This window comes from Drosophila tropicalis, unplaced genomic scaffold (genome assembly GCF_018151085.1).
Source record: "Drosophila tropicalis isolate 14030-0801.00 unplaced genomic scaffold, ASM1815108v1 contig_463, whole genome shotgun sequence".
Lineage (NCBI taxonomy): Eukaryota > Metazoa > Arthropoda > Insecta > Diptera > Drosophilidae > Drosophila > Drosophila tropicalis.
The window spans coordinates 2,176,816-2,302,555 of NW_027172929.1; the positions used below are offsets into that span (position 1 = coordinate 2,176,816).

At 40.3% G+C, this 125,740-nt stretch overlaps 18 protein-coding genes and 2 long non-coding RNA genes across 40 annotated transcripts; 10 read left to right on the forward strand and 10 right to left on the reverse strand.

Annotated features, from left to right (window-relative positions):
* Nucleotides 1-548: 548 nt before the first annotated feature.
* On the forward strand, nt 549-1,575 carry LOC137574670 (uncharacterized). The gene has a single exon (XM_068287057.1). It carries the CDS (start codon nt 757-759, stop codon nt 1,387-1,389), a length of 633 nt encoding a protein of 210 aa, XP_068143158.1. The 5' UTR covers nt 549-756; the 3' UTR covers nt 1,390-1,575.
* A 9,882-nt stretch (nt 1,576-11,457) lies between these two features.
* On the reverse strand, nt 11,458-11,930 carry LOC137574763 (uncharacterized). Its single transcript, XR_011032048.1, has 2 exons — nt 11,728-11,930; nt 11,458-11,657 (listed from the first exon to the last, which is right to left on the reverse strand). It is a non-coding gene; the product is annotated as an uncharacterized lncRNA (long non-coding RNA).
* A 2,268-nt stretch (nt 11,931-14,198) lies between these two features.
* LOC137574474 (adipose-secreted signaling protein) lies at nt 14,199-22,132 on the reverse strand. The gene is made up of 2 exons (XM_068286798.1): nt 21,876-22,132; nt 14,199-14,912 (listed from the first exon to the last, which is right to left on the reverse strand). Exons 1-2 carry the CDS (start codon nt 21,916-21,918, stop codon nt 14,404-14,406), a joined length of 552 nt encoding a protein of 183 aa, XP_068142899.1. The 5' UTR covers nt 21,919-22,132; the 3' UTR covers nt 14,199-14,403.
* A 672-nt stretch (nt 22,133-22,804) lies between these two features.
* Nucleotides 22,805-46,071, forward strand: Gug (Grunge). 19 transcript variants are annotated; one of them, XR_011032030.1, is made up of 16 exons: nt 22,805-23,067; nt 24,291-24,662; nt 34,649-34,780; nt 35,839-36,072; nt 36,152-41,099; nt 41,168-41,291; nt 41,361-41,505; nt 41,574-41,737; nt 42,257-42,313; nt 42,716-42,790; nt 42,861-42,987; nt 43,599-43,698; nt 43,837-43,931; nt 43,983-44,035; nt 44,243-44,579; nt 44,739-44,912. XR_011032030.1 is itself a non-coding variant. In XM_068287092.1 (15 exons), exons 3-15 carry the CDS (start codon nt 34,718-34,720, stop codon nt 44,752-44,754), a joined length of 6,201 nt encoding a protein of 2,066 aa, XP_068143193.1. In that variant the 5' UTR covers nt 22,805-22,985; nt 24,291-24,662; nt 34,649-34,717; the 3' UTR covers nt 44,755-46,071. The 19 variants fall into 19 exon arrangements, 3 of the variants coding, with proteins under 3 accessions (XP_068143193.1, XP_068143194.1, XP_068143195.1); XR_011032031.1 differs by having other exon boundaries at nt 22,805-23,018; XR_011032028.1 differs by having other exon boundaries at nt 22,805-22,985.
* LOC137574691 (uncharacterized) lies at nt 24,291-26,336 on the reverse strand. The gene is made up of 2 exons (XR_011032044.1): nt 26,257-26,336; nt 24,291-24,683 (listed from the first exon to the last, which is right to left on the reverse strand). It is a non-coding gene; the product is annotated as an uncharacterized lncRNA (long non-coding RNA).
* Nucleotides 46,072-48,726: 2,655 nt separating the features above from the next.
* LOC137574547 (tetratricopeptide repeat protein 28) lies at nt 48,727-59,748 on the reverse strand. The gene is made up of 8 exons (XM_068286901.1): nt 59,635-59,748; nt 56,439-56,699; nt 54,566-56,374; nt 53,445-54,481; nt 53,148-53,386; nt 51,451-53,077; nt 50,635-51,392; nt 48,727-50,577 (listed from the first exon to the last, which is right to left on the reverse strand). The coding sequence occupies exons 1-8, from the start codon at nt 59,746-59,748 to the stop codon at nt 48,818-48,820; spliced, it is 7,605 nt and encodes a 2,534-aa protein (XP_068143002.1). The 3' UTR covers nt 48,727-48,817.
* A 6,383-nt stretch (nt 59,749-66,131) lies between these two features.
* On the reverse strand, nt 66,132-68,428 carry ZC3H3 (Zinc finger CCCH domain-containing protein 3). The gene is given in 6 exon segments (XM_068286853.1): nt 66,132-66,313; nt 66,374-66,590; nt 66,656-66,851; nt 66,975-67,541; nt 67,603-68,132; nt 68,134-68,428. Coding segments are annotated over 6 exon segments (1,854 nt in total). The 5' UTR covers nt 68,338-68,428; the 3' UTR covers nt 66,132-66,173.
* Nucleotides 68,429-68,521: 93 nt separating this feature from the next.
* On the forward strand, nt 68,522-71,469 carry Pus7 (pseudouridine synthase 7). Its single transcript, XM_068287147.1, has 5 exons — nt 68,522-68,716; nt 68,774-68,964; nt 69,021-69,335; nt 69,401-69,503; nt 69,567-71,469. The coding sequence occupies exons 1-5, from the start codon at nt 68,601-68,603 to the stop codon at nt 71,137-71,139; spliced, it is 2,298 nt and encodes a 765-aa protein (XP_068143248.1). The 5' UTR covers nt 68,522-68,600; the 3' UTR covers nt 71,140-71,469.
* Nucleotides 71,420-76,528, forward strand: LOC137574742 (uncharacterized). Its single transcript, XM_068287148.1, is given in 8 exon segments — nt 71,420-71,545; nt 73,620-73,733; nt 73,794-74,289; nt 74,291-74,849; nt 74,907-75,433; nt 75,510-75,562; nt 75,634-75,735; nt 75,801-76,528. Coding segments are annotated over 7 exon segments (1,980 nt in total). The 5' UTR covers nt 71,420-71,545; nt 73,620-73,656; the 3' UTR covers nt 75,967-76,528.
* LOC137574746 (transcription factor Adf-1) lies at nt 71,701-73,351 on the reverse strand. The gene is made up of 2 exons (XM_068287153.1): nt 73,102-73,351; nt 71,701-73,037 (listed from the first exon to the last, which is right to left on the reverse strand). The coding sequence occupies exons 1-2, from the start codon at nt 73,256-73,258 to the stop codon at nt 72,547-72,549; spliced, it is 648 nt and encodes a 215-aa protein (XP_068143254.1). The 5' UTR covers nt 73,259-73,351; the 3' UTR covers nt 71,701-72,546.
* Nucleotides 76,529-77,328: 800 nt separating the features above from the next.
* Nucleotides 77,329-79,656, forward strand: GstO3 (Glutathione S transferase O3). Its single transcript, XM_068287152.1, has 2 exons — nt 77,329-78,226; nt 78,868-79,656. The coding sequence occupies exons 1-2, from the start codon at nt 78,190-78,192 to the stop codon at nt 79,545-79,547; spliced, it is 717 nt and encodes a 238-aa protein (XP_068143253.1). The 5' UTR covers nt 77,329-78,189; the 3' UTR covers nt 79,548-79,656.
* Nucleotides 79,657-79,703: 47 nt separating this feature from the next.
* se (sepia) lies at nt 79,704-80,916 on the forward strand. Its single transcript, XM_068287151.1, has 3 exons — nt 79,704-80,044; nt 80,104-80,672; nt 80,738-80,916. The coding sequence occupies exons 1-3, from the start codon at nt 80,017-80,019 to the stop codon at nt 80,870-80,872; spliced, it is 732 nt and encodes a 243-aa protein (XP_068143252.1). The 5' UTR covers nt 79,704-80,016; the 3' UTR covers nt 80,873-80,916.
* Nucleotides 80,864-82,925, reverse strand: GstO2 (Glutathione S transferase O2). The gene is made up of 3 exons (XM_068287150.1): nt 82,795-82,925; nt 81,106-81,692; nt 80,864-81,051 (listed from the first exon to the last, which is right to left on the reverse strand). Exons 1-3 carry the CDS (start codon nt 82,826-82,828, stop codon nt 80,920-80,922), a joined length of 753 nt encoding a protein of 250 aa, XP_068143251.1. The 5' UTR covers nt 82,829-82,925; the 3' UTR covers nt 80,864-80,919.
* Nucleotides 82,926-83,371: 446 nt separating this feature from the next.
* Nucleotides 83,372-84,565, reverse strand: GstO1 (Glutathione S transferase O1). Of its 2 annotated transcripts, XM_068286864.1 has the most exons (4): nt 84,434-84,565; nt 83,778-84,376; nt 83,589-83,710; nt 83,372-83,524 (listed from the first exon to the last, which is right to left on the reverse strand). In XM_068286864.1, exons 1-4 carry the CDS (start codon nt 84,540-84,542, stop codon nt 83,494-83,496), a joined length of 861 nt encoding a protein of 286 aa, XP_068142965.1. In that variant the 5' UTR covers nt 84,543-84,565; the 3' UTR covers nt 83,372-83,493. The 2 variants fall into 2 exon arrangements, with proteins under 2 accessions (XP_068142965.1, XP_068142966.1); XM_068286865.1 differs by lacking the exon at nt 83,372-83,524 and having other exon boundaries at nt 83,588-83,710.
* Nucleotides 84,566-84,642: 77 nt separating this feature from the next.
* foi (fear-of-intimacy) lies at nt 84,643-95,229 on the forward strand. 2 transcript variants are annotated; one of them, XM_068286851.1, is made up of 6 exons: nt 84,643-85,122; nt 91,073-91,742; nt 91,806-92,187; nt 92,259-92,428; nt 92,491-93,516; nt 93,580-95,229. In XM_068286851.1, exons 2-6 carry the CDS (start codon nt 91,302-91,304, stop codon nt 93,751-93,753), a joined length of 2,193 nt encoding a protein of 730 aa, XP_068142952.1. In that variant the 5' UTR covers nt 84,643-85,122; nt 91,073-91,301; the 3' UTR covers nt 93,754-95,229. The 2 variants fall into 2 exon arrangements, with proteins under 2 accessions (XP_068142952.1, XP_068142953.1); XM_068286852.1 differs by lacking the exon at nt 84,643-85,122 and adding an exon at nt 88,433-88,477.
* Nucleotides 95,230-96,420: 1,191 nt separating this feature from the next.
* On the forward strand, nt 96,421-96,786 carry LOC137574725 (RING-box protein 1B-like). Its single transcript, XM_068287129.1, has one exon. It carries the CDS (start codon nt 96,421-96,423, stop codon nt 96,784-96,786), a length of 366 nt encoding a protein of 121 aa, XP_068143230.1.
* A 225-nt stretch (nt 96,787-97,011) lies between these two features.
* Cdc5 (cell division cycle protein 21) lies at nt 97,012-99,860 on the reverse strand. Its single transcript, XM_068287016.1, has 4 exons — nt 99,712-99,860; nt 99,366-99,631; nt 97,867-99,305; nt 97,012-97,800 (listed from the first exon to the last, which is right to left on the reverse strand). Exons 1-4 carry the CDS (start codon nt 99,754-99,756, stop codon nt 97,094-97,096), a joined length of 2,457 nt encoding a protein of 818 aa, XP_068143117.1. The 5' UTR covers nt 99,757-99,860; the 3' UTR covers nt 97,012-97,093.
* Nucleotides 99,861-100,044: 184 nt separating this feature from the next.
* Nucleotides 100,045-101,868, forward strand: LOC137574548 (uncharacterized). The gene is made up of 3 exons (XM_068286902.1): nt 100,045-100,723; nt 100,785-101,481; nt 101,543-101,868. Exons 1-3 carry the CDS (start codon nt 100,131-100,133, stop codon nt 101,654-101,656), a joined length of 1,404 nt encoding a protein of 467 aa, XP_068143003.1. The 5' UTR covers nt 100,045-100,130; the 3' UTR covers nt 101,657-101,868.
* A 1,212-nt stretch (nt 101,869-103,080) lies between these two features.
* On the reverse strand, nt 103,081-103,880 carry LOC137574629 (uncharacterized). Its single transcript, XM_068287008.1, has 3 exons — nt 103,576-103,880; nt 103,397-103,519; nt 103,081-103,335 (listed from the first exon to the last, which is right to left on the reverse strand). The coding sequence occupies exons 1-3, from the start codon at nt 103,714-103,716 to the stop codon at nt 103,135-103,137; spliced, it is 465 nt and encodes a 154-aa protein (XP_068143109.1). The 5' UTR covers nt 103,717-103,880; the 3' UTR covers nt 103,081-103,134.
* A 3,779-nt stretch (nt 103,881-107,659) lies between these two features.
* LOC137574726 (integrator complex subunit 5-like protein) lies at nt 107,660-110,834 on the forward strand. The gene is made up of 2 exons (XM_068287130.1): nt 107,660-107,990; nt 110,785-110,834. The coding sequence occupies exons 1-2, from the start codon at nt 107,660-107,662 to the stop codon at nt 110,832-110,834; spliced, it is 381 nt and encodes a 126-aa protein (XP_068143231.1).
* The last annotated feature ends 14,906 nt before the right edge of the window (nt 110,835-125,740 follow it).

Here is a 125,740-nt window from a genome sequence, read left to right on the forward strand (position 1 = left end):
AATAATAAACGAAACGAAACTAAAAAATGAGAAAAAGAAGAAAAAAAACAAACGCCTGATAAAAACCCTAAACGCTGAAAATGCCAAAATTGCATTGCTCTCAAATGTATGCTATGATTTTCATTGCAGTCCTGGTTTTCTCTGGTTTTCTTCCATTGCCTTATCAACGTCTCAGATCTCATTGAGGGGAGAGCAAACACAAAAGTTAAGCAGAGATAGTGCAAAAATTGTCGTTAGGCAAAAGAAGTTGGAAATCAAACGGTTTTTTTTTTTTGAAATTTCCTTTCAGTTTTCTGCTCACTTGCAACATGTGCGAGTTGCCCATTGTGGGCGGCACCAAATAGTGCTTAAAGCGCAATTTTTGCACTCAAACATGTTGTCTGATGTTCATTTAAGTTGCAGGGGCACCAGGACCTGTTGCAGCTCAAACCAAATATGAGACTCTAAACTTAAGTTCCACAAAGCTTGCATTGCCTTTGGACCGAAACTCTTATACTCTTGACCAACTCACTCAACCAGGGGAAATTTGAGTTAAACTAAGGCAACCTGAGTTTTTGTGTCATCTATTTGGGTTGGTGTTTTAGCGGCAGTTCGAAATTCAAAATTAACAAAAAAACAAATACCTTCCACAAAAAAAAAAAGAAAATAGCAAAAGGAGAACCAAACCAACATTGGGAGTCAGTTCATTCCGGTTTCATCCATCAACCAACGAAGCCCACTAAGAGAAAAGGAGAAAACCCCAAAAAAAAATCCGAAATGAGGAATATTGTCCACAAATTTTGCAGACAATTCAACGAGTTTTTCTTTTTCCATTATCCTTATATTGCCATATATAGCAGCATAGCAGCTGTTTTAACTGCCTATTTGCATTACCAGTGGAAAATGAATCATTCGGATCTAATATATTGGAAGGAAGTTGCCGAAACCCTATCCCAGGACATTGACACTTTTCAGCTGGTACTCCTGCTGACCATATTCATGATCAATGGCATCTTTGTTTGCATTATACACAATGTCTATTTGCGGCCCACATTCGAGGATAGCGGCGAGTTGTCGCTACTGAAGATCAAGGATCGTTATGCACGATTCATACTATTGCGTTTGATTGCCCGCCTGGACCGCATTCAAGGGAAACTGTGTGCCAAGCGCAAAAGTTTGACATTAAATCATTATGGACGAGCGCACACGAATATGGTGAAGGCAGTGGCCATGTTTCGGAAGGATGCCAGGAAACTGATATTGCCCAATGAGTCGGAGATTATGCTGCCCATTGAGGATATCTACGGTGTGGCCGAGGATGAAGAGCGACTATTGAAGCGAGCTGGTTATTATAAACTCATTATTGATACCACAGATGAGGCAGTCAAGGGTCTGTTCAATCCCAAATGAAATGGCTCGAACTTGATTTTAAAATCTGCCATCTCTCTTTCTCTCGCACGCTCTGTAACCCTGTCTCCATCTTATCCTTTGTTATTCTCTTTTATTCGGTCTTTCTCTCACTCTCTGCTCTATGCCTTCAATTCGACTTAAAGCTTGAGTAAAATATGCAAGACCTGCTGCCGACTGTCTCTGTAATTGCTTTTATCTCTTTGTATTTCTCTCGGCCGATACCACCTACTCTCTAGCCTCCACCCGGCATCCTCTTTTGCTTGCTGGTAGTCTCCTTGTGGTGCTCCTCCTTCTTCAATTTAATCTTAAAGCTGTTTTATTGTTTCAACTGTTGTGGAGCGGCTTTTGTTACCACCAACTTGGACTGGAGTCCGTTGACTACTTCGTAAAGGTAGAGAGTAAAGTTGCAGGGATGGACATGGGAGAAGGGCACAGTAGTAAAGGAATGGTTGGGTTGGGGGGGGCCGTCGTATAATAGGGAAGTGGTAAAAGAAAAGATGGTGGGGAGGAGGAAGGCAAGGCAGGCTTTTATGGTCCGATTGTTGTGTTTGTGTGTAGCGCGCGCCACCAGAGCCAACAATAACAACCAAGTCGGAGACAGAATTGCTGCTCCTCCACCAACAACAACAACAACTAGAACAAAAACAACACCAACAGAATACATTCACATCTATGACTATGGCTAAAACTAAAACTAAAAATGCCAACCCAAGTCGGCACAGCTCAAAACAATATCTAATGTTGTCTACAGCAAAATATTTTTCCAACATCTTTTTGTTTGCGCTGCTATTCAATCCTTTTATGCCAGTTCTTCTTATTTTGTATCATGTTGTTTTTGCTTTTATTGCATTTTGTTGTTTTTATTGTTATTTGCCTTTAAAATTAGCTAAGAGCTTGACAAATTTAAATAGTTAAAATGAAAAAAAAAAAAAAAAACAAAACCAAAAAGTGAAGCAAATGTAAATATATTTAAGCTAAATAACTGGCAAAAGGCTAAACCTAAATATTTGCTTAAAATTAAAATGTATAAATTTGAGATACCCTTAAAATAACAAATATTTGAGTTGTTAATAGCTATTAAGCCAACGCAAAGCGGTTAGTTCTAATAAAAAATAGTTTTTAATAAACTCACCCGTTTTAAATCTAATAGAAATATTTGTATCTAAGATATTTCTGAACCCACAAAGCATACGATATATATTCCTATTCAGCATCAACAGTCGACTCGATATACACCCAAGTGCATCTACCAAGGGTTCCTCTTCGGCTCAAAAGCTATTGGAATGGGACAATAAGGCCATAGAAATGATTGATCGACAAGATGGATTTGAGTTTTAGAAAAGTAGCTAAAAATAGTGTCTAATATGAATGAGTTTTACCAACTCGGATCTATGGAATGAATCGCGATGCGTATGTATGTATGTATATACCCATTATCCCATGCCCATAGTCAAATGAGACGTCATAACCACTTGGTGGATTGTAAATTGGAATGGGGCTAAATAGAGAAGAAAAAACAGCAACTTCAAAGCAAAACATGCTTGGCTGCTCTTCCAAGCCACAACGAAAGCAAAAAAAAAAATAACAAACGAGCAAAAAAAAAAATGAAGCCAATGCCACGCACTTTCAAACGAAATTTCAGTCGAAGCTAATGCAAAAATGCTTACAAAATGACAGCCTAATTTCAGTTAATGTGCCGTGTCTTGTCTTTTTCACGGTGGCCCCAAAGTGGGTGGCTTTATGGGTGGGTGGATCAGACCAAACATAAACGTACCCATTACAAATTATACTCATCCCCCTTCCTTCTCCTCAGCACAACTCAGCTCAGCTCAGTCGGAATATGCCAAACTGCATTACTTCATTCACAATGCGCACAATTTTTGTTCGTTTCGTTTTAGGTGTTTTTTTTTTTGTGTGTGTGTGTGTGTTTTTTTTATTTCGTGTTTGGTGTGTTTCATACTTATATGAGCTGGACCTGCCCACTTGGCGCTATTCCTGTTGCTGTTGTTGGTGAAAAAGACATTAAGTAGATTATAGTCTGATTGCATATTTGCGGATATGCGCGCCATAAACACGTTCAGACGTGCTGCAACCGCAACAACACGGCCGAAAGCGTACATGGACATGGAACATGAAAGTGTTCGGAGTGTGGCATGTGGGTGTGGGTGTGGGTCTGGGTGAGTGTGTAGTTCTGGGTGAGGAATGGAGTGGTAAACCAACTAGCAAGAAGAGTAGCAAACAAAACAAAAAACACAAAAAAAGAGACAAGAAAATAGAAGAGTGAACAACAGGATAAAAAAAGCAACGTGAGCGCGAAAAAAATTGCGAACAAAACATGAAAACGTACGCGCATCTAACCGCAGACAAAATGACGCCGTTGCCGTCGCCGTCGCCGTTGCTGTTGCTGTTGCTGTTGCCGTTACCGCCACTGCCATTGCCATTTCTGTTGCCACGTTCATCTTGGTCTCCTTTTCGTTTTGGCTTTGGTGAAAGACAACAAAAGCTGCTAGCGTCTGCCGGAAGCAGAGAAAATTTTCCAAAAAACACATGTAGCTCCTGAGAATGAAAATATATATGTATACATATGTGTACACACATGCACACAGAGACGTATGTGGATGAGTGTGTGTGTGTGTGCCATAAACCCAAATAGCAGCTATTACTTTATCGCCCCGACAACGCCACAAAATGGCTGTCTATTGCAGCTAAATGTTGCTGGCGGCTTTTGCTTTGCTTTGCATGTATGTGTGTGTGTGTCTGCGATGGTGTCTGCGTGTGTATGTGTGTGTGGGTGGATGTAAATGTGTGCCAGGGTGTTAATTTTGTCAGGTAGAAATAGCAAACGACCCGCAAGCAATAAACAAATAATCATAAATAATGTTGCCTTTTTAACAGCGCCTCTAAATTAGCTATTAATTGTTCTGAGTCCTCCCAGGAGACAATCAACTCCAAGCTAGAGTATGAGAGGGATGAAGTTAAAAAAGAGAGAGAGTGGAAGAGCTGTGCGTCCACATGTGTGCGTGTCTGAAGACCCCCCACCCAGATTGTAGTTACTTCAATTAGGCTTATGCCTTACCTATGCAAATGTTGATATACATTAGCATACTTATGTGCGCGCTTGCCGCTGCATCACTTTTGAATTCACTATGGGAAAACACACTGAATTGCAATTCAGATTTTTTTCTCACATTTATCAATTATTGAGAAGCCAATTACCGCTCTCTTTTAATATTTCAAATATTGTCTGCAATTTATCTCTAGATTCTTTTCTTCATTAGGCCTTTAAGTGCTTCTAAAAGTTTCTTTAAGTTCTTTCTAAGAACCGACTCATATATAATAGAGATTGTAATACATTGGAATATGGAATATGTAGTTTTAGCAACCGACTGGAAAGAGCTGCTAACTAAATGCGTGTAACTAAACTTAATTATCAATCAATCAACTATATATTGCAATCTATCGATTGCAAGCAATGTGAAAAGTGTGCAATTGAAAGTATAGACGTTAGCTACACTCGCTTGATGGGAAATTCCATTTTACCTCTGAAACTAGTTAGGCAGCAATTTGATGAAAAACCCCACAACGGAATTTTTGAAACTGAATTTCATTGATCATAATTCCCCGGGGGGTAAAATGAATAGAATAGAAGTAGTTTTCAAAAGTTTTGCCAAAAATTCATGGCTGGTTGTGTATGGAAGTGATTTTGGGTTGTTGTCTGTTAAAATTTCAGACATTCGTTGGCTTCCACAGTGCTAAATGGAATGCATTTTAAATTTAATTTAATATGATTGCTATGCCCGGATAATTTCACAGCCTGAGTAACAGATATTTTGCTGGCCGTTGTTGCTGTAATTGTTGTTGTGACTACTTCTGATTTTGCTGTTGCAAGAGGCGACTGCATTGCATGGCAATTGCAAGTGCTTCTGGCTTTTGAATTTAGCATATGCACACGGACTTCAATCAGCTATGTAAAATCTATGTAAAATATTTATATTACACTGATGCATCCTGAGGGAGGCCAAAACCCAACCGAGTCAGTTGATGCTGCGTGCGTAATCAGTGGCAAGCCAGCATCAGCGCAAGACACGGAGATTCGTCAGAGAAAGGAGAAACGAGGGGGGCGGCCAGAAGTTGAAGGAATTTGCATAAACATTGTCACAGCAACTTCCTTATATATGTACATATATAGAAACACATACCAACACATTCATTGTGTATACCATGGAAATGCTTATAATAGATACAGATACTGTAACTGATACAGATACAAATACAAGGACATGCTACCCGAACCATTTCCATACGGCAACGGCAACTGCAACTGCAACTTGTTATGACGTTTTGATTATTTGTTTAGACAAAAGAGTTTTCACCTCCACCTAGAAGGAGGCTTCCATCCCATTCTTAACATTTAGTCCCTGGAATATGCCAAAAACGAAATTAGTTTGTTTTGTCGAGTAAAACCCTAAAATTATTATCAAATAAATAAGTTCCCAAGTAAACAGAAGGCCAGACTCAAGCCGATTTCCATAGACCATTCCGCCATCCTTCTTAGGACAGGAGCATTTGTAGAATTTCAAGTGTTTTCCTGCATATGTGTGTAACCAACTAAACTGTATGTACATATGTATGTATCTTAGCTGCATCCTTAGCAACTTTGTGCTCTCTCTCTCTCTCTCTCTCTGTCTCTTGGTCAGTTTGGACCTGCATTTGAGTTGGCCAAATAAAATTGCTTCAAATGCAGTCATAAATAAATGTTGGCAAATAAAATATCTACGTGTTTTTTCTACTTACTTATGATCATCTCTCTCTCTCTCGTCCCCCACTTTTTCCGCTTCGTGTGTGTGTGTGTGTGTGTATACATTTTCTATAGGTTTATGCGTATCTTTAGAGCATAAGGATGAACACAAGAAAGAGGAGGGAGGAGTGCGGGGGGGAGAGGGTCGAATGGGTCCAGGCCAAAGCAATTGCCAATTGCGGCCAGCATAAATCACTTAAAATTTGTGCCAAATAAATACGAGCAAAGCCACAAATTCAAGATTTGCATGTTTGAAAATGCTGTGGCAAAAGTCAGATTTTTTTTGTTGGTCAACATACATACACACATATCGTATACATATATGAATATATGTAATACCATACATACATACATACATATATATGTAGGTTCTCCATTCCAGGCATACATATTTAAACAACTTAAATATTTATGCAAATCAACTGCATATGCAACATGTTTGTTGTATTTTCTACATGCGTATATAAATATATCTATTTTTTTTAAGTCTATTACCATTTAAAATGATTTGCAAGCTATTTTTGTGTTAAAGAATTTAAGAAACCAAAAAAGGGAATATCAAATGAAGAGTTTAAATAAAGACAAAAGTTAAGTGATTTTCATGGTTTAAAGACAAATGTTAAATGCATTTTAAATAAGGATCAATAGGTAAATATATATGTATGTATTATTTCTCTAGTAGTCGTAGAATAAAGTATGTCTTATGGCTTAAGAAAAAAGTTAATTGAACTAGACTGAACTTATTGCTGATAACAAAGAACTAAAGAGTTGCTAACTTATCAAAGTTAAGTGCAATTGTTACTTGAAATCGTTTTGCTGGCTAAAACCAAACAAAGCTTCAAATTCTTTGAATTCTCCTTATCTAAAAGTAATCTAAGTTTCGGGCATTAGTTTTTTGAAACTATAAGACTGTTTTGAATACAATCCTCCTCTGTCTCCCCTCTCTCGCACTTTTTCTTTGTCGCTTTTTCTCTAGTTCACTTTTCAAAGAATTGGCTATACTACTCGATTTACATTTTCAAATGATAAACTGTGGCATTCTGATTAATACTACACTAGGCCAACTTACAGCATATGGTCAAATTTCTCACAAGAGTTTTAAAAGTTAAATGGGTTCTATTATACATATGTATATGTATGTGTGAGTTTTTTCATGGGAATATACTAATCTCCGAAAAGAGATGCAGCTCTTTGGTGGGGGGATGAGTTTTGGGAATTGTGAAGGAGGAGATTTGAACAAATATATCTCAATCTGGCAGTAAAATGAAAGTGCAGCTTAAAGGCACAATATGCAAAATGAAAACTAAAGGGGCCCTCAAGCCAACAAAACCAACTTGCATAGACACACACACTCAAGCACACACATATGCACGCACTCAGAGCCACACTCACACACGTAGACAATTCGAGTCCAATGTGTCGTATACGTAACGTAAAACTTAGCCAAGCGTAAATGGATACATCTCTTACTCTTTCCTTACCCTTCGGTGTCTGTCTCATGGCAGGCATAAGTGCATGCAGAAATGCCACACACACACACACATAGATAGAAAACAGAAAGAGAGAGAGAAAGTAACGCTCAAACAAAACATGATAACAATTAAAACTTTGTACACTTGGCGTATTTACATTATTCATTTTAGTGTTGGATTCTCTTGTCACATTTGTATAGTTTGTCGGTTGCTGTTGCTTTTCCTTTCCTTTTCTATCCTTTGTGCATTTTCCTTAGTTTTCCTTTTTTTGGTTTGTTTTTGTTTTTTCTTTTAGCCAACCCATGAGCTAAACCATTTGTAGTGCCCACATTCATCTTAGCCAAAAAAGACAAAAACTGAAACATGAAATGGTTATTCCACATATCACATAGAATGAGCCAACAAGAGACAGACACAAAGAGAGAGAGAGAGAGAGAGAGAGACAGGGAGATGGATAGAGTACTGTCCAAGCAGTTAATAACATTTTAAAATAAATGCGAAATTTATGACAAAACATAATTACCCATTGACCAGAGCCGGCAAAGGGTATTTACGGGTTGCGCACATGAAATATGAAACCATAATTACTTTAATTAAGCAAATATTTTTTTGCACAATTCTTTTACCGATTCATTCTCTTTCCTCTTATATACATATGTACATATATATATATTTTTTGTTGGTTCGCTTTCTGTTTCCGCATTGTTGTTCGGAGGGGTCGACGGGGCATTGATTGAGCATATTTATTAAATGACTGTTATCGTTCGCCTCAATGCAGTGGAAGAAGAATAAATTGATGCATTTTAATTATCATTTATAACGCCAACACACCGAACACACACGAACACACAACTGCCCATCCACACACACACACACACACTGACACATTCACATCGGTCATTGTAATTGTAAAAAATTTGTTCAATAACTTTGGACTTCAAGGTACCAAATGATTTTCCAATTTACTTTCCACTATTTGAATCTTATTCAGTCACTTTAAAGCATGAGTTAATTAGTCTCCAGTCTAACTTCTGTTTTTCTTGCTCTGAATGAAGTCTTTTCCAACCATTTTCTTTTGTAGTTACATATTAACTTTAATCTTTGCTAATTGACTGAAACCTAAAGAGTTTTTCCCTTTGCTTTTATTCATTCTGCTGCTCTCATTCAATTTATCTACATATATTCTGGCCAATCGTTTGCAGTTATATCAAGTATAAAGACTAGTTTGGCCAAGTCTAGAAAAAATTGCTGTAGGTTTGTATTTAGTCTTTGACAAGTCACTAGATCAGGCTAACATGCAAAGGGTACAATATAATCAAATCCGATTGCTTTATCCTTAAACACATAACATTTCATTTAAGGCAATTAAAAGCATCATTCGCCAATAATGTAAAGATATGAAAAGTGACTGAATGTTTGTACCTATTTTAACTGTAGAATATAAGCTCCAGTGATTATTAAGGCATCAAAAAGTATTAGAGACAAGAAGAGTAATAGGAATACGTGAAGCTTACATCTCATTCTTCAATTATGATAACAATACGATAGGGCGAATCTCACCTTCTCGCACGAATGCGTCATCATTGAGACTTATGTATATAAAAAATAAAGTATCTCTGACTTTTGGCTCTTCAATCCCCCGAGAATTTTACGATATCTAGAGATTAAATGTTCAGCCAAACCAGTTCATTCCCAAGAGCCACTTTTATTTACCCAAAACTTGAAGAACCAAGTTGTTGGCATCAAAAATTATTTTTATGCTTATTTTTGAATAACGAATTTGGTATAAGGACTTTCATACATTTCGCAAATTTAACCGACATGTCTACATCATCACTTACATCACTGAAGTAGAGAATATGACCAGAAGATCGAAGCAACTTCCAACATACCGAAGTTTGTATACTCTCGCAAGCTTTTGTGTTACTTCGTTTAACACTTTTCACTTCTTATCAAAAATATTTTTCAGCCTGATCGTAAAAACGCAAACTATTTTATAGTGGCAACCGATCCTAGCTAAAATTTAAAAACAGATGTTAAATTTCATGATCGCTAAAAAGTTCCAACAAATATTAATCTCTAGCTCTATATTAGACTGATCATTCCTATCGATTCGATCATTCTTTTAAGGATCAAAAGTTACTGATCACAAGCAATATACCCATTTTTTCAAGGGTATAAATATGGAACAAAGCAAACATAATTGTTTACATTATTACATTTACTTTACATATTAAATTAGATGAAGGAAGGGGAGGAGGTAGGCATATTTGTCACTAGGGAGAGACACTTCTCTTCCTGAAAATTTGCTTCGCTTAACTTATTAACTTACCGACTTTGTTGGGAAAATTTAATTATGTTAACTTCCATTTTATAGCATCGATTTTTTTTATGATGTATAAAATATTAAGCAAATGGCCAACAACAAGGCCAGTGTAAAAAATTAACATGGCTAGCGATATACAACATAAAATATGTAAATCCAAAGACGAGCCACAATCACCGACGAAATGAAACCTTTATCTACATTTGGTATACAAAATTAATTGAATGAGTTGCCCAAAGTAATAAAAATTACAACAAAACCGCAACAACAAAAAACCAAAAACCAAATCATAACATCATTTTTTTGTTTTCTACCCATTTTTTTATTACCCCCGCCCCGCACCAACCTGTGGGCATTGACTTTGTTCAAGGTGAGCAACGCTGAATGGTTAGTTCTTAGAAAAATTCCCACAATGTGCAATGCCGAAAACACATATTGAAAGGTAAGAATGACTTTACGAATATATATAGATGAATGTGTGTATTATATCTATGTATAAGTACAACGAACTGCATACATATATACTTATATGTATATATGAAGTGACTTATGTTTATTAATGGGTGATGTGATATGATATGATATGATCATATGTATAGTATATGTTTGAATGATATACATTCGTTTATAAGTGTCTCCAATGTATATAAACATAAATATCTTTTTACAATTACTATTTCACTTACTTATTATATATCAAGACACTATCTGTTATATATCTATATATCTGTTGTTATAATACTTCAAAAGTTGAAGGCAAAATTTTGATTTTCACTTGAGGACTGGCACTTATTCACGTTCTTCGCTGCAATTCTAAAATTAACTTTAAAACATTCGTGTGATAAGTGAGGACAGAACTAAGAGAAATGGGACTGCAGGACTTACAATCAAATACTTATAAGAGCCCTGGGCTAAAATTGTAATTGTAATGATTTCTCTAAAAGCATCAGTAGCTTTTCAAAGGTCGTTGTGGATGAAAGATGTAAGGAATTTTAGCTCACATTTAAAACAATTTTGACTTTTCACCTCACGCAATAAAATGTCACACTACAACTTTAGTGTGAGTAATTTGTAAATCTTTATGTTTTTTAAGCTAACTGAAGTAAGTGTTTGATTATTAGCCTATTCCATATTTGGTGTTGAATGACAAATAATCAAGCCTTTCCCAGACAGTCGACTAACTTGCTATACCAACCAATTTCCCCAAAGCTTCGTAGGTCATTGGTTTTTGCCAGATGCTTCGATAGTTTGATTTAAAAGTTTATATTTTTTATCTATTAATATTTTTATAGAGCCGATAAATGTATAATAAAACTGCCAGCTGAGTTGCGGGAATAAAAAAACGATGACTACCGATTCAGTTTTTAGTTTAAAGTTATCTATCAAAGTCAAAGAGTTCTGAACAAATCATTCGGCATGCCCTTACTTAATCTATTCTAGGAATTCATTCAAGTAAACACGCATTGAGGTAGTTTTTGTTTAATTTATAATTGTTTAGTTATTCGTTTTCATTGTAATTCAATCCGTTTTCTAAGGCATTACATACTATATGTAGTGAATGCTTTTAGGTCTATATTATATACATATATATGTATGTATGTTTAAATGATTTGCTGGTTACATAGGCACATATTTGTTGCAGTAAGATGGGCGTCAGCTTGATCGGCCGTGACTAGAAAAGGGCAAAAACAAAAATATATGTATGTATTTGGCTGTTTCACAGGTTTTTGTTTCAAACTCACTTTGTTTATGGTAGGTTTTTACTGATTAGTGACTACAATGTATAGCACAATAGCCAAACATAATAGAACCACAACATTGACGGATATGACCAGCAGTTTGTTTTCTTTGAATGTCATCATTTTGGACGTTTTGTTGAGACAACGAACCTAACCGACCGAAAAGAAGAGCACAGCTCTTTCCGCCAACAAACTGCTCTGTCTGAATGAAGACACGGAATGAAATGATTTTTCAAGCAAGTCTCACGAGCGAAGAAACACCGAGAGCGAGCGAGAGAGAACGTTAGAGAAAGGGAGAGACAGAGAGAACAAAAGCGAGAACTAAGAACCAAAGCCGAATGATCGTGAATGGGAAATTTTCTCTCTTTCAGCCCAATGGCTCTCCTCTCTCCTCCTCCCACCTAAGACCATATTTGGCATGGCTGCTTTTTACGCGTCCAGTTAAAACTTGAGAAAGTCATTGTGCTTCGACGTAAACGTAGAATCACCGGAACTTCATATTCAATCTCCAGTTTGCCCTCAGGATCATGTCCGGAGTGTATGAATTTCTGAATTAAGTAGAACGAAAACCGATGAATTCAATGGAACTGACCAATTTGGAAAACCTGAAAACAAAAATGAAATATAATTATAATGGTATCTTAAGTAATTACTTGATAAATACTTTACCAGGACTAAAACTCAACACTTTCCATGTCATTCTGAATCCTTAATGATTAAATTAATAAAGTTTCTAAAACTAAATGGAAACGAATCGTTAGTTTATGGGGCTTTAACGAATTCTTTTTATTCAAGGCTGAAAACAGAATTGTAGCCTAATTAATTAATAATGTTACATGTATTTTTTGTATATATGTATATGTAAGTATTTAGCTTTGTATAATTTTCTTCATTTACAAAATGTTTGTTATTTTCTTCTTTTCTTGTTAATTTATAAAATGTTTCTTTTACCTTTTTGGTTTTTTTTCTTTCAAAATTTTCATAAAATGAATAATAAAAGAGATTCAATTTTCAACAATAAATTGCCCATTTTGTAAATATGTATTTTAAATTTTACAAACAAACAAAAAAAAAAAACATTTTGTTAACTTATTGAGTTAGATAAACATTTCATTGATTACAATATAATGCCTAAGAGCACCTTAAAGTTGATTATACAATAAATTGCATTTTGCTTTTTTAGTCATCATAGATTTAGTTCTTGAGTCAATATATAATATTATATAAATGGGTTTTGCATTATACAGATATATCTGTATATATGTATGTGTATATATATCTATGTTTATGTATATATTTAGTTACATTTAGATCAAGGCTTGCATTTTGGTCTGTTGTAACATTCTGAGCATATTGATCTTGGGTCAAATTTGACAATTGTTTTTCTTTTGGTCGTACAATTTGTGTTTTGGTTCAATTGAAAACGATTAGACACAATTGCAAATTTGTATTTTAAGTTTAAGTGCTGACAAATTACTCTTAGTTTATAATTATACAAAAAATCTAAAATGAATGTGGTTGTGGTTTATATTGATTTTCTGTTGAGAATAATACATTTTGAATTTCAATTCGATTTCTTTAAATATCTAATTTGCCACACACACACACTCACACACACACACACACACACACACACATGAATCCTTTTCTCTTTTCAGTAAATCGCAAATGTGAACTAACTTGGTAAGTGAGCAAAAGGGAAAATCGCATTTTCATTTTCATATAGCCTACTTTTAGGAGCTTGCCAAGAATAATAACTATAGGGGAACAAAATTGTTAATACGCCTATCATAAATCACTTTATATATTACAATTAATTAACGTGCATAGAACAAATATAATTTTATTCTTTTTCTTTCTTGTGTTTCGATGAAATATATCATATAACAATTTCAACTTAACCAGACCAGATTAGACCAGACAATATGTCAAGGCAAATGGAACTCGTTTAATGCATTTATGTATATATACTATACTATATATTCAAATGTTGGTTGGTTGTTGTTATTGTTTTTTGCATAAATCACCACGTCAAGTCGCTGTCTCAGATTCTTGAGAGACATTATTTACTTGCAACACACAGTCAATGTCTATGCGTTTGTGTGTGTGTATGTGTGTGTGTGTGTGTGTGGTTAGTCGATTGGTTGCATATGTCTTATTAATCGAAATTGACATTTAGTTACAAGTTAAATACAATATTGTGACAGTTTTGGCCACATGTTGAGACAAGTTAATGGAATCGAACACAAAACGGAACGAAATAGTATGACAATAGTCTTCCTCCACCTTCTCCGCCTCCTCCTCAATCTAGTACTCTCCTAATTCTATCTGGGGAATAATGATTCCTGAGCCTTCTTACAATACAAACGAATCTTAAGTACACGCTAGTGCACACAACTAACAGACACATAGAGAGACGCCAAACAACATGCCCACTAATGCACAACAAATGCTCAATGAATTAGTACATACAATTTCGGTTAATACATACATATTCTTTCTTATTTTCCGTAAAATCTAGCATTCTCATACAATATTTGTATAGTTACATATTATTTTTACTTTTACTTAACAAACTAGGACACGCGACAGAGAGGAAACAAAAAAAATTACACGTCAAAAGTAGAATTTAACAAGAAGACTGAACGGCTAAGACAAAGGGCCAGGCAGTCAGCGTCTTTAGGGCTTATCGAATCCAGCGAAATCGGAGGCCTCCGATTCGTCGTCATCTCGCTCAACTCCTATGCAATGGATGCCGGTCCGCAGCATTGGTGTTCCCTTGCCCTTGCCGAGCACTCGGGCCGCAATCACCAACTGCAGCAGCTCCTTGGCATTGTTCGAGTTGACAATGTGCAGGACTTCGCGCAATAGCTTCTCCTTATACGCAAAGAACTCCAATTTCATTTCGAAGAAATCATGCTCATCGTGCTTGGTCCCTGCGAATTCGGTGATGCGGCAATGCAGATTCGGGGTGGCACTAACAACGGGAACAAATTTGCTACCAACTTTTGCCGCTACCACTTCGCCAAACAATGTGGCCGGCAATTTCAAGTCAATCAGATATCGATGATTGATTTGCAGAAATCCCAGGCTAACGACAATTGTGTCGCCCGACCTTTGATATGTCACACAACTGTCTGATTCAAAGTCATCCTTCAATGTGGCCGCATCAAAGTGCACATGATGATCTAAAGAGAGAGAGAGAGGGAGATATATAAATTACTACATTGCGACAATCATCATTAGTGCATATAATAATAAAGTCAGTAAAGTTTAATCAAGTTGCAAGGGAAGAAACAGCTCATTGATGGAAATAATGGTGAGTTATGAACTAGAATTCCTTAACGCCTTAATGCCCCAAACAGTTACTGACTTTAATAAACTATTGGTCGTCGAGCAGCTTAAAGTGTGGCTCACATCGCGTGTACCACATGACGTATGAGCAATTTGCAACTGATTGTTATCTTCTAATTTGAAGTCAAATTAGTATTTTGAAACGTTTTTCAACGACTTTTAAGGAAATTAATACTTATCAAACCAACCAGGATACCTAATAACCTTTTAATAAGCTTCTTAAAGGGTTCTAACATTTACAAAGATTCGATCGACAATCAAACCTTAATCAGCTTGTTTAGTTTAATTTCGAAAGTTTCAAAAGTAAAAGTCGAAGGTTTCGAAACACTTTTGTGTTTCTGCGGTTCATCCAAAATTTTTGGATGTATTAATTTCTATTTAGTTTTGTTTCTCTAGCTTAGCATAACTTCATTTGCTGCGATTCATTGCCGGTTTGCATGTTACAATCAATTAAAATTCAACTGAGCTCAGTCATTCGTAAGCATATTTAAATGTTCTATTCCCCGTCCTCTCTTACACTCACTCAGTCACTTGCAATCCTAATGAATTACACTGTTGTTGTCGTCGTCGTCAGTCAGTCAGAGTGTCAGCCCAGAAATTTGAAGCTTTAAATCAGGGAAACGTCCAAGCAATTGCTGCAACCAAGTTGGTCCCAATTGACCCAATTTTAATGCAATTTAAGCCCTAAGGCGACAAAGAAACGCAAACGAGTGCCAAAGATCTGGCATAGTTGGTTGGGGATTCGAGTTTAACGGGGGGGTGAAGGGGAACGGAACCGGCCTTGGACGCGTTTAATTACGCGCTTACACGCAATTTCCGTGGCAATGTTGGGGAAGTTTACTTGATTGCCACCGACCACCGAGAGGCGTCTCCCCTCCCTCTACCACTCTTTAGGCTCTTCTCTTGTTCTTGTTTTCTGCTATTGTTTGCTTGGTTTTTGTTTATTTGTTTATCTCTCCGTTTACTCAACTATACACATATATACACACACACACATCTATTTGGCCGTAATAAAAGTCACTTGTACCTGAATATTCTCGGCACCGGGCCTTATTTCCGCCGTAGGCGTTTAGCTTTGGCTCTGACTCTGATATCCACTTTGCTTTCATTTTTCCCTTCCCATTAGTTTGTTTAACAAATGAGACACTTTGCAATTTTCAATTAGCTAATCGTAAATATGCAATTTACATGGCGTATCTGGCTCTAGTCCGTAATGCAAAACAATTTGTAGCAAATGTGTTTATCAATAGACAACTAAGACATCTATTATATGCCTTGTGGCGGCATTGCAACTAACAATTAATGGAAAAATGAGGCAAAAATCTTTATAAAACCCATTGAAGGCCAGAACGTTTTGGCTAATTCACCTGAAAATAGGGTTTACATAAGGTTCATGTCAAAACTAAATTGGCACACAAATTTTAACTTTATGTACGTTGATGAAAACTAATTTTGTTTGAATACTAATTATCAAGCAAGTTTACTTCTAAGGCGAGTTTGGTTTGTTGTACATCAAAATTTACATCAAACTGCATTAAACAAGTTAATTAATAATATTCATTTGGGTAATTGTGGCTCAAGAATTGTGTAAATTTTAAACTCATAATGTTTGTTTCATCATTTTGTAATGACATTCATAAAAGTGGCCCGTTTCGTTTTAATTCGAGTTGTGTGTGTGTATGTGTATGTACTCGTATTTAGTAATCATTGACTTTTCTTTTTGGTTTATTTTAAGAACATTTTCGGTCATCTTAACGAGAACGAGAAAATTGAGTCACACTGTCGACGTAAAGTTTAATTATAAATACAACAAAACAAACAAAAATAACAAACAACAACAAAAGTGTTGACCCTATACATATGGTACATACTGTATTTAGCAATTTTATTAACTTTTATAATTACATTTTTAGATTTGTGCAAATCATTTCCTTCCCCTGTTACCAAAACATATAAAATCGGCGAAAAATATTATAATCAACATTAGAAAGAGCTATACATACAAATATTCATACGAATTAGTTCCTAGAACTAAACAATTCATTCTAGATCCAATGCAATAAGCCATGTCTAATAAATAGCACCCTGTATAAATATTAGCTAATACACACACACACACACACACACAAGAGTAAACGTTGTTTTACAATGCAATTAACAAATCGCTAAATTGCTAATCTCTGTCAACAATGGTAACTAAACTTGGCATTTGATTAACATTGATATACTTCTAATCAGTTAGGCATTCGATAATCAAAAGTATGTGAACAAAAATTTGAATTTCAAGTTCTTTAATACATCATTTTAGTTTTGTTTTTTAGTCACACACACACATCAAATATTTCATGGCCCCAAAAAAACTTGTTGGCTATTAATAGAGAAGAGAATAGAATGTTGTTCTACACTATTTTCTTTTTCTTTCTTTTTGCTTTCTTTCGGTGGCCACTCAAGACAATTGTTAAAACACACAGAGAGCAGTCTAATGGGTGGAAAGTTGAGAGGTAAAGAGGTGGGGCAGGGGCAGAAGACGAAGGCGGATTTCTACAACGACACATAAAATAGATTTCCACATCACATAGAAATATTTTCGAATTGCTGTCTCCACGGAAAAGCCAAAACCAAAATCGAAAAAAAAAGAATGTTGGCGTAGACTGTTTTTGGTTTATTTCTTTCACATTTTTGCTGGCTGATCGCCCGATTCAGCAATACGTCATAATTTCATATATGTTATTTTTGGTGTCTTGTTATTTTTATTTTTACTGGAAATGGAATTGATTGTCGACAAAATTTGCTATTTGTTGCTTCTTTTCTTTTTTTGATTTTAAAGCAATTTTCCTTTAATTTTTTGCGTTTTTTCTTTTTGCTTGAGCTTGTAAACAATTTATTGTAATCCAGCTTAATCTGCTTAAATGTAAGTCAACAAAAGAGCGACCCAATGCTCCATGGCTCCATGGCTTTGCCTTCTACAATGTCAATTCGCCATTTCCCGTTTCGTCTTTCGCATTTAATTTACACACACACACACACACACACTTAGAGACATAAGGTATATATATATAGAAAACGATGCTCTCAAGTGTCGAGGGAATCGCAAACTCGATTGTTCTTTTTATAAATTTCATTTAAAGTCACGCTTCAGGCGGACCTTTCCGCTAGCAAACAAAAATAAAAAAAATTATATAAAAATTGAGAAAAAGCTGATGACAGCGAGAGAGAGAGAGAGAGGAAGGGCTGAGGGCAGGATTTGGAAATCAATTGTTCTCTCTATCCCTCTCTCTCTCTCTCTCTGTATCCCTATCTCACGTCCTAAAGCAATCAGCATTGATTAATCATTAATGGAATATTTACAAATCGATTTTAAATAGAATAGAAATTTGGATGGACGCAATTCGACGCACTGCCAACAATTGTTAACCATTAGAGATGGATGCATACAGATATATGTAGAAAGAGAGATCAATTGATTCCTCTATAAACTTAAATTGGTTCGTTTATGCCCCATATACAAAAGTTAATTAAAACAAAAATGGTTTTTTTTTTTTCTTCTGTCTGTTTATGCAATGAAATCTTTAATGATAAGAGACTCTAAGAAATGGACGGTGATCCATTTGCTACTTAAACTAGAAATAATTTACATATATGTATATGCCCCAATCAATTTGGTCGATCAATAAATAAACTGATTTCGATAAAGACATTGTGTAGCTACATCTATCTTTCTATTAGTGAAATAATATTACGTATACGCAATGTAGCATACTTAATTTCTGTTCTTTTTGAATGAAGATTAAATCTGTCGTCGCTGTCGGTCGAATTTATTGCCCATCCTCCAATCAGGGGATATCGGAAACATATATATTAATTGCCTTAAAAGTACTTGGCTGTAAAGCCACTCACTCACTTTTACACAAGGCAACCATTTGGTTGTGTTGGTGGGTCACATAAATCAGCAATGTGTCAATAATTCAATATTACTCTGCTCTTAAATAAGTAATGGCTCGCAAAGAGAAGAGAATGCCATTTATTATAAATGCATCCACTCTTTATTTATACCTGAATCCATTAACAATGATTGTGGTAAAACATTTGAAGCAGAAATAGACTGGATCTCCCTCTCTCCCCTCGCTCTCTTTCATCTCTAACTAAATTGTTTTCAAATTTTATACATAAATCGGGAATGGAAATGGCATTTAATATTTGCACTACGTGCCGTTGTTCACCTAATCAAAACAAACGATTTGTAAAAATATTAACGAACATGGCATAGCAAAATATTTATTTATTGAATGATCCAACTGGAAAAGTCCCAAAAGTATCGACTTGGTTATACCCTAACTACTAACTGCAAAATTGATGGATCTAAGCCAACTTTTTGAATGCGTTTGAATAGCCAAAGTAACGACAAATATCAATCACAATTGCCAGGCAGTCAGTCAGTGAGCCAGTGAGTGCGGCATCCTCATCACCTGCCTCACCTGAGTCACTTGATAAATAAGGGAAGGTTACTTTCTGGAGGTAGGGCGGCTGGTAGGATGTCGTTGTTATGTCGTGCTCGCCCTCTCAACGGGGCCAACAACGTGCACTGTGTGTCTATAAATAGAGCTACTCATATTCTCATATTTGTATGTTTGTATGTATGTATGTACACATGTATGCATTATACAATGCATATCTTTATAACAAACAAAAAAGATTTGTTGCCCGTTGGGGCTTTTGTGCAATTTAATTAACCCAACGAGTGGCTTGGGTCCGATGAGCTGGGCAAGGTGAGAGGTGCGAGGTGTGGCCGAAGGTGTCGTGGCATCTGACTGAATGAATGACTTTGGTGGGGTGTTAAAAAACACAAAAAAAAAAAAAAACAAAAAGGTAATCCCTCTTCGGGCTCGGGCCAGGCGCTAAATGAATTCATAATTAGCTTGTTAATGAACTCGTGGCTAATTGATTGATGGTGTTAACTGGATGATCGGTATTTTTCCAGCCCCCTCAGCCCGTATATGACATGCGACAGTAGCGAAATTCAAATGATTCTAAAATAGCAAAAATATTGTTGTTAGGCACGAGCGAGCTGTAATAGCTTAATTGTTGAAAAGTTTGCCAAAAGAAATGCATTTGTCTAGAATTTTTAAAACTTAATTGAAATTTCCCATAAAATTTGGTTTTCAATTGACATTTTAGGATTGAACGATTGGAAATCTGAAATCTCGCTCACTTTATGTAGGTTAAGTAACCTCTTATCATTTAGCTAACCCAAGAAAACCGATTCTGTATAGAATTGTATAGTTGAGTGCTTACTTTTTTCTGTCTCCGTCACATGTATTTATGGTAACTGCAATTCATTAGCTTGTCCATAAATTTCACAAAAATTAACTAATCTAGTTGACATTTTAAGCAAGTTTCGATTAAATGTTTGCAATGGGCTTTAATGTGAAAACAAATGATAAAAATTCTAGCGTCACCGGACAGCTGCCGGCGATAAGAATGCTGAGTAGTAGACAAATTTGCAGGCCCTTCACTTGAAAAACTTTAATGAAATAGCCAAAAACCGGACTCGACCACACTGATACCCAATGTCTTTGCTTGCTCTATTCGTTTATCGTATTCAGTTGTGCGAGTACTTTTCAATGAACAATGATCGAGAGAGTCGCTAAAAGTAATCACAATAAATGTGATTCAGTCGTGTATGAGCATTCGTTTTGGTATTCTTTCGATTAAGCCTTATTCAATCGTTTTATTATTCAAGGGAGTAGGGGCATTAAAGTTAGTTTAGATTGCTAATCAAACTTTATTGAGTTATTTGAATTATAGAACTCGAATGGAATTAAGAATACTTTTAGTGGATTCAAATCTCTGATAACAAAAACCAGGACAAGCATTAATGCATACGAGTGTATATGACAATTCGATTTTGATAAAATTCTTCAGAATTACTTGAAAGTCCCTTAATTTAATAAAATCCTAACAAGCCAAACTTGGTATTTTTCATAGTAATCGGTATTACAATACGATAAACGATCTTATGGATTATCTTATCCCTTATGGAATACCTGTATGACATTATTTTGGATATACCTTTAGATGCATATGAATATGAATAGGGTATATAGGGTATTTCCAGTCAAGTCACGCAAAATTGTGAACCAAAAATCATCGATTGCCGTCCTAGGGGCAATTTTCTCATGCGGAAGGCGGCGTGGGTGGAGGGCGATGGAGGCGTGGTGGTATGACACTAAATGGCCACAACATTGAAGTGCAAAATTGGCTTAAGCTTGACCATGAGAAAATATTATTTTTAATATTCCGGCAAAACAAAACACACACAAACAAACACTCACAAACGAAAGAACAAGATCAACAATGGTCATAGGAGAGAGGAAGTATGAGAGAGAGGTGAGGCTAAGCAGAGGTATGTGGGAAGGGTAGAATTTCATTTCTATGGTTATTTTTGTGTGCTTCTTGTTGTTATTGTTATTGTTGTTTTCTATTGACATTTTCGCAATAACATAAATGTCAAGAGTTGGGAACAGAGGCAGTGGCAGGTGCAACGCAGCGGCGAGTGTCAACATAACCAGGAAGGAAATAAAGAAAATACATTTTGCAGTTGGGCCCGGGCCCCCCTTACCGCCTCCACCCCCTTTTTGCAAACTGTCAATAGCAATTTGAATAACAAATGAAACTTTGCTTAGGACTCGACTTGCTGCTTGACTGGGTTTATCTTTAATTAAACAGCACTTGAACTGTTATTATTATTATTATTATTATTACGCACGTTATTGTTGTCTTTTTTTTTTTTTTGTTACCTTGATGGTCCAAAGTTTCGGTGGCTGTGGCTTCGTCTCCCATTTTGTTGGTATAAATGCTTTGTCTGTCCTGAATTGTTAGAAGTGGTTGCCTTTGCCGGCAGGTTGTCAACAATTTTCACACAGAAAATTCGTCGTTTGCTATCTTGTTGTTCAGTGGCTCAAAATGCTTAATTTGCGCAAAAAAAAAAAAACACAATATTCTACCGATAGCACGAATCTCGACCACTTCGCTTCAAAACAAAAACAACACTGAAAAAAAACGGGCGCGATTTCTTTTTCAAAATGGTTTTTGTTCTCTGCCCCTATTTTAGAAAAGCTGTTACCAGTATTTAAGTCGCACCTCCCGGTATTTCATTGCCCAGCAGTAAATAAATCATAAATCACATTTAAAAATAATAAACGCAAGATTTAACATAATATATAGATAATATAATTTTAATACATGTGGACTTATATTTAATTTTAGGAGGTACTTTATTTATTTCTTGGTTTTAAATAATTGCAGAATGTATTATTATCGCGCCAAAAAAAAAAATATCGATTTATTTAATCGATAAATTGTGTTTGTATAAGCCTTAAGTGTTGTAAAACGAAGTTTTTTAGCAGTATTTTTACTGCCATCCGCTTATAGTGGGGGCAGTTATCTGTTAAAATTATCAGTGTTGGAAAGATTAAAAATTGGATAGTTTTAAAATAATTTGGTATTGATGTGAATTATACAAACATTCAGAAACTAACTTTGAAAAAAATAAATTATCTTGCTTTAATTCTGAGGACGTAATTGGCTGGAAAGTTTAAGTCAAAAATTACAACAAGGTTTATCGGCGGTAGCGATAAATTGAAACAGGGTTGCAAACATGTATCGAAAAATACTGCTAAAATTTATCCATTAATAGGGAGATGGAATACGGCCACACCTATCCGCTAATACCGGGGAACCTTTATCCGACAAGGAAACACAACACAACGCCATTTTTATTTTAACGCGTATTTTGTATTTGTAGCATTGGAGCCCATCAAAATTAAAATGATAAATTTTTAGTGCAAAACACTCTCCAGAACGTGGGCATTAATGTGTGTATGGAATCCGGTGAAAATAATAAATAGGTATTATGCGCAAAGCCAAGTGAAAATACATATGTATGTACATATTTCCCAAGCAGCAGCAGCAATAAAAAACGCAAGCCAAGTACGTGTGTGTGTGTGTGTGTGTGAGTGTATCGCGTTTGTGTGCGTGAATGTAAGCGGGTTAGTGTATATGTGCGCAAAGTGTATGCAAAAAGAAGAGAAGAGCATGAGCATTGAAATAAAACAAAAAAACGAAGAAAAAAAAAAAGAAAGAAGAAAAAAAATAAGACGAGTTTCACGCGCCCAACACCAACAACAACAAAAATAAAACAACAACGACAGCAAAAGCAACAAAAAAAAAGTGAAGAAAAGAGAAAAAGAAAATGTAAGGAAAAACTACAACAAGTGTGCAAAAATTAATTATTAGTTAAGTGTGTCACTAATTTAATTTAAAACTGACGCGCGGAGAGATACAATTGCTGCGCGCAGCGGTGAAAATCATCGAAATTTTTTTATTGGTGTCGTCGGACTTGCTGCCGCTGCCCGACACTAATGGGCTGAGGTGAAGAAACAGAGGAGCGGAGGAGCGAGAGAAGAATGCGAGTAAGTGAAGCGGAGAGAGAAGGAGTAGGGAGGGAGCCAAAGAACAATACAAATAAATAGTACGAGAAACGGACGTGCCACAAAAGACAAGGAAAAAGGCTCAACAAATTTTCTGAAAAGAAATCGCAAAGCAAAGCGCAGCAGTCGCAGCAGCAGCAACAAAGCAAACGCAAGACAAGGCAAGCGTCAGCAACGGCAGCAGTCGCGCGGTGGCGGCGGTAGTGGCAGCAGAAACAACAACAACCCACCACCGTTGCTTGCCGTTAGCTGTTTCGGCGTCGGCGTCACCCACCTTCTTCACCCTCAACCCACAGATGCTCCTGTGCCGCCGCCTTCTCTCTCTCGCTCGCTCGCTTTCTATCCTCTCTGTCTCTCTCACTCACTCTCTCCCTTGTCGTGTGTTATCCTCGCTTTTCGCTGACGTTGGCTGAAAATTTGTTTGTGCGCCCTTTACAAAAAAAAAAAAAAAAAAACAAAAAATTTACATCGAAGAAATAAAAAAAAAATACAAAAGTTAAAATGAAGAAGAAAATAAAATATGCAAACAAAAAAAAAAAACGTGTATAAATGTAACAGAAAAACCAAAAATCGGTTTTTTTTTTTTTTTTTTTTTGTAATTATTTTTTGTTTTTATTGTTTTATGGGTTTGCAATTGCAATATTTTTTACTGTCTGATTCTCTCATCTTCTACCTCTTCTTCTTGATCAACATCGTCTCCTCTCTCTCCTTTTCGATTTCCAGCTGTGTGTTTGTGCAAATTAACCAAAATATACATTTCCGGCTGCCCCCTCGCTGAGAGCAACAACAACTACAACAAATCCTCCGTCTCAGTGTATCGTCGTCGTCATCGTCGTCGTCGTCGTCATCACCACCACCACCAACCACCATCATTATCATCATCATCATAATCATCATCTCCAGCAAGTATCAGTTCACAGTTCCGCGCCTTCTTCACTCCATTGCTCAAAAGCTTGGAGCTCCAGTTGCCCTTACTGTCACGGGAGGAGAAGGAGAAGTTGGAGTAGGAGTAGGTCGGAAGGAAGGCAGGCAGGCAGACTAAGGAAGAAGGAAGAGAACGCCAAACGCCTTAAGCACATTTACCCTGGATTCATGGTGAGAACGGCATCTGTTTAACTAGGCATATACAATATTTAATTATAATTATTTGTTTGCTTCAATTTAATATCGGTCGCCCGGTCGGTCGATGCGTCGGTCGTCTCATGTTGCAATAGTTAACGCCCTCCCCTAACATACATACACCACCACCACCAACAAGAAAATAAGTGGCAAGGGTTTGTTGTCTGCCCATTTGGAGACCAAGGGTTAATAACCGAACTATTTAAAAGAGGGCCAGAGATATGAAGAGGAAGTAGTAGATACAAAATAATCAATTAAAGTGTGCCCCAGCACCCAGTCAGTCTCCATCCATAGTCTGTACCCAATTTTAAACTCTGAATGATAAGACAAACAAAACGACAACCAACAAACTACCTAAACTAGATCTTAATCTTCACAATTTAGATAACAGTTGAACCATTATATCATCATTATTGTGGCTCGGTTTCTCTTGAGCTGAGATAAGACCCAACTCATTCACCCCAAAATGGCAGTGTAATGTGAAAAAGAAAGTAAACTAAGAATAGAATTGTCTACATGATCATGCTTCTTATGTTTCAACTATAATCCTCGTTTCCTCCTTGAACAACACAAAGGATCGTATGGCTTATGAAGAGAACTTGCCTCCGCCTCGGTATCTTCGCCATAAGGAAAGAGAGAATTTTCATTGATCAATCTCTAAAATTCTAAACGAAATGTCCCCTAAAATCAATCAAATGATGTCATAGAAGAAAAATTAAATTTTTAAGTACATTTTGGCATTGACATCAAGTGGCTATCCCCTTCTGTGGCTTGATTATTTACTTTTGATTCAATTTCGAGTGATGGAACCTACATCGATTTCCCAAATGTCAACTGGTTGATAAATTTTGAGCCACCTTTTGGGCTAGAAATAGATTTATCTATTGTATTACCATGGGTAGAGATAAGAAATCTCGTTTATAGAAAGTACTCCCTCTAGGACCACCTTTCTATCTGTTAAACTCGTTACGAAAATTTTTTGTTTGGGACACTCAATTTCGCAAATATATGTATTATGGATGATGGTGGGAGGAGGAGAAGGCGGAAAGTGAATAGTCAAATTATAAATTTCTTAAGAAAAGCAAAAATCAGTTTTGTTGTTTTATCTCATATTACCAACAACGTTCGTTAAGTTGGGAGTTCCTGGAACTACGAAGCATTAGATAGAATTTTAAAAATAATTTTCTTGGTTTCAAGGAAATTCCTTAACGCGGTCGCTTATCTCCTTTCCTCTCTTTCTCATTTCCACCCATTTTTATTTGAATTGCGGGCTTATCTTACGACACACCTACACACACCGAAAATGAGAGTGTGTGTGTGTGAGAGAGAGAGAGAGAAATAGAAAGTATGGGCCACCTGATTATACGAACATAAAACCTAAAGTGTTTAATTAATAAATAACGTGCTAATAATGCAACGACCCTAAACACGTATTGAATAAAGATGAAGAAGGAGCAGCAGTAGCTGTTGGAATAAAGAAAAACCAAAAAACAAAAAATTGGATGAGCTGCTTCTGGGTTCCCGTCCGACCGTCCGTCCCACAGCGGGTTTTTACGTTCCCTCTACCAACCTACGTTATGTCTGTCGTTTGTCCATAGCCATATTGGTTGACTGAGTAGCCTCTTTTGATGTTGGTGCCGTCGTTTGCGATGTTCGCGCGTTTTTGTTGTGAACGCTTTCATATACATATATATATATATATATATTTTTTTTTTTTTATTATTAGTCATTTGGCTTATTTATAAGGTGTTGTTAAAGTTTACTTTTTATTAATCTGTTTGTTGCGCTTTTAATTTATAATTGCTGCTTATCTGATTGAAAAGTTGAGACACTTGACTCGAGTGTCGATTTATTGACAGCGATTAGGAATACATATCCCTCCCACCTCAACCCAAACACCTCAGTCGCTGTTGCTTTCGGAGGTTCCAATATTACATAAACTAACCTAATTAGCATTACTCGTTTCGACAAAAACGACTACAAAAAAAAAAAAAAAAACAATTTGAAACTAGCTTCACCCAAGCTGCGACACACCACACCACAGAGATGAGGTCCAGAATGAATTTAAACTCTAGCGTGTGTTGGGTAATCAGGAGTTGGCTATCAGTTGTTAGGTATCGAGGTTTTTAACATATTTAGGAGTAGGAATCAATAACTTGTTTATCATTATTATCATTAGCAGGTGTAATTAAGCTTTATAAATACTTTTGTCTACATTTCATTACATACATATGTATATGAATAATATATAATATATAATATATAAAAATCGCTGATTTTTACTTTTGGCAAGAAGATTGTTTGTCGCCTTGTATAGGGATTAGCTTCGTCAATTTGGTTGGATATCTCGAACGTAAAAGATGATTCAACAAATTTTTTAAGGAATTATGCATATAAGTATGTACATGCCTACTTTCTATATAAGTATATATCTTTTAGCATTCCGCCTTTTGCGTCATTAAGCAGAGACAGATGTTCCTTTTGATTTCACGCTACCATCTCCAGGTGATCCATAAATCTGTGTGGTTTACATAAGGTAGTATTAGTTACTGTGTGTGTGTCCGTGTCTGTGTGTGGGGGCCCAACTACTACTTCATTTAACGATAAGATAATTAGCACACAAAGCGCTTATTAAAATAAATAATGCCCAACAAAATATTTGTTGGCATGCAATAATATGAAAAAAAACACAAAATTGTTCGCTTTATTGTTTTTGTTTCCCCCTCACACAATTTTTGTTCATGTTAATCAGTGTAAAATCAATGGGAGAATATAATATAAAAGCGTGTTAAATGAGTCCCATAAATCTTACGATATATATATGTACATACATACATATATATATGTATATATATATGGATGTACTTGTGTATATGTATAATTCGATTACGACAAGTTGGATAAGGGGTTTGTAGTGGGGCAGGGAGGGCGACGATGAGGGTAAGAGTGTAAAGGGCAAGCAATAATAATTTCACATGCAAGGAGCTCATTTACCAACACATACTCACAAACACACACACACACACACACACACATAGGTTTATTCTTACGAGTCGCAAACAAACAAATGACGACGACAGTTCCATATAACACACACTTTGGGGCAAGAAAAAGAAGAAGAGATGCTCCACTACCTACCTACCACATGCTTTCTTTTTCCACTCCCCTTACCTCCACCCACTTGTTCTCCAAGTAACACGAAACAATTTCCAAATGAAGCGCGGATAAGCCGCAAAATCCTTAAAATACTCGATAAAATTACATAAAACTAATCGCACAGACACACGCATGCACACACACACACACACCAGCAAGCCAGCCAGCCAAAGGAGAGAACAGACAACAACAACAACACACAGTCAAAATCAGGGAATTGGCTAGATGGTGGCTGGGAAAAAGGGGGGATGCAGATGAATGGATAGACGGACAAAGAAGGGGGGAGCTGCTTGGAACTTTTTTGGAGACAGAGACGAAGGGGCAGAAGCACACTGAACACTGAGTGGCAGTGGCAGTGGCAGGCAGCGGCAGTGGCGACGACGGCGTGCAAAATGATGAAGGTATCTACACCGACAATCTGTTTAACAACTTCATGAGCAAATCCAACAAATCGTATGAACGAAGCCGACAGCACAAAATACATATAAACATACATATATATATGTTTATATATATATATAAGAGAAGACACGACGACACGAGTGCGCGCACACACACACACACATACACAGAGACATCCATCGAGACATCGGGCTCGGATCGACTGACGAGCCAGCGGGTGGAGCGGTTGGGGCGGGCCACAGGTTAGCGGGACGTGGGCAAATGGAAGAGCATGCGACCGAGAGAGCTCTAGTAGTAGTCAGTCTGTTGGTTGTGGGTCGTTTATTTGGCTTTTGGAACGTTGACTCGACGAGGTTGCTTGAATAGATGCTCAATCGTTTGGGTTGAATGAAGAAGAAAAGCGTGTGGAGGGAGTTATGGTGTGTGTGTGTGTGTGTGTGTCGGAGATTGGCCATAGTTTGAGTGAGTGTGCGTGGAGAGGAGGGAGCGAGGGAAGTAGAGGAACTAGAAGTGCCACTGTGGTGGCATAATGTTCTTGTTGATGTTGAGTAATGGCCATAAACAACTGTAAGCTGGGGCCAGTTCAAAAAAGCATCTATACATACGGCTGGTACGAGGGTTAACTTGAAAGTTTATGCATAATTAATAGAGGTTTGACTAAATTGGTAGAAGAATGACTCATAAAGTTCAAAAAAGATATCTTCCAAGTGTTATAAGTTGCGTTAACTTTTCAAATAACCCTCGTTCATACATATTAACCAAGTCAATGCAGAAGAAAAAAAGAAAAAGAAAAGAGAAATTTTGTTTGCTTCTGTTCGTTTGGTTGGACTTGGACTCTTTGCTTTTGTTTCGTATTGCTGCTGCTGCTTTCCTGACTTGCCTTGGCTTGGCTTGTCTTGTCTTGTTTTGATTTGTTGTGAAAATTTGGCTTTCACAACACGAACATTTCAAGAAATTCGTATACACAGATGGAGAGAGAGAGCGAGTGATTGGGGGGAGGGGAGGCAAACAAACAAACACACATAAAACGTAAAGTTGCCTACTAACATTTAATGGGATTTCCTTTCCGCACTTGACACGCACACTTCAAAATACAAACAGATGCAGCACCACATAGCATTCGATGGGATGAATGATGTGTGAATCCCCCTTTGCTCCTTGTGACTCTCATGTCCCTCTGTCTCAAACTCTCTCTCTCTCTCTCTCTTTTGCTCTATCTCTTGTATCTCTCGACCGAATCAATTGGCCATGGTATATAACACACAAAATGGTATGTTGTGTGTGTTAGTGTTTTGTTTTGGTAATTATATGGATACACATGCCCAAATACATATGTACATACATATAGGGGTAGAGGTTACGGATTGGAAAATCGCTTGGAATGCGGGTCAGATGGTGAAATTCACAATGATGAAGTGTCATGTAAACACTAATAAGTATTTCTACGCACAAAGAGGAAAATGTCAAAAAACTTTTCTTTGTGATTACCATTTTGGTTCTTTCACCTGGCTTATCCCCTAATAATAATATATTATATTAAAACTAAAGAATTGTCGTTTCTTTCGACTATTGAAGAAAGCTCTTCAAGCTGCACAAATGTTTCGCCAAGTGTATTATATGGTAAAATTACAAATCAATTCGTATCCAAAATTCCCCAAAAGAAAAAACCTTGACTTCTCCTTTCACCCCTCAAAAAAAAAAAAAAAAAAAAAACGTTAAATTAGTTGGATGAACAATCTAATAAGCACTTTGTTTTTTTCCCACCCTTTGCAATCAATTTTGTATACCCTTGGGGTTACAGTTAGGGGTTTAGGGTTAATTCACTTACAGTCATATCACTTAGCATTGCCCATTAGCTTGGCCACGCCGACTAACCTAATAATCGCTTTTCTCTGGGAAAAGAGAGAAAAAGAAAACAACAACAAAATAAACGAACGAACGAATACGAAAAGTGGAAGAGCAGAAAAATGTGTAAGCAGGAAAACCCTTAATGTACAGTTACGGCTTGACTTTGCTGGCATTCATCATCATAATGATGATGATGATGAGATGGCAGGCATTTTAAGTTGTCTGCTGCTCTTATTAACGCCATTTGCCTCAACCAAAACAGACTCGAACTCTCCAGTCAGTTGTAGTTGCTGCTGCTATGCCACACCGCCGTCTATTTGTCAGTCAATTAGTCAGCTTATTGGCAAGTGATGATTACAACGTAAAAGAGACAGATATAGAGAAGCCAACACTAACAAACGACAGTCGACAGCTTTTCCATTTCAAAAATTACACTCACACACAGCAGCAGCAGCAGAATGGAATAGAGTCGGCCGGAGAAGCAGCTCTACGCGATAGGGGGCTAATCCAGGGGCGTACATGAAGTTTTGTCTAGCCATAAGGGGGTTCCAACGAGCGGGCAACCCCAAAGAAATCAATTTAAACAATATTTCAGGAATCTTTTAAATTTAGATACATTTGTTTCTAATCTTTGACTAAAAAGTTGGAATCTAAAATCTGCGTTCCATTCACTCCCATTAAATATCTAATATTGGCTTAATGATCAAATTATCCATTGTGACACAAAAGAGCTTGGAGTAGTGGGCATCGTTGGGGGGGGTCATTAGTCCCCCTGACTGTTGCGCCCATGTTTTTTGAGTCTCTGGCTTTGACTCTGGCTCCGACGTCCGTTTAGCCGCGTGCGTACACACAATTTTCCGCTACTCATGCTACAAATTGTTTATTGAATTTCCTCTTTCTGTGGCCAACAACACCGACAACAGACGACGGTGATGGTGATGGAGATGGAGACGGACGACAACGACGATGCGAGAGATCCGATCCGATGCGATGCGATGTTGTTGCTAAGTTTTTATTTTCATTTACATTTCTCGTTTTGTTTTCGTTTATGTTTATGGGCTGTTTAGAAAACAATTTGTTTAAAGCGCGACGCGTTTTAAGGAAGGGGCTTGGAGCGGGGGTGGATGGGAACCTTGACGACTTGTTGGAGCTGTTGTTGGCTAAGGACAGGAAAGGGTGGGAAGGGGTATTACTTATCGAATCGTAGGTCCGGGGTGTTGTTAATCTGGTGTAACTTTATAAAATGCGTGTTGACATTAATTGAGATGAGAATGAGAGTTGGACGAGCGTCAGTTGAAATTGACAGCATTATTGGCCCTTAAATATGCACACGCACACATAAACCCCACCACTTCTCTCCCCTTACCACCACATATGCAGACATATAGGACTGTTGAAAAGGGGGTGGCGGCTGGGTGGTTGTTTGGTGGTGCTGGTTGCCGATTCTGATTCACACACAAGCCAAAACATGGATGAAAAGTACTTGAACAATGTACAGACTCGATACGACCTAACCGACCCGACCCTGTTGACTGTTCACTCTCTGTCTCCCTCTCTTTCTCTGTCTTGTTTGCTTTCTTTCTCTATGTGTGTGTGTTGCGTCTGTTTCTGTCCTTTTCTTCCAGTGCCATAATTTGTGGTCTTTTACCGTTGTGTTGTTGTGCCGCAACCTCAGCGCAGGGCATTATGATACGGCTATTAATACACACACACACACACACACACACATCTACATATACATACATATATATACATTGGGTCGACACTGAGGCACTTTTCGGTGGTGGCAAAAAGTTTTCGAGCCTTTCGTTTTGTCTTTTTAGATTTTATGGCTTTGTGCGTTTACAACATCGTGTGTTTTTTTTTTTTTTTTTTTTGGTGTGTAGTACATTTGTTTTATAACACACAGCCGCCGCTTTGCTGTCCCTTTTGCGAGAAAAGCCACCAGCACAGGCTCTGGCTCTGGCTCAGGGCCAGTAGCTGAAATAGAGGGCTCTAAAGCCTCCAGAGAGCCACCATTATACACCGTACACGCAGTCAGCCAGACCAGGCCAGACTCGAATAGGCCAGGCAGGCAGGCGACAGGAACAGCTTAGCACATTGCGCTCGCAGTTATTACACAATTTTTCCCCAAGCGCCACTGCTCGGCATGTGGGATTTAGTCGCGTGCCCTTCTCTCTGTCTATCTCCCTTGCTCTCTTGCTGTCTTTCTTCCTTTTTTCCATCTCCCTCTATCACTCACTGATTCTCTCTGTAGTAGCTGTGTATGCCTGTGTGTGTTTGTGTGTATTTATGTGAAATTTTTCCACTCACGACTCCCCCATAAAAAAGTTTGCTTGCCAGCAGTTAACCAACCAACCATTCAGCCAGGCCAGGCCAGGCCGGGCCATGCCATGCCATGATATGCCAGACCAGACCACACCAGGCCAGCTAACCTGGTTGGCGTTGCTGTAGCTGTTGCCGCTGATGTCGTTGATAAGTGTTGGCCCCAAAACACAGGCCAGACCCATTCGTCCAATTCGTTTGTTCGTTCGTTTTGTCCGAGAGTCGTTTCGGCACAGTGGGCTGAGTGGGCTGAGAGGGGCATGCAATCAAAGGCAGGCGGAGTACAACAGGCGTTGAATATAAAATATTAAATAAGCAAATTGAAATATGCATGTCCAGCTTAACATTAAATGATACAAAGTACCCAACAAAATGGTACATTATTTATGATTTCAACATATTCTGAAAGCTCTGTTGCCCCGAACTTTACTTTGATATTCAGTTTACCCAAACCACCCACCACCCATCCCCCACTTTACATCATATGTACATATGTATGTATCTATGTATGTACATCATTTGTACGTGTTAATTATCAAAATGCTTTTAGTTTGCCATAAAAATAAATGTGTTAACATTTCTCGAGATATTTCATTCGTATTTCGTATGTTTACAATTATTTTTAGACAGTTTACAAAGATAATAATCGAGAAACTTATATTCTCTTGAAAGATATATAGACTTTAGTCAATGATCTGCCTAAATGAATACCCTTTTAAATCTATTTATTGTATATGTGCGTTTTAAAATTTACAATGTAATGTTTTATATTCAAAGTTTGTGTAATTCATTTCATAAGTATTTCATTTATTTAACAATTGACTTGAGGGACTGCTTGTCATGTGTGTGTGTGTATCAGTGTGTGTGTGTTTTCCCACCACTGTGCAACCCCAGGCATGTGCGTTCATCGTGGCGGTGCTGCTGCTGCTGCGCCCCGTTGTCGTCGTCAGTCATTTAGGCGGCGTGTCGTGCCTTATTGAGTGTAAATCTGTCGACAATATATGTATATGTCTTGTTTTTTTTTCCTTGCCGTCTGCTGCCGCCTGCCTGCCAGCCTGTGCAGTACGAACAGATCCGAACCGAGTCGCATTTTATTTGCCCATCGACATCGACATGGTCGTCATCGTCATTGCCGCTGTGGTTCTCCCTCCCCTCTTGGCTTGGTCCTCGTGGCTGATGCCACTGCATTTAATTAATTGATTTTAATTGCCATAATTTGTGTGTCGTTGCCACACAACCGCAACACCGTCGGCATTCATGATGTGAATGAAGGCAAAAAAAAAAGAAAGAAAAGAAATGAGGTTGAGGTGCAAGGAGAGGGGACACGGATGGTACCGAATGACCAAACTGAACCATACAAACCAACGGTTGTGGAGCTACATACATACATACATACGGGGTCTGGCTGTCTCTCTGTGTGTGTGTTGCTCCAAGTATTGGCATTGATATTGATTCATAAGCAAATTTAATGATAATTCCTCATGGTAGCATGAGTATGACGATGCTTACTTAGCCGCCTCGTTACAGTTATTCGCCAAGTTACTTAAGCGGAAAATCTGTTTACAGCTGCACGCACACTTAAGTGAGAGAGATTGGGAAAGAAAGGGGGAAAAGAAAGAGAGTACCGCCGCCGCCAGACGATGACAGGAAAAGAAGAAGGCGAATGCTACAAAAAAAGGCACCCAGAGTTGGCGACCAGAGGAGTGAACCGTGCGAGCAATGCGTGTCCGTTCGTCTGTCTGTACGTCCGTCTGGCAGCAGGCACATTAACATATGCCAGCGATTAAGTGGCAAGCAGACATAGTCAAGCCAGGCCAGGCCAGGCCAGGCCATGCCATGCTATGCCAGGCCAACCAATCCCCCCAAACTGGCCTGGCCTTCCCCCTTTGTTCCTAATTTCCAGTGGCCTCGCGTCATCTCTCTTTTCTTTTTGCTGTTGTTGTTGTTGTATTGTGTGTGTTTCTCATTTTTCAATAATCTCTCGCGCGTTCGCCTTTCTGGTCTCTATTGAACGCACATTACATGGCATTATTTTTTATGGATTATTTATTTATGCATGTTGATATCAACTTCATCGCTTTTATATTGATTCCGAATACAGAGAGAACTTGTTTGTTTGTGTATTTGTTTGTTTGTGAGTGAGTGAGTGAGTGAGTAGTATACCCCGATTATTGTTTGGTGAATTCATCTGGTTATTTATTTATTTTATTTTTTACATTGTATCTTTGCAGTTGAATTTTCATATCATAGAGGGCATAAAAAGGCTTAACACTGGACCGGAAGCGTGTTTTTAAAGGGTGATGGCGGCCTCCACTCAAGGAGAAATACGAGTGGGTCCCGGCCACCAGGTAAACGATGTCTATGTACGTACATAACTCTCACAAATCAGAAATTCAGCTCACGGTAACAAAAAAATAAAAACCAACAAAAGTAAAAAATACAAAAGAAAACAAAAAAATTAAAACAAAAATTGCCAAATGCATTTTGTTTTTCCATTTCCAAACTCAATTACCTTTTGAGTTTTAAAAGATCGGCGTCATATCTATATCTTCAATTTGTAATCTCTCCTCAAGGGGTTATGAATTATTTCCTTATTTTTATGCATTTGATAACGAAATTTGCACACAGTTGGCGGACTTTGCCGCTTGTGTGAGTTGTTACATAACTTTTATTCATTACGAATATGTTGAAAATAATAAATTCTATGATCTACAAGAAATTTATAGAGCGACCTTCAAAATCCCCCGGGATTATCGCTTAAACACGCTTAAACACTTTTAAAGTAATACGTTAACTAAAAGTAAAAAGTAACTTAAAGTAATACGTTAACTGTTTCGGTCTCTAAATGGCCAAAATATAAATCAAATTTGTATACTTCAATTATTGGAACTACCAAAGAGAAAACGCCGAAGAAGAACTCATACCTACCTCCAAAGAAAAAATAATTCCCTGTAAATAATTCTTTAAAAACAAAACAATAATAATAATAATTTAATCTATTGGCTTTTGAGGTATTTCGATGTAAATCCTCTTTATTTTTATTGTTATTATTTTATTTTTGGTTTGACTTTTCAACTTAACTACTTAGATAAGTAATAGTTGATCCTGTTCCTTCCACATTCGTTCTTGTTCTTCGTCGTTCCCTTTACGCGTTCCATTCCGATCTGTTTCGTTTTTATCTTACCGAAAAGCACACATCTCGTATACATTGTTCATACATATTTCATGCATTAGTCTTAAGTTGTTATTGTTGTAACTGTAAACTGAATGTTTGTTGTCCCTGTCCCCTGTGTGTGTCTGTGTGTGGTTGTGGTGTAAAACTAACTAAAAGAAGAAAAAAAGAGCTTTTTGGCGCTGATGTTTTTCCTTTTTAAAACTAATCCCATAACTTTCATTTGCGCCCCTCCAATGACGACTGAAGGCAAAACTGCCCGATTATAATCCAATCTCAAGCTTCCCCATCGACAAGGAAACCGATGAACGTGAATTAGAGGAATCAAGATGGAGTCCTGGCGTTGTGGCGGATGGCGATTTGTTAATGTTCTTGCGTGCGGCGCGATCAATGGCTGCTTTTCAAGGAATGTGTGATGGCGGACTAGAAGACGGTTGTTTGGCTGCCAGTCGCGACGACACTACAATAAACGCACTCGACGTGGTAAGTGCATCGGATACATCATATACATATATGTGTGTATATTCTTAATACCAAAATGTCTTTTCATTTCATTCTTTAGCTACATGATTCTGGCTACGATCCAGGCAAAGCTCTACAAGCTCTCGTAAAGTGCCCCGTTTCGAAGGGCATCGATAAAAAGTGGACCGAGGACGAAACGAAAAAGTTCATCAAAGGTCTGCGACAATTTGGCAAAAATTTCTTTAGGATCCATAAAGATCTATTGCCGCACAAAGACACACCGGAGCTCGTCGAGTTCTACTATCTGTGGAAGAAGACGCCCGGAGCGAATAACAATCGGCCACATCGGCGACGTAGACAGAGCGCATTGCGACGCAATCGTGTCACGCGCGCTAATAATAATACACCTCCCAAAAAGGAGGACACTCCGGAACCACAAACTGCGACGACGGCGGCGACGGCGACGGCGGCGTCAGAGACGGCGAGTCGCTCATCGCCCGCTGTCTCTAAGGAGGAGAACAGTTCTCTCACCGAGGACGACGCCAGCGAGTGCGACAGTGATTCGAGTCTGACCAACAAAAGGGATGAATCACCCTCTAGGATGAGGACGCGAAACAAACAACAGAGCAACAATGCTGGCAGTAATAGTGGAGGCACAGCATCGTCTGTAGGTAGCGGCAATGCGGCAAATGCCACAGCTGGTAATACCACGACCAAGGATCAGTCCGCTGGTTCCGCCAATTCTGTGGCCAATGGCAAGCGGCCCAAGCGTGGCTCTGAAACTCCGGATGTGGGGAGCGGAGGTGCCGGATCTGTGGACAGTCCGAAAACGCCCACTAAGGCTGTGGCCGAAAGTTCGGCGACCAAGCGCAAAGGCGGTAAACAGGATACGCCCAACAAAAAGAAGCGTACAGAGCAGGAGGCAAACGAGCCCAGTGTTGAGGAAACGGCGACCATTAAAGAGAAACGAAAGCGTCCCGATAGTCCGGTGGAGAGCATGAATTCAGACAGTCGTCCCGATTCGGTGCTCGATGATGGTGAATCAAATACGACAGATACCACCACGGCAGAGCAACAGTCGACCAAGGACAGCAAGGAGATCATCAGTTGCAAGGAGGAACGTGAAATTATCGCCAGCGATTTGGATATCAAGTCAGAAGAGAAGATATCCATCAAGGCAGAAATTGCCGCTGAGGATAGCAAGGACAGCGCCATTAAGAACATGGATGAGGAGACGAATATTCAGGCTCCGAATAGCGCGGATGGAATGCTTAAGGAACCACAGATGGCCATAGATGCTGTTCTTCCGTCGGCAGTGATCCCAGTGGCGCCTCCAATCACGATGAAGGTGCCCACTATTGCCACAGTGGAGGCTCTGAATGCCTCAGTGGATCGCAAGGAAGCCATTGAGAAAATGGAAAATAATGACAATGATCCCGAATTGCTTAAGAAATTGGTCACCATCAAGCAGGAAATATCGCCACAGCAGCAGCAGCAATCACAGCCACCGCCGCCGATGCAACAGCAACAACAACAACAGCAGCAGCAACAACAACAACCCCCACAACAACAACTTCAACCGATGTCACTGCAGCCTCCGCCTGTAAGTGTTGTTACCCAGGAGACAGTTTACATCAAGAAGGAGCCCATGGAGGACTCGATGGATGCCACATGTAATCAAAATAGCAATGAACCGCAAGATTTGAAGGTGAAGATTGAAATCAAGAACGAGGACATGAAGATCAATGCATCAGGAGGACTGCCACCATCAGCGGGAGGACCAGGAGCGCCACCGCCAAACTCTATGCATCCTCATGTGGCTTTGAATGAGAGTGGACAACCGGAGCCGCTTCATCTGCAACATATGCCACACGGACCCGTGCCGCCGCAGCCCCCAACTGGTTATCTGATCGATGGTCAATTGAAGTATGGTCCACCCGGGCAGCCACCACCTCCTCAACTGCACAGTGATCCCACTGGGATTCCAGCGGGACAACCAGGGGGTGTGTCCGCTGGAGGAGCTCCAACGACACCACAAAAGTATCCTCCTGACATGGACATTAAGTTTGTACCGCAGGATCTCAAATATCAGCCACCTCCATCATTGGATGCCCTTAAATACAGCCAGGAAATGCAGGCAGCAGCCGCGGCAGCGGCAGCAGCTGCAGCGGCCGCTGTTGGCAAATACGATATCAAATATATGATGGAACAGCCGGGCAAGTATCCAGTGGAACTGTCGAATGCGCATCAAGCACCGCCCAAGACAGGATATCAGGATTCGTTGAAGATTCCCGATGTGAAGCCAGGATTTGGTCATTTGCCGCACAATGTGCCCACTCCGCTCGATGTGGCCCATAAATATGGACCACCACCGACTGCGCAGGAGTCACAGCAGCAACAACAACAGCAGCAACAACAACAACAACAACAGCAACAACAACAGCAGCAGCAACAACAACAACAACAGCAGCAGCAACAGCAACAACAACAGCCGCCAGCTCATCAGCAGGTGCCGCCAGGAGCTACGCCACCACCTGGCATTGCCATGCCGAAGCCACACTATCAACACGATGTACAGACGCCGCCATTGGGTAGACCCTTCGAGTCAGGTCTAATGATTAAGTACGGGGATCCCTTGGCTGCCAAATATGGACCACCCCAACCGCAGGATCTCAAATATCCACCCATGCCACCCGTTTCGGTAGCCGGGGGAATTGTCGATGTGAAGCCTTATGGCGAAAACCTAATAAAGGCCTCACCGTATGGCCCGCCTCCAGAGAGTCCCATAGATGCCTCATCCCGCTCCACACCTGGCCAAGATAGCCAAGGTAGCAATAGCAATTCGCAACCGCCGTCGATGCCGCCGCAGCCTCAACAGTTCCAGTCCCCGCATCCTTCGCCGCACATGCCTTCTCCAGCCGGTGGCGGCCTGCCACCTGGGATGCATCCGCAAAATCTCATCCACGGCCCGCCTCCCAGTGGGAGTGGTCCACAACAGCCGCCGCCACCGCCTACGTCCCTGCATCAGCCCACACCGACGGCAGCGGGACCTCCGAGCCTGCAGCATGGCCTGCATCCAGTAGGTCCGCATTCACAGATATCATCAGTGGCATCCTCGATGCCACCCAGTTCGATTGGAATACCACCAACGCTCTCCACCATGGCGCCGTCTCACATGCACCCGCATATGCATCCACATCCACATCTGCAGGGATTGCATCGACCCCACGATATGCCGCCGGCCATGCATCCGCATGCCCCGATGCCGATGTCGCTGCAAGGTCACCCACAGCATAGCCACGGATTGCCGCCTTCTCATGCGCCACAGCAGCAGCAGCAACAGCAACCACAGCCAGGAGGACCAGCCGGCACAGTGCGAACGCCTTCACCGGCTCAGCAGCCACCCAGAAGTATGCATGATCCGCAAATGGTGCGAGAGCTGCCAAATTCACAGCCACCAACGACAATGGCTGGAGCAGGCGGCGGTGGAGCTGGAGGAGCCGGAGGTATCGGGCCAGGACAAGGACCAGGACCCGGACCAATGCCCCAACAATCACCGCACGCACATCGTACATCACCGCTGCCAGGTCTCTCAGGAAATGGGCCGCCGCCGCCGGGCCTGATTGGACACCCAATGCCGATACATCCGCATCTGGCACATTTGCCACCAGGTCATCCAGCTCATGCGGCTCTGGCTCATCCAGGACATCACCTCCTCTCGCATTCGATTGCCGGTCTCGGACCAGGCGGTGGACCCATTGCGCTTCTTGCGGGTCCCGGAGGTCTTGGCGGCTTGCCCGAATCGGCATTAAGTCGCCGAACCCCGCCCAGCCATATGCCACACTCGCATGCCTCGTCGGCACCCACCACACCGCAATCGGTGGCTGCTTCGAATACAAGTACAGCCCTGACCACCAGCACGGTGGCATCATCCGCCTTCAGCCGCGCCAGTCCCAGCGTGCAAATCTCTAGCGGTGCAGCTCCAGCCGGACCTGGCAGCAGCACGCCCGGAGGTCTTCCCAATTCCGCTGCGGCAGCGGCGGCGGCAGCTGCTCATCGCGCCGCCTCGCCTGCCTCCAGTGTGAGCAGCCTCAGCCGACAGAGTCCATTGCATCCGGTGCCCCAGTCGCCGCTTAGCCATCATCCCTCATCCTCGGCGCTGTCAGCTGCAGCCGCAGCTGTCGCCGAACGAGATCGTCATGCCCTGCTTCGACAGCAATCGCCGCACATGACACCGCCACCCGTGTCCAATGCTTCCGGACTGATGGCCAGTCCTCTGAGCAAAATGTATGCCCCGCAGCCAGGCCAGCGAGGATTGGGCACATCACCGCCCCCGCATCTCCGACCAGGCGCCTCACCGCCCGTCATACGTCATCCGCAGATGCCGTTGCCGCTGCCTTTGATAGCACCCGGTGGAGGCATACCACAGATCGGTGTCCATCCCGGGCAGTCGCCGTACCCGCATCCGTTACTTCATCCTTCAGTTTTCTATCCGCCGCATCATCATCCGTTTAACTCTCCCTATGGCTATGCTGCCTATGGACCAGGCTTTCCGGCCTACATGAAGCCACCGCCTCCAGCTGGTCCCCTCGATCCTGCTGCCGTAATGGCCGCTCATCATGCCGGTCTCCAGGGTCCGCCACCACAGCAAGCTCGCCAGGATGAGCAGAATGCGGCTGCTGCAGCGGCAGCGGCTGAGAAGCAACATGCGGCAGCTGCAGCTGCAGCCCAGCAGCAACTGAAGGCTCCACAACAGCAACCAGGCCCAATACAGAACAAGCCGCCGACGCCAAAGACGCCGCAGGGTCCGACAGGGGTACCAGTCGGTATGACTGGACCGGGGACTCCAACGGGCCTGCCGCCCGGAGCCTATCCAGGATCTCATATGCCTGGCTATCCGCCAGGGCCGCCACATGCCTCGCCATTTGCCCCGCAAGATGGTCAGCCTCATGGCCTGAAGCCCACTTCCCATATGGATGCACTGCGGGCCCATGCCCACTCGGCGAATTCGGCTGGCCTTGGTGGTCAACATCATCCGACGGAGCCATGTGAGTTTACCTTTTTCGTTTTCCATGTGTATTCTCAAAAATAACCCAATCCATTTCCTCTTCTGTAGTGCCCATTGACATTGAGCCAGATCCAGAGCCAGAGATACCCAGTCCCACACACAATATACCGCGAGGACCAAGTCCCGAAGCCAAACCCGATGACACCGAATGCCATCGCTCCCAATCGGCAATGTGAGTAAACTGACATTAAAACCCAACTCATTCCTTTACCATTTGCATTTTGAACATTTTCCTACACAGATTTGTGCGTCACATCGATCGTGGAGATTACAATTCATGTACGCGAACGGATTTGATCTTCAAGCCTGTGGCGGATTCAAAACTGGCTCGCAAACGAGAGGAACGCGATCGCAAACTGGCCGAAAAGGAGCGCGAACGACGTCAGGTGAGTGCTTTGATTGAAGTTTGATCCAAATTGGTTTTTCTCTAATCATTTAATTGCTTTCCAATCAGCAGCAGCAGCAACAACAACAGCAGCAACAGCAACAACAGCAGGCAGCAGCAGCCCAACAGGCTGCCCAGCAGGCCAAACTCAAAGCGGAACTAAAGCCTCCATATGCGGATACGCCGGCATTGCGCCAATTGTCGGAATATGCGCGTCCTCATGTGGCATTCAGGTGAGTTCGCTGGCAACAGCATGGAGACTCTGATCTTTTTCGTCTCTAGCTAGGGATGCAGAAATGTAGTAAATCGGTATCATATCGGTATTCATAGAATTGGTCAAGAATATTCACAAATAATATTCAAAATAATAACGATATTCATTAATAAGTATACGTATTCATTTGGTAAGATGAAGAAAACTTGACAAGTTATGATAGATGAAGAAAAGAATTACAAAAGAAAGGAAATTATGTAGAAAGATTCTTCTAAATTTATGCGAAAAAAACTGATGAAATAATCTAATCTGAACCGATCTGCATCCCGATTTAGAATTTCATATTCTTGTTCTTTGTTTTCCCGTTGAGTGTTAGGAGTATATACTTATTTCTTTTTATTTCCATTGTGATTTATTTTTGATATATTTTTATTATATTTTGAGTTTTTTGTTTTTGTCGTGGTGTCATTTTTTATTTGTTTAGTTGGTATTGTTGAGTCGCGTTTGTTGATCGTAATTATTTCCAATTCAATTTCAGTCCTGTTGAACAGATGGTGCCATATCATCATCCAATGGGCCCCATGTACAGAGAGAGGTACAGTACCAAATCCTGTCGAATCCTCATCTCAATGCGTTCGCCCTCACACTCACACACACACTAACACTCATACTGACACACATTCATACACACGCACACGCACACTTACATACTTATACATCAAAAGAATCTTCCTCCACTAACCACCACCAAAGACCCAGACCAAAAAATTCAAATAATTCCCACCGAGCTTTTTTATAAATTTGATTTAATTTCTTATACGCACGCCTAAAATTATGCTTCAGTTATTATCATTTGCCATTGTCGCCCGCTGCCTGCCGCCACACATTATATCCTCCTCTTCCTTCTCCTCCTCCTCCTGCAAACAAAATACAAAAATTGTACATGTTGCTAATATTTCCATGTCCTCATGAATTATATTTTCAACTATTTTTACAGAGAATTGGAGAATGCTCAAGCAGCTGCTGCGAGTCAATCGCGAATTGATCCGCATTGGATGGAGTATTACAGACGGTAAGAGGATTTATTTATCTTTTTAAATTGTAAAAATAATTTTGTGTTTGTTTTTTTTTCCCTTAAACAGCGGCATTCATCCATCACAATTCCCGCTTTACGCAAATCCAGCTATATCACAAATGGAACGGGAACGCCTGGGCATACCGCCGCCGCATCACGTTGGCCTTGATCCCGGCGAGCACATGGTGCGTATGGTAGGCCACAAATTTATTTTATTTACAATACCACTCGACTCATATTCACAAAATCAATCGTATTTGGAAGCAATATCAAAACCAAATTCAATCCAACAAACCATCCACAATCAAAATCAACCACCTTTTGTCCAATTTGTCAGTTGAAAATTAACCAAAAAGCATTTTGTAACCATTTTAAATAAGCTATTGCCAAAGCCCACCTACATAAGTATGTGTTTATATGCGTCTAACTATTATATTATATATATATATGTTTGAAATCAAGACCATATCTCCCACACAAGACAAACAAAAACGAAAAAAAAAACCAAGCACGTGTTTATTCTGTTTATTCTCATATGTTGTGCTAACACATTTCTCCTTACATGCCATTGCCTTGCCCTTACCCTTGTGGGTGGGGCACACCACAATAACCATTTGTCGCCATCGCTGCTCGTACTCTTCCTACCACCTCTCTGTATTCTCACATTCTAACCATGCCGCATCACTGCATACACTGTTCCATAAACTCTGATCTTGTTCTTCTTCTGTTGGCGATATCAAACACGCCCACATGATGCAGCACTGGCTCTTTTGAAACTATCTACGATATATTCAATAATTTTCAGATACGATTGACGAGAGAATATCATGCACACTCTCATACTCATTTACATTTGCCTTTGCATCCACAGCCGCAACCACCGGAGGCCGGTTTCCAACTGCCACGTGAGTTTGTATAGACCTAGAGATTCACATGGAGCACCGTTTAATACCATTTTTCTTTTTTCTCTCTTTCTCTCTCTCTCTCCCTCTCTCCATCTCTCTCCCCATGTTACGCTCACTCAATCAAATGGAATGGTATAGCGAATGTTGGCCAATATCCACGCCCAAATATGCTTATACCTAGAGAACCACACTCGGATGTCCTGCTGCGTATGTCTTATGCAGACCAACTACAGGTTTCCCAATTCCCTAATTGACATCCTAACTCATTAATTACATATATACAGTATTTACAGGCCGCCGAATTTCAACGCCAATCACTACACGATCAATATTTTAGGTAAGCAGAACAATTCCAAACAATTCAGGAACATCATCAATATATCATCAAGGACATGTGTATATCCTGTTTTTTTTGTTACTTTATATACATATCTCATATCTGTTTGATTTGCATTGTTTTATGTTTATGTTTGTGTCATCACCCGTTCTTTTTTCTCTTTCTCTCTCTCTTTTTCTCTATGTATATATATATTCGTCAATATAGACAAAGGCCCAGATAAGTGGACGACGTGACAAGAGTGAATTATAGTAATCGAATCCAAGCAACTGAACAAAGAAAATACTTACTCTCTAATGCCGTGAGGCCATGAGGGGAAAAATGCTTTGTGTGATTTTTTTGTGTTCAAACGTTTCCATTTTGGTTTTTCCCAACAACAACAACAACAACAGCACCTACAATATATATACATATATATATATATATTAAAGAAAACCTACTATTAAAAAAATAAACAACAATAGCAGACAACGTCGGAATCAACTCTCCCCAGCCATTAGCAACTTTAAGTTGTGGAACGTTTTGTCCAGTTTTTATGTAAAAAGTTAGTAATGTCATATCTTTGGAAATCTCTTGAGTTTTTCCTTAATTTATATGTTTATCATTCTCCTCATCTCATGTATCGCCAACTAATGAACCAATTTGTAAATTGTTTATAAGTAAAAGTAATGATAACCAAAAACAAATCTCTTATTTTACACAGGAATCAATTGCGTTAATTTGATGGTAACCACCCAACCGACACATAATCTGAAGGATAATCGAAACGCACATCAGAGAGACCAGACCAGACAGACCAAGGCAAAATCAAAATCAAAAGAGAAAATCAACTAGAAAAAACATCAAACAAACAAACAAAACAAACAATTAACAAAAATGAAGCAAGAAAACATGATGGTCGCAATATTTTAAGTATCCTCTTTATAGTGTATAGTGTTAAATTCTACAAAACAAAACAAAACAAAAAACCAACAACAAAAAGCAAATTGAAAGAGTGTTAAATATCGTTTTTTAAGCAACTTACAAAAAGAGATATGATAATGATGATGATAATTTATATAAGGCAATGCAGAACAAAACTTAGCACACAAATTTTTATTAACGAGAAGGTTTTCAAGCATAGATCAAGATTGAATTAATTGAAATTGAGCTGCTCTACAAATCAAATAATTTCGACATGAAAATGTGAAACCAAATTGAATCAACACCTACAAACACACACACACACACACACAACCGCAGATTGAGAGAAAGGACACACATCCAATAAGCTGTTGCTGCAGGTGGTGGCATATAGATATAGAAAGCGAGAGAGAGAGACAGTGGGTGAGTGACAGACAGAGATAGCAATGCCAGTATATATATATATTCGAGTGTATTGTAAATGAGATGAGACTATAGCCGTGTTTCTTTTGTAACAAAATTCAATTCTGCAATCCTCCCCTACCCACCCCATTCCCCCCTCCACCCCTCTCCAAATAGATATGCCTAATTCACAAATTGAGTTATATACATAGGTGTATTGTATATATATTATTAGAATTATACATTCAGCCACAATTGAACTATGTATTTTATATGATATATATGTACATACATACATATATATATATATCTATTCAAATATCGTATAATGCTGCTGCTTGCAACAACTAACTCACTACTATGAATGCTTCTTTGTGTTGCGATTTTTTTTTTTTTTAACCGCCCTAGCCTTTGCTTATACAGTATATATCGCTTATATGCAACGCCGTCGCTGCCCCAAACATACACACACATACATATATATATGCACAATGTTTCAATCAAAAGTTGCCATACATTGCTTATTCCTTCGCTGCTTTCTGTCAGCCCTCAGCAAGCCGATTAATTCTGAAATGAAAAGTGACATGGCTATTAGTTAATTTCCACTGCACACAACTAAAAAATTAAAACTTGTATGTAAATATCGCTTATATTAATTTTTTTATTACATTTGAGCGATGATCGCCTTAATGAAAAAAGATCAAAGAAGCCGACGTTTTTATACCCTTGCAGTCCTTGGCAATAAAATTTTTACTTTTTGAAATTTCTTTCCCTGCCTGTAACTTGTGTTCTATTTATCCGATCGGATTGAAATTTGGAATCTGAGTTTTTATATCCAATTCTATCATAGTAGTAAATTTCATGGGGATACTCCAATGTTTATGAAAATGTTTCTTCTAGACCTACATATATGCTATAGTGGTCCGATCCTGACAATTTTCATACTTTATCTGCTCCGTGGTATAAGTAGCTTAAATACCAAGTTTCATCTCGATAGCTTTTAAGATGGCGGCGTCAAGTTGATTTGCACAGACGGACATGGCTATATCGACACAGCTTCTCATGCTGATCAAGATTATATGTACTATATGGGGTCGGAAACGTCTCCTTCTGTGCGTTACAAACATCTGACCAATTTTATAATACCCTCTGCAAGGGTATAAATATTGCTTATACGCAACAAAGTCAATGCACTACCGCTGTTGCATATAACCGGTGTGTACTGTACTTACTTTTTCTCAATAATTTGTTTGTTTAATTTAATTTATTTTTTTTTTTTTTTTTGTCGCTAGAAAAGAGATGAGAGTATTATATCAAAAGAAAACAAAAAACAAGTGGGGGGAAAGTTTCTGTAAAAAGTGCATAATTTACATTATACTCTACAATTAGGATCTATCAAATAATGTGTGGAATTATTTGTGAACAAAACTTGATGCCAGCTGCATTTTTTTTTTTTTTTTTTTCGTTTTCGAGTGCTTAATTTAGTAATTTAGTAATTTATATACAAATATTATACGAACAGCTTGCATTACACACACACATATATGTATATATATATATATATATATATATATAAAGAATAATTAAAAGAAGGATCATATATATATATCTCTATATACCTAAGGCCGATTCACTTACTGCAAAGCGAAGATAGAGAGCTTGAAGAAAGCGGCATGTGAATTGAATATAAAATAAATTATATATAAAAACAAAACAAAATACATATTTTTAAATACAAGCAAGTTTTTTTTTGTCACATTTTGATTATACACATTGATATAAATAAATAAATATATATATATACATATATTGTAGCTATATATTATATATAGGTATATTATATTTACAAGTTTATTGTAGACGTTATGCAAGCATATTCAAAAGAAAAAAAAAAAAAAACAACAAAAACAAACAACAACAAAAGGCACACAAAACAAATATAAAAAGAAAAGAAAATGATCATTTTCCGTAGTTAACAATTAAGATTGTAAAGTAAATAAAACAAAACAAAATCCAGGCATACATATTTATATATATATATATACATATACAGACATATATTTATATATAGTCTGTTCTTTGTAAAATGGAATCGGGCAGTAACTTCAAATTCATGTGCATCAATTCAGACCAATCTTAATTTTAATCTTAATCTAAGGAGCGCAGATTTGTTTTTAAGGCGCTGAAAATTTCCCTTAGAAAGAGCCAATTTCTTTCAAACCAAGTTCATTTAAAGGAATTTTGGTTACAACCCGATTCCGTTTGACAAAGAACAAGCCATATATATACTATATAGTTACACACTTATATACGAAAAAACACACTCATACACACACACACATACACAGTCAGCTATATATAGTGTGTGGATATGTTGCATTAATCGCTTTAACCAATGCCCATTGGACTGGGTTGAGAAGCAATTAGTGCAACATTCTCCATATAACTGACATTTGCTATATATATATATATATGTAACAAACAAAATGAAGAACAACAAGCATATACAATTCGATGATAAATTATAAATTATTTAAAAAACAAAACAAAAACTGTATAATATAAGTAAAAGAAAATAAAATTAGTTACATTAGTTACAAATCCAAGCAAAAAAAAAAAGTTCATTTAACTATGTGTATTTCGCACACTGACAAGCAAACTATTAACACACACACACCCCCATACACACACTAACGTTCTCAAAACTCTTCAACAGATTACAACTTTTTTACAGTGGTAATTAAACATAACAGAAAATCGACCGCAACTTAAGGAAACGAAATATAAAACGGAAAATAAAAAAGGAAACAAGATTTTAAAGAATCACAAAAGAAAACATAAAGATTATTTGCATTTCATTGAATCGGATCAAAGGGTGTAAAGACAAACCAATTTCCAAATGTGCAGAGAATAAAACCTTTGATAGATAACTATTATGTTATTTAGAATCGTTTGTCTATAGTTTTTTTTTTTTTCTTAATTTATGAGTCATCGTATATCCAGCTATACTTTCATTAGATTTCAATAAATTATTAACAAACTGTACAAACTGACGATCAGGGGGTTATTCAGTTGATTTAGTTTTTTCGATCTTTATATCGAGATGTTCCTAAACATATCATTTTAATCGAATGGTTTAAATTGATAAGCAGCACCCCCCCGAGTGAAAATTCGTTAGTTCATTGTAAAAATTGGTGGCAAAATCGAATAAGTTTTATTTCTAATAAAGACGAGTCACTATCTTTGAGTCAATATCATCATATTATATACTAATTAGTAAATGTATTCAAAAAAAAAAAAAAAGCGAAAACAATTTCTTAAGTCTATATATTTTATCTTATATTTATAGATTATAAATACAAGTGAGTTTTACATAATCAGTGGCTTTGCTATAAAGATAAACGATCCTATTTGAAGTGGATAGGAGTTAAAGTTGGGCTTGGATCAATAAATAACATTATCAATAGAGGCTTAAGGCTAGACAAGACGAGCGGCGGAGCAGGTGGCCGCCGTGGAGGATGTGTTTTGTGTCTCTAGATCACCTACACCATTGGTGATGCCCACCAGACTGATGGCTCCACCCGATGCACTGGCCAGGACCCGTTTGTAATTGCTGCTGCATTGCGAATCCGCTACAGATCGACCGTCGCCCTCATCCCGGCGACAGAGTTCGGCGGTAAACGAGGGCGGCGCCCCATTATTATTGATTGCAGCCGTTTGATTCTCCAGACGTCGCTCCAGAATATCTGCCGTGGTTAGCTCACTGGCCTGGACAAGACTGCTGGCGGGTATGTTGCTTAGCCATGGCTTGAGACTGCTCTTCTTTTGGATGGTTGCCGCCTTGCAGCGGCAGATGACATCGGCGTGTTCGCCGCATATGGAGCAAGTGGGGGCCACTGCAGATGGGGCAGGGGAATCGTTCTCGAGTTGCACATTACCATTGCCGCCGGAACTACCGCCGACGACGACAGTGGGCATGGTGGCCCCTGAGGAGCTGCCGCTTAGCTCCAATTCGCTGACGGCGTCTGCCAGGGACTTAAGCCCAGCAGCCGTTTGTGGGCCACTCTCGACTACTTCCTGATCCTCATAGTTGGGACTAAGCAGAAGCTTGGACAGCGGCGGGGCGAGACCCAAGCCCATATTGCGCTCGTGATACAGCTCCGAGATGCTGGGCGTAAGCTCACGGTTCATGTGACGCATAAGGCTATCCTGCAGGCACTTGGTGCTTGTCTTGGTCGGAGTCGGGCTCTCCTCTGGCTGTTGCTGCTGTTTGGGTTCGTTGAGGAGTTCGCTATCCGTTTGCGAGAAGTAAAGACTAGATGGATTGAAGGACACGTTGGTAACCTCTTCCTCTTCCGGCAGGGCCAGTGGTTTTCTAATAGCATTGCCAGCCGCAACAGCTCCGCCATTATTAGAGCCAGGAGCACTCAATTCGGTTCGTACACTCAGACGATCCATAAACAAGGCATGCTCCTTATTAACCCTCGCCGCCAAGGAACTTTGTGCGCTTCCAAGTTTAATTTTGGGCTTGCTGCGACCACCCACTCCCACTCCCAAATTATGATAGACTGGCGGACGTGGCGGAGGCAATGGCGGTTGCTGCTGCGGCATGGATAGACCAGCTCCACGTCGCAATACTGTAGCATGTCCGGATCCCTCCCAATCGGTAGTACTGCTGGCCGAACTCGAACTGTCCGGTCGTTTTCCACTCGCCAAGGCAGACGAACCTGGCGCCGAGGTAGAATGCGCATAAAGACTTCGTATCCGCGTCTGATGAGCTAAGGCCAGGGTAAGGCTGGGGTCGGTTACCGGAGGACTCGGGGTGAAGGCGGCATCACTCTCACCGCCACCTCCGGGTCGCGAAACTCTCACTGGAGCACGCATACTGGCATAGCCAAGACGAGGATTAGACATTCCACTGCCCGGCTGAGTGGCATAGCCATCGGATAAAGATTGCTCACTGTCGGTGGTATTGGCCAAGCTGGAATCTAGCCCGCCTCCTCCTCCGCCTACCTCAGTACGTCCGCCATCGGGTTCACCGCGACGTCTCACATACGAGATGAAAGCACTACGCGGATGCAATGGCAAAGGAGCTTGGTTGACCGAAGGAGTGCTAGTGGCTGTCGGTTGAACTGTCACTTGATCCATTTCCGCCTCTGCAAGCGACTCGCAGCTACTGCTATGGGCCGAGTCCAGCTCCATGCCCAGTCCCAGACTCTTGGGCGCTTCTCGAGTATCTGAAGATGAAGAGATTATGTATTAACTGCGCCAATCGAAATGTTTGGGTCACTTACCGAACAATGCCAGCAGGGCTTGCAATACAAATTGACATTGACGACGATTCGCCTGTTTGCCTGTGCGCAGGATAACCTGATCGGATCCCACCTCGGTCAGATCGAAACCCACTGAGGCCAGCAGCTCATGGCAGCCAGCCACACGCCAAAGATGCACACTCAATGGCATCTCAATGCAGCAGGTGTCTGCCTCGGATTTGATGGAACTGGAGCTGGAGCTAATGCTGGGGAACTGGGCCAATATATTCCTCATCACTGCGATGATATCGTCCGCATATTCCACACTGTTCACATGGACCAACTTGGCTAGTGCTTGCAGGGTGGCTGGAGTTAGGGCCAGCATTGCCTGCAAGCTAGCCGAGCACTGTGATAGCCGATCTTCGGGGTCTGCCTGGGGGAAGAATACGCTCGATGGGATGCCATTGGCGGCTGGTTCGAATCGGAAGCCGACAGCCATCAACAAGTCCTTCCAACCTGCCACTGGACCCGCCTTATTCTCAATACTCTGCTGTGTTGTATACATGGCATTCTTCTGACCCCTATGAATCCTCTGCAGACTCTTCTCCACCAAATGCAGACACACACGCAGCGCATCCCGGCAGCGTTCCGGTGATCGCAACAGCTCACATAGAGCATGACCCAGGGCCACCTTGTTTGAGAGACGCACATTGCTGCCGACTAGCAGAAAACCCGCCCAGTTGGCCGGATGAGCAAAGTGCTTTGTGTGCTGAACTGTCTGCATGGCCTCGGCTAGGGCGCTAAAAGATAAAAATGAGATAAGTATTCAATCGCTTGGGTTTGGTTTCTAATTCATACCGAGCAGCTCGTGCTCCCTGGAGTAGGGCCGAGTAGAAGGCACGCAGCAGAATCTTGGCTGCCGTTTCCGGGACTGGCCACAATGAGATCAAAACCGCACCAGCTCCAGCCATAAGCCAACCGCTAGCCAATTGAGCCACTCCAGCGCCCGAGATTGGCTCCACTGAATGGTATGAGCTAAGGACCACCAGACGTGCGCTTAGTCGCAACTGGCGTAGTTCTCCGGGGGCCAGAGTAAAGTCCGACAACTGAGGTTCATGTGGTTCCTTTTGCTGTTGCTGTTCAGCGGTTACCACATCTCCCGGACTAAGCACAACGGCGCCCAGTTGCCAGCTCAGATTAGCAGCAAAGTGTACACATTCCGCGGATGGCAGCTCTGCCAAAACTGACTCCTTGGTGGCATTGGAACCGGCCAATGCTGTTGCTTGTAACATATCCGCCACCATGGCGGCCTCTTGTAAGGCTGCCGGAGATTCGGCGCCTGCCCAACCCCAACGTTCGGCCAATAGACGGGGTACACGCGGCCCGCCAACAACCAAAGCTGTCGGAGGACGTCCTCGATCGCGTTTGCCCTTGGGACGACAGCGTAGAGCCTGCAGCGAAGGTGCCGTGAGGATGGCACAGCGTTCGGATAGATATTCGCCATCTTCACGGGCGGCCCGCAGAATGGCAAAGGGAACTAGATAGAGTGAACTGTCCAGAACCAAAATCAGCTCACGCCGTCCCTGACGAGAGGAGGTAATACCACCGCTGGAGGGCAGCAGATCGTCAAAGGGAGCCAATAGTAGATTGTACAGGGTATGAAGGCATGATGGACCTCGCCAGACAGGCGGTGCAGGAGCACGACGTGAACTTCGACTGCCCACCGAGCGGGTGGAACCTTGCAGACTGGCCACTGAGCCACCAACTGATCCCAATGAGAATAACGAACTGAGCGAGTAATTTGATGAATTGAGCAACTGATTGCGGCTAACCATACGCATAAAGCCGCCGCCGGCTCCGGGCAAATCCTCCAGCAGCTGCTCAGTGCTCGCTCTCCATCCACTGCCATCGCCCTCATGCAGCAGAGTCTGCGAATTGACACCCAAATTGTCCCGGACCATATTTACGTAGCGTTCTAGCAGGCCAGCTGCCTGTTGTTGCTCCCGCTCGGCCAACTCGGCTGTCACCTCATCTTCCTCCTGTTCTTCCTCTTCCTCGCTAAGCGACAAGGGCAGCTGGAGGGTCTGGGCATCGATTCGTGCCGCATGGAAACGCACAATTCCCGCCTGTGGCTGGAGTAACCAGGCATAAAGCTGCTCACCAGCCAAACTATAGTAGAGCACTGGCATTCGTCCACGGTTGACAGCTTCCTGGATGGCATCGCCATCCACCAGAGGCGACTTGTTAACCTCATCGGCACCGCCGCGTGCCTTGCATCGTTCTGCAGCCACCAAAGCATCTTCCGTCCGCTGAAGGGTAACCAAAAGCTGCTGTAGCAAATGATAGCAACTCGTCTGCAGATCATAGAGGGCCAATCGTGTTTCCGGACTGCGCTGTTCGTGGCGTACAGATTCCAGTAGCTGGGCTGCAGTTTCTAATTGGAGGCGGGCATCCTCAGCATCGCCAGAGGATCGTAGAGCAAGACCTGCGTAGAATAGAGAATTGTAAAAGGTTAGTTCCATTTTGAAGGGTAATTGGAATTTGGGAATACTCACCCAGTTGATGTCTTATTTTTGCCTCCTCCTCTGACTTGCCAATGGACTGGGCACTGGCCAATCCTTGCCTTAAATATTCCACCGCCCTTGAGTGCTGTTCCAGTTGATGATATACTCTACCCAAGGCCAAGCACGCCAACGCCTTGCCCAATCTATCCGAACTCAATTCCAATTGCCTTTCATAGCATTTTAAAGCCTCCGCCTGATGGCCAAGGAACTGGGATCCATCTCCATCCGTACTGCAAAAAGGATTAATATGATTAATATCATACTCAAAGGAGTTTTATCTTCATTTACCTGGCTGTGATCGTTGGTGTGTTCCTCTGTCGACTCAATTGCCTTTCGTAGCGCTTTAGAGCCTCCGCCTGCTGCCCAAGGGATTCGTGTACTGCCCCCAGATTGCTTAGAGCACGCGCCTGCAAGTCCGGTGAACTTAGCTCGGTGCACAGTTGAAGATCCTGTTGGTGCAACTTCAAAGCCTCGACATGCTCGCCCATACGTTGCTTCACCTGGCCCAAGGCACTGATTGCGTCCGATTCTAAGACCCGATCCTGCAGTCCCTGGGCCAGTTCACGTTGATGTTCCAGGCAGTTCAAGGCCTGCGTATGATTGCCCAAGGCCGCGTGTACATGGCCCAAGTCACCGTATGCCAATGCCTTGATCTCTGCACTATGCAGATCTAGTTGGGCCACCACCAGACGCTTCTCTAGGCAAACCAAAGCAGCCGGTAGCTGGCCAAGAGCCCTCCTCGCCTGACCCAATCCGCGATAGGCGCGTTCCTGGTCTCGGTGGCTTGATAGACCCAATGCAAGTTGCAATTGCCGATCGTGGCATTTGAGTGCTTCCTCATAGTCACCCAAAGCAGCATAGCAATCGCCCAAATGACCCAGGGCTCTGGCTCGATCAGCCTGAGTGGAGGGCAGCGATACTCGCTCCAGTGTGCCGAGTTGTGCTTCCAGGCACCCAATGGCTGCCTCATAATGGGCCATATTAAGGCGAGCTATGCCCAGATTGCCATGGGCCTGTGCCTCGACAGCCGCATCGCGTTGCTCCTGGGCCCGCTCCAATTGCTCCTGATAGCACTTGACGGCATTGGTCCAACTGCAGAGAGCCATATGGACAGCTCCCAAATGGCCATGGGCCCGGCACTCGCCAGAGAGATCGCCCAGCTCTTGGCGTAGAGTCAACTCCTGGGTGTGATGACCCAATGCCTTGTCCCAGCGACGTAGCAGACGATGGGCCAAGCCAAGAGCTCCACAAGCAGCCGCCTCCATGGACCGATCTCCCGCAGCCCTCGCCAATGCCAGTTGACGTTGATACAACTTGATGGCCTCCTTCAGGTGTCAAAGAATAAAAGAAAAGAGTTATAGATGGAAAAACTAAGCACACTACCACATTGGTGGTCGAGTTGAACCTACCTCATGAGCTCCTGTGCGGATTAGGATGTCTCCAATATTGCCAAGAGCACGAAATTTGGCAGGCAATTGATTGGTGGCATGAGCAACTGCTAGAAATAGCTGTTGGCACTCCAAGGCGGCGGCTGTGTGACCTAGGGCAAGGTGGGCCAAACCCAGATTGCAGTACGCTCTTCCCATATGCGGTCGGTGCTGGGCATCTTTGGCCAATGCCAAATCCTGATCATAGTATCTCACTGCAGCCCGATAGTTGCCCAGACAAAAGTGGGCATAGCCCAGCAGATGGCAGGCCTTTCCCTCGGCTGCCACATCGCCCAGTTCCTGGGCCAGCATCAGATAGCTTTCATAGTGAGGCACAGCCTCTTCGTACTCCTGACGTCCACTGAGGCAGTTTCCCAAGTTGAGCAAGGCGCAAGCCTCTCCTGCCGTATCCTTCAACGATCGGGCAGCCGCCAAATGTGCCCTATAGTGGGCCAGAGCAGCATCATGAGCACCAAGAGCCTGATATGCCACCGCCAGATTGCCATGGGTGGCCGCCTCCGCACTGCGATCGTGCAGAGCCTGATTAATGGACAGCTCCTGTTTGTGATACTTAACCGCCGCCTCATAGTTGCCAGCCATATGAGCCATGCGAGCCATGTTACCATATGCCCTGCCCATGCCAGCTCGATCGCCCAGCGAACGCGCTATACTCAAATGGGCCTGATGCAGTTTCAAAGCGGCATCGTGGGCGCCCAGCAGCTGATAGACAATGCCCAGATTGGAGCAAGCCCTGCCCTCACCCAGTTTGTCACGTGCCGCCAAAGCCATTGACAGCTGCCGTTCATGCCATCTCTTTGAAGCGTTTGCATCGCCAGCACACCGAGCCGCATGGCCCAATCCGGCATAGGCCCGCGCCTCGATGCTGCGATCGCCCAATGACTGGGCAATGCGCAGCACTTGCTCATGGCAGGCGGCCGCCTGACTGAATTGACGACGCTGATGATGGGCTGAACCGAGATTCGAATAGGCTCGCGCCTCTTCCACCTCATCGTGCAGCTTGCGGGCCAATCGCAAGTGCTGACTATGACAGTCCAAGGCAGCCTCACACTCGCCCAGCGCCAGATACACGGCTCCCACATTGCCGATCTCTCGGGCCTCCTGGAGGCGATCGCCCAGTTGCTTGAATAGCTGCACACACTGCTTATGCGAGGCCAGAGCATTGGGATAGTCGCCACTCGCCGTATACACATGGCCGAGGGATGTCAGGGCCGATGCCGCTGCCTGAGTATCCTTACATTTCATGGCCAAGACCAGTTGATAGCGATGTGCCGTAAGTGCCTCCTTGTACGCCCCTTGGCTGAAGTAGGCAGACCCGAGATTTCCATGCGCTCGACATTCGCCCGCTGTGTCACCCAGGGACTTGGCTACCGCCAGATCTTGCTGCATATAACCAATGGCCTGATCCAATTGATTTAGAGCCCAATGAGCCGAACTCAGGGCACTGAAAACCGATCCACGCAGTTTCAGTGAACAACTGCCTATTCTGAGGGCCGCTTCGAGCACGGCAACAGCCGCCTGATATTGTGAGGCCTGCAACAGTTCCTGGCCAACCACAGAGCTGACCACAAACGGCGACTCCTGCAACTGCATGGTCCGCAGTTGTTGCAATGTCGGCTCCAAGGCCGGTCGCAGTGGACTCTTTAGTGAAGCTTCTACCAGGCCCGCCAGCAATTGCTTGTGGCTCGGCTCCTGGGCCAAGCCCGAAGCAAAGGACGCCAACGCTTCGCCGTAACGACCCAAACACTGCAGAGCCACGCCCTGACGGAAATACTGCAATGATTGGGATCAAGAAATCAATTTACGATATCAATGTAAAATTGAAAGGGTAACCTACCGCTTTTGGCCATTGCGGACACAGATCTCTCGCTTGTGTGGCGTCCTGCAAGGCAGCAGCGAATTGCCCCTGCTTGAGTAATGCTGCTGAACGATTACTGTACAATATATGATTGCCAGGATCCAGCTGCAAAGCATCCGTATATAGGAGAACTGCAGTGGCAAAGTCGCCACTCTGGCAGGCAGCATTCGATTGTCGAACCTTCTCCAAGAAGAGAGCACGATTTGCGGCTGGCAGTTCCGGTGTACATTCCGGTTCGTTCTACAAAAGAGAGCGATCAAAAAGGGGGTAAGTTTAGATTTTGCAGTTTCCCCGATTCCCCTCGCCTAACTGGTTATCATTGTGATTCGCTTGGGTCGGTTGGTTGGCAGTCTTCACTGTACCTTGTAATTATGTTAAATACCAACGCACCAGCTCTTACAGCTTTAGACGGTTACACAGGTATGCGGCCACTGAGTCACGTTTGTTGGCCAACTGTTGCTCCCGATTTCCAGTGCCGCGGCAAACGCGGAAGCAATTCCGCGAATTCGTGGCCCAAGAACTGAACCACCACCACGATCGGCCAGCCGCAGGAGAAACGACAGCAGCAGCACCAGCACCAGCAGCAGAAGCAGAAGCAGTAGAAGTGTTGAAGTTGAAGCCTTTTTTGGCATAAGCCACCAAATGTCTATGGTCATGGCCATGGCCATGGCCATGGACGTCATGGACGAGGCCGTGACAACAACGTGGAAATTTTTACATATTTTTTGAAGCAATTAAATGCAATGAGTATGCAAATGCCTTGGCCCAAGATGTTTCCTAGAAAAACGTGCCGTTGCCGCATTGCCGGGCTCCAACAAGTGCCGTTGCCTTTTCTTTTTGTTTTTGTGCTGGCGGCCCCGTGAGATACGGGGATAACGTGCTTAGATTGGCCTTCGTCTGCCTTCTGGCTGTGTATAAATCAGCCCCACAATAAAGTATCTGACAGATGCAGAACGCAATTTACGTTTTATGCAACTATAAAAGAGCGCACAGTCTTCAGTTCAGCCGATAAGCCAAATGAAGAGGGCGTTACCAAAACCACAAAAAGCCAAAAAGAAAAGAAAAAAAGAGAACAAAAACGAATCCCTGAACCGTAGAAAGAAAAACAAAAAGGAAACAAAAACGAAAAGAACTTTAACTTCTTTTGGGCCAGCGTTGGCGTTGGCGCAATGCTGATTGCTGCTCCTGCTGTCTGATGATGGTCAAAGACAAATAAACACGCACCAAAAAGTTGCTCAAGGAGGCAAAAGAAAGAGAGGTACATATATAGATCTCCGGCGGAAGGGAGCGCCGGCTAATACTTATTAGCAGATGTTATCATTTCGACTAAAAATAATAACAGGCCACAAACACACACACACAGAGAGAGAGAGAGACACAGAGAGAGACAGAAATGTACCAATAAGCCAGGCTAAAACTATTAATGCCAAAGAGGAATCAAATAAGCTGCTACTTAATGAGAGAGAATATGAAACGAGATTGCTAATCTTAACTTTGATTTGATAAATCATTTGAACATAAAACAACCTCATGTCCTTTTTTCGAATATCAATGACGTTTCTTTGATAAGCGGTTCTCTTGATAAGAGAGAATTTCTGTTCTGGTCCTTTTTGGATAAGCAATGAAGAGTCCAAGAGGTTTTTCTTTTTCTCTGTTATACCAGACTTGATTAGGTTACCCCTCGTTTAGGATATCTTGGACTGTGGGCTAAACCTGGTTAGAACCAGTCACAAAATATATATACACATATATGTACATACATATGTATGAAAAGGAATGGAAGCCAAACTTAAAGTTGTTGGTAGTGGTGGTGGTGGTGGTGGAGCCCTTTCGCTTCGCGTTCCATGTGAGGAGCCAAAGTCATGCTGTATGTCAATTTAGGAATTGGCGCCCAAATGCCACATAGAGAAGTCATGTAAAATGATACGCTTGCTGTCCCGCTTCAGCAATTCCAACTAAATTGGCAGCAACAGCAGCAGCACCACCACCACCATCATCATCAGTAGGAGACCCAAGAATACGAAACATTTTAGAGAATAGTCGAGCGAGAAGAATCACAGAGCTAGCGCTAGCGCTAGAGTTCCACATGGAGAGGAGGAGAAAGACAGAAGGAGGGAATGGATGAGGGCTAGGGGTATGAGGAGAGATGGAGACAAGGCAGGAATGTAAAAGAAAAACCTGCGATTCGAGAACTGGTCGTTGCTGTTGTTGTTGTTGTTGGGCGGACAACAGCAAATGATCCAAGAGAAAAAAAAGGAAAGAAATGAAAAAAAGTGGCACCCAGGCGGCAGCATCAGCTTCAACTTCTTCTGCTGAGGCCGAACCTGGAGTTTGGAGTTTAATGTTGTAGGCCCATCGATAAGTCGCCGCATTGGAATGCCAACAATTTCACGATTGCCTGTGCCGCACATTGCGGCATGTTTCCACTCTCGCACTCTCGAAGACGACGAGTCTCAAAACTTGAGAATTTTGTTGCAATTTAACGCGTAATAAAATAATTAGCTTGATCCTAGAAAGCTTGCTCTAAAAAGAAGATCGACATTTGTAGTCCTATCCTAATGGTCCTTATCCTACCTAAAGGAGAGACTCACACACTCAGGACGACAGTTAGTTAGTCAAGGAGACAGCAGCTAGGGATCGGGATCTCATCTCTTTTCAGTTGTATGTAGTTTGGGTTTTTTTTTTGTTTTTCCTTTTGCCAGACATACGTCTGAAACTTATCCAACATCGTTGACGTTGTCTCTGATGTTGTTGCTGTTGTTTTTGCCCATGACATGACAGCGCGGAATATGATGAAAGGGCCCTGTCGAGTTGATCAGAAGAGAAACGGAGTGGAGTCGGTCAGAGGAAGACGTAAGTCTCCAGTTTTGTCCCTCTACCCCCCCCTCTATCTCTCTGTCTGTGTGTGTCTCTTTCCTTTATCTCTTTGGGCTTTTGTTTAATTTGGCTTTCTGTGTGAGTGTGTGTGTCGTTCTTCCCTTATTGAGATTGAAGAGCCTAAGCCCTTTTGTAGTCTTGCCGACCAAGTTAATCAACATTGAAATCATTTTGCCTTAATTTTGATTATTATTCCCCTTTTTTTTATGTTTTGTGTTTTTTGCTGAAGGTCAACATACATATGTATATATATATCGGTCTATATAGTAATTGTACATTTTAGTATTCAGTTGCTTACCTCGGAGAAATCCCGCTGCGACATCTTATTCAATAGCTGATCTCCAACAGCAATTTTGCCATTGTTCTCATTAAAATTTAATGGCAAATTTATAAGATTCTCATAATTCGTCATTTGTATGCAAAGGCCAGGAAAAGAAAGAGAGAATCATCAGAGAATTGCCTTCTGAAACAAAAAACAAAAGACACAAAAGAAAAAGTAATGAAAATGAGGGCTTTAAACAGTATGATGAGAGGAGAATGTGGAAAACAATGAGACTTTCAAATGGAGAGAATGAGAATTCTAGCGAAGTCAGCAGCAGCAAGCAGGAGCCGCTAAGCTAAAAGGAGAAGAGTAGATGGCGGCTTTAACTTGGGCATTGGCATTGGCATCGGCATCGGCATCGGCGGCAGCTCCTCTTATGCAAATGCCTTAGCCGCACATAAACTTGACAATTGAATGTGGCCATAAATTGTAGAGTCCCCCAGACGACACCGTCGTCTTGTCCATTGGACTGCCACTGCCACTGCCACATTTTCACATTGCCACAGAACCATAGCCAGCGTCATTTTGCTCATTGCCGCCGTCGCCGTCGCTGTCATCGTTGACGTTGCCGCTGCTGCACAGTGGTCTGAGAATTTGTGTGAATTGTGTTACCCCAAAAATTGCGATTTGCGAGCTTTGGGAATTCTTTGCTCTTGCCATTCACTTGCCAGCGGCGCCTGCCTATCAGAATCAGCATCGAGGTACGGCCCCTCTGCTTGAATTTCTTATCATTTAATTGAGTTTGCAGTAGCTGCTAACAGGTGTCCCCTCCCTCCTCTCTCTCTCTCTCTCTCTTGATAGAGAAAGTCTGCATTTCCAGAGAGAGGCAGAAAAATTTAATTAAAAGCGCCATATAAAATTGACCAAATCAATTAAATTGCCAGCTTGTTTTTTCTTTCTTTTTGGCCAGTTTGTGTGTGTGTTTTTTTTGTTTCCATAAGTAGCCCCAAATAGCGGAAATTGTAGCCTCTGTGAAAAACTTGATCCGCCCCGCAAGCCACATACAACCGTGTTGCCGTCCCCCGCCCCCCACCACCACTTGGTGATTGCGTGTAGAAATTATTTGCCTTTTGATGGTCTTTTAATGGGTTTCATTGTTGACTGCGGTTAAAGAAGGCATTGGTAGCCCAGAAGCCATACGCACAGATTCACCTATCGCATATAAAGACATTTCTATGTGATGGCAATTAATTGAAATGTTAGGCGCAATGACAAAAGACTTGACGTGACAGACGTGCCAGAGGACATATGTGTGGGACATGGGTGTGGGTATGGGAATGGGAATCGGAATGGGAATAAAAGGCTCTTGAATTATGCATTTTCTGTTTTAACTTTTTTGATTAAGTTGTCTTTGCTTTTGTTTTAGAACCCATAAAAGGGGCATAGATTCCTTCATGGCCTAGAAGGCATGCCTCGTTGCATTAGCGTTAAGTCTAATCGATGGCAAATCGGACCGATTTGTGGCCTTTGGCATTAGCCTGATGTGAAATCGATAAATTGTATTCACATTGATTGAACATTTAAATGAATTAATTTAAAACGTATTACCAATTGATTTTAATGACACTTTCATGAATTTGTAATGTTGCTCTAACGATATTTAATATCGATTTGCCGACTATGCGCGATACGCCCGATCAATAAGCATTAAAAACTAAATTCATAAACCGTAATGCATTTTCCACTCTTCATTTTATGGTCTCTTCGATTTTCTTCTACTGCCATAAAAAAGCATTTATCAATTGCTCCACATACCCATGGCGGCATTTTTCTTGTTTCTTTTCTTTTCCAACTATCTTTCTCATTTAACAGTTTGGCTTTTATTTCTTTTTATTATTGTTGGTGTGTGTTTGTGTTTTTATTTCCTCTGTTTTTTATTTTTGCCTTCTGCGTGCCTTTTTCTGCACAATTATCATTTGATGATGTTGCTGTTTCATTTTAACGATTATGATGCCCGGTTTCCATTGCAAATGAGCTAATTTAGATGCTTTAATGGTTTTATAATTGTACTTGGCTCCCAAGGGAGATGTGTGGGGAGTGGGGGGGGTGGAAAGAGGATGTCATTTGCTGTTTTGGTCTGGAATTTCGTTTGGTTCATTGGGCGTTCATTTTTGGGACTTTGTATTTGGTTTTTTGCTAATCCCTCATTGTGGGCAAGTTTGTAGCTTAAGTCTTTTGTATTGGTATCACAGGGTATACCTTTGGTATGCAAGAGTTTGACAAACGAAAGAGATCATCGTTAGCTTGGAATAGATAGAGATCTATAGATATTTGTTTAGCCATGGAACATTACCTAAAGTGTTTGTTGGGCTTAAACTTTTACTTAGGAAATCGAAAAGTCGAATACTCTGAGGAATGAGGTTTCTTTTGACGAATTATGACTTGATTATAAATACAAGTATGTATGTATACACATACATATGTATATGTTTATGTATAGATTATTGGCCATTAAATTTGGTTTGCAAATTAATCCTCAGTGTTCAGCCACTTCCTTCCCCCTCACTCACATCCATGACTAAGTGTGGCTACATTGTTGCATTTTGCAACTTCGTTGGCGGTCTCTGTTGCTGTTTTATTTTTTGTTTAACGAGCACAAAACCCAGCCGTGGGCAAGATTGAACCAAAAAAAAAACAAAAAACAGAAAAAAGACATGACCATGATCCCATGAGGACCCACATCGCGACTGGGTCTTTATTACAACTTCTATAAATGATTTCCGCTATTAAAGTGAAACACTTTTGCATAATTTTTCACTTAGAAAGGACAACGAGGACAGCAGCAACAACAACAACAACAATATCAAAAAGAAAAATTCCTCACGCTTCATAAAGCCCGGCAGGCAGTCCCAAAAAAAATAATAATAAGAAGATTCCAAAAGCAACAACTAAAGATCAGGAACCGCAAAGCAAGGGCGCCCTGCTCCCGATGATGATGATGATGCGATGTCTTCCTTCTTACCAAAGGCAACCAGTCAACCTGTTGAAATGTGTGACAAATTGGGCGTAAAGAGAGAGAATACCCTTTGCCCCTCCCTCCCCGAAGACCATCTTCTTCAACTCATCCCACTTCTCACATCTTGTCTCAGACCTGCCAGCAATGTGGGCGTGACAACAGCGATTTTTGCAGCAGATTTTCGTTTATAATGTATTTGGAGCAAACCCCAAAAGAAAAGACCAAACAAAAAAGAAAAAATTGAGTCATAAATTTAAAGTTTATTAAATTGTAAGTTAAGAGTGCCCAGAAAAAAATGTAGTGCTCGTTGGTGGGAGACTTAATTGAGATTTAACAATTGCACAACAATTGTTTATCTCTTTGATAAATTTGTTGTCTCTCTCTCTCTCTCTCTCTCACTTACTAAGTAGTGAGTTAGTTAGTTAGTAGTTGTTAATGAACAAATTGACAACAAAATTAATCACACAAAATGAAATGTGTTGCGGTTTGTTTGTTTGTTTTTTCTTATTTCTTCTCTCTTTTTTTTGTGTTTTTTGTCTGTGGCCTTAACTGGCAACTTGAACATGAAATACTTGTACAATTTCATAAAAACTCATTAAAATTGTTAGCTGGCAAATATACATACATATGTATGTGTATAAGATATATACAATATGACCATTTGGTTACCACAAACAACCAAAAATGCGGATTAAGTGCCCTTTTTTTTATGCCCTTCGGTTAAAGTTTAATATAAAGTTTTAAGTATAAGCAAATTATGCCGATCGAGTAGATTTAGATATGATTTACTTGTTTGCCTTTTTTGTTTTGTGGTCCAAAAACTGTGAACGAATGTATTGACATTTGGAAAGGGTATACAAAGTCTGTGCTAGACGTAGACACGAAAACGAAAAAGCAATTTTAATGAAGTCGGAGTCGAGTTGGGAGATGTTGTTGCTGATGCTGTTGGTATTGTTGTTTGTGTTGTTGCCTTATAAGCCATGCTATGGCATGCATTTCGTTGCCCACAATGCGAGTGGCACGATGTAATTGACATCATTAGACTAAAGCGCAGGCAGACAGTGAGACAGTCAGACATTCAGCCAACAACAACAACAACAACAACAACACAAACTCCAAAAGGAGCACTAGAAAGTGGCTAGCTACCTGGCCATGGCACAAATCCCCGTTAGACCCACCAGCACAAAGAGTTGTGTCTTGTTTTGTTTTTCCCGTTCTAGGCGGAACCACCGCACCGCCCCGCACTGCACCGCTAACACCGTGCCATGCCACACATTTCAGGCTTTAATGTATGCAAATTATTTAATGAAAATTTTCCGAAAATTTATTATAATTATTTTTATATTGGGTCTCGATCTCGATCTCGATTTGAATATTTAATTTCGTTGTCTAATAAATTTCATGTTTAAGCATTTTTGGTCAAGTTTTTGGTATGTTTTTTTCTTTCTTTTAGTTTCATCTTTCTTTACTATCTTCTTCTACTTACCACATGGACTTTCCACTGGCTTTTCACTTTGAAAATTGTTGTTGTTGCTGATGAAGATGTTAATTGTCGAGATCAATTAATTGTTAGTTTTGTAAATTCCGTTTTAAAATATCACAATCTTTTCGTAAAATATTTGCAGCCTTTGGCTAAAAGGTTTGTCTATCTGTTTAAATATTCATTTCTAGTTGTTAAATACAATTCAACAATTGTTTTTTTCGATTTTTATGTATTTATTTTACATTGAAATAGATTCAAACAAATGTTTGAATTGTGAATTGATTGTTGAGTTACTTCACAGCAAAACAAAAGACTTAGGCAACGAACTTGATTTTCACACACACACACATACATAAATGCTTAAGCTGGCAGGTACACACACACACACATACACACACACTATAAAAATTTGACTAATTCCCAAATATTTGCAGTCTTTTGGTTGAATTTTTTGTTTTTCTTTTCTTTTTTCTCTTTTGATTTGTTTGTTTGTTTATTACATAAATATAGAGTTTTGCAGCCGTTATATTAATGTTGTTGTTGTTGTTGCTGCTGCTGCTGCTGTTGCTGCATAAATTAAAAATTCATTTTTATGGCTTTTATGTGTCATTTGGGTTTGGTAATTTATGTAGAATGCGGCGACGGCCGCCGTTGAGGTTGACTTGGCCAACAAGCAGAAGAGAAGAAGTTAAAGAATCAGAAGAAGAAGCTGAAGCACACACTCACACAAAGATACACATATACACACACACACACACTCATACACATATATTCTCTCATAGAAAGAGAGACTCGAACGCGGGTCAAACAAGTCAAGCAACTTTTTTCTTAGTTTTTTTTTTTTTTTTTTGCTGGAAGCGGCCAATCTTTGGATTGCCTTCCTTTTTTTTTTTTTTTTTTTTTTCTTTCTTTACTACAACAACCACTGGCCTTGCTTGGTTTTTGTTATTAGTAGCATTTACTTTGGAATGCACCAAAGCGAGAACGTTTCGGAAAAATTACAACAACAGCAACACACACACACACACACATACATTAGTGGCAGCAACAGGCATCAGTGGCAAAGGCAGAGGCGGAGGCAGAGGCAAAAGTTGTGTGGCGAAAATGCAGAAAAAAATTTCATGGCCTGGTTTTTTTTCTCCTTTATATTCTCTGTGTGTGTGTGTGTGTGTGTTTTTTATCATTTTTCTTGCGAGGTGAAAAGAGCATGCGAACTGTGGAATGCCAACAACATCCAAATCCCGAACAGATGTCCAATTTTGCTGCTGCTTCAGAGTCCTTTGAACTGCTGTCGTCAGTGTATTGTAAATTATTTCGACGTGTTTTTTTTCTGCACTTCACTTTCGGCTCACAAAATAACAAACAAACCAACAATCAAAAAAAGAAGAAAAAAAAACGCTAACAAAACTGCACTCCACTCACTTGAACAACACAGAAAACTCTGGTTTTGCCTGATGTTGTTGTTGTTGCCCGTATAAAACCGAAATCCGTGCTGCGTTCTCTTTGTTATGTGCCACGGTTTAAAATCTCTGCTTTTATTTTTGAAATTTGATTTACAGTCTGTTTCTTAATGAAAAGCTCATTCGATCAGACTAAATATAAATTATCAATTTGAATTATTTTGAAAAACAATTTCTGTGGCTTTTCAAATAAACAAAATTATCGACCATCGATCGACCGATCGTCACAACCGCTTACCACGAAAACAAAAACAACACTAACTGGGGGGCAAAAAGATAAATTCGCTTCGCTTATTCGAGCCAAATGCATGAAACTTGACTTCGCCCCGTTTGTTTGAGCCAAATACTTGGAAAATGATTTCGCTTCGCCTTGTTTGAGCCAAATAACTTGACTTCGCTCACTTGGTTAATAGATCACATCTAGATCCAAGAATTTCCAGAAAACCATTTAAAATAACAACAATTTGTTTTATTTTTGTTTTTGATTACCACCTAAAGATCTAGATTTTATTCATAAAATTAAATAAAACCAAAGTAATTCTAGCTTAAACTAAACAAATATAATAATAATTAATTTGTACCTGAAACATCGTGTCCAAGGCAAGTCAGTTGGATCCTATTCCTCGTTGCCGAGAGGTATAAAGGCGGGCAGCATTCCCAGTTTAGGTCGCCTTTGGGGACCACTTACATCCGCACTTGCCTCGTCCTCGTCCTCGTCATCGACGTCCTCGTCGACATCTTGGGAAGTTTGTTTGTCTAAATTATTGATATTATCAACATTAGCATGATCTGAGATGGGATCTATTACTGCCTTGCCATCTTCCTGCTTGAAATAACGCGAACTATTGGGCGCTTCTGGAGGATTTGTTACCTCCTCTGTTAGTTTCACAATATTGCTTTTGACCCTTGGCTTGGGCTCAGCTTTGGTTTTGGTCAAAGCTTTTGGCTTCTGCTTACAAATGGGGCAACTGGCCACTTCACATTTGCCGTTCCGCTCCACTTCAGGGCAGATAAATTCATGACGTTTATTGCACTTGAATAGAGTTCGATTAAGAGTTAATGGGGATAAACGTGTGAATGTTTCTACCAGTTACTTACCTCGGCAGCAAGCGGACAATATCCACGCAGGAAATCAATGCAGATCTCTGCCATTCGTCCAAGCTTTTTGTGCAGATAGGGACAATCCTCTCTTACACAAACACCGCGTAGATAAAATCGACAAACAGGCATCTTTTCAAGGGATACATTGTGAGAGAGCAGACAATCCTTTTTCGTACAATCGCCGTGGAGAAATCTGTGAAAAGAGATCAAGAGAAAAGGAGAGCAGCCCATTTTTGGGGTCCAATTGAAATGGAATCAAACAGAAGAACCTTAGGCAAGTAGCATTGCCTCTAAATTGGTTGGACGGCACACAAACCTGGGACAGATGGCCACTTGTCGTTTATCATGCAATTTGCGGCACTTTCCCCGACCATGGGCAGCACACTTGCCTAACCGTTGGAAAATGGCACAGGGTACATTTGTCTTCACTAACGATCCGTTGAGCATATGCAAACTCCTTTGCCTGGCGGACATTAAATGGGCACGCGATAAATGATTTGTGGTGCGTATGAAAACATTTTTAGCCTTGCCCGAGGCTATATAAGTAAGTCCACCAAGATCGATACGACGCCGTGGCATTTTACTAGGATTCACCAATGGCAGTTGGGACGTGGATGTGGTCCGCACTCTGGTCAGACGGCAGCCAGTGGGATCCAGAACAAATTTATTGCCACTTACAAACAATGTACGGCCGGAAATGTTTCGTTTTATAGTCCTTGTTAAAGAAGTTGCTGGGGACTTCTTCACCGGCGTCGTCGTTGTCGAACTGGGGGCATCCAGTTTGGTTAGCTTATTTTTAGCTGTCCTTTTGAACATCACTCCATGAATGCTAACCATGCTCAGCGATTTGTTTATGCTTTGCTTTAGCACAATAGGCTTTGAACTGTAAATAAGGACCAGAGATTCATTCCTAATGCTACTCCATAAATCCTCTTCAGGCTTACCTTAACTTTTTCACTGCTCCCGTTTCATTGGTACGCCTCAAGGCATATTGGCCGACAAACTCTCTCAAGGAACGCCTCTTCTTGATCAAGGGTGTCACTGTCAGCGATAACGCACGCACCAGTTTGTATTTGGTGCGCTTGGCAGGAGTTGGTTCTTTGGTTGCTGATACTGATGCAACTTGATTTGGAGCTGGAACTGGTGTTGTGGTCTTGACAACACCCTGTCGTACAATTTTCCTCTTGGATATCGTAATTATAGGAGCTTGTGGAGCAGATTTTACTACGTTTGTTTGAACAGGTACTGAAACAGGCTCTGGCTTTGCCACTTTTCGTACCAGGAAGGTGCTGGCTTTATTAATAATCTTGGCCTGAGGAGCGACTGGTGGAAGCGGCGGCGGCACCATCACCACCTTAGGCGTGGGCTCTGCAGCTATTGGTGGATAATATGGCATAACAGGCACACGGACCTGTTGAAGCTGCATCTGTTGCATTTGATAGTGCTCAAACATTGCGTGTTGGCGTTGCAAAAAAGTTTGGGTTGACGTGTATGGCTGGTGGCTGGCTCAACGCTGAGATCGGTGGTGGTATGTGGTTCTGAAATTGATGTGAGTGCGTAATATGACCTTGCAGCGAAAACGCTGCCCGTGCCACTTGTTGGCTGTGAAAATTCGGATTTATGTACACTTTCCGTGTGCTGGGCGGCAAATTTTCCTCGGCGTTCAGGTGGGGAAGCATTTTTATGCTAAGCTCAATTCGATTTTGTTGAATGAAAATTAAACACAAAACAACTAAGTGACTCGTAAAGCGTAGGTAACGTTAGTATCCAGCTGACCTGATTTCCAGTGTTGCAAACACTTGGGAAACAGTGTGGGAGGAAAATAGATAAGTTATCGGTTATCGATAATTAATCTGTCATCTCTAATGCGCCTGTCAAAAACGTGCAAACGCAGAACTTCGTTTAAAAATTGTTAACTCAATAATATTCTTAAAAAGAAACAATGGGTAAGGACCGCGGAAGAGGTCAGCGAAAATGTTACGCCAAGCCATACAGCAAAAATAATTGGCGGGGCCAGAAAAAGGAGCGTACCGAACGACAACCGCGTCCAGGCAATAAGTAAGACATAGGATTACAAGGATTCGTTTCATCCATTTAATGTCACTCTGACGTTAGGCCTCCATTTCAGCAAAAATTCACACTCCGAGAGCACGAAGTTGGTATTACAGAATTCACAAATCCCGAGGCTCCTGGCTTTACCGGCATTCTCAAATCAAGATTCTCCGACTTTCACGTCAACGAAATTGATGCCGATGGTCGAGTCCTTGTCCTAAATGATACCACAGTGCCTAAGGTGGCAATTGAACGTCTGTACACCGTCGAATAATATGCGAAATTGATGCATAAACATAATATTTTACAGATGTGGAACCCGAAGAATTAGCAAAATGGCGCGCGGAGCTGGAATTTGTCACAGGACCTGAAGTTTGGCAAAATATAGTCAAGTTGGCTGAAGCCAAATACGATGCAACAAGTGAGCAAAAAATAGAGATTGATGCCACGAAATTAGACAAAGAGCAGCGCACTCGGATTCATCAGACCTTGAAACAATTGTACAAAGGCAAATTAGTGTCTACCACTGTGGCGCAGGAGCCGGCTAAGGCGGTAGAGCAACAAGTGGCCGCAGACGTAGAGGGGAAAAAGAACATTCGCATATTAAAACCTAAACCAGGACGAAGTAAGTTAGAACATGCAGATGGTCAGTCAACTGATTTACAATATAATTTTTTGTTTTTTGTTCAGGCGACAACCGGTGGAACTTTCCAACAGAGTTTGTCAGCTTTTTGGTTCATAAGACCAATATAGATACCAGTGAGGTGGCCGCCACTCTTGCCAGCCGTCTAAAGTAAGTCAAATTTATAAAATAACTGCACTAATCGTCGATACTAATTACCAAATCGTTTTCTAGTCTTCGTCCATCGCAGGTCAATTATTGTGGCACTAAGGATAAGCGTGCCAAAACCACCCAAAGTTTTTCAATTAAACGCCGTTCACCCGAAAGTATTGTTCAAGCCGCGCGTTTCATTCGAAATGTTCAAATTGGCAACTTTAGCTTCAGACAGGCAACTCACAAGTTGGGAGATCTGCAGGGCAATCGTTTTCGTATTGCTTTGCGCCACATAGCCGAAGAACGACGTGCCGATATTGAGTTGTCACTAGAGTCGCTGAAGCAGCGAGGATTCATCAACTATTATGGTCTTCAAAGATTTGGCAATAGCTCCACAGTGCCCACATATGAAGTTGGTGTGGCTCTTCTTAAGCGTGACTACAAGCTGGCTTGTGAGCTGATATTAAAGCCGCGTGACAATGATGTGGAATTCATGAGATCCATTAGAAAAGAGTGGTGGGAGAAACGTGATTCAGCGGCTGCAGCAGAAAAGATCCATGGCGATAAGTACATCGAAAAGAAGATTTTAGATGGTCTGGCCAAATTTGGAGAACATGATTATGCAGCGGCGTTGAGGCGAATTCCCAGAAATATGTTGCTGTTGTATCCACATGCCTACCAAAGTTTGATTTTTAATCGCATAGCATCTAGAAGGATTAAGGAATTTGGTTTAAAGCTAATACCAGGAGATCTAGTCTACGTCGATCAAGAAGACTCCGTTTTGGAAGGAGACTCCGTTTTAGAAAAAGGAGACTCCGTTTTAGAAAAAGGAGACTCCGTTTTGGAGGAGAAAATTGAAGCACCAGATGCAGAAAACGTTGACGATGAGGTTTTAATGGAGGATGAATCAGCCTTTAAGCGCAAAGTGAAACCAATCAGCGAATCGGATATAGCCAGTGGTAAATATACACTCACTGATGTAGTTCTACCCCTGCCAGGGCATGATATAACCTATCCTAGCAACGATTCTGGTTTATGGTATGAGCAAATGCTGAATGAAGTGGGACTATCCTCAGAGTTATTGAAGCACAAGGATAAAACCTATGCCCTAGGAGGAGCCTATCGCAAATTAATCATTCAACCCGAAAATTTGAAATGGAATTTTCGATTCTATCAAACCCCAGAAGATACCTTAATTGCATCCGACTGGGAGCTGCTTAAGAAAATCGAAACAACCTTGGAGCCACCGCCAGCGGAAGCCAAGTTTATGGCTCTGATATTGGAATTCTCATTGCCCACGGCTGCCTATGCTACCATGTTACTGCGAGAACTATTCAAACAAGACACATCTACAGCCACACAAATGCAATTGGAACATGAGGCAATGATGAGTAAGGAAGAAGAAATAGCTAAAGGAAAAGAGGAATGTGTAAAGGCGGATGCCAGCCCGACACCCACATCCACACCAACACCTACGCTCGCACCCAACCCCCCAGTGCCAGTGATGCCGCCAACGCTACAGCCGCCTCTTCCCCTGCCACCGACCTCACCGCCACTGCCAGTGCCACTGAGCTGGCGTCGAATTGAATGTAACCAAGAAAATCAATATGCTCAGGGAAATCAATTTTACTTCACAAACCAACCACAACAATAACAATGCGCACGTGAGGGGGCGCGCTGTTTTTTCTCTCGCGCGCGCTATACTCTCTGTCTCTGGCTCTCTCTCTCTCTCCGCCTCTGTGTGTTCCATCTGTCGTGTTTACTCTCTCGCTTCCTCTCGCCATAGCCTCTGCCACTGGCAGGAGTCAGGATTCATTCGTACGCTGGCAAGCAAAGCGTTAGCTTTGGTCGCGGTGCACCAAGTTTCCCTCCCATCCAAAATCCGTATAGAACAACAACAAAAAGAAAAAGCGAGTGTGTTTCCAAAACTAAATGTTTATAACAATATCTAAATAAAAAAGTGCATTTGATTTATCCTAAACAAGTGAAACTACAAGAGAAACATCTCCCACTCAAAAACAACAACGAAAAAAAAAAAAAAAACAAAACGGAAAGCCAAGGTGAATTTTTGGTTCTTTAGAAATTATATCTTTCCATTTTCCTTTTTTCATTTTTTGAATTTAGGCGCGTATTTTTTCTGAGTTTTTTGTTGATGCTTTTTGATTTGACTCATTTATAAATGCAAGCGAAATTTGTAAAGAAATGATACTAAATATTTGGTCATTATTAGTCAACTGTATTTATAAACAAACTGTACAATATTTTGAAATTTTTGGCTTTGCATGGATTTTATTGATTTTTGTGTAAACGAAGCGATGTGAGTGAAATCAATCGATAATTTGGTGTTAATACCAAACTGTCGGAAGGTGGCGTTATTCCCATTGTACCCATCTAGCAATAGTATGTGGTAGTGGAAGTGATAGTAGTAGGAGTTTGTACACTATACTACATGTCTTACATTTGATAGGCTACCAACATCCACACATGTACGTACTGAGACGACGGATAAGCAAGAAGAGTCTTGGAAGTTCGTATTGGTATTGGGATAGTGGTGGGAGATAGAGAGCAGGCGGGGCAAGGCAGGATCGGTACGGTTCGATTCGGGTCGGTGTTGTAAGTAAGTAAAGACGGGCGGGGTAGACGAACTGTCGTTAAGGGTGCACAGGACGCGCCTTTTGCTCGTTATGTTTCGTTTCGCTAATATCGCATGCCTAGTTAGCTCTATGTGATTGTGAATGTTGTGGAAGTGGTCGAACTTCGTCGTTGTCGTTGTAGTAGTAGAGTCATTAAATTAATAAACTAAATGCTTGTTTTGGCGTCATGCCGCCCGCGCGCCTTCAATTTTTTGAAGAGCAGCAGGCAGGCAGACAGTTGGTGTATTGGACATGTTATTGCTTTTGGTTGCGCGCGCACTCTTTTGACCAATTCCCCCAATTCAACTAACTGCGTCATAGTAGTAGGAGTTTGGTTTTTGGTTCGAATTCGATTTTCTCCCACTCCTGAGCAGACACACACAAGCACACACACACACAGATAGATAAATATATACGGGAGACATGCCTTAAAGGAGTATATCATCGATTTCTTCATTATTTAGGGAGCGCAAATTACATTTGCATAGATAGGTCAAAATACGTTTCTCTGCCTTTTCACGATTTGGTGGACCTAATCCCTCCAACAGAGACTCAATTCGTTTTATCACATCAGTGGTAAATGGAACAGTGCTGGGATTAGCCTTCTCACTTGTCTGACTGGGTATACCAGCAGGTGGTAATGCTGCTGCCTGCTGTTCATCCATGGCCTCCTGCAGTTGATCATCTTCATCATGCACTTGTTCCCCATTCTGGGATGACCAACCAACATTGTTGGGCGGCTGAAGCTGCCTATTGTTGGTCTGTTGTCTCTCACTGTTGCGATGGTTGTATGAGGGCTGCTGCAGGAAACGCAGTTTGGGCATTAGAGTCCAATCAGAGGCCTCGCCATCCTTCTCTTTGGCTAGCTCACGGCGGACTTTTTGACGCAAATTGTTCCAACGCCTTGTGCAGGCCAGAACTAATGACGGAACGGTAAGTTAATTTACACTCAACTTGGCCAGGACCGGAATTATCCTACTTACCATCTGTCTTCAGCGAAGTTGCTATGCTTTTCCATAATTCTGTGTCGCGGGTTCGAAGCTCTTTGTAGGGAGAACTGCGAGATTGCCGTTCCCAAAGGATGGGATTGGCTTTTACCAGGTCAATTAGTAGTATGTCGAAATCCGGGGAAAATGTCATTATACCCTTGTTTTGTATTTCTTTTGTATATTTTCTTATTTGTATTTTAACAAAACATTCGCTCTGCAGCGCTCTCAAACAATTTATGACCGTTAGAGTTCACGGGGGCGCCACTGTGCAATTTCATAGGCGTAGCGTAAGAAAAAAAGGGGCCACAAAGAAATTGTCGTGTCTGCTTTCATTTTTTTTTTAAATTCATTTAATTTTGTTTTGTAATTTGAATATTATATATATATTTCCTGTTAAATAGCTTTCATGTAATTGCGGCTACGCCACTGCTGTTAACTGACTGTTAATTTCAAATCGACGAACCTTTTGCTTTTGTTGTCCTTTATTGATTTTTGTATTGTATTTATTGTAGCACTACGGGCCAGGCGCTTCCGATTCCGGTCGCAGACATGGCCGCCGAGAACTATCACCTTAAATGGGATTCGCATTTGTCCTACTTGAACACTTCCATTTCCACACTATACAAGTGAGTATGGAGTATCGAAAATGACCACAACGATCTAATCTCGTATACGTTTTCCCCCAGAAATGAAAAATTTGCCGATGTGGTACTATATAGCTCGTATAGCAATAGCGGCATCACCTCGGATATACCCACGGTTGGCATATCGGCGCACAAATTTATACTGAGCTCGTGCAGCCAGTTCTTTGCCACAATGTTTGAGACGGCACCAATTACCTCGCCAAATGGTGTGCTATATGTTGTTCTTCCGCCCGATCTTAGCCATCGAGCTATACAGATCCTGGTGCAGTATATGTACAGCGGCGAGGCCACCGTCTCCAATGACATTCTCAACGAGGTTTTACGCGGCGGAGAGATTTTAAAGATTCGTGGACTATGTCGTACCAGCGCTTCCAGTGGCAGCAGCACAGCAACCACAACGTCGCATCATCCGCATTCGCATCCTCATAGTGTACAGCAGCAGCGTGAGCCCAGTGCCATGTATGTGTCCAATGGAACACAGCGTTCGACGTTGCCCCCGCCACCGCCAATGAGCACACAGCTTCCAGGCGATATATACGGCGGGGAGCAAACCGAGCAGCAGCAGCGGCAGCAGCTCTGGTCGGTATACCCTCGAGCATCATCATCCACAGTCGCATCCAGCACACCAGCATCCGCACTCGCACCTACATCATCATCAGCAATTTCGCGGCCTCGGCGCTTCCGTAATGCCAAAGGACAGTCCTGTGATTGTCAAATCGCCCAAAATGGCAGCCCATGCAGGACTGTTAAGTGTGGCCAGCAGCAGCAAGTTGGGTATATCTGTGAACAAGGAGGTGGCCATTGATCCCGAGGACAAGTGCTGCTATCCCGGTGGCAGTCAAGTTGAAACCCAACCACCAACCGCGGCCACAGTTGTCGGAACATCAGCGTCGGGACCGGTACCCCCGCCACCAATGTCCATTTGCACTGAAGTCGGATGCAGCAGTTGCCCCATGACTACCACCGGGCCGGTCCCAGAGGCAGCGGAGGCAGTATTGCGTCGGCCGGAGTATGAGGAGCCACCGATCTGCGAGCGAGATGGTCTAGATGCTTTGGTCTATGAGCGACGTCTGCGTCGGGAAAGTGGCTGCGATAGGGGTAAGCATGGGGAGAAGATTATCAATAGCAATGTAGACCAAGACAATTTATTTTTAGGCCACGACTATTACGATGCTCCGCCTCATTTCGATCATGTGGTCCCGCCTCGTCTGGCCTCCACACCGCCACCACATCCGCACAGTTTCCTTACCATTAAACAAGAGCCAACTGATTGGTCCCAAAACCCACCACCAACTGCAGCCAATGCCATTAACAACAATCATGAAGAGGCCCCCCTTTTGTCGCCAAAGCAGCCACTGGATTTTAAGATGAGTGCCGTCAAATTGGAGGTGAATCGCGATCGTGTCACGCCGCAGGATGAGTCCGAAGAGCATACACTTCGCGACTACAACAATTTTAAGCAATTGCTGGTGTGTGAAATATGCCAGAAGTCCTTCGAGGATACCAAAACGTTGGTACGGCATTTGGGCACACACGCCACAGAGCCAGGAGCAGGCCAAAATGTGATGACAGGGTCAGCCGGCAGCAGCGGAAGTACCCAAGCCAGCAGCAATGCGAACAATAATCTCGCTCTGCGTGCCCTAAAAACCTATGTGCCGGCTAAGAAACGGCGGCGGGTGTCGGTGAGTGTACAAACTTTTGTATGAATGCCAGTCATATTCATTTCCTTTCTGTTTGTTTCTATGTGTATATATGTAGCAACAAGAGAACAATATGGATCATGTGACCCTGCTATGCGACTTGTGCACCACGTAATAGAAGACGATATCAAACAGACTTAAGGGACGTGAAAGAGTAACATTTTCTATCCTTACAATTGCAGCTCCTTTGAAACGCCAGCGGAATGGGTACGCCATATGAACAGCCAACATACGGAAATCGAACTTGCCATGTTCAATAGCAAGAAGGATGGCGAGCAGAAGGGGTGTGTGTCCTAAAAATGACATACCTAATCATATATAGAGAATATGATGAAATGTTCACTTGCAGCGGCCCCAGCAACAGCAGCTCTTCCACAGTGTCACAGCCAAAGTACGCCGGCTCCGGCTCCAACTCCAGCTGCAGTTCCAATCGTACGTCCTCCCATCGTGGCAGCTATGGCAACATGAAGGCAACTGCCTCTCCCTCACCCTCACCTGGCCTGATGACCACCTAAAGACGTTAAACTGCATACAGCCACCAACCACAAAGTCATCCACATGTAACACCACGAGTGAGAATCACACAGAGAGTAGCCAACAGCAGCAGCAACCACTTTATTTCTCAAGAAATTCAAGTCGTTCCAGTAATCAAAAGATAATATATACTATATATACTTATATATATATATATATATAATATTAATGTATATGAAACAGCAAGAACCGTGATCAAAATGCAACAACATAGCATATTTTATAAAGAGCATAAAATTAACAAAAACATAAGAAAAAGAATGAAAAATTATTAAGAAATTAACTAAATGAATTAAGAAGAAAACAACAAATAGAAACAACCGAAACTGTAAACGAAATCGTAAGGCAACGATGCAAAACAATCTAAAAAGCAAAAGTTATAACAATATGATAAATATTAACGAAAAATGATAAAGATCAAGAAATCTAATTAAACTCTGTAGAATTTTTTTTAAATGTATTGTAAATGTATGTACTTAGTTTTTAGCAACTTATTCCCATGTGAACAAAATGTAATTAATTATATTATATTATTAACGACAACGCGCAATTGAAACGATTTAAATTCTAACAATTGAACTAAATCTATAAATGTAAGCCAAATGATTTTTTTTTTTTTTTTTTCAAAAGCGGAATGAATTCATTTTCAAACATACATACACACACACACAGGATCAGCCTAAGCATTATATATACATACATATATACCGATATAGAGTACACTTCACAAGACTTTGCAAAGAAGAAAAAAAAAAAACAACAATTTAACATTACATAAATGTATGTATGTGTATGTGAGTTTATTTATATATATTCTTGATCTTCATGTCACAATGAGTTGAGAGAATTATAAAGCTGAAATCATACAATCGAAGAATCTATATATAGAATGTCGGATATATTGATATCGAACAATTAAACCCATTAATCGAGAGGTTTTAATGAAAGCAATACAACTAGAGGTCTTATTAAATTTCCAAATGATATGTAAGTTTAACGAATGGCTTGCCTAGAAACCCAAGTGGGCGATAGATAATATCTTTGCTTTTCGAGATATTCTTCAAAACTAGGTGCCTGGAGTAATTCCAATTTAATGTTTATGAAATCTTGTAATTAGAGGCCTAGATGATATACCTCAAAAATTAAATGTTAATAACAATTGTGAAGTGTATAGAAACTTCGGGACATTCGAAGTTAGAGTAGAAGCTAAGTTGTGAAATAATTCCTCAGCCCGTACACAAAACAAAAGCTTTCCATATACATATATATTCATACATATTCAATGCATGAACATAGATGGATGACAAGCAGTATATCGAACAGAACTTTCTAGTTTATAAATGATTCAGTTATTTTTCCAATCAGTTGATAAAACAAAAATGGATTTTCATTTTGTTGTCATTTATGGCGCTTATCACATAATAACAGTAAAAAAATGTTCTGTTATTCCACATACATATATATTTTTGGATACTTTTTTCTACATACAAATGTACATTTTAATAATATTTCCGTCATCTCTGTTTTTATTCTTGTATAATGAAGTTGTTGTTTAGTTTCTTTTTATACGTTTCTTTTAGGATTTTGTAAATAGGATAAATTTCCGCCGAAGAAAACAAATTTTTCTCTAAATGTATGTATGTATGTGTGTCTGTGTCGTAGTATTTAGTAGGAAGTTTAATTAAAAAACAAACCAAAACCAAAAAAAAAAAAAAACAAAAAACTCCAATGCATATAATAAAAGTCTACTTTGCGTTCATATAGTCTATATATTTATATATATACACATATGAATGTATAAATAAATATATATATTTACAAGCATTTGTTGGCATGATGTCACTGATATGAAATCATAACATACAAACATAACTAAAAGAGAAAAAACAAAAACAACAACAACAACACTGAACATCGCAAAATTGTAGAAAAAGCGTTTTAATCGCAAAATAAACAATGTGAAAACGAAGAAATTATCAACAAAACACAAAATTAAGAGTCATGTTTTTGGGAAGCTCCGAAAGCTTTTGGCTCTTTGGAATGAGACGCACTGGCCCTTACATTTGTATATGTATAAATATTAAGCGACCGGTTAAGAGAACCATCAGTTGAGTTTCAAACGTTCACGGCCTCCGTTCGCAACATTGAAAAGAACTTTCCGTACATATCCCCAAGTGAATTAGAGTTACATCTGTAATTGAACCATGTCCAAGACCATAACAACCGAACAGTTGGCAAAAGGTAAGACTAAATCAGAATCGAGACATCCAATTCCTACATAAGAGACCAACTAATTTCCAAAGAGAATAGCAACATTTTATTATTGTGTAAATTAAACCAGTTTGCCCGCCCAACATTCAGCATGGTCAAGTGGAATAAAACAACTTTGTAATCTAATATGCAATATTCAAATGAAAAAGTTGTCCGATCTAATGAAAAATATCGAGTAATTGGGTTGATATACATACGTTTATGTAGCACTAGATGGTTAAAGAATGTTTTCAGGACACTCTTTTTTCCCCTAAGAGAAAAAAAGGTCTACCAACAAGAGTTAGAAATTAACGAAAACAAAAGAAGAAAAACAAAACAAAACCAGTTTCAATCAATTATAAACTATATTTAGATAGCAAGTAAATAATCACAAGAACTCGAACAACGAATCAAGAGAAATTATAGTATAGAAAATGTCGTCCTATCGATTTAAAGAAAGGAATATCTATTCCACTTTCCAACACGATTCTTTATCCTTTAAAACCATTATTGTATATATATATCTAATTCTAATTCGCCGAGTCATGGCATTGACCTTATCACAAATATTATTATCAGCACGAATTGTGTATGACGTAGCATATTGTTAACTAATCTATTTAATATTACAGGTGCTGCCAAGCCCGCCCTGCCCGATGATGGAATCTTGCGGCTGTATTCTATGCGTTATTGCCCATACGCCCAGAGGGCCCATCTAGTGCTTAATGCCAAAAAGGTGCCTTATCATGTCATTAACATCAATCTTATGGAGAAACCCGAATGGCTGATTGAGGTGAGCGCTTTGCTTAAAGTGCCTGCCCTGCAGTTGGTCGAGGAGAAGGACAAGCCATCACTTATTGAATCGCTGGTCATCAGCGAGTATGTAGATGAGAAGTATCCCCAAAATCCACTTCTTTCCAAGGACCCATTGAAGCGGGCACAAGATAAGATACTATTGGAGCGTTTCAGTGCCATTACCAATGCATTCATGAAGGTTCTGCTTCAGAAAACTGGACTCGACGATTATTGGCAAGGCGTCGATATCTTCGAGCAGGAGTTGAAGAAACGTGGAACCCCATTCTTTGGCGGCGAGAAGCCTGGCTATGTGGACTATATGATTTGGCCCTGGTTCGAGCGTCTAGCCGTTGTCAAATATCAGTTCGAAGATCAATACACTTTCGATGAGAAGCGCTTTGAGAATATTGGCAAATGGATCGCTCTCCTGAAGCAAGATCCGGTGGTCCAATCCTATATTGCATCTGATGAGGATCATGTCAACTTCTGGAAGGCTCGTTTGTCTGCCAAGAAGTAAATGGATTTCGTTACAAATATTTTTTAAATTAAAAAAAAAAAGGACAAAAAATGATAAAAAGAGAAAAAGAAACTAACAATTAGAATAGAAAAAAAAAATATAGAACAAAAAAGAATAATTAAAAAATATAAAATATGTAAATTAAAAAAAAAAATAATATAACTAAAAATATGTAAATTGTTAAATCTTCTTTGAACGACTAGCTCCAATATAGAGCTTGATTCAAGTTAAGTAGAGTACACAGATTTTCCAATGTACCCAATCTTAAGATGAGCAAGTGTGTCAAGCACCGCAGTCAGCCACAAAGGCCACATGTAGCCAAGTTCAGTGGGGGGTAATCCATACCCCGAGTCGAAGGGCATTCGAGATCTTGATATAAATTTGCCGGCGAAACAAGTTGGAGCATCACTTGCCTTCCAGATTTCCCGCAGCACACACACAAAGACACACATCTACACACAGACACACTATGAGCAACGGCAGACATTTGGCTAAGGGTAAGGCTGCATATAATTCGATTTATTGGTTTTCCATAAATTGAAATTTCCCTTTGTAGGTTCTCCTCCGCCGGAAGTTCCGGAGGATGGCATCTTGCGTTTGTATTCCATGCGCTTCTGCCCATTTGCACAGCGAGTGCATCTTGTTCTGGATGCCAAACAGATACCCTATCACAGCATTTACATTAATCTCACAGAGAAACCAGATTGGCTATATGACAAGAACCCTCAGGGTAAGGTGCCAGCTTTGGAATTGGTGCGTGAACCGGGTCCACCAGTGTTGACTGAATCGTTGCTCATATGCGAGTACCTGGATGAACAGTATCCACTGCGGCCCCTCTATCCGCGGGATCCGCTCAAAAAGGTGCAGGAGAAATTATTGATCGAACGTTTCAATCCGGTCCTGGGTGCTTTCTTCAAAGCATCTGACGGCGGCGACATGGAGCCTTTCTGGTCCGGCTTGGATGTTTATGAGAAGCAGCTAGGTCGTCGGGAAACATTATTTTTCGGTGGCGAACAAACAGGCATTTTGGATTACATGATATGGCCTTGGCTGGAACGTTTGGAGTTGCTAAAGTTGCAACGTGGCGAGGACTACAACTACGATGAGCAACGTTTTCCACAGCTGGTAAGAGAAGATTCCATATATAAATTCTTGTTGACCCCTAAAATTCGCTCTTCCCTTCATTCAAGACACAATGGCTGGAGCGTATGAAACGGGATGCCGCTGTGATGTCCTTCTACATGGAAGCCGAGGTGCAAGCGGAATTTTTGCGCACACGCAGCGCCGGCAAACCCAACTACAATCTCCTGGTGAAGGATGCTTAATATCTGTTTCTTTTTATTGGAATGGAATAAATCATAGAAAAGTATCTCTAATTGTTAAAAGCAATGTCATAGTTGGGCCTGCCCTCCAGTTTAGACAGTTGAAACTTGGCATGCACTTGCGGGTCCTGGGCACTCTTCTTGACTGCGTCATCTTGGGCCACCAAATTGCGCCATTTCAACTGAAAGGAGGATAGTCTGAGTTAATGCTATTCGATTTTGATTAATTCACTAACCAGTTGTCCAAAGCGCTTAGCATCCAGTTCGTATTTCTGTTCTGTGGTGTATTTCAAGCTCGGGATGCGTTCAAACCACGGCCAGATCATGTAGTCCACAATGCCAATCTTTTCTCCAGCAAAATAAGGAGTTCCTCTGGAAGTTAACTCCTGTTCGAATACGTCCAGGGCCTTTTCAAAGTTCTGCAAGGCATCCTGGGGAGCATTGGGATTACAGGTAAGTACTGGATACAATGCACTGACCACTGGAGAAAAACGTTCTATCAAAATCCTATCTTGAGCTTTTTGCAAAGGATCCGTGGGGAAAAGTTTCCGCTCGGGGTATTGCTCATCGAGAAATTGTGCTATAACCAGGGACTCAATAAGTGTAGGCTGATCCTTCAGATTGGTTAATTGAAGGGCAGGCACCTTGCCCAAAGGACTATATTCCTTATACCATTCCGGCTTATCAATCAAATCGATAAAGATCTTGTGATGGGCAATCTGTTTGGCATCAAGAACAAGACGAACCCGCTGGACAAACGGGCAGAAGGCCATGGTGAAGAGACGCCAGACGCCATCCTCAGGTAGATCGGGCTTAGGGGATCCTGCAAAATGACAATAGAGAAACCCTCAAAGATAATATAATTGTTTCAGTTCTAAGCAGATTTAAGTATGTATATTTCAACACGCCAATGATATATAATGATATTTGAAGGTAATCAATGAAGATCTATAATGGCTCGAAGGCTACATCATAGTTGGGTTCGTTGGCGTGACGTGTCAGCATAAATTTGGCATGAATCCGGGCATCCAGCTCTGTTTTCTTTACAGATTCGTCCTGGGCCACCAAATCGCGCCACTTTAATAGATTCTTGAACCGCTTGGTGTCTAGCTCGTATTTTTCGGGCAGGGTATGCTTCAGGGCCGGGAAACGCTCGAACCATGGCCAGATCATGTAGTCGACAATACCAATCTTTTGGCCTGCAAAATATGGCGTTCCACGTTTAGTGATCTCCACTTCAAAGACCTCCAAAGCGTTCTCGAAATTGGTCAAAGCATCCGGCGATGGGTTCTTCGTGAATAAAACTGGATAGACAGCAGAGACACAGCTGGCGCTAGGCGTTCAATCAATATCCTGTCTTGAGCCTTTTGTAATGGGTCCTTGGGGAAGAGTGGACCTTCGCCTGGATATTGATCGTCCAGGTATTCGGCAATAACCAGCGATTCAACCAGAGCAGGTTGACCCTTTAAGCTTGGCAATTGAATGGCCGGCACTTTGCCCAAGGGACTGAAATCTGTATACCACTCAGGTTTCTCGCTCAAGTCAATGTAGATCTTGTGATGAGGAATCTTCTTGGCCTCCAGCACCAAGCCAACGCGTTGCGAGTAAGGACAAAAGCGCATGGAGTAAAAGCGCAAAATGCCATCCTCGGGTAGTTCTGGCTTGGGTGTACCTGTTAATGATGATGATTGTTGTTGAGATGATCAGGATTGACGTCAGCGACAAAAACATAAAATAAATCCATTTCTCTTGTCTAAAATTAAATCTCAAATCTCTCATGACCACTACGTGTATTCCGTATCTCTCGCTCTCTGTGTCTGTATATGTGTGTGTGTGATAAAACTCAAACTATAAAATCAATGGGGGGAAAATTGGAAAAAAAATTGCCCCGTCACTATCTAAAGAGTTTTGACCTTGAAACGTACCCTTTTTGAAATGTTTTAGTGGAATGCTGGACATTTTGTTAACTGTTTTTACTATTAACCGTGAAATTTTGATCACTTGATGTTTACTCTACGAACCGACGACAACAAATGAACATTTTCAGGTGAGTAACATCAACATATGTATAAATGGCCGATTCAGCGGTTATTTTATCAGTCGTATTCCATCTTTGGCAAAGTCGAATTTTGTATGCCCTCGCCAATTTTTCTTTTTGGTAGTACATAATAAACTCCCAAAGATAAAGTCATATTGTAAAATTAAGGAGGAAATTGATTTATAAAAATATTCATATACATAAAAGTACATATGTACATCAATAATTTTAAATTTGCAGCAAATACATACATATGAATGCAATGTGACCAAGATCCTTTAGCGACCCATAAAAATGAAAGAGAATTATGGCGATTACAGGATATATACAGAAGTTTTAGTGGAGGAGCAATGTTTATTACTATTAAAAATTCTTTGTTATCTCGAAATACTCTTTTTGCTTAGGGTAAGTTTACATAAAATTCTGTTATTAACATTAACAGAAGCTTTAGCCCAGTAAACACATTTTTCATGGTAATGGTTTTTTTATTTCAAAAAAATTTTTAAAAATGTTTTACATTTAATTGGCATTGCCTATATTTCACATTTGTTTTCTATATATTAGGGTCATCGAGTTGTTAATAGCATTATTCCAATTTCGGACGTTTGGCAGCTTTGCTGGAAAAGGAAAGAACAATAACGTTTAAACATTGAATTAATTTGCTTGGGACACTCATCTTACTAGAGCATATTATAATCCGCATTGCCATCACGTCGAGACTTCATATATTTGGCATGAACTTCACCGTCCAAAAAGAAGCTTTTTACAGCTGGATCCTTGAGCATCAGCTCCTCCCACTGAAGCTACAAATGGGATAAGATCATAACTAAGGATTGACTGAGGTCAAGCAAGTGCGAGCGGTCAACTTACCAGGATTTTGAATCGTACAGGATCTAGTTTAACGTCCTTGCCTAGAGTATACTTTAAAGCGGCAAAACGCTCACACCACGGCCAGATCATATAATCCAACATGCCAGGCTGAGATCCACCAAAGAAGGGTGTACCCCGGCGCTTCAACTCCTTCTCGTAAATATCTAAGCCGTCATATAAATCAGCATCTCCCACTTGAGCGGGATCATCATGCAATAGAAGTTTATAGATGGCATTTATAAATTGACCAAAACGATCAACAAGGATTCGATCTTCGGCCTTCTTTAGGGGATCTTTGGGATGTAGCGATATCTCGGGATACTTTTCATCCAAATAGTCGCATATAAAAAGCGATTCAATAAGTATAGGTGGTGTTCCTGCACCCGTTGGCGCCTCTGTGACAAGCTCTAATGCTGGTACTTTAGTAGTGGCACTGACGTTGGCAAACCAGTCAGGTTTGTCACGCAGGTTTATGTAAATTTTGTGATGTGGAATTTTTTTAGCATCCAGGACAAGGTGAACACGGTGTGCGTATGGGCAAAAGCGCATAGAATACAAACGCAAGATACCGTCATCCGGAAATACTGGCTTTATGGAACCTAAGAATAGATTATGTTGAATGTGGATAAGTCTGTGTAGGACATATATTTACTTACCCCTAGATAAATGCTCCGTATCGGACATTTTGAAAGGTTTGCTTTTTTCTAGTTTGTTTATAAATGTCAACGTCTTTGTGTGACTGTCATTTATATATTCGATAACCATATCGATATGTATTTCGATTACGCGCCGAGTCTGTTGTTTGTGGCGGTATCGATATATTTACACTCGATAACATTTACACTTTGCACACTATGGCCACACCGATAGTTTGGCTATTTTGTTGCGGATTTATGGTTGGCGGTGCGGTGCAGTGAAATCGGCATTTTATAATAAAAATATTGTGTTCTTTGAAATGTTTAACTATTGAACAACGGCTACTTGCGTAATTGTGTAAATGTGTTGAATTAGAGCGGATCTCTAATCACTGTGCAATCTGTATTTTGGATAGAACTGAAACGAATTTATTCCCGCTGCTGCTGCTACTGCCGCCGCCGCCGCCGTTCAATTGAATCGACATTTGTGTTATCTTTGTGAATTAATGCAATACCTACATTGTCCTCGCCCTCCTCCCACCAGGCTATCATTTAAAGTTGAATCGTAGATGAAAGCATCGGCAGTACATTATTCTATCAACAACTAAGATTAAGATTTTGCGCTGAGCGCAATCCCAACACACACACTCACACTAACACATATATTTGGAATTGATATACAAAGGCAAGGGGACTGAGAAGTGTGAAATGTAAGTATTGTTAACTGCAAATATAAATATATACATATTTATATGTACATATGTATGTTAGTTTAATTGCATATGTTGCACCATCTCTACCATCGAATACACCCACTATCACCCACGTCTCCTCACCCCTCTGCTTCACCTCACCTCTCATGCTCATTCATAATTTATTTATAGCGAGCCGCTTTCCATGTGCGAGATTTGGACACCCGCGCACACACACACACACATACACATAAAGTAAGATTCATAGACACACACACACTCACACGTACATTATGCTATTTTAGTGTAACATATTTTCCATTTTTAACACCAAATCAAATGGCATTTTAATTTCCTTTTTCCCTGCCATAATTATTGTCTAATTACGCAAACTTTTGCCTAAATTTTGCGTGGGTAACGATTCGTTTAATGGAGGAGGATCTAGCACATAGAGTTAAAGTGAATTTCGATTTGTCCAAGAGGTGCTGGTGGAAGAGGGGAACGCTTATCGGTAATGACCCATATATCAACATGTGTTTTATTTTCGTTTACATTTTTTTTGTTTTCCTATCGAAATTTATGATAATCGACGATCGATATTATCGACTGAAACATGAATGTATATAAAAGTAACTATAATCTATCAATCTTTTTTAAAAGTTTATTTAAAAAAATAACATCTAGACCATTTTGGGTGCCTCACCACGTGCTTTCTTCTTATGTTGCATGTTTAAAAGTTTAAAAATATTGATCGATTACCAGACTTAAGTAATCCAACGATAACATTGCATCTCATTATATCATTCTGAATGAAAGTATGACTAACAAAGAAAACCTAGAACCTACCATCCATAATTGTTTCCATTTCTCTTTATCATCATCTTGTCTCTATCATTGCATTTGTTCGCGTTTTGGCACACAATTTGCGAATTTGTCACACCTGGTGCAAATGCAATGTAATCAATTATTCATTGATTCCGGTTCGGTTCCCAGAGCCGTCGCTCCGACCCCACTCATAAGGAAGGTAGTCGTCTGTTAAGTCTACCTTCAAAGCGCAACCAACCAACCTACCCAAATCGTTAATCGTCATCCTACAATATGATTTAATTTAGATGCCCCAATGAATTATTTATTGTAATTGCAAGCCCTTCAACATTAGTAGCATATTAAATTCGAAAACCTGACGTAATATATAGTAGTCAACCAACTTAGGTGAGCGTTTAGTGGGTTGACGGGTGGACAGGGGGAAGGTCAATCCGGGCAAACCGTCGAAATGACAGTTAGGCCATGTCCAACACATATCATCATGGTTAGACAACGTGATTCAAGCAGGCTTAGTGAATTAGATAGTTCAGATCTATGTAAATCTTTGTGCCGCTCGTAAATCCCAGAACTTTATATTCATGGGGCGGTTAGTTCGTTGCTTTTTGCTTTGTCACATTAGACGACCCTCAAACTGTTCCAACGTTCTCGTATCTCCCGAATAATATCTAGAAAAGATAACTGAAATTTCATGTGGAGCTTTTAATTTTCCCCGTTTATTTCTTACCTGTGTGGTTTTCGTTGTGTGTCAGGTAACACACCAAAAAAGATAAGGGTTTTTTGGCTTAAACGTGTTGCCAAATCAGCATTAACTAACTTATACATACATACATATGTATGTATTTGCCTGTGTGTGTATGTGTGTGTGTGCACGCCTTTGGGGGTATCGGCATGAAATTTCAGTTGGTTAGAACGACAAGCCCAAAAGAAACTACAGATAATTCAAAAGAATTTCAAAATTCGGCAGTTAATTGACTCCGTCTGAAAGCCGAAAAAAAACGAATCGTGGTGGTTCTCATTGTGAAATTTCAGTGAAGATAAATTCATGTTGTCGGCTTGGCTGATGACTTATGTACATAAAATAAGTTAAGTCAATGCTCTATATAGAATTTCAGTTGGAGATAATGATGGATGGATATGTTGGTTGGTTGATTGAGTCAGCAAAACATAAGTGCTATGCTTGCTCCCTATTGGAGGTTCAAGCATGAAATTTCATGGAAATTTGGCATTAACAAAAAGTGCTAATTGAACAAATTTTACCCATGGCTTTACTCGGGCGATGAGTCAGCTGACATGTGGTTGGGGCAAACTCGTCAGAAATTCAGATATAAAAATGAGGTTCTCATTGTGAAATTTCAGTTGATAAGTTTACCGCCTCAGCGTAACATAAGTGTAAAAGCGAAGTGCGATAAAGTTTTTTTGTGCTTGAAATTTCAGTTTTATAAAGTAAGGATATTGATGGTGAAATATGGTTGGATGGATGAAGCATAGTGAGTCATATATAGTCGAATTTTCAGTTACTATAACATAGAGTTATGTAGTTGAGTTGAGAGTTGTATTCGAGAACCAAGTATGTAATCTAATTATGCGGCAAACAATTAATACTACTATTAGTAGTAGCTGCTGCAGCAATCCAGATTCCTTTTGATAACGCATTATCTTGAATCGAGATTAAACATTGATTTCGATAAGCACAATAATAATATATGAACATTAACTAACGTTCGCTATTTGTCTTCCTCTTTTTTGTGGGTTAGTTGAAAATATCTATATATAGCATTACCTAATTTTGGTATGAAAATTCTCCAGGAGAATCATAAACAAAACCCAAACCATTGATTATGAAATTTGCACGTCATGATTTGAAAGATAAACAGATATCTCTAGTCTGATTGAGTAATAGATACTCTTGGTGGAGCAAGAGAGATATTTCTTTGGTTTATGGGAACCAAATGATTAAGCAAGTCGGGTCCAAGCAATAAATTATGAAAGCAAGATTATTAAGGACTGTCAATAACATAGATATTTGTTCCCACAAGGAAAGTCAACGAATTTGGATGCCTCCTCGCTCGCATTAGGTGAGATTTAATGAAATTTTCCTGACTGTTTCGTCCCCACTTGAAGGGTGTCCCCCAAGTGTCTATCGAAGAATGTTTCCGTTTGAATTTTATAACGTTTCTAGATGTTGATCTCCTACTACACTTGGATAAATCTTTGGGGGAGGGAGTGTAAGGGTATAATCTGTTTTTTATATAAACGAAATTCTAATGTTCTTCAGGTCTGTAAAGTATTATGGCCATATAGTGTGAGCATACAATGGCTTAACCCGCCCCATTTCATTTAGGTTGGCAAAGTCTTACGCCTCCAAACCTGGTCGTTGTCGACCCCCCACACACACACACACACACACAAATACACTCGCAGAGAAAAACTTGGACTATAAAACACTCTGAAAGCAACGCGCGCAGCTCAGTGGCAAATTGATGGTGGTAAAGCTCGTTCGCTTGGTTTGCGGTAGGCTTCTTCCTACTCCTCCTCCTCATCTCTCCCGGTGGGTGAATTGTGTGAACCTCTGAGTTACTCAGAGATATATAATTAAAGATGTTAAATTGCCAATCAATCAATAAATACCACAAAGAAAGCGAATTTAATTTATAAAATAAAAAATATTGTACTCGACTCTCGAAACGAATGCAAATGTTACTACTATATATAGCATAATATCGAAAAAGTGAGATCAAAAGTCGTTAAAGCCAACACTGAAAAATTTGTGTGTCCGTTTTTAAATGGTTTTTTTTTTGTGTTTTTTATTATTTATTTTTCTCTCAGTGATTTCATGAAAATCATGCGAGTTGAATTTAAATGAGACTTGATTACAAAGAGTTTAAATAAAAAGCGAAAAGCGGACAAAAATCACCGATTGAACGACTATGTCGGTCGGCGTCGGCGGCTTCAGCACTTGACCAATTGACTGAGTTAGGTCAGTCTGTTTGGGGCTTGATTGGAAAACGAAAAAACGTAAATCAAGCAGAGCATTTTGCCAAAATTTCAAATATTTGATGATTGATTTTTATTGTCAGATAATTAAGTGAATGCCAGTCAGGCATTTTAAAATAAGTGAGCTGAGAGTGAGAAGGACAAGGACACGGACGCGCACACGTGGTCCGAACTAAGAAGAGGGGAAGTGGCAGTGGCAGTGGCAGCGGAGTATTGGTGTTTAGTCAACAAGTGCCGCAGAAAGAATTTTAAGCGTCAGCTACAACCTTTAACCTTCCAGCAAGTTAAACGCGTGTCAAACGCATTGTCAATGCCAAAAGTGCACAAAACTGCCGCTGCTGCCGCCGCCCACTTCCTGTGACCTTGACGCGCCTTGTTTTATGCAACAGCAAATGACGCCTTTAGCTTTCGCTCTTATTAAGTCGATAACTCCCACGCCAAACCGGCCCGAATCATCACCTCCCTCAATCCCCCCCGTCCTATCCGCCATCAACCGACTTCCTACTGCTCGCGAGTCATAAATTTCTGATGATTTTTTTTTTTTTCTGTTGGTCGGTTAAAGTTTTATCAATATATTGGATTTCGTTGCAGGAATTTCTGTGTACAAATTAGCCAAGTACCTGCCCCAATGCGCAATTACAACAAGTTGTAGCCGACGTGTCTGAGCGTGTGTGTGTTTGTGTGTGTGCGTGTGTGCCACTGATTGTGTTGTGTTTTTGTGTAGTAGTTGATAGTATTTCCCCAGAGACCAAATTCGTATATATTTTTACTTGTATTTTGGCGCGCGCCAATTGCGGTTCACATATCGAAGATATCGCTTGACTTGACTTGTTATTATTTATGACGTTACAAACTCATTCTCCTCCTCCTCTTTCTTCTACTCGTATTCCACCTTTGGAGTAGTGGTCTTCCTTCTCTGTTCTGCTTCTCAACTGGCACTTCACCGCCTTTTCTATCTGACAATTGATAAGATCTACCTGTGCTTACTTTGCGCCAATTTCTGTGTTTGTTTATTATTATTTTTTTATACATGTGTATGTATATGTATGTTTTATGTAATTCTCTTATTCCAGTTTTCGCGCGAAACCTTATTTTTAATTTAAAACAGAAGGAAATTTAAATTCTTAGTGCTTGTGTCATTTCAAATTGTGTTAATACACGGCTCATGCCGCCACAGGGCGACATCCAAAAAGTAACGGGGTGGATGGTGGGGGAAACCGAAAGTTACTAGTGTTAAAAGAAAATTCCGAAATCGAATTTAAAAACTAATGCCAAGGTTACTTAATTTCACCAACAAATAAGTTCACCTTATTTGTCGGTCCGTTCTGTAATGGCCAAGAGGAACTTTTGTGGCAAGAACTTAAAAATGAATTTAGTGGCAAGATTAATTAATTAATGACAAAATGGTACCTATAATTTTGAAACATAAGTGTTTAAACAATTTCCCGCTGTTTCTTTATTTCTTTCCAGTTAAATAAAAGTGTTAACTTATAGTATGAAATTTTAAACATACCAATTTGGGGACTGCTAAAATAAATTATAAAATGGTACATTTGAATGTTTCAAAAGATTTTAAAAGATTTTCAAGAAACTCGAGACGACAACTAAATGAATCTCATATTCTCCATTACATTGTTATGATGGTTCCAATACCTGCCAACGAAAATGGATACGATCAGATTATGTTGACAAGAATTTAATGCAAGTTTTAATTAAATTACGTTCCAATTGATAATCTATAGAATTCCATTTTGAATGATAGCTTATTGTGATTTGATTTATTGTGATTCAGTCGAAGAGCTCTTGAAGCCATTACCCTAAATGGTCAACCGATTGGAGCACCTGAAGCAGCTTACCTGTGTCTGTGTGATTGACCATATTTGGAGGTGTCGATCAATGACGACTGGCCGCCAAATGAACTTGAACTTCCGCTTTGGTTCGTTTTGGTTATGCAATTGGTTAATTGTTGTCTCTCGATCTCGTTTCACTTAGATGCGTAATGAGTGTGGGTGTCCCTGCCACGTACCCCCTATAGTTCTTTACTCCCTTCTCATTGATGGATGATTGGATGAATGGGGCCACGCATCAGTGAATCAAAAGTTGACTAATTCCATTTTTGTGTTTTCCTCTTTACAACAAATCTTTGCAGATTCCAATTAAGATCGTGAATTGACATAAATACACATATATGTATATATATATATATTTGTATTGATATATATAATGATCAAGGTAGATTACATTATTCTGTGAAAACGTAATCGTAACCTGGATACGGATACCAACTATTTTAGTTTTAAGTGAAACAAAGTAACCCCCAGACAGAGAACAAGGAGTTCGAGAGAAAAAGAGAGCGATTCGAAGTGTGAGAGTGAGAGATGGCGCGTCACATAGTGGCTGTTTGCGTGGTTTGCCTACTGTGTGCCCATCGGCTACATTGCCAGGATCATTTCGAGGATCTCTTTAATAATGGCATGATCGTACATAGTAGTGAATCGCTTAAAGATCGCATCCCTAGCATCAGGAGCAGCCGCAGCAGCAGCAGTTCAAGTCCCTCCAGCGAAACCACCGACGAAAGAAGGCAGCAATTAGCTGGCGATGATACCCAAAACTACAGCACAAGCCCGCCATCCAAAAGAAGCAAACGACATGCTGGCGGTCACGGCGATAATGCTGATCGGGATTTGCCAGAGATAACGAAACACTTCCTGCATCAATTAATGTCGCAGAATGCCATGAATGCCAGCAGCTTCCACAGTCTCTTGCAGCAGCTCAATCTTCAATCATTGGCCAGCGGGAGTAGTAGCAATAATGGCACCGTAAGTCCACCAAGCTCAACTTGCAATTGATGTATTAATAATAAGTCGTTTATATAATTCAAGTGCGTGGCCGTTAGTCGGCTGGTCCATCATGTTCAGCCACATGATCTCACACATCACCATGAGGAAGCACACCACGATCATGATGATGATGATTATGAAGACAATGATGCGGTGCTAGGGGAACACAAGGTGTCCAGCAATTGTACTTCAGCGTATAATACCACCAATCCATTCAGCAATCTGCCCTGCATTCACAGCTCTTCAGCTTCAAGCATGGAGGAGCATAATCCAAACTTTACGCTCAGTCGGAGAGATATGCTTAATTTATGCCCAATCCTGCTCTATCAATTGACAACACTCGATGGCGGTTGCATCGATACAAGTGTTCTGGAGCAGATAAATGCCGACGAGATTGCTCGTGAGAAGGGTGATATTGTATATGGTGAGTTGTTGCTGGAGTTCCTTTTGAAATTTAACTTAAATGAAATGTATGTATACTGAATATTTTTCTAGTTTGGATCTACGCCTTCATATCGGTATTCGCCTGTGGTATTCTTGGCCTTGTGGGCGTTGCGATTATTCCATTTATGGGTTCTCGCTATTACAAGCACATTATCCAATATCTTGTCTCTTTGGCTGTGGGCACAATGACAGGAGATGCTCTACTTCATTTGCTGCCGCATGTAAGTCTTAAATCAAAAGTAACTTCTGTCAAATTAAATCTAATCTGAAATGTTCTGTTCAGTCGCTGGCCAATCAGGATGAGCGCGGCATGATAATGAAGGGTTTGGGCTGTTTAAGTGGCATTATCTTCTTTTATGTCACCGAACATGCCCTGACCATGATATCGGAGTGGCGCAAAAGCGTGGAAAAGAAGGAGACAAAGAAACCATCACGAGCCAAAGTGATGCGTGATCCCGATTCATCGGTAAACAACTCAGTGGCTGGGGATAAGATGTGTAAACAGAAGTATAGTTCATATCCTTATTGTTATGATGAGATCACCATGAACAACAAGCAGAACGAATGGATGCATTTGCCTGGTGATGGTGTGTCTCCGGCAGCTGGTGCTGGTGGAGATGCTAGCTCAGCTGAGGTCCGCAATGGAGTCGGTGATCATGATGGCTCCAATGAATTGGCTGCTGCAGCCGAATCCCTGCTCTCCACCTTGCACACCAATTATGCGGATATCAATCATCATAATCACAATCACAACAATCATCAGCAGCATCAGCCAGATGGCCAGCCTGGAGCCCTAATGGATAGTAATACCATAGTCACCGATCTCGATGGGAATGCCGTTTATGCGGCCAGTAGTGGGAAGGAGAAGGACAGCAAGAACGACCATGTGACGGTTATTTTGCGCGAGCACGAGTCCTCACATCATGGCCATAGCCATCGACATGGGCATGTCCACTCGCCGCCGGAAACGCTAAGCGCCGTGGCCTGGATGATCATAATGGGTGATGGACTGCACAATTTCACCGATGGCATGGCTATTGGAGCCGCCTTTGCCGAAAATATTGCTGGTGGCTTCTCCACCTCTCTGGCTGTCTTCTGTCACGAGTTGCCCCACGAGCTGGGTGATTTTGCCATCCTCATGAAGGCTGGCATGTCTGTGAAATCGGCCGTCTATTACAATCTTTTAACTGGCGTTCTAAGTTTCATTGGCATGATCTTTGGCATTGTATTTGGCCAGTCGGAGGAAGTGGCCAAATGGATGTTTGCCGTGGCAGCGGGCCTCTTTATTTATATTGCACTGGTCGATATGGTGAGTAAAACATAAAGACAAATATCTCAATTCAATATAACTAAATTTGAATGTTTCCTGCAGATGCCGGAGATATCTGCTGCGCACAAATCGCTAGCCCAATTCCTGCTTCAAATACTCGGAATGTTGAGCGGTGTGGGAATTATGCTTCTGATAGCCATCTATGAGGGTGACCTGATGACCGCATTCGGTACAGGGCCATCCAGTGCATCAGTGCATCATCAGCATGTTCATTAAATAACCACTGGATAAAAAAAATAAACTAAAAAAAGTTTAACTAAACAAAGCAAGTAATTCTAAGCAACTGCAGCGAATCTTCTAGCGTATTATGTGCATTGCATTTTGTTTTGTCAAAACTTTGGTTCGACCTTTCTTTTTAATACTATTATTATTACATTTTTTCTAAGCATGTAATAGTTTGTTACCTCAGCCACGGACAAGGACATCAATACGGAAACAGACACACGCAGACACAGACATAGACAGCAGGTGGTTGGCAATTACAAAAACGCATTCGTTAAATGTTTTTGAAACACACCTAGAGAAAATTCTCCGCAAAACAATTTCAAAATAGGATAACCATTTGCCCAAAGGTCAAAAAGGATGTACACATTAAGATTGCCCGATAAGATATAAACAGCAAAACCAACAAATGATACAAGTCCGTCCGTATATACAACATGAACTTAAAAGAGAGAGAGAAAGGGATAGAGAGAGCAACTTAAATATAAACTGCTCATTATTATTAGAAAACTCTATAAAGAATTTGTGTTTAATTCGAGTGAGTTTATTTCAATAAACGTTGAGTTACACTCTTTCTTCTCTCGGTCGGTAAACCGACTTATCGTACGGAATATTTTCTTTGCTTTCGTTCCTAAACTCAACGACAATTTGCGATCGAATTGATTCACACCCACACACACACATACCCACACCCACACCCACACCCAAAATAAATGTAAGATACCTTAAATGTTTATAAATTAGAAAGTGATTTTGAAGTTTAAAGTGAAGAAGAAAGAAAAACAATAATGGAAACATGATCATGCTCGATAGCATGAGAAACACTATATCTTAAGTCTTGTCTTATACACTGAAAAACGAAACACAGAAAACTAAAACTTAAACTAAAAAAAAAAAAAAAAAAAAAAAAAAAGAGAAAACGAAAAAGTAAAACTATTTAACAACAATTTCGATATACACATTGTATAATGTATATTAATGGTAGTTTATAGTTAATATATATACATATATTAATAATACATAAATCTAGTATGTATATTATTTTTTTTCCTTTTTGTATTTTGTAGTCTAGGGTGCGCACTTGTTTAATTTACGCCAATATAACATTCTAAAAAAACAAAACAAAGCAGCTGCTGCAAGGGCAGAACAGAACAAACCAAATCCAACCAATGCCCAATTACGATATATAATTTTTCATTTGGCTGTACTTAACAATTTGCAAGCGTATTTTCAACTTAAATGCAATCCAATTTGAATAATTTAACATTTAAATTCGTTTATTAGGCATTCTCATTATTATGCATATGTGTATGTATATAAGTATGTACATACATGCATGTATAGATAATATATTATTATATACACGATATATACCTCCCTTTAATTTTGGCACTTACATTTAATTATGATTTGTTTTTGTGAATGAATAAAATATGTCGCGATTTGTATTTTCGAGCAGAGAAGAATTAATCTGATCATAAAATGTGTTTTATTTTGGTCTTTTTTAATTTTATGCTTCTTTCTTATTTTTTTTTTTTTTGTTTTGTTAATTGCGCACACAACTAAAACACGAAAGTGATTGTGATTAAAAAAAGAGAAAAAAATTTAATTATAATATTGACAAAAGCGAACAAACGCATGGAAATATAAGAATTGAGTAACTAACATTTGTAAAATGGTGCAACTTAAGGAACATTTGCTCTTAGACAGACCCACACACATACACACCAACACACTACAGATACAAATACATATATTTATATATATATAGCAGCTATCTTCTACTAAGCTGCAGTAACTAAAAATATTTTTTAATAAAATCAACCCACACACAGACACACACACACATAAATGCATTCACATATATACAAACATATGCCAAAAGAGGCAGTAAAACCAAATAATTTTAGCTGTAAGCTCTGTAAGTAAAACTAAACAACAACACACTACGAATATTTGCTAATTGAAGATTTGACGAATTGATGTATAACTGGATAACTTTGGTGATATCAAGCAAAAGGCAATTGAAAACAAAACAAAAAAAAAAAAAAAAAACGACTAAACAAAAAACAAAATAATTTTACAATAACGAAAATAATAATATTAATAGTTGTATGTGTATGTGTGCACCAGATCGCACGCAATCGTCGCGTATTTTGCTAAATTTTTGTTTATTTTTTAAATTATCGAAATAAACGTTTTTCCACCTAATGAACTTGAATAAAAAAAAAATCCAATAATTGTATGTTTCTTGGCTGGTGGTGCCTTTGAAATTTCATTTATTTAAACTTTTACACGCTCAATGCAGGAACTACATAAATCAATCCAACAATCAATCTATTAATTGTTCAAATTCTTTAAGCAAAAATTTTCTGTAGCATACTTATTTGGGTGAAACGTATACATAGAGAGATCAACTGGATAGATCCTATCGAAATCGCTTAATGTTTTCTGGCCAAAAAGCCGCTAACGTAGAGGAGACTGTTTCATTTTGATGATTTCTATTGAATGGTTGCCAGAAAGTAATACCATTAATTAAAATACAAATCCTTAAAGAAACTGTATAGGCTTTGCCTTTTCAGAAGTCAGTAGGGAAATCACTTTTATGAAATTTGTATTTTTCTGTATCAAATTAAACTAAAACTTTAAATTTAACACGAAATGAGCGGCGATAACAGGAAAATGGACAATCCCGGCGATTTTCAAGAGGAGGAACCAATCGATACTGCTGCTTCAGACAGCAGCTTGACAAATCCAGTAGCGCGTTTCGCCCTTAAGAAGTGGATTGCCCATGGTCAGTGGTCTTGGGATGTGGCTGTCGACAATTGTGCCATTTGCCGGAATCCTATTATGGATTTGTGCATCGAATGCCAGGCTAATCCCAATGACGAAAAAGAGCATTGCACTGCGGCCTGTGGTCAGTGTAATCACGCGTTCCACTACCATTGCATTGCCCGATGGTTAAGGAGTCGCAAAGTCTGCCCATTGGACAACAAGGAGTGGATCTATCAAAGCACAAGTCATTAACATGAGAGGGATAGATGGAGAGAAGTTCCTGAAGATAAATTTACGCGTTCCAAAATTTGGTTGTAGTTATTTTTGTACGATTCAACGGGATTGCTTCTGCATGGAACATACTTCGAGGTAGACAACCTAAGTGAATGTCATTTAAAACAGGATTTGTCTAATGTCGGTAATCTAGTACCATTTTTCTGTGACTTTCTACGAATACGAAGTAGTTAGACATAGCTCTTTAAAATTTTGTACAGTTATAAAATCTATTTTGTTTAATTCGGTCAAAGTAACATAATTCCATTTTTGATATTTTTATTTATTATTCATGATTGTCCTTCTCTGAATTATCAGGACCGATCAGTTGCTGTGCCGTGGGTCGAACACCGGTAATTTGCTCAATTTGATTGTAGAGCGAGTCACGTTCGTCTATAAGGCTGGCATATTTCAGTTGCAGTTCCTTCTCACGGTCCATTTGACGACGCACATCCTCTTGAAGGGATTCCAAACGCTTTGGCACAGCGATAGCTTCCTGCTCGCCAAGAAATCGGAAAGTCGACAGTGAAATTGTATTCTGTTCGATTTGGGCGTAGGTATCCTGCAGCTGTTTAATCAGGACTTGGGCACGGGCCTGATAGCCACCAGTAAGAATCTTCAATTTCTTTTCAATCTTGCCGCAGTGTTTGGCCTGCTTGGCCATGTGTCGACGATTTTGTTCGAGGCGCTTCTCGGCCGATTCCAGGCGATCTTTCTTGCTTGCCAGATTCGCTCTAGTATATCGATGCTGTGAGGGCAGATAAAGCACTTGACCCAAACACTCTTGCCATACTTGGGCATAGACATCTAGTGGCAACTCGCCATGAGACATACGATCCTTGACCACATCCATTTCGTCAGCTAGCATTTGTTTTGCCAGCGCCAGATCTTGTGGCAAAATCTCTTCATAAGGATTCGCTTTAAAGTAGCTCTGAAGTTGTTCCAATTTATGTTGGGATTGTCCGGGCACCGGATCTTTTACGGAGTCATATACTGTATTAATGAAATCGTTTATTGTATTATTCTCGTTTTCTTTTTAGTGTTCCAGACAATACTTACATTGCATTGTAATCATCTCATGTTTGATCAGCTCCTCCGCCTGCTGTTGCTCCGTTAGGTTCTGCTTCTCCGACTGTGGTCGTAAAATTTTTGTGTTTACCTCTGTGGGACGGGGCAGACTGCGCTGGATGACCTGGGAACGTTTTTCTAGCTCTCGTTTACGCTTTTCCTCCTGCTCAGCCAAAATACGGGCATCAACGTCCGCCTGATCTTCAATTGCTGGCTCTTGGCTCATCTCCATAGGTTCGCTATCATCCTGTTCTGGCACCACGATTTCGTAATCATTGCGAGGTGTAGGCAATGTGGACAAGCCGTCACGTAATGTCGATTTCAGCTGCTTCTGATAGTTCTTATAAAGAGCTGGTGTCTCTGTAACACCCACGCTTTCCTCTGAATTGATGCTAAGTTTATCTCGGACATGGGCGGGCGTAGCAGCTGCTCCTGATTTGCCCGCAACGGGCACCAATGCCCCCGATGCTGGTGTAAGAAACCCTCCGGGAGTGGCACCGCCGCCCTCTCGTTGTGTGCGAAATGGTGTGGCTATGACCGTATTTGGTGTAGCTATGGCGGCCGCTTTGGGCAGTACTCCCGAGAAATCGGATTCATGAAGTGGTGTGTTTAGACCACCCTTTAGTGGTGTCTCTGTATGTGTCAAGGCCATCATATTCTGCGCTTCTTGCATAATGCGATCTGTATAGGGAGCAGGCGTCCTGGGAGTCGCCGCAACTGCTTGGGGTGTAATGGAATAATCAGCCAGCAAGGCATCAGTAGTCTCTATTCCACTTTCTCCAGCAATCTCCTTGGCCATTTCACTTGCTCGGCCCAACTTCACCACTTGCTGTAACTCCAGGTCAGAGATCTGTGGTGTTGGCAACACCAATTTGGAACGCTTACGTTCTGGTTCCATGTTCTGCAGCATAGCTGTGGGAACTTCGTTTTCCTTACGCTGTTTTAGCTTCTGCTTGTCCTTCTTGCGCTCGCGCTCTTCCTTTTCTGAGCGCAGTTCTCCATCAAGATCCTGTTGACGCATCTTATTAAAGTCTGGATCTTTTTTCTGCAAATGCTCCTCGGATGTGTCATAAAAGCCGTGCGCAGGTCTCTTCTCAAAAGGGATCTCTGCATTGTAGTCGATACCCTTAATCCGTTTGCGATTTCCGCTACCAATACCAGCGGCTCGCAATTCCCTCCGCTTCTGGAGTGTGGCCAGACGGCGAGCCTCTTCCAGCTGCTTTTCGCGAGCTTTACGTTTTGCCTTTTTACCTTGTGTATTGGCCAAACGAGCTCGAGCTTCCGAGAGCATTTCAAGTTCATCTTCATCCATGTCCTTGGGATCGGGACGAGCCGGTTTGGTTTCCGGATTTGGATCGATTTCACCAGGTTTCAATTTACGTGGATCATCCATGCCATCCTCGCCATCTTCTTTGCGTTGGGCCTGGTCACTGGAAAGAGTATGTGAAATTAATTCCTGGAAGTCAGAGTGCTTTAAACGAAATACTTACAGCAAATACTCATAACGTTCTAGACACTGCGCTGCCGTGCGTCCAATGATAGGTGCTATTGTCCGCCATTGCGTCGGCATTAGCTTGGCCAAGTGCAACAACTTCTCATCCTCCTCTCGCGACCACTCGGTTTTCTTGATGCTGGGATCCAACCATTCATACCATCGTGCTTTACATTGTTTGGCCGACTTTCGATGCAGCAGTGAGGCAATACGACTCCACTGGTTCTTGCCATATTTCATGACAGCCGCCTTCAGAATCTCATCCTACCATGGACCATGAGGATACGCAAACATGAAAACGTTTAGAATCGAAAACAAAAACAAACACTGTGTCCTATACTTACTTCCGTATTGCGCCAAACGCCGCCCTTAATCATAATACGCGGCATTTTGCTAGGCTTTTGGTAATTCCACCGTCAAAACAACAAATCTAATTAATAAACTGCAAAAATCTCCGATAAGTTTTCGCTTCTTTGCCAGCCGCTTAGTGATGGGAAAGTACTCTCGATAAACACTATTCAAATTCGATTTTCGATAGGTTTTGCTCCAAAATGTCGACTAACCGATACATTTTGCTCCGGAATGTCGATTAACCGATACATTTTGCTCTGGAATGTCTATTAACCGATACATTTGACTATCATTGCCGCTTCAATAAAAGAATTGTTCAACACTAACAGTAAACAGCTGTTTGATTGAAGCACAAAAATAATTGTTTTAATGCTAATTTTACATTTTACAAATAAATTGAAATTAACCAATCATGGCTGCTGCCTCACCATCCCCGGAGTCGCCGGACATAAAGAAAGCCGAAATTGAAACAGCACAGATCATGAAACTGAACGATGATTGCTTGGCCTGCATCTTTGAGCGCTTGCAGGACCTCCACACAGAAATGGCTGTTTCTCGTGTTTGCCGAAGATTTCAAAGTATTTGCTTGACCCAATGGCGTTATTCGCATTCATACAATTGTCTAGACCTGGACGAATGGCGTGAAATTCTACCCAACCCTGAGGATTTAATCTACTTCCTACAATTGATGCGTCCATATATTAAGGAATTGTTTGTGAACAGTTGCCTAAGAACTTTGCTTAAGGATCTGGCTGACATGAAAATTTACGTGTTACCGATGGTTACATGTTTCTACTACGAGCCCGAAGATGTGGACTGCTATCCCTCTGATAAAAGCCTACTGCGATTGGCACAAATGTTGCCAAATCTACGCCGCTTACGTCTTACAACTCCCATTCAAGGACGTTACCTTTCAAATTTTCGTCAACTGCAGGAATTGCATTTGTACGATGACCAGCATAAAGACTATGAACTACAACAGAAATACCTTGATGACCTATGCAAGTATGTCCATAGTCCAATATTTTATCCACTATATTTCACTAATTCTTATTTGCTTGTTTAGCCAATTGGTTGATCTGCGCGTGCTGGATATACGGATGTACGATTCCATAAGTAAACTGCGTCTCGACAATTGTGTTCAATATCTAAAGAATCTCACTACACTCAAATTAAATTTGGCCACATTGAAATCAGTGCTATACGAGGTACTGGAACTACCATCACTTCGTCAATTGGTTGTTCTTTTGGACACTGAGTGGCCGAATCAACCACAAGTCAGTGTGGATAATTATGATGAAAATGCCTGCTTAGCTTATGAATTCTACGAAATAATGGAGAGAAAAGCGAAAAACATCATTGGCTTTGCCGTGGATGGTTATTACATGCCCCTAGAGCCCGGTTGGAATGCCAAATTGCCAATTTGGACGCATACAAAACTTCAGCGTTTGGCCATCTGCAGTTGGACGCATTCGGTTGATCATTTGGAGCGCTACACCAGAATGACAGATCTGCGCTTGCTTTGCTTGCGCAATTGCTCCAATTTAAGCGATGACTTCTTAATCAAATTCATTGAATCATGTCCACGACTGCAATTCTTGGATGTATCGTATTGCCGAGAATTGACACCCAAATTTCTAGAGCGCTCGCTCCAATTACTGAAATTGCGAGAGCCTCACAAAGATCGTCTAGACTTAAGACTTACGCCACCATTGCTTATCTATTGTGAGCTATGTGGCTTTGAGGATTTTGTGAAAAGCAAGGTAAGTTTAACCCTGATGATCATGTTGTTTTAGAATTGAGCAATATTTTGTTTCCGTTTAGAATCTGTACAACTCAGCCGACTACAGGGACTACATTGTGTTTGCAGATTACTTTCCTTTCTCTGAGCGGGGTCTCAGTTTTGTTGATCGCGGCTATCAATTTGATTTTGATTAAATTTGAATTCGTTCGAGTTGTACATATGAAGACAGATGTAAATAGCAGGGACTAATAATCATTATTAGGAAATTTTGTAACTGATAAAATAACAAATATTAACAGGATAATGGCGTACGCAAACAATTTATATATAAAATATGTACAATTCTCGCCGATCTATGAAAAAAGAAAACAAAACATAACAAAAACAATAAATATTTTTTTTCCCCACAAAGGCATATTATTTTTCATCTTGAAATAATATGTAATTTAAGATAGTGAGAAAATAACAAACATATGCTGTGGATATCTGCTTGAAACCGTCAACAGATTCCTCGTGTTGCAATGTGAATGTGGGAACTGACATTAACTACATACATTTGTATAAACGCGAAAGGGAAGGGAAGTCCGTTTGCCACGTGCCCGGTTCATTAATTCAAACATTCAAGAAATCCAGCTTAAAGGTATCTGCTGATCATCAGGTAAATAAAAACTTTTGATTATTAGTTCAATAGATTTTCAGCTAAGATATTTACTTTTTTAAGCTGCAACTTGCCCAATGTCAGCTATTTCTTGCCGTATCCATAAGCCCTCCCAATGAAAACGATTTACATTATTTAGTTATTTGTACATATACTATTTATTGATATGCCCCTAATTAATCTTATCTACTAACTTAATAAATAGAAGTTAAGTTTTCTAAAATTAGATGGATTTTAACCACGATTTGATTCGAAATGATTGGTAATTTTGAAGAAGGTACTAGACTAAGTATTTGGAAATCACGTTGTTATCACCAGAAAACAATTCGGTGTCTTAACTGAGAGAAATTGGAGAATCGGAGAGAGTTTTGCTAGGCAATGACCATCTCAGTGAAACTTTGTGATAACCACTCAGCGGGGAAATCCAATTAGAGATAAGATTTTAATTTCCAGCATTTAATGTGGAGTCGTATAACTTTTAGCTTTGATAATTATTGACTTAATCAGACGAGTTGTCTGCTTATAATATACTCATATGTATATATAAAAAGCGTCTGGCCTACTGTATTGCAGTGCCAACAGTTAATAAAATGAGGTGCGTTCATTTTGCACTGTTGGCCATATTAGTGGTTAATAATGCAGCAGCAGCAACCAATACGACTCAACCAAGTGTTTTTGCGTCTACTGAAGAGGATGTATATAAGACTACTTTACAGCCAACGACCCTGCCATCGACTACAAAACCAAAGGAAAACAATTTCGATGTGATTTCGCTGATTAATAACTATCTAATAGCCAAGGAACGCGAGGAGTCACTTATCGGTATCCCAAAAATGAATCGTCCGCCTCGGCCACCTACTTTAAAGGATAGCAGTGAAATGTTGCCTCCACCGGATAACCCGCCTGAGTCTAACGAACTGAACGCTTCTCAACTCATAAAGAATGTACAACAAATCGCCATAAACTAATCCGATACAAATTGTATGCCGAAAAATTGCAAAGTAAATTTAAAAATTATGGATTATCAATGTCACATTCATCGGGTTTCTTAAAAACTAATGCATAAGTCAGAACAGGATGCACATTACATTCAGTGGAGGCTATCGACAGGAGCGAGTGGGTGGAATGGCTCTCCATGAACAGCATTTCCGCATCATACATGCCCCAGCGACTGCGCTGCAGTTGCTCATTAACGTACTTCAACTGGGCATTGATCTAAAGGGATAAACGAATGATTGGATCAGTTCATCGAAATTATTCATCTAATCATCCTCACCATTGGCACTAGCAGCGGAGTTTGGTTGCAGTTAACGAAGTTCGCCACAAATTGTCGAATATCCTGACCCTTGGGTTGAATATTGACGGCCTCGCGTAGTATAACTCGTATGATGGCACGAATCTGTGAATGAAATGAAGAGTGTCTGTCTTACGGTCAATGAGCAGGAGTTTACTTACCTCTGGATGATGACAAATATAGGACCAATTGCCACGACGAATCTCTTTTTGGATTTTCGATATCGAACTGTACTTCTTAATCGCCCGCGAGTCCCAATCGCCAAGATCCCAGATTTTTGAAAACTCAATAGTTTGCGACATTTCAGATAGATTTGAATTTCTCTTGGTTTTTTTGGAATTTCTCAAATATTAACTTAAATTTTGCTGTAACATATGCTAGATGAGTTTGTGTGTCTGACTTTCGAAGAGGTTTTCCCCAAAAAAATAACAAGAGCAAACAATTTCTCTAATTTTGACGTAAGATTCCCAAGTGCGTTGATGTGGTATGTAAAGTAAATGAAAAGAATTCAAGTAAATTGTATAAACAATAAGTAAAGTTTTATCACATATTTTTCAAATGCACAAAGACCGGTTACCATCTGTGTTTGTTTGACGCATGGAATAATGGGCTAAAAATAAAGACCAGGTCTACTTGTTAATGCAGGCTCTCTGTCTTCCCTGTTTCAGAGATAGATCATTGACTTTGGTATAAATATTCGCACTCCAGCCTCAAGGTATTACAGTTGAAAAACGGTTTCATCACTTGCACTACCAATCAACAATACAAAATGCGTCCTTTGACTCTGTCCTTGTGTGCGGCTATTGTCGTCCTGGCTACTTTGACAACCTTCTGTGAGGCAACGGGTACAGCAACCACAACTACCACAACCACAACCACTACAACTAGTGCTTCCGCAACAACAACAACAACCACCGATGCGTCAACAACAACAACTACAACGGACTCATCAGACACAACAACAACGGAGAAGACCAAAAAGAGGCATCGTCGTCATCGTCGTCGTCGTGTCATCATCCGCCGCATCATTCGCGATGTTAACTCTGGCAATGGCAAAAGGAAGCGAGTGGTCCGTGTGGTTCGTAGGACCACTGCCGTCTAGGCCAAGGTCAATATTGCCTACAACTCACACACAAGTACCTAATAAATAAAATAAAATGAACATTTAAAACCCAAAAAATCCAAAAAGACATCCTTGATCAGATAAAATGAGTCTTGACTAGCTGTAGAAGGTTTTTCATTTCGTCTCCACAGAACTTAAGAAGTTTTGAACATAATTTGTCGACTGGCATAAGCCCGAAATATATGCCATAATATTTGTAGTTTACTTTACCGCCGAAAACTATGCTATACTATCATAATGAATTGTGTAAGATTGGGTTTTTCCCCAAAATGATTTTCAGCAATATATACATACATATACATCTTTCTCTATATGTTTATTCATCTGTACGAAAGTGAACAATAAGTAATGCAAATATATAGTTTTGAATAGACATAGAAAAAACACATCTGCTGTAATAGTTGAAACTTTTATTCGAAAGTCAATTTGAAGATGTTAAATATTGGTTTTTATCGTTTATTTGTTTTCGCACAATTTTTTGTCTTGATCAAAAATTCTAAATTGAGCTCAAGATGGATTAACTTTCCTATAAATACTTTAGTTTCGTCGTTGATTAGACACAACAAGAAGTTCGTTTGATTCAGAAAGCAAAAAATTTACTTTGACGATGCGTCCGATCATAGCGCTTAGCTTGCTCCTGGTGGCAACACTTGTGGCTTTGTCCTGCCCAGTGAATGCGGCATCCAGTCCAACCGATTCCAGCAGTACCACTCCAACTGCATCCTCTCCTTCCGATTCCAGCAGTTCCACTCCATCCAGTTCTAGCCCGACCACTTCCACACCATCCAGCAGCTCGCCATCCGATTCTAGCTCCTCGGATACTACGGCAACTACGACAACAACAACCACCACCACCACCACAACCACTGAAGCAGATGCGACAACCACTACTGAAACCAGCACAAAGAGGCATCGTCGTCGTCGTCGCAGGCGTGTGATCATCATCAGACGCGGCGGTGGTCGTCGCCATGGCAATGGCATTGGCAATGGCAACGGAAATGGCAACCGCCGCCGTCGTCGTGTCCGTGTGGTAGTGCGAAGGACTGCCATTTAGATTCGAATTGAATACCCTCCAATCAACTGAATAATAAAAACATATTTGAGCAATCTAAAGTTCATTTGAGTTGGTCGCTCCTTACTAATTAGGTGGCTGAAATAAGGAACAGTGTTTTGAAGGTTTTTTTCTTTTTTTATGCCAGTTAATGGATCACTTCCATTAAGAAAGTTAGTACATGAACTTTGAGAATTAGTCACAAGATAACAAAATTACAACTGCAAAAAGTAACGAAATATGGCGAGATGGGAAGCTGAGAGAAGAATGCCAAGAAAAGGGAAACACAGGGCAAATCATTCACCATCCATCGATCAGTTTCTAAGATTCAGTTGAAAAACAGAGCTAAATATCAGATTGTTCTTATGAATTTAAAGTACTTAGTTGTTTCACTTGGTATACCGAAGTCGGCGCGACGTCGCCATTCATTTTCTTCTATTCAAAATATGTTAATACAAATGTTTCGTTACCTATGTACGTCATTATTTCCATTATCAAAACAATCATACGACTAACATTAGATAAGCTGGCACATCGTGCGTATACGTTATTGTTAGCCATACTCTTTAACCCCCCATTCGAATCCATTCTCAATCTAAGGTTCAAAGGATAAAAAGAACAACCATTTAAAGATGGAATCGTCATTAACAAAACTTTCTATGGCCAAGAAATTGTTTTTGTTTTTTAAATTAGGTGTTAAATGTACACAAAAACGTATACGCAGTGCTGGATTAAGCCAATGCGGGGCCTGAAGCAGTCCAGACACAGAAAATCGGTCACAAGCGATTCACAGAGATAATTCTTCAAATGGCATCAAACAATTGGATCTTGGAACATATTTTTAAAATTTAGACTTCGAGATTATGAAATTGATATATTAATTTAAAAAATCGGTCAACAATTTAAGGAATTACAGATTCACAAAGTCGAGGTTATTTGAGAATATTTGAAATTTTTTTAAAAATTACGTTTGATGATTTCACCTTTTGTTTTCAGAATGTATTTTTGTCAATTTCTAACCGATTTCAAAGAATTATATATCAATAAAATCGTAATTTATCATATTTTATAATGGCATTATTGAATTGAATATTAAAAAAAATTAATTTCGATCCGATTTTTTGAAAAAATCATGATGTATACATCACAATTTTTTGCGGAAATTGGCAAAAAATTAAGTTCACGAGATTTTAATGCAGCTTGAAAAATCTTATTCTAACTTGAAAATAGAGACATGAATTTTTGAAATACTCCAAAAATTGACAAAATTGGAGCTTCCTGAAGTAGGGGCTTATTTCAATACTCAATACTGATCTTAGTACTGATCTTTCGTCTCTCTCTTGGAAAGAGATAACTTAATCAATTGTAAATAAATTGAGAAAGATTGCTTTTATGTTGCAGACTGACAAAGTTAGGAATTGCGTATACGCAGGGTGCGCCAGCTAAGCAAATAACATTTAGCCAGTAGGAGTCAAGAATCGCCATTTGAGAGTAAACAAACTTTTTGGGCCAGAAATTTTCTAACTCGAAATAAACATTGCTTAGCATTTATATTAAATTGTGATATTTGTATTAGCAGCACATTGAACCCATCCGGGAAATATGACTAGCTAATGGAAAAGCTTTACTATTATTGTTTTTCATTACGGCTTTCCATGTTATAGATCTCTTTTTAAGCAACTGTACGACAAAATATTTAATGTACAATATGTTGACGAGTTGTTAAGAGAAAGGAAAATTACCAGAGAATCTTTGTTATTATTGTTGGGGAGTAACAAAAGCCTTTAGAATATCAGACAAATGTTGATCAAGTTATTTTAGTTTGGTTATTTGAGTTATGGCTTCTGTTTCTGTTTCTGCTTAGAAGAACAATGTAAATTCAAAAATTTGCAGACTCACAGCGCGCCATAAACGAAGTTTTTGGGAAAACCCAAGTTGATTATAATCCAAGCGTATTTACTTCTCGTCTCGAATCTATATCTATTTTTGGAATGACAAGTAGTTTTGCTATAAATAGTCGCATATTGGGGCAGGAGAAAATCAGTTATCTTATGTCTTTGCATTGGGAATAATGCGACCCGTCTTATTGCTATCTTTGGCCATTTTGGCCGCTGTCGTGGTGTCCTCCTGGTCAGCTACTACTTCGAACACAACAACAACAACTACAACTACCACAACGACAACAACCACAACCACCACCGATGCATCAACCACCACAACAACAACAGAAGCCAGCAGCGACAAGAAGCATCGTCATCGTCATCGTCGTCACCGGCGTCGTCGGCGTGTGGTTATCATCCGGGAAGGCAATGGTGAAAGAGGAAATGGCCGCAGAAGATACAGAAGACGCGAGGATGAGGATAATGATAGCTCCGGAACTTTGGTTCGACGCGTCCGCGTACGTGAGCGTGGTTACCGCCTAAACCGTCGCCGAGAGGGAAGATTCTCTCGCTTTTAAAGTAAAGTTATGAGCATATCGAAAATAATAATAAAAAAAGAAAATCAATTGCACCAAATAGTGTCAATCTCGTTTAACTTCTCTCAAATTTAATAATCACAGAAAATAATTTAGATGAAAGGTTGCAAAGGGTATAGAAATTTATAGCTTAATTCGCAGCTCCTGAAGCAGGCAAAGGAATCAAACGTTTTTTGGGTAAACCTTCAAGGACTTTTATCTGACAAAGGGACCTTCCGATCACCGAGCTATATAGGTATTTATTAATTGTTTTGTTTTCATATTTTTTAGCTGTTTAATGGTTTTTTTTGGTTTTGCAGATCTCCTTTGCGAAATACATCGAATCGAAACATCACAAGGTATGATTTTTTATTTAATTTTGTTGCCGTCGTTGAATTTTATGATCCGAAAGCCTCAAAAAGTACATTATGCAATTGAACAAATATCAAAGTAGTTTCCTTCTGTCTATTTATGTTGTTTGGAAACAGGAATCCACCTTCTATGTATTTATTGCACATTAAAAAACAAATTTTGAAATCCGTTAAATTCAAAAAATCTTGCAACCCAAAAAGTATGCTACACAAATGTAAATAAGTTTGTTTTTTAATGAATTAGTTGTCAAGCAAGTTTAAGCAAAAATCCCAGGAGACAGTCAAACATCCAGTAGACCATGGGTTTGGTTTCATCAAAACAAAGGGGCGGACGTGTTCTCTATACTAATATATTACACCAAATAAAAACGATCCTATTTCAGTTTCTTTACAGAGACCACCAAATCGTTGATGTTGCGAAACCCTTCACCAGTTATGACGAAATTCGAACGACAGACTTTCTAGGATGTGATGTTGGATGAAGGATTACAATCTGGTCGATGAACATCTCAATAGTCTTGAAGATTACCGTGTTTCATATAAATGTTAGTTCTCATAATTTTGTTAATGTTTAAATAATGTACAAAATTTAATTTTATTATATTGAATAATTAATATGTAATTAAAGCTAAATATGTCAATAAATACTTAAAATTGAAAATGACAAATATCGTTTTGCATTATTTAGCCCAAGTGACGGGGTTTCTAGAAAGTCCTTGATGATCTCTATCGATTGGCATCAAAAAAACTTGGGGTCGTCTAAGGATGCAGGACATGCAATTTTCTGAAAAGGACCTTTTTTGCAGCTATTTAAAGGACATTCCAGGACATGGTGATGTCAGTCGACGCGCTTGAAAAAGGACTTCCATATGGCCCAAGGACATCCCGCTCATCCTTAAAACTGCCGAGTTATTAGCACTTTTATGTTTTTTTAACTTGTAATTTTTTCCAAGTCCCAAATTTAATGCAATTTTTTCTAAGTCCCAAATTCAAGCAAAAGATCAAAAAATCTGGAGAAAACTACAAAATCCTTAATATCTCAGCTCTCCGAAGGACTATCGGGATGTCCTTTGCACCAACAATAGTCCTCAATGATTGGAATGTTTGGGCACAACTTTCGTCCTGATCCTTCAAAGGACTCGCGAGATATTCGCCATTTTGTCATAAACAAAAAAGTCCTTTTATCTCAGCTTCCCGAAGGACATTCCAGGAGCCGATAGTGTCAGTCGATGCGGATCATCAAGGACTACAATCTGACCAAAGGACATCCTGATCGTCCTTTAAATGACCGAGTTATAAGGACATTTGTAGTTTTTTGTCACTTTTTTGCCATTTTTCTGACCTCCCCCCTTACAAAAATTCGATCGATATTTTTGGAAGGATATTGAAAATCCTTGAATGCAGATCGATAGTCCTGATCCTGGAGGCTCCAAAAAAGGATGTCCTGGCGAAATCGATCAATGTCCTGCCGAGATATGGCCTCGAGAAAATTATCCGTTTTTTGCGTTTTTTAGCTCTAGAATCCACAAATCTTGGCGCAGGACGAAAGGACATGGTCTCCTAGAAGGTCCTTGATGATCTCTATCGATTGGCATCAAAAAAACTTGGGGTCGTCTAAGGATGCAGGACATGCAATTTTCTGAAAAGGACCTTTTTTGCAGCTATTTAAAGGACATTCCAGGACATGGTAATGTCAGTCGACGCGCTTGAAAAAGGACTTCCATCTGGCCCAAGGACATCCCGCTCATCCTTAAACCTGCCGAGTTATTAGCACTTTTATGTTTTTTTAACTTGTAATTTTTTCCAAGTCCCAAATTTAATGCAATTTTTTCTAAGTCCCAAATTCAAGCAAAAGATCAAAAAATCTGGAGAAAACTACAAAATCCTTAATATCTCAGCTCTCCGAAGGACTATCGGGATGTCCTTTGCACCAACAATAGTCCTCAACGATTGGAATGTTTGGGCACAACTTTCGTCCTGATCCTTCAAAGGACTCGCGAGATATTCGCCATTTTGTCATAAACAATAAAGTCCTTTTATCTCAGCTTCCCGAAGGACATTCCAGGAGCCGATAGTGTCAGTCGATGCGGATCATCAAGGACTACAATCTGACCAAAGGACATCCTGATCGTCCTTTAAATGACCGAGTTATAAGGACATTTGTAGTTTTTTGTCACTTTTTTGGCATTTTTCTGACCTCTCCCCCTTACAAAAATTCGATCAACATTTTTGGAAGGATATTGAAAATCCTTGAATGCAGATCGATAGTCCTGATCCTGGAGGCTCCAAAAAAGGATGTCCTGGCGAAATCGATCAATGTCCTGCCGAGATATGGCCTCGAGAAAATTATCCGTTTTTTGCGTTTTTTAGCTCTAGAATCCACAAATCCTGGCGCAGGACGAAAGGACATGGTCTCCTAGAAGGTCCTTGATGATCTCTATCGATTGGCATCAAAAAAACTTGGGGTCGTCTAAGGATGCAGGACATGCAATTTTCTGAAAAGGACCTTTTTGAAGCTATTTAAAGGACATTCCAGGACATGGTAATGTCAGTCGACGCGCTTGAAAAAGGACTTCCATCTGGCCCAAGGACATCCCGCTCATCCTTAAACCTGCCGAGTTATTAGCACTTTTATGTTTTTTTAACTTGTAATTTTTTCCAAGTCCCAAATTTAATGCAATTTTTTCTAAGTCCCAAATTCAAGCAAAAGATCAAAAAATCTGGAGAAAACTACAAAATCCTTAATATCTCAGCTCTCCGAAGGACTATCGGGATGTCCTTTGCACCAACAATAGTCCTCAACGATTGGAATGTTTGGGCACAACTTTCGTCCTGATCCTTCAAAGGACTCGCGAGATATTCGCCATTTTGTCATAAACAATAAAGTCCTTTTATCTCAGCTTCCCGAAGGACATTCCAGGAGCCGATAGTGTCAGTCGATGCGGATCATCAAGGACTACAATCTGACCAAAGGACATCCTGATCGTCCTTTAAATGACCGAGTTATAAGGACATTTGTAGTTTTTTGTCACTTTTTTGGCATTTTTCTGACCTCCCCCCTTACAAAAATTCGATCAATATTTTTGGAAGGATATTGAAAATCCTTGAATGCAGATCGATAGTCCTGATCCTGGAGGCTCCAAAAAAGGATGTCCTGGCGAAATCGATCAATGTCCTGCCGAGATATGGCCTCGAGAAAATTATCCGTTTTTTGCGTTTTTTAGCTCTAGAATCCACAAATCCTGGCGCAGGACGAAAGGACATGGTCTCCTAGAAGGTCCTTGATGATCTCTATCGATTGGCATCAAAAAAACTTGGGGTCGTCTAAGGATGCAGGACATGCAATTTTCTGAAAAGGACCTTTTTTGAAGCTATTTAAAGGACATTCCAGGACATGGTAATGTCAGTCGACGCGCTTGAAAAAGGACTTCCATCTGGCCCAAGGACATCCCGCTCATCCTTAAACCTGCCGAGTTATTAGCACTTTTATGTTTTTTTAACTTGTAATTTTTTCCAAGTCCCAAATTTAATGCAATTTTTTCTAAGTCCCAAATTCAAGCAAAAGATCAAAAAATCTGGAGAAAACTACAAAATCCTTAATATCTCAGCTCTCCGAAGGACTATCGGGATGTCCTTTGCACCAACAATAGTCCTCAACGATTGGAATGTTTGGGCACAACTTTCGTCCTGATCCTTCAAAGGACTCGCGAGATATTCGCCATTTTGTCATAAACAATAAAGTCCTTTTATCTCAGCTTCCCGAAGGACATTCCAGGAGCCGATAGTGTCAGTCGATGCGGATCATCAAGGACTACAATCTGACCAAAGGACATCCTGATCGTCCTTTAAATGACCGAGTTATAAGGACATTTGTAGTTTTTTGTCACTTTTTTGGCATTTTTCTGACCTCTCCCCTTACAAAAATTCGATCAACATTTTTGGAAGGATATTGAAAATCCTTGAATGCAGATCGATAGTCCTGATCCTGGAGGCTCCAAAAAAGGATGTCCTGGCGAAATCGATCAATGTCCTGCCGAGATATGGCCTCGAGAAAATTATCCGTTTTTTGCGTTTTTTAGCTCTAGAATCCACAAATCCTGGCGCAGGACGAAAGGACATGGTCTCCTAGAAGGTCCTTGATGATCTCTATCGATTGGCATCAAAAAAACTTGGGGTCGTCTAAGGATGCAGGACATGCAATTTTCTGAAAAGGACCTTTTTTGAAGCTATTTAAAGGACATTCCAGGACATGGTAATGTCAGTCGACGCGCTTGAAAAAGGACTTCCATCTGGCCCAAGGACATCCCGCTCATCCTTAAACCTGCCGAGTTATTAGCACTTTTATGTTTTTTTAACTTGTAATTTTTTCCAAGTCCCAAATTTAATGCAATTTTTTCTAAGTCCCAAATTCAAGCAAAAGATCAAAAAATCTGGAGAAAACTACAAAATCCTTAATATCTCAGCTCTCCGAAGGACTATCGGGATGTCCTTTGCACCAACAATAGTCCTCAACGATTGGAATGTTTGGGCACAACTTTCGTCCTGATCCTTCAAAGGACTCGCGAGATATTCGCCATTTTGTCATAAACAATAAAGTCCTTTTATCTCAGCTTCCCGAAGGACATTCCAGGAGCCGATAGTGTCAGTCGATGCGGATCATCAAGGACTACAATCTGACCAAAGGACATCCTGATCGTCCTTTAAATGACCGAGTTATAAGGACATTTGTAGTTTTTTGTCACTTTTTTGGCATTTTTCTGACCTCTCCCCTTACAAAAATTCGATCAACATTTTTGGAAGGATATTGAAAATCCTTGAATGCAGATCGATAGTCCTGATCCTGGAGGCTCCAAAAAAGGATGTCCTGGCGAAATCGATCAATGTCCTGCCGAGATATGGCCTCGAGAAAATTATCCGTTTTTTGCGTTTTTTAGCTCTAGAATCCACAAATCCTGGCGCAGGACGAAAGGACATGGTCTCCTAGAAGGTCCTTGATGATCTCTATCGATTGGCATCAAAAAAACTTGGGGTCGTCTAAGGATGCAGGACATGCAATTTTCTGAAAAGGACCTTTTTTGAAGCTATTTAAAGGACATTCCAGGACATGGTAATGTCAGTCGACGCGCTTGAAAAAGGACTTCCATCTGGCCCAAGGACATCCCGCTCATCCTTAAACCTGCCGAGTTATTAGCACTTTTATGTTTTTTTAACTTGTAATTTTTTCCAAGTCCCAAATTTAATGCAATTTTTTCTAAGTCCCAAATTCAAGCAAAAGATCAAAAAATCTGGAGAAAACTACAAAATCCTTAATATCTCAGCTCTCCGAAGGACTATCGGGATGTCCTTTGCACCAACAATAGTCCTCAACGATTGGAATGTTTGGGCACAACTTTCGTCCTGATCCTTCAAAGGACTCGCGAGATATTCGCCATTTTGTCATAAACAATAAAGTCCTTTTATCTCAGCTTCCCGAAGGACATTCCAGGAGCCGATAGTGTCAGTCGATGCGGATCATCAAGGACTACAATCTGACCAAAGGACATCCTGATCGTCCTTTAAATGACCGAGTTATAAGGACATTTGTAGTTTTTTGTCACTTTTTTGGCATTTTTCTGACCTCTCCCCTTACAAAAATTCGATCAACATTTTTGGAAGGATATTGAAAATCCTTGAATGCAGATCGATAGTCCTGATCCTGGAGGCTCCAAAAAAGGATGTCCTGGCGAAATCGATCAATGTCCTGCCGAGATATGGCCTCGAGAAAATTATCCGTTTTTTGCGTTTTTTAGCTCTAGAATCCACAAATCCTGGCGCAGGACGAAAGGACATGGTCTCCTAGAAGGTCCTTGATGATCTCTATCGATTGGCATCAAAAAAACTTGGGGTCGTCTAAGGATGCAGGACATGCAATTTTCTGAAAAGGACCTTTTTTGAAGCTATTTAAAGGACATTCCAGGACATGGTAATGTCAGTCGACGCGCTTGAAAAAGGACTTCCATCTGGCCCAAGGACATCCCGCTCATCCTTAAACCTGCCGAGTTATTAGCACTTTTATGTTTTTTTAACTTGTAATTTTTTCCAAGTCCCAAATTTAATGCAATTTTTTCTAAGTCCCAAATTCAAGCAAAAGATCAAAAAATCTGGAGAAAACTACAAAATCCTTAATATCTCAGCTCTCCGAAGGACTATCGGGATGTCCTTTGCACCAACAATAGTCCTCAACGATTGGAATGTTTGGGCACAACTTTCGTCCTGATCCTTCAAAGGACTCGCGAGATATTCGCCATTTTGTCATAAACAATAAAGTCCTTTTATCTCAGCTTCCCGAAGGACATTCCAGGAGCCGATAGTGTCAGTCGATGCGGATCATCAAGGACTACAATCTGACCAAAGGACATCCTGATCGTCCTTTAAATGACCGAGTTATAAGGACATTTGTAGTTTTTTGTCACTTTTTTGGCATTTTTCTGACCTCTCCCCTTACAAAAATTCGATCAACATTTTTGGAAGGATATTGAAAATCCTTGAATGCAGATCGATAGTCCTGATCCTGGAGGCTCCAAAAAAGGATGTCCTGGCGAAATCGATCAATGTCCTGCCGAGATATGGCCTCGAGAAAATTATCCGTTTTTTGCGTTTTTTAGCTCTAGAATCCACAAATCCTGGCGCAGGACGAAAGGACATGGTCTCCTAGAAGGTCCTTGATGATCTCTATCGATTGGCATCAAAAAAACTTGGGGTCGTCTAAGGATGCAGGACATGCAATTTTCTGAAAAGGACCTTTTTTGAAGCTATTTAAAGGACATTCCAGGACATGGTAATGTCAGTCGACGCGCTTGAAAAAGGACTTCCATCTGGCCCAAGGACATCCCGCTCATCCTTAAACCTGCCGAGTTATTAGCACTTTTATGTTTTTTTAACTTGTAATTTTTTCCAAGTCCCAAATTTAATGCAATTTTTTCTAAGTCCCAAATTCAAGCAAAAGATCAAAAAATCTGGAGAAAACTACAAAATCCTTAATATCTCAGCTCTCCGAAGGACTATCGGGATGTCCTTTGCACCAACAATAGTCCTCAACGATTGGAATGTTTGGGCACAACTTTCGTCCTGATCCTTCAAAGGACTCGCGAGATATTCGCCATTTTGTCATAAACAATAAAGTCCTTTTATCTCAGCTTCCCGAAGGACATTCCAGGAGCCGATAGTGTCAGTCGATGCGGATCATCAAGGACTACAATCTGACCAAAGGACATCCTGATCGTCCTTTAAATGACCGAGTTATAAGGACATTTGTAGTTTTTTGTCACTTTTTTGGCATTTTTCTGACCTCTCCCCTTACAAAAATTCGATCAACATTTTTGGAAGGATATTGAAAATCCTTGAATGCAGATCGATAGTCCTGATCCTGGAGGCTCCAAAAAAGGATGTCCTGGCGAAATCGATCAATGTCCTGCCGAGATATGGCCTCGAGAAAATTATCCGTTTTTTGCGTTTTTTAGCTCTAGAATCCACAAATCCTGGCGCAGGACGAAAGGACATGGTCTCCTAGAAGGTCCTTGATGATCTCTATCGATTGGCATCAAAAAAACTTGGGGTCGTCTAAGGATGCAGGACATGCAATTTTCTGAAAAGGACCTTTTTTGAAGCTATTTAAAGGACATTCCAGGACATGGTAATGTCAGTCGACGCGCTTGAAAAAGGACTTCCATCTGGCCCAAGGACATCCCGCTCATCCTTAAACCTGCCGAGTTATTAGCACTTTTATGTTTTTTTTTAACTTGTAATTTTTTCCAAGTCCCAAATTTAATGCAATTTTTTCTAAGTCCCAAATTCAAGCAAAAGATCAAAAAATCTGGAGAAAACTACAAAATCCTTAATATCTCAGCTCTCCGAAGGACTATCGGGATGTCCTTTGCACCAACAATAGTCCTCAACGATTGGAATGTTTGGGCACAACTTTCGTCCTGATCCTTCAAAGGACTCGCGAGATATTCGCCATTTTGTCATAAACAATAAAGTCCTTTTATCTCAGCTTCCCGAAGGACATTCCAGGAGCCGATAGTGTCAGTCGATGCGGATCATCAAGGACTACAATCTGACCAAAGGACATCCTGATCGTCCTTTAAATGACCGAGTTATAAGGACATTTGTAGTTTTTTGTCACTTTTTTGGCATTTTTCTGACCTCTCCCCTTACAAAAATTCGATCAACATTTTTGGAAGGATATTGAAAATCCTTGAATGCAGATCGATAGTCCTGATCCTGGAGGCTCCAAAAAAGGATGTCCTGGCGAAATCGATCAATGTCCTGCCGAGATATGGCCTCGAGAAAATTATCCGTTTTTTGCGTTTTTTAGCTCTAGAATCCACAAATCCTGGCGCAGGACGAAAGGACATGGTCTCCTAGAAGGTCCTTGATGATCTCTATCGATTGGCATCAAAAAAACTTGGGGTCGTCTAAGGATGCAGGACATGCAATTTTCTGAAAAGGACCTTTTTTGAAGCTATTTAAAGGACATTCCAGGACATGGTAATGTCAGTCGACGCGCTTGAAAAAGGACTTCCATCTGGCCCAAGGACATCCCGCTCATCCTTAAACCTGCCGAGTTATTAGCACTTTTATGTTTTTTTAACTTGTAATTTTTTCCAAGTCCCAAATTTAATGCAATTTTTTCTAAGTCCCAAATTCAAGCAAAAGATCAAAAAATCTGGAGAAAACTACAAAATCCTTAATATCTCAGCTCTCCGAAGGACTATCGGGATGTCCTTTGCACCAACAATAGTCCTCAACGATTGGAATGTTTGGGCACAACTTTCGTCCTGATCCTTCAAAGGACTCGCGAGATATTCGCCATTTTGTCATAAACAATAAAGTCCTTTTATCTCAGCTTCCCGAAGGACATTCCAGGAGCCGATAGTGTCAGTCGATGCGGATCATCAAGGACTACAATCTGACCAAAGGACATCCTGATCGTCCTTTAAATGACCGAGTTATAAGGACATTTGTAGTTTTTTGTCACTTTTTTGGCATTTTTCTGACCTCTCCCCTTACAAAAATTCGATCAACATTTTTGGAAGGATATTGAAAATCCTTGAATGCAGATCGATAGTCCTGATCCTGGAGGCTCCAAAAAAGGATGTCCTGGCGAAATCGATCAATGTCCTGCCGAGATATGGCCTCGAGAAAATTATCCGTTTTTTGCGTTTTTTAGCTCTAGAATCCACAAATCCTGGCGCAGGACGAAAGGACATGGTCTCCTAGAAGGTCCTTGATGATCTCTATCGATTGGCATCAAAAAAACTTGGGGTCGTCTAAGGATGCAGGACATGCAATTTTCTGAAAAGGACCTTTTTTGAAGCTATTTAAAGGACATTCCAGGACATGGTAATGTCAGTCGACGCGCTTGAAAAAGGACTTCCATCTGGCCCAAGGACATCCCGCTCATCCTTAAACCTGCCGAGTTATTAGCACTTTTATGTTTTTTTAACTTGTAATTTTTTCCAAGTCCCAAATTTAATGCAATTTTTTCTAAGTCCCAAATTCAAGCAAAAGATCAAAAAATCTGGAGAAAACTACAAAATCCTTAATATCTCAGCTCTCCGAAGGACTATCGGGATGTCCTTTGCACCAACAATAGTCCTCAACGATTGGAATGTTTGGGCACAACTTTCGTCCTGATCCTTCAAAGGACTCGCGAGATATTCGCCATTTTGTCATAAACAATAAAGTCCTTTTATCTCAGCTTCCCGAAGGACATTCCAGGAGCCGATAGTGTCAGTCGATGCGGATCATCAAGGACTACAATCTGACCAAAGGACATCCTGATCGTCCTTTAAATGACCGAGTTATAAGGACATTTGTAGTTTTTTGTCACTTTTTTGGCATTTTTCTGACCTCTCCCCTTACAAAAATTCGATCAACATTTTTGGAAGGATATTGAAAATCCTTGAATGCAGATCGATAGTCCTGATCCTGGAGGCTCCAAAAAAGGATGTCCTGGCGAAATCGATCAATGTCCTGCCGAGATATGGCCTCGAGAAAATTATCCGTTTTTTGCGTTTTTTAGCTCTAGAATCCACAAATCCTGGCGCAGGACGAAAGGACATGGTCTCCTAGAAGGTCCTTGATGATCTCTATCGATTGGCATCAAAAAAACTTGGGGTCGTCTAAGGATGCAGGACATGCAATTTTCTGAAAAGGACCTTTTTTGAAGCTATTTAAAGGACATTCCAGGACATGGTAATGTCAGTCGACGCGCTTGAAAAAGGACTTCCATCTGGCCCAAGGACATCCCGCTCATCCTTAAACCTGCCGAGTTATTAGCACTTTTATGTTTTTTTAACTTGTAATTTTTTCCAAGTCCCAAATTTAATGCAATTTTTTCTAAGTCCCAAATTCAAGCAAAAGATCAAAAAATCTGGAGAAAACTACAAAATCCTTAATATCTCAGCTCTCCGAAGGACTATCGGGATGTCCTTTGCACCAACAATAGTCCTCAACGATTGGAATGTTTGGGCACAACTTTCGTCCTGATCCTTCAAAGGACTCGCGAGATATTCGCCATTTTGTCATAAACAATAAAGTCCTTTTATCTCAGCTTCCCGAAGGACATTCCAGGAGCCGATAGTGTCAGTCGATGCGGATCATCAAGGACTACAATCTGACCAAAGGACATCCTGATCGTCCTTTAAATGACCGAGTTATAAGGACATTTGTAGTTTTTTGTCACTTTTTTGGCATTTTTCTGACCTCTCCCCTTACAAAAATTCGATCAATATTTTTGGAAGGATATTGAAAATCCTTGAATGCAGATCGATAGTCCTGATCCTGGAGGCTCCAAAAAAGGATGTCCTGGCGAAATCGATCAATGTCCTGCCGAGATATGGCCTCGAGAAAATTATCCGTTTTTTACGTTTTTTAGCTCTAGAATCCACAAATCTTGGCGCAGGACGAAAGGACATGATTTCCTAGAAAGTCCTTGATGATCTCTATCGATTGGCATCAAAAAAACTTGGGGTCGTCTAAGGATGCAGGACATGCAATTTTCTGAAAAGGACCTTTTTTGCAGCTATTTAAAGGACATTCCAGGACATGGTGATGTCAGTCGACGCGCTTGAAAAAGGACTTCCATATGGCCCAAGGACATCCCGCTCATCCTTAAAACTGCCGAGTTATTAGCACTTTTATGTTTTTTTAACTTGTAATTTTTTCCAAGTCCCAAATTTAATGCAATTTTTTCTAAGTCCCAAATTCAAGCAAAAGATCAAAAAATCTGGAGAAAACTACAAAATCCTTAATATCTCAGCTCTCCGAAGGACTATCGGGATGTCCTTTGCACCAACAATAGTCCTCAATGATTGGAATGTTTGGGCACAACTTTCGTCCTGATCCTTCAAAGGACTCGCGAGATATTCGCCATTTTGTCATAAACAAAAAAGTCCTTTTATCTCAGCTTCCCGAAGGACATTCCAGGAGCCGATAGTGTCAGTCGATGCGGATCATCAAGGACTACAATCTGACCAAAGGACATCCTGATCGTCCTTTAAATGACCGAGTTATAAGGACATTTGTAGTTTTTTGTCACTTTTTTGCCATTTTTCTGACCTCCCCCCCTTACAAAAATTCGAGCGATATTTTTGGAAGGATAATGGAAATCCTTGAATGCAGATCGATAGTCCTGATCCTGGAGGCTCCAAAAAAGGATGTCCTGGCGAAATCGATCAATGTCCTGCCGAGATATGGCCTCGAGAAAATTATCCTTTTTACGTTTTTTAGCTCTAGAATCCACAAATCTTGGCGCAGGACGAAAGGACATGATTTCCTAGAAAGTCCTTGATGATCTCTATCGATTGGCATCAAAAAAAACTTGGGGTCGTCTAAGGATGCAGGACATGCAATTTTCTGAAAAGGACCTTTTTTGCAGCTATTTAAAGGACATTCCAGGACATGGTGATGTCAGTCGACGCGCTTGAAAAAGGACTTCCATATGGCCCAAGGACATCCCGCTCATCCTTAAAACTGCCGAGTTATTAGCACTTTTATGTTTTTTTAACTTGTAATTTTTTCCAAGTCCCAAATTTAATGCAATTTTTTCTAAGTCCCAAATTCAAGCAAAAGATGAAAAAATCTGGAGAAAACTACAAAATCCTTAATATCTCAGCTCTTCGAAGGACTATCGGGATGTCCTTTGCACCAACAATAGTCCTCAATGATTGGAATGTTTGGGCACAACTTTCGTCCTGATCCTTCAAAGGACTCGCGAGATATTCGCCATTTTGTCATAAACAAAAAAGTCCTTTTATCTCAGCTTCCCGAAGGACATTCCAGGAGCCGATAGTGTCAGTCGATGCGGATCATCAAGGACTACAATCTGACCAAAGGACATCCTGATCGTCCTTTAAATGACCGAGTTATAAGGACTTAATGAAAAAATTTTAAGCCAGTCACCTACTAAGTAATTCTGTTGGCCTGGTACTTATTTTCTCTAGTGCAAATTTCGCCATTAAAACTTCGAATTTCGTCGCCCGCCAAATTCAAAAATCGCTCCTGGCGGTTAAATTTAAAAATTCAAATGCCTAAAAGTTCGTTACACATTTAATAAAAATTTTAAAGCAGTTGCCTACTGAGTAATTCTGTTGGCCTGGTACTTCATATTTTCTCCAGTGCGAATTTCGTCGTTAAAAGATCAATTTTCGTCGCCCGCCAAATTCAAAAATCCCGCCTGGCGGTTCATTTTGAAAATTCAAATGCCCAAAAGTCCGTTACACATTTAATAAAAATTTTAAAGCAGTTGCCTACTAAGTAATTCTGTTGGCCTGGTACTTCATATTTTCTCCAGTGCAAATTTCGTCGTTAAAAGATCAATTTTTCTCGCCCGCCAAATTCAAAAATCGCGGCTGGCGGTTAAATTTAAAAATTCAAATGCCCAAAAGTCCGTTACACATTTAATAAAAATTTTAAAGCAGTTGCCTACTAAGTAATTCTGTTGGCCTGGTACTTCATATTTTCTCCAGTGCAAATTTCGTCGTTAAAAGATCAATTTTCGTCGCCCGCCAAATTCAAAAATCCCGCCTGGCGGTTCATTTTGAAAATTCAAATGCCCAAAAGTCCGTTACACATTTAATAAAAATTTTAAAGCAGTTGCCTACTAAGTAATTCTGTTGGCCTGGTACTTCATATTTTCTCCAGTGCAAATTTCGTCGTTAAAAGATCAATTTTCGTCGCCTGCCAAATTCAAAAATCTCGCCTGGCGGTTCATTTTGAAAATTCAAATGCCCAAAAGTCCGTTACACATTTAATAAAAATTTTAAAGCAGTTGCCTACTAAGTAATTCTGTTGGCCTGGTACTTCAGATTTTCTCCAGTGCAAATTTCGTCGTTAAAAGATCAATTTTCGTCGCCCGCCAAATTCAAAAATCCCGCCTGGCGGTTCATTTTGAAAATTCAAATGCCCAAAAGTCCGTTACACATTTAATAAAAATTTTAAAGCAGTTGCCTACTAAGTAATTCTGTTGGCCTGGTACTTCAGATTTTCTCCAGTGCAAATTTCGTCGTTAAAAGATCAATTTTCGTCGCCCGCCAAATTCAAAAATCCCGCCTGGCGGTTCATTTTGAAAATTCAAATGCCCAAAAGTCCGTTACACATTTAATAAAAATTTTAAAGCAGTTGCCTACTAAGTAATTCTGTTGGCCTGGTACTTCATATTTTCTCCAGTGCAAATTTCGTCGTTAAAAGATCAATTTTCGTCGCCCGCCAAATTCAAAAATCCCGCCTGGCGGTTCATTTTGAAAATTCAAATGCCCAAAAGTCCGTTACACATTTAATAAAAATTTTAAAGCAGTTGCCTACTAAGTAATTCTGTTGGCCTGGTACTTCATATTTTCTCCAGTGCGAATTTCGTCGTTAAAAGATCAATTTTTCTCGCCCGCCAAATTCAAAAATCGCGGCTGGCGGTTAAATTTAAAAATTCAAATGCCCAAAAGTCCGTTACACATTTAATAAAAATTTTAAAGCAGTTGCCTACTAAGTAATTCTGTTGGCCTGGTACTTCATATTTTCTCCAGTGCAAATTTCGTCGTTAAAAGATCAATTTTCGTCGCCCGCCAAATTCAAAAATCCCGCCTGGCGGTTCATTTTGAAAATTCAAATGCCCAAAAGTCCGTTACACATTTAATAAAAATTTTAAAGCAGTTGCCTACTAAGTAATTCTGTTGGCCTGGTACTTCATATTTTCTCCAGTGCGAATTTCGTCGTTAAAAGATCAATTTTCGTCGCCCGCCAAATTCAAAAATCCCGCCTGGCGGTTCATTTTGAAAATTCAAATGCCCAAAAGTCCGTTACACATTTAATAAAAATTTTAAAGCAGTTGCCTACTAAGTAATTCTGTTGGCCTGTTACTTCATATTTTCTCCAGTGCGAATTTCGTCGTTAAAAGATCAATTTTCGTCGCCCGCCAAATTCAAAAATCCCGCCTGGCGGTTCATTTTGAAAATTCAAATGCCCAAAAGTCCGTTACACATTTAATAAAAATTTTAAAGCAGTTGCCTACTAAGTAATTCTGTTGGCCTGGTACTTCATATTTTCTCCAGTGCAAATTTCGTCGTTAAAAGATCAATTTTTCTCGCCCGCCAAATTCAAAAATCGCGCCTGGCGGTTAAATTTAAAAATTCAAATGCCCAAAAGTCCGTTACACATTTAATAAAAATTTTAAAGCAGTTGCCTACTAAGTAATTCTGTTGGCCTGGTACTTCAGATTTTCTCCAGTGCAAATTTCGTCGTTAAAAGATCAATTTTCGTCGCCCGCCAAATTCAAAAATCCCGCCTGGCGGTTCATTTTGAAAATTCAAATGCCCAAAAGTCCGTTACACATTTAATAAAAATTTTAAAGCAGTTGCCTACTAAGTAATTCTGTTGGCCTGGTACTTCATATTTTCTCCAGTGCGAATTTCGTCGTTAAAAGATCAATTTTCGTCGCCCGCCAAATTCAAAAATCCCGCCTGGCGGTTCATTTTGAAAATTCAAATGCCCAAAAGTCCGTTACGCATTTAATAAAAATTTTAAAGCAGTTGCCTACTAAGTAATTCTGTTGGCCTGGTACTTCATATTTTCTCCAGTGCGAATTTCGTCGTTAAAAGATCAATTTTCGTCGCCCGCCAAATTCAAAAATCCCGCCTGGCGGTTCATTTTGAAAATTCAAATGCCCAAAAGTCCGTTACGCATTTAATAAAAATTTTAAAGCAGTTGCCTACTAAGTAATTCTGTTGGCCTGGTACTTCATATTTTCTCCAGTGCGAATTTCGTCGTTAAAAGATCAATTTTTCTCGCCCGCCAAATTCAAAAATTCCGTTTGACGGTTAAATTCAAATCCCCAAAACTACTGATCGATGGTCATGACCCTTGTGGAGTTGTTCCACAATGTCCTTTGATCCCGTCATGCTGCCCACTTAAAAAAAGGATTTTCACCTGCTACTAGTACTACACAAAGTTAATTTTATTTAGTAAATATTTGCATCGACTTGGATATTATTAAATATATATTTTATATATGTGTATATATAATTTATGTAAATTAGTATTGTTATTTGTATAACATATTTAGTGTTTCAATTTTAAATATTATAGACCACAATTTGTTTAACTAAACCTGCGAAATGTATTAAGTATGAAATTATTACTTCTTTACTTGAGTGTTGAATGACAGTTAAGGAGTACATAATTAATTAGTTTTCTTTATTTGAGATAATTGTCTATATATTTGTTATTACTTTTTTGTTTGCTGTTGTTATTCATTAATTATGCTTATAGTTAATAGCACAGTTAGTTATAGTATTTATTTATGTTTTTTTGTTTTTGTTTTTCTTGTTCATTTATTATATAATATTGTTAGAATAAAATTGTTTATTAGTTATGTTTGTACATACAGCCAACATAAATTGAATAGCGAGAAGGTCAATAAAAAATTAATAACCACATAACATTAAAGAGTTTGGAGTCTTAAATGGCGAAACAAAAGTCAATAGCCACAATAACGAATGAATATAGCCGATGATTCTGTTTCTGATAAGTATGAGCCGGATAGATGTGAAAAGTCCGCAAGTAGTTGTTGATAAAAAGTTCTAAAATATTAACTAATCGTTAAATAAATCTTTTTCCATGTCGCACATTCGTCAATTTCATTGTTTGTTCATTTGTTATCAAGCAATATGATAATATAAATTTTCAATGATTCATACATTATCTATCTATCTATCAGTTAGTTACCTCTTTAAACAGTAGCTATATAAGAAAATCAAATCAAGTTCCCGATTTGTATGGCAAGACGACAATTCCATATCAGAAACAGAGCAATGGAAACTTTGATGAAACGAATCTAAACTAAATTCATGGAAATCTTAGCAAGTTAGTGACAGATATTGAAACTTAAAATAGGCAGATAGATTAAGAGATATACATATATGTATTCCTGTGGGATCTTTTATGGTGTTAATAGTTTATTAATGATGCATGTACTAGAATATTTTTGGTAGGTAATCAATATTATTTTGAACTGTAAGAATCTCCGCAATCTCAGTTGTTGTTTTTTTAGTTAATCCATCATCGTATAATGCAATTTTTATGTAGTTGTAATATTTCATTATTCAGACATTCACACACATATCCAATAGTTTTTATTTTTTGTTTGTTTGTTAATTAAATACACTTAATTTACTAATTATTGTTACCATTACGAATGTGACGTGAGTGTATGTATTTATAGTTTAATGATTAGGCGATATTTTGCTTGATGTTTTGAATAAATGACTATCTCGTTTTCTTATACTCTTTCATTCCATATTTGTTTTCTTTTTTTTGTGATTTTAATTCATTTTTTCAATTTTTTTTTTTTTTGTTTACCCCTTTTTGATGTATGTTGTATGTAGTTAATGAGTTCATGAGAGCGTTGCTTGATGTGCGGTAAATAAATTTTTAGCTTGGTCCATTAAATTAAATTTATACCCATATACTAAGCGCTGTTGCTTTAGCCGATATATAATTTGTATGTCTTCCCTTCCTTTTCTAGGTATCATTCGTAGAATGTGCAAAAGTCGTTTCGATCCTCCAATTGATCCAAGACAAATCCGAGTGAGAGTAAGCTTTGCATTTGTTGATATGCATCATCTAACACTAATCCGTTCAGATCAGCTGATAAAGTGAATTATAATGAAAAACTCTTTTTGTGCTTTATGGCAAATGTTCTCTGTGTCCTTAAAGCTATGTTCATTCTGGTTGATATGATGAAAGTTGAATTGATGATATCAATATTCGATAATAAAAAATAATGTTTACT

Coding starts and splice junctions, on each gene's coding strand:
- LOC137574670 (XM_068287057.1), top strand. CDS start 757: ATGAGGAATATTGTCCACAAATTTTGCAGACAATTCAACGAGTTTTTC.
- LOC137574474 (XM_068286798.1), bottom strand. CDS start 21,918: ATGGGAGACGAAGCCACAGCCACCGAAACTTTGGACCATCAAG. Junction 14,913..21,875: donor CGAAACTTTGGACCATCAAG/GTAACAAAAAAA, acceptor CTCTCTCTTTAG/ATCATCATGTGCACTTTGAT.
- Gug (XM_068287092.1), top strand. CDS start 34,718: ATGGCGGCCTCCACTCAAGGAGAAATACGAGTGGGTCCCGGCCACCAG. Junction 36,073..36,151: donor CAATAAACGCACTCGACGTG/GTAAGTGCATCG, acceptor TTCATTCTTTAG/CTACATGATTCTGGCTACGA. Junction 42,791..42,860: donor TGGATGGAGTATTACAGACG/GTAAGAGGATTT, acceptor TCCCTTAAACAG/CGGCATTCATCCATCACAAT.
- LOC137574547 (XM_068286901.1), bottom strand. CDS start 59,748: ATGACGAATTATGAGAATCTTATAAATTTGCCATTAAATTTTAATGAG. Junction 56,375..56,438: donor GTCCGCAATGGCCAAAAGCG/GTAGGTTACCCT, acceptor CAATCATTGCAG/TATTTCCGTCAGGGCGTGGC. Junction 51,393..51,450: donor CAGGGAGCACGAGCTGCTCG/GTATGAATTAGA, acceptor TTTATCTTTTAG/CGCCCTAGCCGAGGCCATGC.
- Pus7 (XM_068287147.1), top strand. CDS start 68,601: ATGGGTAAGGACCGCGGAAGAGGTCAGCGAAAATGTTACGCCAAGCCA. Junction 69,336..69,400: donor AAAACCTAAACCAGGACGAA/GTAAGTTAGAAC, acceptor TTTTTTGTTCAG/GCGACAACCGGTGGAACTTT. Junction 69,504..69,566: donor ACTCTTGCCAGCCGTCTAAA/GTAAGTCAAATT, acceptor ATCGTTTTCTAG/TCTTCGTCCATCGCAGGTCA.
- LOC137574746 (XM_068287153.1), bottom strand. CDS start 73,258: ATGACATTTTCCCCGGATTTCGACATACTACTAATTGACCTGGTAAAA. Junction 73,038..73,101: donor AACTTCGCTGAAGACAGATG/GTAAGTAGGATA, acceptor TTCCGTCATTAG/TTCTGGCCTGCACAAGGCGT.
- GstO3 (XM_068287152.1), top strand. CDS start 78,190: ATGTCCAAGACCATAACAACCGAACAGTTGGCAAAAG. Junction 78,227..78,867: donor AACCGAACAGTTGGCAAAAG/GTAAGACTAAAT, acceptor TTAATATTACAG/GTGCTGCCAAGCCCGCCCTG.
- se (XM_068287151.1), top strand. CDS start 80,017: ATGAGCAACGGCAGACATTTGGCTAAGG. Junction 80,045..80,103: donor CGGCAGACATTTGGCTAAGG/GTAAGGCTGCAT, acceptor TTCCCTTTGTAG/GTTCTCCTCCGCCGGAAGTT. Junction 80,673..80,737: donor AGCAACGTTTTCCACAGCTG/GTAAGAGAAGAT, acceptor CCTTCATTCAAG/ACACAATGGCTGGAGCGTAT.
- GstO2 (XM_068287150.1), bottom strand. CDS start 82,828: ATGTCCAGCATTCCACTAAAACATTTCAAAAAGG. Junction 81,693..82,794: donor ACTAAAACATTTCAAAAAGG/GTACGTTTCAAG, acceptor GTCATTTTGCAG/GATCCCCTAAGCCCGATCTA. Junction 81,052..81,105: donor CTAAGCGCTTTGGACAACTG/GTTAGTGAATTA, acceptor TCCTCCTTTCAG/TTGAAATGGCGCAATTTGGT.
- GstO1 (XM_068286864.1), bottom strand. CDS start 84,542: ATGGTTATCGAATATATAAATGACAGTCACACAAAGACGTTGACATTT. Junction 84,377..84,433: donor TACGGAGCATTTATCTAGGG/GTAAGTAAATAT, acceptor ATCTATTCTTAG/GTTCCATAAAGCCAGTATTT. Junction 83,711..83,777: donor CTGTACGATTCAAAATCCTG/GTAAGTTGACCG, acceptor TCCCATTTGTAG/CTTCAGTGGGAGGAGCTGAT.
- foi (XM_068286851.1), top strand. CDS start 91,302: ATGGCGCGTCACATAGTGGCTGTTTGCGTGGTTTGCCTACTGTGTGCC. Junction 91,743..91,805: donor GTAGTAGCAATAATGGCACC/GTAAGTCCACCA, acceptor ATATAATTCAAG/TGCGTGGCCGTTAGTCGGCT. Junction 92,188..92,258: donor GAAGGGTGATATTGTATATG/GTGAGTTGTTGC, acceptor ATATTTTTCTAG/TTTGGATCTACGCCTTCATA.
- LOC137574725 (XM_068287129.1), top strand. CDS start 96,421: ATGAGCGGCGATAACAGGAAAATGGACAATCCCGGCGATTTTCAAGAG.
- Cdc5 (XM_068287016.1), bottom strand. CDS start 99,756: ATGCCGCGTATTATGATTAAGGGCGGCGTTTGGCGCAATACGGAA. Junction 99,632..99,711: donor GCGTTTGGCGCAATACGGAA/GTAAGTATAGGA, acceptor GGTCCATGGTAG/GATGAGATTCTGAAGGCGGC. Junction 99,306..99,365: donor GAACGTTATGAGTATTTGCT/GTAAGTATTTCG, acceptor TACTCTTTCCAG/TGACCAGGCCCAACGCAAAG.
- LOC137574548 (XM_068286902.1), top strand. CDS start 100,131: ATGGCTGCTGCCTCACCATCCCCGGAGTCGCCGGACATAAAGAAAGCC. Junction 100,724..100,784: donor TACCTTGATGACCTATGCAA/GTATGTCCATAG, acceptor TTGCTTGTTTAG/CCAATTGGTTGATCTGCGCG. Junction 101,482..101,542: donor AGGATTTTGTGAAAAGCAAG/GTAAGTTTAACC, acceptor GTTTCCGTTTAG/AATCTGTACAACTCAGCCGA.
- LOC137574629 (XM_068287008.1), bottom strand. CDS start 103,716: ATGTCGCAAACTATTGAGTTTTCAAAAATCTGGGATCTTGGCGATTGG. Junction 103,520..103,575: donor ATATTTGTCATCATCCAGAG/GTAAGTAAACTC, acceptor TTTCATTCACAG/ATTCGTGCCATCATACGAGT. Junction 103,336..103,396: donor CTCCGCTGCTAGTGCCAATG/GTGAGGATGATT, acceptor TTATCCCTTTAG/ATCAATGCCCAGTTGAAGTA.
- LOC137574726 (XM_068287130.1), top strand. CDS start 107,660: ATGCGACCCGTCTTATTGCTATCTTTGGCCATTTTGGCCGCTGTCGTG. Junction 107,991..110,784: donor GGTTCGACGCGTCCGCGTAC/GTGAGCGTGGTT, acceptor TGCGTTTTTTAG/CTCTAGAATCCACAAATCCT.